General features: G+C 38.0%; 3 protein-coding genes and 1 pseudogene across 14 annotated transcripts; 2 read left to right on the top strand and 2 right to left on the bottom strand.

Moving 5' to 3' along the window:
- Nucleotides 1-4078: 4078 nt before the first annotated feature.
- LOC118713624 (SUMO-conjugating enzyme UBC9-like) lies at nt 4079-5161 on the bottom strand. Its single transcript, XM_036428378.2, has one exon. The coding sequence runs from the start codon at nt 5037-5039 to the stop codon at nt 4647-4649; it is 393 nt and encodes a 130-aa protein (XP_036284271.1). The 5' UTR covers nt 5040-5161; the 3' UTR covers nt 4079-4646.
- An 858-nt stretch (nt 5162-6019) lies between these two features.
- Nucleotides 6020-49317, bottom strand: CEP57 (centrosomal protein 57). Of its 9 annotated transcripts, none has more exons than XM_045577944.1 (11): nt 49030-49312; nt 27461-27617; nt 25629-25808; nt 25220-25341; nt 17964-18080; nt 16915-16992; nt 15915-16037; nt 15344-15421; nt 12712-12950; nt 12245-12389; nt 6020-7741 (listed from the first exon to the last, which is right to left on the bottom strand). In XM_045577944.1, the coding sequence occupies exons 1-11, from the start codon at nt 49075-49077 to the stop codon at nt 7508-7510; spliced, it is 1521 nt and encodes a 506-aa protein (XP_045433900.1). In that variant the 5' UTR covers nt 49078-49312; the 3' UTR covers nt 6020-7507. The 9 variants fall into 9 exon arrangements, with proteins under 9 accessions (XP_045433900.1, XP_045433901.1, XP_045433902.1 ...); XM_045577945.1 differs by having other exon boundaries at nt 27461-27618; nt 49034-49311; XM_045577946.1 differs by having other exon boundaries at nt 15930-16037; nt 49030-49310.
- LOC118713019 lies at nt 20057-21037 on the top strand (annotated as a pseudogene).
- A 645-nt stretch (nt 49318-49962) lies between the features above and the next one.
- FAM76B (family with sequence similarity 76 member B) lies at nt 49963-73888 on the top strand. 4 transcript variants are annotated; one of them, XR_004986333.2, is made up of 11 exons: nt 49963-50371; nt 51238-51302; nt 52340-52394; nt 53474-53629; nt 56949-57148; nt 60490-60537; nt 60729-60809; nt 61467-61602; nt 65013-65114; nt 66296-66414; nt 71336-73888. XR_004986333.2 is itself a non-coding variant. In XM_036428375.2 (10 exons), the coding sequence occupies exons 1-10, from the start codon at nt 50285-50287 to the stop codon at nt 71423-71425; spliced, it is 1017 nt and encodes a 338-aa protein (XP_036284268.1). In that variant the 5' UTR covers nt 49964-50284; the 3' UTR covers nt 71426-73888. The 4 variants fall into 4 exon arrangements, 3 of the variants coding, with proteins under 3 accessions (XP_036284270.1, XP_036284268.1, XP_036284267.1); XM_036428375.2 differs by lacking the exon at nt 66296-66414 and having other exon boundaries at nt 49964-50371; nt 61470-61602; XM_036428374.2 differs by lacking the exon at nt 66296-66414 and having other exon boundaries at nt 49966-50371.
- Nucleotides 73889-125680: the final 51792 nt, after the last annotated feature.

Here is a 125680-nt window from a genome sequence, read left to right as displayed (position 1 = left end):
AAGTGGGGTTTATTCCGGGGATGCAAGGCTGGTATAATATTCACAAAATAAGTTATATAGCACATAAACAGATTGCCGGACAAAAATCACATGAACATATCAATTGATGCATAAAAGACAGTCCACAAAATCCAACATCTTTTTTTCAGCAAAGTTGAGGAATTATACCTCAACATAATGGTCATATTATGACAAACCTACAGCCAACATCATACTCAATGGGCGAAAACTAAAACCGTATCCCCTAAGAACACGAACAAGATAAGGATACCCTCTTTCACTACTCTTGTTCAACATAGTTCTGGAAGTCCTGGCCTTTGTGATCAGACAAGAAGAAAATATCCAAATTAGAAAGGAGGAAGTAAAACTCATTATTTGCAGAAGACATGATACTATACATAGAAAATCCCTTAAAGATTCCATCAGAAAACTACTAGATTTAATAAATGAATTTGGAAACAAATAGGACACAAAATTAACACCCAAAAATCCATAGCATGTTTACACCAATAATGAACTTAGAAACAAAAACCACCCCATATACCATTGCAACAAAAAAATTAAAATACTTGGGAATAAACTTAACCAAGGAGGTAAAAGACATGTACTCTGAAAACTACAGGATGTTTAAAAAAGGAAGATATAAACAAGTGGAAAAATAAACCATGTTCATGGATTGGTAGAATCAACATAATTAAAATGTCCATACTACCCAATGCAACCTACAGATTCAATGCAATACCCATTAAATACCACTGGCATTTTTCACAGACCTAAAACAAACACTCCAAAAATTTATATGGAATCAAAAAAGATCCTGAATAGTTGCAGCAATTTGGAGAAAGAACAACAAAATTGGAGGAATCACAATATCAGATTTCAAGTTCTATTACAAAGCTACTGTGCTCAAAACAGCCTGGCACTGGCACAAGAACAGGCATACAGACCAATGGAACAGAACAGAGAACCCAGAAATCAACCCAAGACATTATGATCAATTAATATTTGACAAAGGAGGCAAGAGCATACAATCGAGAAGAGACAGTCTCTTCAATAAGTGGTATTGGGAAAATAGGACAGGTACATGCAAAAAAATTACACTACACCACCAATATATACCACACAGAAGTATAAACTCAAAATGGATAAAAGACTTAAATGTAAGATATGAAACCATAAAAGTCCTAGAAAGGCAACTAAACCTCAGACACCTCTCATAGCAGTACGTTTAGGAATATATCACCTAGGACAGTGGTCAGCAAACTCAGTCAACAGAGCCAAATATCAACAGTACGATGATTGAAATTCCTTTTGAGAGCCAAATTTTTTAAACTTCTAATGTCACTTCTTCAAAATAGACTCGCCCAGCCCGTGGTATTTAGTGGAAGATCCACATGTGGCTCGCAACTACGGTCATAGGTCAAAGACAGACAAATATCAAATGATCTCACTCAGATGTAAAATCTAATGAACTAAATAAACTAATGATCAAAAACAGACCAGAGTCATAGAAGCACGAACAGATTGTTGAACCTCAGAGGAAGGCAGGGTAGGGAGGTGGGAAGAGATCAACCAAGGAATTTGCATATATGCATAACCTGTGAGCAGACAATGGGGTAGTGAAGGCGTGGTGGTGGTGGTGGTGGGGGGGGAGGATGGCCTTTGTAATATTTTCAACAATAAAGATTTTAAAAAGATTATTGGGTGGAAGGAGAAGAGAGAAAGCAGCAAAACATTTTAAAAAATAATAGCCATGAATTTCCTAATCCTGGGGAAAAAACTGGAACACAATTATCTCAATGTATAATACTATCTCCATGAGACAATGAAATTGTCAAAGAAGTTGATAAGAGTTTTAAGTGCAGGTGGGGATGGAGGTGACAGTAACCTACGAATGAACTCCTAGGCCCATGATCGGCAAACTGTGGCTTGTGAGCCATGTGGCTTTTTGGCTCTTTGAGTGTGGCTCTTCCACAAAATACCACGGCCTGGGCAAGTCTATTTTGAAGAAGTGGCGTTAGGAGAAGTTTAAGCTTAAAAAATTTGGCTCTCAAAAGAAATTTCAATCACTGTACTGTTGATATTTGGCTCTGTTGACTAATGAGTTTGCCCACCACTGTCCTAGGCTAACAGCAGATTTCTAAGCAGAAACTCTACCGACCAGGAGACAGCAGAAGGACATACTCAAAATTTTGAAAGATAAAGTTTGCTACCCAAGAATACTTTCAAAGAAAGTTATCCTTCAGTTATGCAGCAGAAATAAAAATTTTCCTTAAAGTGAGGAATTCACCAACTGCCTTGTAAGAAATGTTGAAAGGTCTTCAAACAAATAAAAAGGTGGAAGTATACAAACTCTTAATAAGGTGACAGAATTTGAAAACTGTATTTTAGAATTACTAGTGGCACAGGTGGGGGGAGGGGTCCCTTAGCGTGGCTTGCACCCTCTCCAATCTGGGACCCCTTGGGGGATGTCCAAATGTCTTTTCTGACCACTGTGGCATGGACCTAGAAAGCATGAGGAAAGTAAAAAGATCACAACCAAATAAGAAAAAAGGAAATAAAAAGTTAACTTGAAATAAAAATGAAAATACAACATACCGAATCTTGTGGAAGGAGGCAAAAGCAATTCTCAAAGATCATAGCAATAAACACATATATTAAAAAATTAGATCTCAAATAAGAAACTATAAAAAAGAGCAACAAATTAAGCCCATAGCAGAAGGAATAAACTATAAAGATCAGCATAGAAACAAGAGAGCAGAAAAGCAACAGAAAAAGATCAATGAAAATAAGAGGTGGTTCACTGAAAAGATAAAATTAACAGACCTTTAGCTGGACTAAGTCAGAAAGCTTTAGAAAGGAAAGAAAAGACACTACAACTGGTACTACAGAAATATGTAAGGATTATAAGAGTCCTGTGAACAATTATATGCCAAAAAATCACATAACCTAGGAGAAATGGATACATTTCTAGAAACACATAACCTACCAAATTTGAATCAGGAAGAGATAAAAAATATGAACAGACCAATAATGAGTAAAAAAGTTGAATCAGTAATTAAACAACTACCAACACGGAAAACTCCAGGACCATAGGTGATGGCTTCCCGGGTAAGATAATAAAGCATTTAAACACAGATTAACGTCCATCCTCCCCAAACTCTTCCAAAATATTAAGGAAGACGCAACACTTCCAAACTTGTAACAGGAGGCATTATATTGATTTAAAAACAGGACAGCACAAAAAACTATAGACCAATATCCCTCATGAATATACATGTAAAAATTCTTTGAAAATATTAAGAAACCAAATTCAAGGACACATTAATAGGATTATACACCACGAATTCGTTCCTGGGATACAAGGATAGTTCCACATATATTATTCATATATAATGTTTCACATTACTAAATTGAAAGATAAAAATCACATCATTTCAACAGGTATAGAAAAAGCATTTGACAAAATGCATCATCCTTTCTGGATTAAACCTTTTAACAGACTGAATAAAGAAGGTAATCATATGAGACACAATCATATGAGACACATCTACAGATAAAATACTCAACTTTGATCCTCCAAAGTTAGGAACAAAACATGGATTCCCACTTTCACTACTTATTCAATATAGTTTTAGAAGTCCTAACAAGAGAAATTAGGCAAAACAAATAAAATGCATCTAAGTAGGAAAGGATGAGTAATATTGTCTTTATTTACTGATGATATGATTTTATCTAGACAAAATCCCCAAAATGAACTCTAATGGATCAAAGACTTATACATAAGCCTGGATACCATAAGAGGGTACTAGAAGAGAATGTAGAAAACAAGCTCTTAGATATGATATTTTTACATGATGCCAAAAGCAAAATCACCAAATGAAACTGCAACAAATTAAAAAGATTCTGAACAGCAAAAAAGCAACAAAAAACAATTGCAGAGTGGGAGAAAAGACAACCTGCAGAGAAATTTCTTGCAAACCATTTATCAGATAAGGTATTAACACTCAAAATATATAAAAAACTCATAAACTAACAACAAACCCAATCTAATTTTATTTATTTTATTTTATTATTATTTTTTTTATATAAACAGTTTATTTACTCTAAACAGCAACACAGACAAAACGCCATATAAACACAAAGGAAGTGATGCGAAAACAAGAGGCTGGCTGACTTTGGATCTGAGGCTTATAGCAACACAACCCGGGTTCTGCGGAGAGAAGGACAGAGGCGCAAGGGAAGGGAACAGGCTGATTTCCTGTTCTTACAGCCAGCTGGAGGGTAGTGTAGCTCTGACAGGGGGAAGCATGCCGCACCCGCGAGCAAAGGGAACTAGCTCCTCAGGGACTCATTGAAGTATAAAAGTTTATCATTTTACAGCAGTTGAAATACTGACATCAATATTAAAATAAAAGTTTTACATAACAATCAAAATACAAAAGACTGAAGGAAGAGACCCTGTATGAAAAACTGGGCATTCAGCAAGTGGAGAACTGTGTACCAGTGGCGGAAATGGAAAATGGCGCCCGCCCACCTCCCCTAGGTGACTAGTAATTGAATAGAGCAACGCTAGATCTGCAGATGTTGTAAACCAGTTCTTGCCAAACCAATCCCTTCCTTTTGATGTTGCCGCAGGTCGCTGCTTATGAGGGTGCAAACTTCTTGGCTTGTGCTCGAACCCTTTTCTCATATTCCACTCTGTTTTGGCAGTAAATTGTGTAGGCCTCTGCTTGAGCTGGATCTTGAATATTTGGTTCATTTAGAAGTTCCTGTATTCCTAATAAGATCTGCTTAATTGTGATGGCTGGCCTCCAGTCCTTGTCTTCCTCGAGGATGGACAAGCACACAGTGCCCGAAGGGTACACGTTCGGGTGAAATAATGGTGGTTCAAATTTGCATTTCGGAGGTGAGGGAGGATAGTCATCTTTGAAGAGCATGCGTAGTTTAAACAAGCCTCCTTCCCAAGGGGTAAATGGGTGGTCGTTTCTCCAAGCTTTCCTCTCCTGGGCGAGTCTGCTGAGGGCGATCCCCGACATATTCAAAGTCCTAGGGCGGCCGCGGCCCGGCGAGTGAGGCGGACGAAGCGGCGGCGACGGAGGCGGCGCGGCACTTCCTTTGTCTCGGGACTTCCCTCCCGAGCCCGCTCCGCGCGCACCCCAATCTAATTTTAAAAAGGGACAGAATGACTTTTGCAAAGAGAATATTGAGTTTTATGTATAACTTCATAAATAACTATTGAGTATTTGTCATATAGGAGCTATTTTTTCCTTTAGGATAAGGAATACACAATTTAGAGACCAGTAAGATTAAGTTGAAGCGCCTTACTCATCCTTTGACTCATCTGTGACTCATCCTATGACTCATTTGCTTACCCTATTTTTCTTATCTGCATACATCTACATTTATGTACTACATAGCAGTTCTACTTAGTTACAATGCTCCTATGTAAACTGCAGATTCATTTTATCTTGTTGACCTGAAACTGTTCTTCCTTTTGGCTAATTCCTGTTCTCTAGTGTTTAGGCATCATTTCCCCCTCCTGGAGGTTTTTCCTGATTCACGGGCACCTTCTCTGCCGTGCCCCACCTTTCCTCTGTGCTCCCGTACCATGTGCCCATGCTATCACCACTGCATTCACATTGTACTGAAATGAAGGATCATTCAGATATCTACCACCTACCTGTAAACATACCTTTCTTACTCAGCTTGGTATCCATTCTGGCACCTTACACATAGAAGATTCTTGTGTTTGAAATGTATTGCAACAAAGCTCTCATACAACAGAATTGGATGAATGACAACATAATCCTCTGCTGTAAACTCAAATCAGGAGGCTGAAGCAGTATTTTCTTGTTTTCAGTTTCACCTAAGGGTATCAAAAGATGGAGTGAATATTTTGGTTTTTTACTCCTAGCTGAAAGATGGGATAGATCTTACCAACATTAAACCACTCTTCTAATTAGGACTTGGAGCCACTATAATGCAAATGAGAGTTACACAATTTAATGACCTGGAATTCAAAAACAAAAGGCAACAAAATTTTAATAGTTGAAAAAGTAATGAGACACATGAAATATTTTCCATGTCATGGAACAGTGATTCCTTGGGTCTGCAGATTCACAGCTATGCATTCAATAAAGATACAAACCTGCTCATCAGAAAATTGTACATGCAAGCAAAAGTTTACATACAATTTCAGTAAATTCACAAATACCCCCAAATGTAAAGATCCTAAAATAATAACTCTATAGAACAATAACTTAATAAGCATAGTGCCTAGACAGCCAATACAATTCATGATGGTTATCTAGAAAAAATCCTAGAAATCTATTTCAATCCCAGAGGAGGCATAAAAATGAATTTCTTTGATATGTGGCTAATGTGTTCCTTAGTACCCTAAGAGTATCTTAACCTGTACCACAAGATAATTCAATTTTCTTGGACTTAGTTTCCATGTAAGCACGTTAAAGGCAAGTAAATTATGTATTTATAAATAACATATATTATTATTTTTTCGCATAGTATACTACTACTTGGAAATGCATTTAAAAAAATTACAACAAAAAAAGCCTTATTAACAGGCTGTTAAGGAAAATTTCAGTGTTTCCTTAAAAAAGCTGTTTTATTGACTTAAATGGCAAATTTATAAAAGGTTAACGTTTTTATATATTCAAAATGAATTACATTATTAACATAACAATTGCACGTGTACAGTTAAGACTGCAATCATACTTACACCAATAAAAGTAAATATCCAAAGAATGCTTCGAATTGAATAGCATAATTACAAACACGTACTATTTAAAAACAAGTGTTTCCAATACCTCCCCTTCTCTTCATTCCAAAACTTCAGTTACTTAACAATTTGTTTATACTTAAAAAAAAATTCTTTCATAATCTTCACAGTTCATTGACTTAAAATGAATGATTGAGTCTTTTTAAAAACTTTAACTGTATTCAATATTGATTGGTTTGAAATGTCAAAAAGCAAAATTAAAACAATCTTCTTAAATATGTATAAATATTTAAATATAGAAAACCTCCATCAAAAGTCAAAACAAAGTATATTTAATGTTTGTAGTAGTAAGAAGGGCAATTCATGCCAGAGAAATATTTAAAAATGAGACTTTTCCAGCAAACACTGCCTATGGGACAGCCTCTATTTTGATAATTTAAATCTAAATTTACTTAGACAAATAAAGAACTATTTTAAAAGATCACACCCACAAGTAAAAAATTGGTATTTTGTTTACAAAGCACAATATTTCAGTACAACAAATTCATCTCAAACAAAGTATATGTGGCTTCTTAGCCCCTGAAACTCCCAATTTCTCTTTCGATGATTTAACATTGAGTTGTGATGTGCAAGCACAAGAAGCCTGTGTGTTGAATAAAGCGTGGGCCTATTAATTCCAACACAAGAATATGAGACCTGGAAAAGAAATTGTCAACATTTGATTGATGAAGTACAGGTTACTGAATAAAATTTATAACCTGGTACCAGTTAGTAATCCCAACACAAATTATTGCTTTGTAATGAACTCTGTATGGTTTGCATGTCCTTCAGTAACTGAAGATTTTTTCTGCTTTTTTCCCCAGGTCTGGGTTTGGTACAGTCCTTCTTATTCGTGGTCCCTGTGTTTCCAGAAGAACGGCTGCTGCTGTTTCCTTCTTCATCAAGAGTCTTTTTGGTGGGTCTTAGTTCCCTTTTCTGTTTTTCTATTTTCTGTTTCTCCAGCTGTAACAAATAACCAAGTCAAGAAAAAAAGAAGAATTTAATTAAAACATTTTTTTGACAACTGGTACTTTAAACTCTCATACCAAAATGCAAGTATTATAGCCTGGCCAGCATGGCTCAGTGGTTGAGCACTGACTGACCTGTGAACCAGGATTCCCAGTCAGGGCATATGCCTGGGTTGTGGGCTCGACCCTGTGTGGGGTGTGCAGGAGGCAGCCAATCAACAATTCTCTCCTTCACTGATGTTTCTCTCTCTTTTTCTCTCTGAAATCAATAAAAATAAAAATAAAAATAATGTATTTTGGGTGTGTGTTTTTTTTTTTTAAACTTCAAAAATCTAATTTACCAGTCATTTAATACTTAGTGCTTAAAATATATAGTGACATATAAATAAGTAAACAAGAGTAAACATATCAATTGTGGTACAGTATCAGAAGTTAAGGTCATGTTGCCAAAGTGCAGAACAGGGTGAATGAGAAGTAAGAGGGCTGGGAGAAGAAATGAAACTACAAATGAAACGAAATATTTCCTTCTGGAGGAGGAAAAATACTGGAGACAAGGTAAATGAAGGATAGTATAATAGGTGAAGGAGAGAAGAAAGATTCTAGCCTGGGCAGGCCAAGAAGCATGCTTCAGATGGATGAAGAGATGTAGTGGTAATGTATTAATATATGAAAATAATTTTTATTTTATTATTACTATAATTAGAATAATTTAATTTTAATAGGGAAGCTTTATTTTTACTTTAGCTGCTGGCTAAAATGAACTGCTGCTGACATGTCAGTGTCCCACTGGAGAGAACTGGCTTCCCAGAGAGTTTTACCAAACATTCAAAGAAGAATCAACACTTATCTTCCTTAAAATATTCCAAAATATTCAAGAGGAAGGAACACTTTCAAGCTTGTTTTATGAGGCCAGCACTATCCTAATCCCAAAACCGGATGAATACATGACAACGAAAGAAAATTATAGGGCAATATCCATGAACATAGATGCTAAAGTCCTCAGCAAAATGTTAGCAAAATGGATCCAGCAATATATTAAAAAGATCATACATCATGACCAAGTGAAATTTAGTGCAGGGATGCCAAGCTGGTACAATATTAGCAAATCAATAAACAAAATGAAGGATAAAAACCATATGATCATATCAATAGACACAGAAAAAGCATTTGACAAAATCCAGCAACCACTTTTGATAAAAACTATCAGCAAAGTGGGAATAGAGGGAGCATGCCTCCACATAATAAAGGCCACATAGAACAAACCTATAGCCTATATCCTACTCAATGGGCAAAAATTAAAAGTGTTTCCCGTAAGAACAGGAACAAGACAGGGATAAGCGCTTTCACCATTCTTATTCAACAATGTCCTACCACTGTGATCAGACAAGAAAAAGAAATAAAAGACATTCAAATTGGAAAGGAGTAAGTGAAACTGTCATTATTCGAAGATGATGTGATACTGAACATAGAAAACTTGAAAGACTCCATAAAAAAACATGAGTTAATAAAGGAATTCAGCAATGTAGCAGGATACAAAATTAACATCCAGAAATGGATGGCATTTTTATACACCAATAATGAATTCTCAGAGAAACTAAAGAAAGCAGACTCATTTACCAATGCAACAACAAAAAGAAGTAAATACCTAGGAATAAACTTAACCAAGGAGGTAAAAGACCTCTTACTCAGAAAACTATCGGGCATTGTTTTAAAACCAAGAAATAGAGGAATATACAAGCAAGTACAATAGAAGCATATAGCCCGTTCAAAGATTGGAAGAATTAACGTAATTAAAATATCCATTCTACCGAAAGCTATGTATAGATTCAATGCAATCCCTATTAAAATACCATCCACATACTTCACAGATCTAGACCAAATATTCAAAAACTTTGTATGGAACCAGCAAAGACCATGAATAACCATAGCAGTTCTTGAGAAAGAACAACAAAGCTGGAAGGATCACAATACCAGATATCAAACTATATTACAAAGTCATTGTAATATTATAAAAATAGTTTGCTACTGACACAAGAACAGGTATATAGATCAATGGAACAGAATTGAGACCCCAGAAATCAACCAACACCATCAGTCAATATTTAACAAAGGTGGCAAGAACATATTGTGCTCAAGACAGCCTCCTCAATAAATGGTGTTAGAAAAATTGGAAAAGTACATGCAAAAAAATGAAACCAGATCACCAATTTATACCATACACAAGAATAAACTCAAAATGGATAAAAGACTTAAATGTAAGTCACTAAACCATACAAATCTAGAAGAAAACATAGGCAACAAAATCTGAGACATCTCATGTATCAGAATTTCCACTGAAAACATCTAGGGCAGTGGTCGGCAAACTCATTAGTCAACAGAGCCAAATATCAACAGTACAATGATGGAAATTTCTTTTGAGAACCAAATTTTTTAAGCTTAAACTTCTTCTAATGCCACTTCTTCAAAATAGACTCGCCCAGGCCGTGGTATTTTGTGGAAGAGCCACGCTCAAGGGGCCAAAGAGCTGCATGAGGCTCGCGAGCCACAATTTGCCGACCACAGTCCTAGGGCAAGAGAAATAAAGAAAAAAATAAATAGGACACCAAATTAAAAAGCTTTAGCACAGCAAAATAAACCATCCTCAAAATGAAAAGGGATGCCACTGTATGGGAGAACATATTCACCAATATACATTTGATAAGGGGTTAATTTCCAAAATATATAAAGAATTCAGCCAAAACTGGTTTGGCTCAGTGGATAGAGCATTGACCTGCAGACTGAAAGGTCCCAGGTTCGATTCCGGTCAAGGGCACATACCTTGGTTGTGGGCACATCCCAAGTAGGGGGTGTGGAAGAGGCAGCTGATCGATGATTCTCTCTCTCATCGATGTTTCTAACTCTCTATCCCTCTCTCTTCCTCTCTTTAAAAAATCAATAAAATATATATATTTTTTTAAAAAATTTATACAACTCAACAAAAGACAAATAACCCAATTTTTAAAAAATGAACGAAGAATCTTAATAGACACTTCTCTAAAGAGAACATATAGATGGCCAATAGACATATGAAAAAATGCTCAACATTACTAGTCATCAGAGAGATGCAAATTAAAATCACAATGAGGTATCACTTCACACCTGTCAAAATGGGTACCATCAATAAATCAACAAACAAGTATTGGCAAGGATGTGGAGAAAACAAAACCCGATACACTGCTGGTGGGAACGTAGATTGGTGCAGCCACTGTGGAAAACAGTATGTAGTTTCCTAAACAAGTAAAAAATGGAACTGCCACTTGACCCAGTGTCCCCACTTCTGGGAATATATTCTAAGAATCCCAAAATCCCAAAACACCAATCAGAAAGAATATATGCACCCCTATGTTCATAGCGGGTTTTTGTTTTTTTTTTACAATAGCTAAGAACTGTAAATAGCATCAGTAGATGACTTAATAAAAAAAAAGAGGTGGTACATTTACACAATGAAATGCTATTCAACTATGAAAAATAAGGAGCTCTTACCCTTTCAGACACTATGGATTGACCTGGAGATTACTATGCTAAATGAAATATGGCAGTCAGAGAAAGATAAATATCAGATGATCTCATTTACATGTGGAATCAAGTGGACAAAAAAAGTGACAAACAAAACAGGTCCAGAGGCAGGGATGCATGAAACAGACTGATACATCTCAGAGGGCATATTTCTTTTTTGAAAAACAATCTTTAGAAAAAGTGCTTAAAACATCAGGTTTTAGATTACATATGCATAGCACCTGCATTGTGCCTGTTACATAGCAACCAATTAATGTCAGCCAATCATATTCCGCTCTCAGTTTTCTACATTTCAGTCGACATGAGAGCCAGTAGCAATAGCCCTGATATTTCTACTTCCAAAACACCCCTTCAATCTGTAGTCCCTGATGACCCTGATAGAAGTGCACTTAAATGGCCTCACTGGTATCTCAGCCTCTTTGCCTCATCACTACCACACTCCCAAGAGTCAATGTAATGTCTTAAATACATGAATCATCACATTTTTCTCCAGATGAAAACCTTGGCATGTGATTTCCCACTGCACTTAGTAGATACTAAATAAATGGTTGTCTTATTAATTTAATATCATTAGTAACCATATAACGAAAGATAAGAAATTAAAATTTCTATGTGCTCTTAAAATGATTTGGATAAACTCAGAGCCATTTATATTCATCACAGAAATTAAGTTTGTTCAAATAAATATCAGAATATGAAACAATATTTCAAAAATTCTAAGAGACTAAAAGACAATGTCATTTTTCTAGCCCACTTAATACCAATTCTTAATCACTAATAAACCAAATTAACAACCAAATTACAGTAAATAGTTTCTGTAGCTCCCTATCTGATACTTAGAATGTCATAAATTCATATACTTGAAAAAAAAAAAAAAAAGGTGCTTTTTTGTACTGTTTTGTTTTTTAATCATTAGAAATGAGTACAGAAAAACCTGAGTTACCTGGGCTTGATATTTCCGAACTTTAGTTATTTGATTGGCTTTTGCCTCCATCCTTGCCACTAATGCTTCCAGCTCACACTCTAAATTTTCTTTTAGTTCAACTGTTGGTGATTCCTGGATAAGTTTTACAAGTTGTTGATGATCACTATATAAAAACAAAAGTAAGGTTTGGTTAAGTATCCTGTGTTATCATGGTTAGGTCATGCATCTCATTCACTATGGGACCACTGCTCATGCATTTAAAAATGTCTCAATTTTTTTAATAGAGCAACAAACTTCCAAATTACCAGTGATAGTAATTGTTGTATTTGTTAAAGTTCTAGTAACTTGCTCAGTGGTTGGTACAAGAATTGTGTTCAACAAATATTTGTTGAACAAACAAAATACATGAAAAGTCACCAAGAAGTTAAAACAAGATTTTACAATTAAATGTAATAATAATAAAAAAAAGCAAAACTAAAACTCACAAGCTCATTTGCCCAAATTCATCTTGTAAAGTCTGTAAGACTTCTGACAACTCTTCATTAATGGTGCTAGAGGAGGACGGCCTTACTGACTTCTTACTTTTACTACTTCGTGCACATACTTGCTTTGCCAAAGGAACACTGTTGACTACTCGATCATTGCATAAGACTTTACTGTGTTGCTTCATTAGATGCAAGACATGCTGCACATTGGCTACCACAGCATGACTGGGACTTGTAGACTGAAGAAAAATGAGGAGAAATAATTAGAAGCCACATCCTCAAAATTTGTTGTTGTTTTTTTCACTCCCTAACCTGGGTAAAAAAAACTCCCCATACCTCTCCAAAAGCCTATATCTCCTAGTCTAGTTAAAGGATGTAACAACAGAAAAAGGATGTAACAACAGAAAAATCTCCAATCTCCCTTTTATTCTCCATCCTTCTGTCAATTCAGTTGGTTTATGCACCCACCTCATAGGAAGAGCATCCTAACTGGTATCTTTGTTCCCAGCCTCTTCAGGCTCTAAATCCACAGTGCTATCAGCTATCCTAAAATTGTATTCTGAACAGGTTGTTCTACTTGAAATCCTCTGGTGTTAAGCCCAGTGGTTCCAAACTCCTCAACCTAGAAAATAAGGCTTTATAACAACTGATCTATAATTTATACTGCTGGCCTCATGTCCCATCTCCTAATTCCTCTACATTATTGGAACAAACTATGTGCACATGCCATATTTTTGTGTGTGACAACTTCTATGCCAGTTCAAATATATAATTTTTAAAGATTTCCATAAAATCTCCAGGTAATTAATTTGTTCAAACTCAGATCACTTATGGCCTTTATTTCTATCACAATATTTATCACAAAAGATTGTAATCGAGTTTGCATATCTATCTATTTCCCCTATTAAACAGTATTATGTTTCTAGGTGATAGTGATTATTACTGTAATTATTTCTTTGTCCTCGAATAAAAAAAGCACTAAGGCCGTATTTGTCACATAATCAACAAGAAAAACCTGGTAGCCTTCTCAAAACTTTTGGTTTTGTTTTGAATACTAAACAGTAACCTCAACATGCTATTTCAACTCACATATAGATGGCTGAGCTAACTTCACTCCAAAAGAATCATCCAGAGAGCTAAAAATGCAGATTACTAGGCAGCACATAAATCTCAATCAGTATGAGGTCAGGAGTTAGAAATGTTTTTGAAAATCTTTTTCCTATTATTTTTTATTGTTATTTATTAATGTAATTTTGTCTCTGTTGAATCTAGTAATAAAAATATAAGGACTTGTTATTTTGTCTTTTTAATTTTACTCTTCTAGTAATTCACTTTTGTTGCATTTCACAAAAGTATTGGTCTATGAAAATATGTAATTCGAAATAAATACTGGTCGTACACAATAGATAATCTGAGAAACACTCAGCTAGGTGACACAATTGTTTGAATAATATAAATAACTTCAAAAAGGAAGCTCAGGTTGAAAAGCTCTGTCTCTGAACTTGTTCAATCTTTGTATTAATGACATCAATGAGAATTATCAAAGACTAAAGGCTCGAACCTCATTAGGGGGTGTACAGGAGGAGCCAATCAATGATTCTCTCTCATCACTGATGTTTCCCTCTCTGCCCTCTCCTGAAATCAATAAAATATATATTTTTAAAAATAGAGACTTTCTTGACTTAGTAGGGTTGTGGTTGGCTTTATAGTCTGCTTTTTCAAATGCATGCTCGATGATTCTGGCCATCCTTTGGGAACCTCTATTTCCAACCTATATCAAAGATTCTATGGTGAAACAAAAGAAGTCTGGTAGGGATAAAAGATAAAGGATATAACATATTTCAAAAGACAGTCTGCTATCCAACAACAGGGTAATTTTAGGGTAGGGGACAGCATAGAACCAATGCAATATTTTTCCAAGCAATCTGTGCCTCCTACAAAAGGAAAGTGGAAAAGCTTAGAAATAGTTATTTTCCAAGCTTTCAATGACAATTCGATTAGGGGTGGGGTGGAGTTTTAAATTAAATAAAAGACAAATAAAAATTTACTCCCAAAGCCTCTCAAGTTCATAAATGCACAATTTAGCTGGATGTGTTTGTGTGTGAAACAAACCATTAACACAAACAGTTAATCAAAAGTGGTATAAACAGTGTTAAGTACTTAGTAGAAAATACTCAGTACTTGCTGATATTTGACTAAATTATCATCTCTACATTTAAGCACACAAGAAAAATAAATATAAGTGCTTCTAGGAGAACGAGTCTTATAAGTAATACTGAAGTGAAGATAACCACAATGTGATTTTTATTTAAGTATTATTATCTAAATAGAAATCAACAGGGTTGATACTAAAAATTCAATGCTACAAACATACTGTTTCTTATTCCTTTGACCCTTTTCTGTAACTTCCCTCCCACAAAAATTTTCTGTTTTAAAGTGTCCTCCTAGTCCCCTCCCTGCTCCTCCAATCCCATAAAACCTTCCTCCATCTCAACCTTACATCACTATGACCCACAAAAGAATAGGAAGTATTTCCACCATTTTTAGGTATACAGGAGAACGGGTAGATTTAATGCAAAGATCTAAGTTATTAAAAAAAAAAAAAAAAAATTCTAGAGTTCAAACAACTCACCTTCCCAGCTACAAATGGCATATCACCCAAACATAATCTATAATGTGGTTGAGCAGCAAAATAGTTCCTAGAACCTTTCTGAATGGAAAGAAAAGAAAAACAGTTTTACTCACATGACAGTAAAAGCTAACTATACTAGAATATGACTAACCCGAAATTCCAGTTTACCGCTAGGCTACTACTTGCCTCATCTATATTATGGTCTCAAGTTCCTAATAATACTTGTTAGCATGCATCCTAGTCTAGGAAAGAAAAAATAAAACCTGACAAAACAGCAATTACAGTATAGTGCTGTGTTTGTGTGTACTACTTTAAAACATTTCAAGAGCAAAGAGTAATTAATGCAATATTGAATATTAACAACTAATATTTATGCAGTGTTTTGTAGTTCTAAAATGTTTTCATATTATCTCACTATCAGGGTAAAATTTAGAAGTGGGTATTACTTATCCCCATCTTCCCAATAAAAAAACTGAGAATGAAATAGATTTACTCATTCAAAGTTGCAATATTACAGGGTTTGAGTGTTTTCACATAAATTATGACAATAATAATCAGTATATTGACTTACTGGTTGCTTTGATACTTTTTCTGGTGGTTTTGACTTCTTTTTTTTAATTCTTCTTGCACAGGGGGCACAAGGTATTTTCTTATCTTCAAAGATAAGTCTATTTGTTTCTAGACCTGTCTGCAACTAGAAAAAACATAAGCCTAAAGTTAGTGCTGTAGAAATAAAAACTAGAATTCAAATTTGAGATTTTCCATGTAAAAGCCTACAGAACTTACAGGATAGTCTAATTGAAAAATACTTCATACACGTATAACCATGTCTTAAACCAATCTGTCATCTCTGTCGAACATTTTAAATCAATACCTCAGTGTGAGGCATGCAGGAGGCAGACAACCAATGATTCTCTCTCAGCATTGATGTTTCTAACTCTCACTCTCCCTACCTCTCTGAAATCAATAAAAGTAAAAAAAAAATAAAAAATAAAAGCCAAGAATAGTAAGCCAAACTCATTTGCCTAATATAGTAGCTTTTGTGAATTAGTATGTTAATAGCTATTGGGGCAGCCCTCTACCTCAACTTCAGTTTTGAGGCCACCAAGGAAAAGAAAGCACCTATAAATAGAATACCAAATGATGGCTTTAATATATTTCTAATAGTGACCTGTGTGAAAAGTTTTATATGATTAGGTATTATTAATTACATTATGTGCATAGTCTCTGGTATTTTTCAGTCTACTGATTTTTTAAAATACTGACTGAGCCCTGTCCAGGTAGCTCAGTTGGTTAAAGCCTTGTCTGGATATGCCAAGGTTGTGGTTTAATTCCTGGTCAGGGCACATACAAAATCCTGACGGAAATCCCACAATTTGAAAAAGTCTAAAGAAATGCTCAGGTTTTACTTTGTAAAAATGTTTGTAATTTCCCATATTAAAGTACATCTAAGAATTTATATATTGGACCATTCCAAAATATAAATAATCTAAGAAGCCCACAGTTAACCATCTACTTATATAAAAACAGTACAAAACATGAGGGGCCTAATTGTTCACCTTTCAATTTACCTCAGCTGCTTTAGCCTGCATACGTTTTCTTTCCTTTTCTTCTTCATGAAGTTTTGCTTCCAATTCTTGCATTTTTTTCTAGTGGAAAAAAAAATTCCAAGTGGTAACAGTGAAAAAGTCTGATTGTCTAACTTGTAAAATTTTAATATAGGAACAGAGGAACAGTGTAAAATTTTAGTATAGTAAATATAAGCTTCCTAGTTCACTCTAGTAATGGGTCTGCATTTGCCAGTATCCTCGGCATTCCCTTGTGATTTATTATTAGTCATTTATGAGGTTCGACAGATATATGGGGAAAAAAATCTATGTCCAAAGAACACACTCTGTATGAATGCACTCAATTTAGATGGAAGCCGAGTCTGAAACGTTAGTGGTACTGGTATTTCCTGAGAAAATTAATTAGAACTAAAATTAGGTAACAGAACAACTTGAAACAAGTGATGCAAGCCTTAGGAATACTCAAAAACATTTAATCTTCAAACATTTAAAAAACAAATACCTACTTTTCATGTATGTAACTTTTAAAATATGAACATTCTCTCCAAATTACATTTCTTCCCCTAGGCCTGGCCAGCTTTCAGGGCTAGGCTGATCAGGGCCTGCTGATGGGGTGGGGGTGGGGGGTGGAGAGGTGTCCATCACAGAAGGTTGCCCATTAGTCCCTAGGAAAGGGGCCGCATCCACTGGGACCCAAATGCCCCAGGTGGGGTCAGGAGAGGAAGCAAAGGTCACACAGACCGGGCACGGAAGGAAAGGATGCCAGACACAGATGCCAATGCTGCCACCATCACCCTGCCACTGCGGTGGGTGGGCGGGCAGGGGGTCAATCAGGGCCTGCCAGACAGGGGGAGGGACCAAGGGAGGTTGGCCAGCCAGAAGAGGACGTCAGATGGTTGGCCGGCCACAGGAGGTTGCTGGTGGGAGCACAACTGACCACCAGGGGGAAGCTGCTGCATTGAGTGTCTGCCCCCTGGTTGTCAGTGCACATCACAGCAACTACTCAACCGATCGTTCTATTGATACAGTTAAGTAAAAATACATTTACTGACTTCAGCAAGGGCCTGCATTGCAGTTAGTTTGTTATATTCCTGCTCAAGAAGGTCCAATTTTTCAAGTTGGCTCTGAACATGTGTTTGATCGTGTTGTCGTTCTCTTTCTAGGGAAACCTGGGAAACAATATTAAACATAGCACGATGATTTCAGCAAAACAAAAGTGAACAACACTGAGTATAATCTAGAGTAAGTACACTGTATGCTTTTTTTTTTTTTGGCCTTTCATATAACTACTTACATAATATAGAGGAATTCTAGGAAAATATTAAGATGAAACCACAGGAACATCACATTAATACAAATGGACTCCTGTCTGAACTAAATACTATTATAATGTGGTTCTATTATAGCAAAACTATCAGTATACTGTGAAATAGAGATTTACTAGATATGTAGGGGACACACACACACTCTTCTAATTAGTCTGGTTATCTTAAATAGCTAATCTCTTTATTAAGGCAATAATTATGGTTTTAGTATATATTATTTAATTTCCTGTTAATTTTATGTAAAACGTTTTCCCCCCCAGTTTTAAGATCAAGGATTTGAAAAGACTGCCACCTATCAGGTTTCAGAACTGACAATCGCAAGATGAACTATTAAACTAGGAAAAAAAGTGGAAATATGCTAAATTGATGTCTATTGGTAAAAAGCCAGTGTACCAAGTACCGAAATTTGTAAAGAGTATATCTTCACATACAGCAGTAGGTATCAGAAATTTGAAAATGGCAAAGTAATACAAACAGCAATTTTTTCAAGAATTTGTGTGAACTATTAACTTCCCCCTATCCATTACAGTGGGTAGTTTACTGACTTTAAAAGAATATATTTAGATAAAAATTAGCAAAAATCACATTTTATTTCCAGTATTGGAACCATTCCTATTGAATAAGTTATTTGAAATTTACTGATGAAATAAGGCTATCATTCAAAGTCAACTATTACATATACCAGTTAACAATATATAATTGGTATACATTCTTAGAAGTGCATATTAGGCAACTTCGACAATGTACAAACATCATAGAGTGTGCTTGCACAATAGAAATGTCTTAGATTTCCAATCATGTGGCAGATTGAACTAAACACCTTCTTCCACACCTAATCTATCACATAAAAGTGATAAGACAAACCATTGTAATAAATAACATAATTAAGTTTGAAAGCATAAAAGAAAAACCAACAAATGTACAAGATAAGCTCAAAAGCAAGTGAAAGGGATAAGGAGGCAAAATATCACATGAGGCTGTACTGGAGTCTCAATGTATAAAATATACCGGGAATATGACAAAAAAAAAAAAAAAAAAAAAAAAAAAAAAAAAACCAAACAAAAAAACCTCAATGTACTACAATCTGCAGATATAAGAACCCCCAGCCAATAAATTAATATAAATCGGGACCAGAACCAGTGAAAACCATCAAGCCTCAGCAAAGGTAAATACACAATTGCCTCCTAAAGTTATAATACCACTTAGAACAGTGGATTCTCAACCTTTCTAATGCAGTTCTAACCCTTTAATACAGTACCTTATGTTGTGGTGACACCCAACCATAAAATTATTTTCGTTGCTACTTCATAACTGTAATTTTGCTAGTGTTAATGAATCGTAATGTAAATATCTGTGCTTTCTGGACCCACAGGTTGAGAACCCCTATCAGGGTCGCCTAAGACCATTGGAAAACACAGATATTTACATTACGATTCATAACAGTAGCAAAATTAGTTATGAAGTAGCAATGAAAATAATTTTATGGTTGGGGATCGCCACAACATGAGGAACTGTATTAAAGGGTCTCGGCATTAGAAAGGTTGAGAGTCACTGACTTAGAAAGTATAAATTTCCAAGAGGGGGAAAAACACCTGGAAAGAGTAAGTTCACCATACAATGTATGTTTTTATTTCCCATAAAAAAAAACAATAACCACACTATAATTGAGATTAAGTAGATACAGTATATGACAGAACTGGTAATCTGAAGACATCAGATAATTAAGAAGAAATTAAAAACAGTTTATAGTATTTAAAGAGATAAAAGGAAGAAATAAAAACCAAAGTTATGGTACATTAAAACAAGGTGGAGTAAAGAAGATGCCAATGGAAACAAAAAATACGGTAACAATTAGAGATGGGAGACAGAAGATGGTACATGGTCCTTCTACTATCGCAAGCTATAAAAAGGCACATTAGACACTCGGACTGAGGCTATCATCGTAATTGTTGACCAAAGCTACGGAAGAAGTGAGGGTGTCAAAGCCAAGAGCAGTGACCCTGATAACAGCTTCGCCTGCTTGCTGGGGTGGCAGAAGTGAAGGGTGGTGCAGTCCTATCCACCTAAGTTGGCAAGAAACCAATAAGATAAGGATAAGCTCATTTATTTCCACAAGTTTCCTCTTATTTGATCCAATCTTTGCAAAGAATGGGAGGCAGCTATCAGAAGAAAAAACTAAACCCAGCAAGTATAGCAGTATTTTTTTCAGAACACTTGACTCCAGATTGCTTTATGAGGGAATGCAGTAAGTTACTGAAAGAGAATGCTGTACCCATAATATTTCTGAACCACATGACAAGAGGAAGATCTTTTGGAGCCACAAGAACAGCTACCATGGCCTCTTTAAAACCTCCTAATTCCAGGATGCTGTTGCTATTGGATTACTAATGCCTCCTCTTCAGAACCCTGGTGATCTTTCAGTTTTCTGTGACCACAATTGTATACTGTAGAAAATAGAATACAATGTGCAAGAGAAAAAGGACTCATTAGCTGGAACACAAGTAAAAAAACTCAGAAAAAAGCTCAAGATTTCACAGAAATGAAACAGAAGAACAACAGCTTGAAATAGTAAAGAAGGCTGTACACTTCCATAAAGAGAAAGAGATGTCTCTTTAACTATCAGCATAGAAAAAATGGAATTTGTATTGGTTTTTAAAGTGCAATATCACATAACCTCTCTTAGCCTATAAAGGAGTTTCATTTGAAAGAAATAACACTTGATTTCCTCTATAAAAACAATTCAGGATTTAAAAAAATAAATTAGAAATATACTGCAAGGCAGTAATTTTTTGTAATTTGGGTTTTTTTACACTTTACAGTATTTTTAAAATATATTTTTATTGATTTCAGAGAGGAAGAGAGAGGGAAAGAGAAACATCAATGATGAGAATCATTGCCTGGCTGCCTCCTGCACACCCCCTACTGAGGATTCAGCCTGCAACCCAGGCATGTGCCCACCCGAGACCCTTCAATCCATAAGCTGACGCTCTTATCAACTGAGCCAAATGGGGTAAGTCTCAACACAATATTTTAAAAGTTACAAACTAATTTAGAACTCTAATGTTAGTTTGTTTCAAAATTGAGGGTTTTCATTTTTTTTAATTTGAGTATTTGTAGAAATAATAAAAAAATAATAGGAAAAATGAGAACAATACAGTAAGGAGGATTTAAGTTTAAAATTTTAAGTTAGCTTAGTATAGCCTTGTCGTACAATGATTCAACTATTTTTTTTAGATCTGATATCAGTTGACTGAAAGAAAAAAGCATAAACATTTTCACACTGCAGAGCATCTAGTAAAATTGAGGCATATAAATCTTAAAATTTTCCGTAATAAGGGTAAGATGTTTAAGTATCGTGGTACTCATAATGAATTAAAATTTTAGATTCATAATATGAATAGGTATTTAAAAAATATATATATATATATTCAAGACTGATGTTGCAGATGTCCTCTCACAAAGGTGTAAGGTACTTAAATAAATTAACCCTAAAGCATCTGCCAAAAGGGTAGGGAATTGCTAGAAGACACTGGGATAAGAGGCCACATTTTACAATCCTCTACCCACCTGGGTAGCATGGGTGGAGAGCTGGGGCTCAGCACTCTTGCCAGCCTACTGAGGATCCCTAGTCACCAACAGCTTTCCAATCTCTAGTCAGGTACCCAACCATGGTGGTTCTGGAACGCAGCATACCAGGACACCTCAGCCCAGGTCCACTCTAGATCCAGTTTGCCACCCCACCAGAAGGGATGTAGAAAAGAAAACTCGAGACCATCTAAGCCCATTCCGTTCCCAACTATTAATAGCCTTCCCACCAAGGCAGCCCCAAGTCATGTTGGCCATGTTCACTCCAGCTCTACCCAGCTTACCAAAGCCAGTGGCATGCACATCTAAGCAGGGGTTGTTCCTATACAAAGCCACTCTTTCAAGACTGGGAGAAGTAGCTGTTTCACCTACTTCATAGAAAACAAACAAGAGTGTCAAACAAAATGAGGAGACTGAAGAATATGTCCCAAATGAAAGGACAAAATCAAACTCTTGAGGAAAAAAAGCACTGACCACTGGATACACTGGCTCTTGGATCTCCAAGGAGGTACAAAGTAGCCACTGCCTAGGGCCACCCAACAACAGTTACAGAGATTCCTCCTCTTTGTATTGGGTTTGGAAGTTCCCAGAAGAGATTCAGCTGTGAACCAAAGCAGGCTGGTGCAGCCTTGAGCTTTCTTTTGATAGCTTTGGGGCTCCCTGACCCAGCTGCAGCATTTTTGACAGTTTTTAGGCTGAGAAAGTGCAGACCATTTATATGCAAAAACAGTTGCACACAGCTTGGGTGGAGTTGTAAACAGGGTAGGATGGGGTCTCAGAGAATCTCCAGGGTGGAGCAAACAGTAATGGCTGCTATTCAGCCCAGCACCTGGGAGGTCCCAGCACAAGAACAATGACAATGACCATTGTGAGCACCTCCATCTGGAAGAAAGCTACCACCACCTTCCTGCCCCAATGCCAAACTCTCCCTGAATGTGTCTGGGTCTCCCCCGACCCCTCAAGCCTCACCTGGCATTGGAGCTCATAGCAAGCGGGAGCTTTTATCTCCCTCCTGATTAAAAAGTGGCGCACCCAGGTGCCAACCCATTCCATGTCTCCACACCGCCTACCAGTCTCAATGCACTTTCTTCTTAACCTCTCTCGTTGAGTACTTCCACTCAGCCAGCTTTCCCGAGCTTCTGGGTGATAGTTATGTATTTTAGTTGTAATTTTGATGTTGTTGTGGGAGGAGCAAGTACAGGTGTTACCTATGCCGCCATCTTGGTTCTCCACACTAACTAGCATTTATTTAACAATTAATAGGTTCCCAATGAGATCAAGAAAAAAAATTAAAAGCTAATAAAAATGAACACATAATAACCCCAAAATCTTTGGGACACAGGAAAGGCAGTTCTTCAATGCCTACTTCAAAAACACAAGAAAAATTAACAATAAACTATTTTGCCCTAAAACATAACTAGAAAGAGAACAAGAAAAGCCCAGAGTAAGTAGGAGGAAGGAAAGAATAAAGATTAGAGCAGAAATAAATGACATAGAGACTAAAAAAATCCAAAAAAAAAAAACCTGAAAACCAAGAGTTGGTTCTTTGAAAGGATAAACAAAATTGATGAACTGTTAGCAAAACTCATCAAGAAACAAAGAGAGAGGAACCAAGTAAATAAAATTGGAAACAAAAGCAGAGAAGTAACCACTGATACCACAGAAAAACAAGGATTGTAAGGAAATACTATGAATAACTATATGCCAACAAGCTGGACAATGTGGATAAAATGGAAAATTCCTAGAAAAAAAATACAATCTACCAAAAGTGAATCAGGAAGAATCAGAAAACCTGAATAGGCCAATAACAACTGATGAAATGGAAGCAGTACTCAAAACTTCCAGTAAACAAAAGCTCGAGTCCTGATGGCTTCACAGAGGAGTTTTACCAAATATTAAAAGAACTAACACCTACTATACTCCTCAAACTATTCCAAAAAATCCAAGAGGAAGGAACACAAGTGTTATTCTAATTCCAAAACCAGATAAGGACACTACCAAAAAAAAAAAAAAAAAAGAAAATTACAAGCCAATATTCCTGATGAACATAGATGCTAAAATCCTCAATAAAATATTAGCTAATCAGATCCAGCAATGTATTAAAAAGATAATACACCATGACCAAGTGGGATTTATTCCAGGGATAAAAGGCTGGTAGAATAGAATTAGAACAAGACAGGGATATCAGCTTTCACCACTCTTATTCAACACTAGAGGCCCGGTGCACGGAATTCATACACTTGGGGTGGGGTCGTGGGGAGGGTCCTTAGCTGGTCCTTAGGGGATGTCCAACTGACAGCTTAGGCCCGTACCCGTGGCCTAAGCTGGCAGTCAAACATTCTTAGCACTGCCAGAGGCGAGAGGATCCCACTGCAACCACTGCACTTGCCAGCCATGAGCCTGGCTCAGGGCTTCTGTAAGAGCTCACTGACCAACAGGGGGCAGCTCTTACATTGAGCATCTGCCCCCTGGTGGTCAGCGTGCATCACAGCGATTGTTCATTCTGCTGTTCAGTTGATTTGCATATTAGCCTTTTATTATATAGGATTATTATATAAGATAGTACTGGAAGTCCTAGCCACCATGATCAGACAAGAAGAAATAAAAGGCAACCAGATTGAAAAGTAAAGCTCTCATTATTCACAGATGACATAATACTGTACATAGAAAACCCTACAGACTCCAATAAAAAACTACTAGATTTAATAAATGAATTTGGCAATGTAGCAGGATACAAAATCAACACCCAAAAATTGATGGCTTTTTTAGATACCAATAATAAATTCTCAGAAAGAGAAACTAAGTAATCCCACTTACCATGGCAACAATAACAAAAAATTAAAATACTTGGGAATAAACTTAACCAACAAGGCAAAAGACCTGTATTTGGAAAACAACAGGACATTGAAAAAAGAGAGAAGATCTACAGAAGTTGAAGAATATACCATGTTCATGGATTGATAGATCAACAGGTTGAGAACCACTAGCAGGGTCGCCTAAGATCATTGGAAAACACAGATACTTACATTACGATTCATAACAGTAGCAAAATTACAGTTATGAAGTAGCAATGAAAATAATTTTATGGTTGGGTGTCACCACAACATGAAGAACTGTATTAAAGGGTTTCGGCATTAGAAAGGTTGAGAATCAGTGATGTAGAGGATGGGCCAGTGTGTGTGAGTGCCACCCAAAAGGGAACCTCCCCTTCATAGCTATACTGTGGGGAAAAATATATTTTTTCTCAAAGCTTACAGTAGTTTTTCAAAATGAACTGCTGGCACTACTGCCAATGGATACTTTAAGATAAAAGTAGAAATGATTCACTGAGAAAAAAACTTTGTCTCATTTTCCCCACAAATAATTATCTTTGAGAATGAATTGGTGAGGAACCATACCTGTTTCTCCAAGACAGTTGTCCTTTCTATTTCTGCATGCTTTATCATATTACGCATGTATTCCAATTGCTTTTCTAAAAGATTACATTTACTTTCTGCAGCTAACAATTGAGATGTCAGTTCTAAAAAGAATATGTAAGAAAAGCAGAAATTAGAACACTCAGAACAGTTTTAATAAGCTGTTAAAAGGAATTTAGTCTACGGTGTACATAATAAACATCTTCAGTAGTCCTCTGAGCCTTTCCAGATGATGTAAACCATACATACCTATAAGTTCCTCAACATGCATCAGAGTATAATGCAGTTTTGTAGTGCTTGTAGACGGACCACCAGAAAATGCTAATGTGCAATTTTGGAGTAATTTTATAATACTTTGATGGTGTTTTATTTCCTTAATAATTAAACAAACCTTGATTGTGCTTTGATTCCTCATTCTTTGAATTCTCCCTTTCTTGTATCTGTTCATCCAATACTTTCTTATATTCAACTGTTTCTCTAGACAAGGTTTTCACACTTTCTTCTGCCTGAATCCTTTCAAGTTCTAAGCGTCGAATCTTATCTTGAAGATTCTTCAGAGCAGAAAATATGGCTGCCAAATACAAATATGAATAGTATAACTATATGGAGAAAATTTACTTATAAAGAATAACCTTATCTACATAAAAAATAAAATTGATGGGTGGGTCCAGTGGAGGATCATCACTCTTTGGAAACAATAAAATGTTAATTACCATAAGAATTTTTAAAAAATTCATTTAAAGATAGCTTTTGAGTTTCTGAAACATGTGAGGTATGCAAGTAAAAACCACTTTATCATGGTAAATACCGGTATATTTCAGATTTTCAAAATGGTGAAAATATTTAGCTAATCATACCAGTTCATATAACTGTCCTGAAGTACATGAACTATCATTTCTTTTTGGTTTCATTAAAAGGATCACAAGCAGGTTCCAATCAGAGTTAAAATAGTCTAGCATAAAAAGGACTAACTTTTAATGTTTTTTTTCATTACTCAGAATAAAATCTAAGCAATTTAATTGCCCAATGAAAGTTTCTAATCATAAAAGTAATATGTATTCACCGTACAAGGCACAGGAAAATACAACAAAGAAAATAACTGATAATCCTACTACCAAAAGATAATTCCTGTCAATTGCTATTTCTTTCAATTTTTTACTATATATACTTTTTACTATAAATTGAGATTAAAATTTTTGTTTTTCACTCTAGCATTAAGATACTGTGAGCTCTCATTCAAGTTGTCTTAAAATGGTATGTCCTTATTATAAACAATAAAAGTTGAAAAATCAAGTTACTGGTTCAAAAATATTCATATTTTAAAGTTTCCTGAAAAAGCAAAGTACCTTCAAAAAGGGTTGCATCAATTTATACTTTCATCAGAAGCATGTCTTTGCCAACATGGACCATTATTAATTACAATCTCTTTGCCATTTTTAAAAAAAAATTGATTTCAGAGAGAGAGGAAGAAGGGAGAAACATTAATTTGCTGTCCCACTTATTTATACATTCATTTGTTGATTCTTGTATGTGCCCTGACCAGAGATAAAACCTGCAACCTTGGTGTATAGGGATGAAGTTATAACCAACTGAGCTACCTGGCCAGGGTCACCTCTGACACTCTGTTTAAAACACATGAAATTTCTGGCTATTTTACACTAGAGGCTCAGTGCATGATATTACCAGAATACAATAAAGACTGCCAATTCTGAAAAATAACAAAAACTACATGACATTCAAACAATAGGTTAAAAAAGTAAAAAACAAATAACTAAGTTCAAAGTGGAATAAAAAGTTTCCTTTTAGTAATAATTTCTTATTAAAAACAAAATAAAAAACCTATATAAAAATAACCCAAGCACTAGAGTTCTAGCAGGACACAAGTCTAAGAATTAGATATTACTCCTTCTGTTACAATATTATATCTAGTTCTGATTTTTACATCTATGCAAAGGAACGTTTTCAAAAGTTCAGAGAAAAGTGAATTACTGCAGGATAAAATATGAAGAATGATGATGTTTGACAAGAAACAAACTAACAAAGGCATTATATTTGAGGTTAAAATAGAAAGAGGGGAAATATTCTTGCCTCCTCTAAAATGAAAGACACAATTAAGAATTTTTAACCATCAACTAAACGCATACACCACACACACACACACACACACACACACACACAAAACCACCAAAAAAACCCCACATCTGTTTTGCTAGGCTCTATTACCTCTGCTGTTGCTTTCTGGATAGGCAAGTGTAGGTTTATTCGGGGAGCGTCGTAGATCACTATTAAGGAAAGGCTTATCTGGTGGATATACTACATATGAAGATGTGGAATGGCGAAGCATACTTCCATTAGACCTTGATGGTTCAGCTAAGATATTCTGAAAGATAAAAACATTCAGAAATAACCTTTCAATTTTTAAATGCAAATGGCATTTGTACACACACATACACACACACACACACACGTTCATGACAGAGAACAGGACTGTTTATATGTTCCATTGATAGTGACAACAGAAACAACAGAGTCCACTAATCATATGTTACAGAATCCAATCATCACTTTAAAACAGGTGTGGAGGACCTTTTTTCTGCCAAGCAGCATTTGGACATTTGTGGGCCAAACAGTCTGCTATACTTGGTAAACATTTAATTAACTCACCACTAATGCCTTGGCAGGGCCAGACCAAATGATTTCATGGGCCTTATATGGTCCACGGGTCGGATGTTCCCCAGGTACACTTTAAAATAAAAAACTTTTAAAGTGTTTATTTGTGTGAGTCTAGCCATATGCCAGACACTATAAAAAAGATATAATGTTAGCCGTGACTGGGTAGCTCAGTTAGTTAGTGTGTGTACCTCATACACCAAGGTTGTGGCTTTGATCCCCAATAAGAGCACATACAAGAATTAATTAGTGAGTGCATAAATAAGTGGAACAACAAATCAATGTTTCTCTCTCTAAAAAAAAAAAAAAAAAAAAAAAAGGGAAATACTGTTCACACAACTTGAATACAAATGCTGCATAGAAATATTTTAATATTATACTCATAATTACTTTATTTTAAAAATACTTACTGTAAAATGCATAATCAGAAAGATAATGAATTTTTGCAGTATCAGAAACTGGCACAAAATGATTGCATTCATCTATCCCTAATCAACTAAATACTTCATGAATGTTTGTCAAATGTCCAGCCACCTCATTTTGAATGTCAAGGTTTAATCAATGTGGTATACATAGTCCTTTCCTCAAAAACTTTACATTTAGTTGGGGGGAAAAATGGAAACAAAGAAAACATTAAAGCTTATCAAAGTTTATTTTCACACATACACACATAAATGTGATTATCATAAATGGGATTCTGTTCCACATGATAATTTTCAGTGCAGGAGATACTAAATGTGGAGTTTTGTGTTACAGGTGACTTCCTTTTAGTACAGAGATCTAGAGTGGGGGAAGTAATGGAGAAACCAAAAGCTAAGGGGGAAGGAAGATATGATTGCTAGCTGCTAAAACTTTTCAACATTCATTTTTCTTATTCAAATAGCCATAGAAGTATAGGCTTTCGACTCTTACTATTAGAGAACTACAACTATTTGTACAGCACCAGAAAAATCTGTTTCCAGAAAAGGACAAAGAAATATAAATATTTATAATAACAGTAAAAAAATCTCTTGTATAAACTAAGGCCACCAAAATAACCACATTGTATCTAAATCTTATTAAAAAACTAAAGACTATTTTATTTTAAAAACCATGCAGTTTTTCAATTAAGAAAGCCAATGCAAAACACATTATGGCTATGAAAACTAAAGGAGAGGGGAAAGAACTTGGAAGGGGTAGGAATAAGTCTCAAAAGTAGTAAACCACAGGTAGGTCTATTGTAAAAATTATGTTCACATCAAAGAAGGACTGTGAGTTAACATTTTTCAAGCGTTTTGGCAATCTGGAATCAGATTTGGCAGGTGGCTGGTGAGTTTTCAATTATTATAATACTAGAGGCCCAGCACGAAATTGCACAAGACTAAGACCACTGTGCTGCAAGACCCATCAATGCACCATCTGGTGACCATTCGTTTGGTCATTACAAAGCACCATGCATATAGCTTAATTTTAACCCTTTGCACTCCGCTGTCCCCTCTCAGGGGACATCGGAATTCTAGCATATCACTCAGATGTCCCCTCTCAGGGGGGACATTGCAGTTTATTAGTGATTATGGGGAATTGAGTTAATTCAACGCACGTGTTCGCCGCAAAGTAGCGTTGAGTAGCTGGTAGCCAATGTCCAGAATGGTTCGGAGTGCAAAGAGTTAAATATGGTTCTTCACAGAAAACTGTAGGTTTTCATACAAACTACTAAATCCTATCATGTAGGAACAATGGTTAGGAAATAGTCCTTATCAATATATTTATGAACATAAACTACCTGAAAGTTCACTTATGATTTTTAAAACTATTTTTGTTAGAATTGCTGAACATTGCACAGATATTAACAGAAGGGCTGTGCCTAAATAATTTACCAAAGAAAACAAAACAAATAAACACCAACCTCATTAAAATCACTGCCTGCTAGATCTTATAAAATAGTTTAAGATTTGTCCCATATATATCATCGAAATACTACTTGGGTTGGGTCAGCAAACTATGCAGTGTCTTTATATAAACATACAAGTTATAAGGAGATGGGCCCCCTGCACCCCACCATTTGTGAAAAGCAATTCTAAATGTACTCCCTTTTCCAGGTCAGCCAACTCATTTTGAATCCCAAGTTTCATTTTAATCAATGAAACTCAAATCATTGCTGCCAGCAGTCTGAAGCAAAGAGTAAGAAGACAAAATAAAATGGTTTTGAAAAATTATTTGCAATACTATTTTTAAATCAAATTAAAACAAGGCATGCAAAACTAACATATACTCTTAATGTGTGTCTATTAAAAACAGTAAAGGACAAAATTTGATATATACGTAAGTAGTATTATTCAGCCTTTAGAAGGAAGGAAATCCCATCACATGCTACATAATGGATGAACTTTAAGAACATTATAATTAGTCAGTCACAAAAAGACAAATATTTTACTATTCCACTTACTAACACATGAGGTATCTAAGGTAGTCAAATTCATAGAAACAGAGAGTAGAATCTTGGTTACCAAGAGTTGAGGAGAGGTTGCAAGTAGAAGTTGTGAATGGATATAGAGCTTCAATTTTAAAAGATGGCAAAGTTCTGGAGATCTGATTCACAACAATGTAAATATATTTAACACTACTGTACACTTAGCTCAACTGGCGTGGCTCAGTAATTGAGAGTTGACCTATGAACCAGGAGGTCACAGTTCAATTCCCAATCAGGAAACATGCCAGGGTTTTAGGCTCAATCCCCTGCGGGGGGGGGGGGGGGGGGGGGGGGGGGGGGGGTGGTGGTGGTGCAGGAGGCAGCAAATCAATGATTCTCCCGGATTATTGATGTTTATATATCTCCTCTCCCTCTCCCAAATCAATAAAAATATATTTTAAGAAATAAATATTCCTACACTTAAAAATGGTTAAGATGGTAAAGTTTAGGTAAACCCTAAGACAAATAAAAAGAACTGTAAGGGGTTATACCCTTCAGGGATTAGAAAAGCAGTATTCTTTTTAAGAGTTGGAAGCTCCATAGAAACAATCCTATAAAATGAAGAGGTAATATGCAAATTAGCGCTCATACCCTCACAAGATGGCTGCCTACAACCAGGACAACAAGGGGATGACCAAATGACTGAACAAGCAGACTATGTGTAACGACCAGGCCAGTGGAGGGCTGTGAGGGGTGACCAAGTGAGGGGGTGGAGGGGCGGATTGGCGGCAACCAGGACGGCAGAGGGGGGCAATTAAGGGTGACCAAGCCAAGGGGTGCAGTTAGGAGTGACCAGGCTGGCAGGGAGGGGGGCAGTTGGGGGTAACCTGGCTGGCAACAGGGGACAGTTAGGGTGACCAGGCTGGCACGCAGAGGCAGTGAAGGGCAATCAGGCTGGTGGTGGTGGTAGTGGGGGCAGTTAGGGGCGACCAGACAGGCAGGAGAGCAGTTAGTTAGGAGCCAGTGGTCCAGGATTGTGAGAGGGATGTCAGACTGCCTGTTTAGGCCCTATCCCAGGGCTGAGCCCCCCAACCCCAGCACGGATTTCATGCCCCGAGCCTCTATCTGTATATGTAAAAACCTAATATGCAAAGTGTCCCTCAGGAGTTGGAACGACCAGGAGTTTGATCGCTTGCTATGATGTGCGCTGACCACCAAGAAGGGAAGCCCTGGTCAGCAGCTGCTAAGGACCCTACTCTGCATGTTCGTGCACTGGGCCTCTAGTCTAGTATAATCTCCCTATTTTACAAAAAAAGGAAAAAAAAGAAAAGGAGTTTTAAAAAGTCGACTTGCCTACTACCTCTCCTTATTATCTCCCGCCACCCTATTGCACCCCCACCTCCATCACAACCTCACTCCCTGCAGAAAATGAGCAATCACATTCTATGTGATTAACTGAACAATGAACTAGTTCTCAAAAGAGAACTCTCCAACCTACCTACACTGCTCTCACTTTGCCTTCCCTCTCCTGAAACAAGGAGTCAGTGTTGGGTAACTAACTTACTCAAAGTCTTGGTTCCTAAAAAACCCCTTCCCTTCTAATCTAGTTCTTCCTCCCTACCAGATTTTTCCCATTGCTGTTAAGGACAAAACTAGGAAAAAAGAGAAAGGAAAAATTAAAAACTTTCCTCAACTTTAGGACTCCCCTCCAGCTCCTGCTTAATTTCTCAGCTTTAATAAAAAGTCCCTCACAATATCTATAATTGCTGCCACCTCTTAATCACCTCTCCCTCCTACCCCTTTCAATCAGCTGTAGTCTTTATCAATTCAAAGAAGCAGCTCTCAAATTCACCAGTGACTCTTACACTGCTGGATTCAGTGACCTCCCAGAAGCATGTGATAGACCACTTTATGGTTTTTAGTGGATGGAACACCACACTCTTTGGTTTTCCTCTTAACACAGGCTCCTCCCTCAGAATGTCCTTGGCTCTTTCTGTAAATGCTGGCATTTCCCAAAGCTTAGTACTCCCACCTCTTCTCATTTTTACCTACATGGATTCCTCTGATGATCTCACCTACTCTCAGAGCTTTGAAAAGCCCTTATTTGCTAAAAATTTTCAAGTTTAAATTCAGAATACAGAGTTCTTCCTCTTAAACTCTATATTCAAATTAACCTTCCCACTCATCTCCACTGGGATGTCAATATGGGCTTCCCAACTTCACATGTCTATAACCAAATTCTTGAATCTTATCCCCAAACCTGCTCCTCACTCAGCATAGCACAAGTGGCACCACCATTTACCCAACTGCTCAGGCCAAAATACTTGGAGTCATTTCTCATATATCCCACATCTAATCTTTGTTGGAGCTCTGTCAAAATATATCAAGAAACTCCCCCAACTTCTCATCAATGCCACTACTAATGCTCTGGTTGGTATTACTGTGATCTTTCATCTAGACCCATGGTCGGCAAACTGCAGCTTGAAAGCCACATGCAGCTATTTGTGTGGCTCTTCCACAAAATACCACAGCCTGGGCGAGTCTATTTTGAAGGAGTGACCCTAGAAGAAATTTAAAAAATTTGGCTCTCAAAAGAAATTTCAATCGTTGTACTGTTGATATTTGGCTCTGTTGACTGAGTTTGCCGACCACTGGTCTAGACTAACAGAATAGTTTCTTAACCATTTTTGTCCACATGCCCTTAGCCCAGCAGTCGCCAACCTTTTGGACCTCACGGACTACCAATGATCCGTAGATCACTGATTGGCCACCACCACCTAAGTAAGCTCTCCAAGTAGTCCTTATGACTCTTTTTTAAAAAGTAAATTAATTCAAATAATACTCCTAATACAAACCCTCCAATGTCTTTCCATCACTGAAAAAAAATCCAAAATCTTATGGCTTAGAAGGCCCCACATAATCTGACCCACACTAACCCTGACCTCATTCCCCAACACTCTCTCCTTCCTACCAGCACCATTTCCCAGCCATACTAACTATATTGGATTTCTAGAATGTGAAGTACCCTCCATTTTCATTTGCTAAGTTTACTCTGCCTTGAAAGCTCTCTTCCTCACACCATGGAGTAATCTGCCTGTCAGTGCAGCTTCCCCTGACTGCCCTATCTAAAGTAGTAAGTGCCCTTCTATCAATCTCCTTACTCTAAAAAAAAAAAAAGTAAATTAAAAAAAAATACCCTGACATACATATATTATTTATTATGCCCTGTGAAATAAAAAGTATACTTGGTGTCTGTCCCTGGTTCTTGAAATTCAAAAACTTGAAATTTCTTAAGTGATAGCAGTTGCCTTTGTTATCTAATAGTGGGAACCCCTAGTTAATTTTAGGATGAGAGCTGATAGCCAGAAAAACCAACCAGGTGATTAAAGAATTAAGACATTTTAGCCACACACCCAGATCTCAGAAGGGAGAGGAACTGGACATTGAGTTCAGTCACCAATGGCCAATGATTTCACCAAGCATGCCTCCATAATGAAACCTCAAAAAAACTTTCAGTTAATTTCCGGAAGCATCCAGATTGATCATGAAATCCTCTTTAGTAGTACCATCTTGCCCGAGGTGCCCGTGCCATTTGCCTGTTTCTTAGTCCTGTCTTTTACTAAAAAGCTGTAATTATATGTATAGTGCTTCCCTGAGTTCTCAGAGTCATACTGGAGAATTATTAAATGTAACTCCTTAATTTGCAGTTGGCTGGGCAGTTTGCATTGGGAACATCTGGGACTTAGAGCTGACAACTAAAGTGGGATTACCTAATCCCTAAAGGGTCTCCACTATCTCCAGGAAGTTAGTACCAGAAGTGCACTGATTGTAGGGCACCCAGTTGGCATAGAACTGATGTAGTAAAAACAGTCATCATCAATAGAGTTTAAGTTCTAATAAAGATACTCGATAAATCTGCTGAATAAAGGTTAATACATTAGTTATACAATTCCCCTACAAAACAGGGAGAAAAAACACCCACTGAATTATCCTATTCGATAAAGCTGCTATAAACCATTGGACCCTACTCTGCATGAAAAGCTTTTGATTTCATTTATATCAAAAAACAAATAACACAAATACCATATGAAGTAGAGTTAATAGCAAACCTTGCAATTGCTATCCTTAGAAATGTCTGCTTACAAGGTTGGTTCTTGGCTAGTTATCTAGAAAGTTAAATTTTGAGAAGGTGAGAGATTGAAGATGGCTGCTGCAGGAAGGCAGGCTGCAAGATAGGGTGTGAAAGAACAAAAGGAGTGTGGACTTACGGGGAATGTCTATTTGTGAGTGAGGGAGAACTATACTCTAAGGGACTGTTGGTGACTGCTGGACGGGGCTCCCCTGACTGGGCAGCCTCCACTGCTGATGAAATCTCTCAAGGAGCAACTGGCTCTGCCACAGAGACCGTGCCATCTGGAAGGGAAGAGTGGCTGTGATCAGCCTAGCCTTACCTTCAATCGAGAAGAATCTGATACCTTCCGGGACCCTACAACCACAACACCCAAGGACCAGCAGCGAACTCACAAACACCAGGTCTCAGCAGTGGACTCAGATTAGCTATGCACCTTCTCATGGAAAGGTCAGATTTTGCCCAGAGAAAGGTGAGATCTGTGATCCAGGCTGGAGGAAGAAATGCACACAACAGGATCTAGAAGTTCAGAGAAAGTCTGGGCCTACAATATCTGTGGCCATTGGGGGGCGGGATCCACAGGGCTGATGACAAAAGAGAACTCTAGAAATCAACACATAGCTGGGCTGGGCAAAAAAAGGCAGTCTGAAGCTTTACCAGTAAATCAGCTGTGCTGTGCCAGGGGGGAAAGACGTGAACAGAGACATGAGCAGAGTCACATGCAGTGCTGGGTTGAAAAAGTCACAAGTTCTTGCACTTATTCTGGCTCTTATTTCTCCTTAAATCCCTGCTTTTGATTACAAAGCCCAGTGCATAGGATCACCCAATTAAAAACACTATCGGAGACTGCAGGGGGAAATTGTTTTTGTGGAACCTGGGGATCAGAATGGGGAGAAATGATCAGAAAACCAGGTCTGGGGCAGTCCAACCCCCCACACCAGTATTAAGTGCAGCAGGGAAAACAAATTCTAAATACGGTAGAGAGGACTTATAGACCTGGATGTCAATATAGAAACACTGCCACCAGAGGTTGAATCACAAATTGACTCTTCTGTAAATACAACCACAGGCAGGCTAAGAAACAAAGAAATGCTGCCTGCTTGAAAACAAGACTGTGGATTACAACACAGAGAGGCTATGAAATGCAGGGAACTTCAATACTGTCCTGACTACCTAACAGGAACCAGGTGTGCCAAACAGAACAGTAGAGCAGTGTTTCCCAACCTTCTCTCATGATGAGAATCACCTGGTGGAGTTGTTAAAACAGATTCCTGAATCCCAACTAAGAAGTGCTAAACTAGAATTTTTGGGAACATATAGGTAAAATTGTATACTTAACTAGTGCTCTAAGACAGATTTTATATACAGAGCACTAAGTTAGGTATGCAATTTTACCTATATGTTCTCAAAAATTCTAGTTTAGCACTTCTTAGTTGGGATTCAGGAATCTGTGTTTTAACAACTCCACCAGGTGATTCTCATCATGAGAGAAGGTTGGGAAACACTGCAGTAGAGGAAGTGAATGACCTTCAGTACTGCATATTTTTTTTTTTTACTAATGAAACTAAACTTTCTGTCTCACTTGATTTTATCTATTTAATTATTATATTTTAATTTTTAGTCAGTATTATTACTACCGGTACTACTATTTTACCTTTCTTTAAAAGTTTCATTTTATTTTCTCTTTTTATTATGTCATTTTATTTTGGAATTAGTGTTCTACGTTCTCTTCTCATGTTTCCCTTAGCATCATTTAACTATCTCAACTTTACCTTTATGCCAACACTCTCCTTCCTTACTTTTCCCTTTTTGTTGTACTGTTTCTCAAACTCAATTCCTGCTTTAGATTTTCCCTATTCCTTCTTCTTACCCCATTAAAAATTCATTCTACTTATATGTTTAACTTCCGATCCCCTGCTCTAAGTCCATACACACTTCTCTCTTCTCTTTCTTCACTAGACCATTTTTTTCCTTCTCTTCCGTTTTTCTGTTTTGTTTTTTTTCTCTTCTTTCTCTGTCCTATTGTTGTTGTTAGTTTGATTGTTAATTAGATTGTTTTGTTTGCTTATGTGATTCTCTCTCTTTTTTTCTGCTTCAGTTTTTTCTCCCCTTGCTTTTTATTAGTTGTCGTTTGTAGTTTCTATTTATATCTGGTGTTAGTTTTCATCTTTCTGGATTAGTTGTTTTATTGGAGTTTTCTCCCCATATAAGTAGTTTCCGCGCCCCTTCTTTTTTACTTTTCTCTCTTATTTTTGTCCCCCTTTTTTAATATCACCTTTGCACTCTTTTATTTTAATCCACTAATTTTCTTTTCTCTGGTGGTCAACTTTATTCAGTGTTATTAGTATCATGAGTACATTTGTGTTCAGTGCCTTGTGTGTTGTGCGGTGTTATGTTGTATTTTGTGCCTTTAAGTCAACACAGGAGAGAGAAAGCTACATAATCAGACACCCACAGAGGAGAGATCATGGGGAGACAAAGAAACAACCTGCATATGAAAAAGGAGGCATCACCAGAAAAGGAACTAAACGAACTGGAGCAAAGCAATGTGTCAGAGAAAGAATTCAGCGAAATGGTCATAAGGTCGCTGAAAAGGTTGGAAGACAAATTCAACAATATGTGTAAAAACCAAGAGGAAATCAATTAGAAATGAAAAATGACATAATTTCAATAAAGAACTCAATAAAAAGCAACAACAATGGACTAGAAGAAGCAGAGAACCGCATCAGTGATAGGACAAGGTAGGAAAAAATACCTAAGTAAGGCATCTTCTAGAAAACAACAACAACAACAACAACAACAACAAAAAACCACTTAAAAAACAGGAGGAGAGCCTAAGGGAAGTTTGGGAACAACATGAAATGAAACAACATCCACATAATAAGGCTATCAGAAGGAGAGGAAACTGAGCAAGGAACAGAAAACTTGTTTGAACAAATAATGACAAAATCTTCCCGGATATAGGGAAGGAAAAACACAAGTCCAAGAAGCTCAGAGTCCCAAACAAAATGAACCCCGAAAGACCAACACCAAAGCACATTATAATTAAATTGGCAAAGACCGCAATGTGTCTGATACATAAATCAATATTTGTTGGTTAATAAAAAAATAAATAAATAAATTGGCAAAGACCAATGACAAATAAGAATCTTAAAAGCAGCCAGAGACAGGAAGTTAGATACAAAGGATCTCCCATCAGACTAGTGACTGATTTCTCAACAGAAACACATCAGGCCAGAGGGAATGGAATGAAATATACAAAGCCATGCAAAGGAAGGGTCTGAATCCAAGAATACTGTTTCCAGCAAGATTAACAATCAAAATTGAGGGTAAAATACCATCCGCGTTGGTGGTATAGTGGTGAGCATAGCTGCCTTCCAAAATTGAGGGTAAAATCAAGAGCTTCACTGACAAAAAAGGACTAAGGAAGTTTATCACCATCAAGTCAGCAATGCAAGAAATGCTAAAAGGTCTGCTGTAAAAAGAATAAGATGTAAAGAAGGAACACAGGCATAAAAATAAAAATGCCAACAAACAAGTACCTATCAATAACAACTTTAAAATGGCCCAATCAAAAGACACAGGTTAGCCGAGTAGATAAGAAAACATGACCCATGCATGTTATCTGCTGTCTACAGGAAACCTATTTCAGAAAAAAGGACCCACACAGACTGATGGTGAAGGGATAGAGAAAGGTATCGCAGGTGAATGGAAATGGAAAAAAAAAAGCTGGGGTAGCAATCCTTATATCTGACAAACTAGATCTCAAAGTAAAGAACATAACAAGAGATAAGGAAGGCCACTTCATAATACTAAAGGGAGCTATCCAACAAGAAGATATAATTCTGGTAAACATACATGCACTAAATACAGGAGCACCCAAAAACATTAAAAAAAAAAAAAAAGATATCAAGGAAGAGATAGACAGCAATACATCCATAGTAGGGGACTTCAATACCCCACTAACACCAGTGGGCAAATCCTCTAAACAAAAAACCAGCAAAGAAACATCAACCCTAAATGACACGCTAGATTAGATGGAAGTAACTGACATCAGAACATTTCACCCCAAAGACACAAAATATATATTCTTCTCAAGTGCACATGGGTCATTTTCAAAGATAGAACATATGTTGGGACACAGGCAAAGTCACTTCAAATTCAAGAAGATAGAAATCATATCAAGCATCTTCTCAGATCACAATGGCATAAGCTAGAAACCAACTACAATAAAAACAAGTATTTGGAGGCTAAATAGCATGCTACTAAACAATGACTGGGTTACTGAAGAAATCAATGAAGAAATAAAAAGCATCATGGCAACAAACGACAATGAAAACACAACGATCCAAAATTTATGGGACACAGTGAAAGCAGTCCTGAGAGGAAAATTCATAGCTCTACAGGCCTACCTCAAAAACAATTGATAATAAATTATCTAACCCTACCACTAAAAGAGTTAGAAAGAGAGCAACAAGAAAAGCTCAGCGTAAGCAGAAGGAAAGAAATACTGTGTTTCCCCGAAAATAAGACATCCTCCGAAAATAAGACCTACTTACAGGTTTCTTTCTGAAATATAAGGCATCCCCCCGAAAATAAGGGCCCCCCAGGTTCTGTCTCAGAATGCTATTGCTAAACATGAGAGATTTGGTCCACTGATTCTGAAAGAAATAGAGTCACGAGAAATTCACCAGGAAATTCAGGAATTGGATTGTTATGATGATGTTCCAGAAGATGATGACATAATTGTCATTGAATAAACGAATAAATTCTTGATACTGTAGGATTCACAGTTTGTCTGGTTTGTGTTGACAACTACCGTACTACTGTACCGAATACAGGTAATAAATTTCCTTTATTTTCATTAAACAATAAATGTGTACCGTATTCTTCTTCATGGAAAAATAAGACATCCCCTGAAAATAAGACCTAGCGCATCTTTGGGAGCAAAAATTAATATAAGACACTGTCTTATTTTCGGGGAAACAGGATAATAAAGATCAGAGTGGAGATAAACAACAGAGACTAAAAACAAACAAAAAAACAAAAAACAAAAACAAAAAAAGTCAACAAAACCAACAGCTGATTCTTTGAAAGGATAAGGAAGATTGATGAACCTCTAGCAAGGCTCACCAAGAAGCAGAGAGAGAGAATCCAAGTAAACAAAATCAGAAATGAAAGAGGTGAAGTAACAACCAATCCCATAGAAATACAAACGGTATGAAAAAAATACTATGAATAACTCTATTCCAACAAAATAGACAACCTAGATGAAATGGACATATTCTTAGAAAAATATAAGCTCTCCATACCCAACCAAGGGGAACAAAAAAAACTTAATAGGCTGATAACTACCCAAGAAATTGAAACAGCGATAAAAATCTTCCAGCAAACAAAAGCCCTGGTCTGAACAGCTTTATAGGAGAGTTCTACCAAGCATTCAAAGAAGAATTAAAACCTATCCTCCTTAGACTATTCCAAAATATTCAAGAGGAAGGCACACTTCCAAGCTCTTTCTATGAAGCCAGTATTACCCTAATCCCAAAACCAGATAAAGACACCACACAGAAAAAAAAAGATCTACCGTGTTTCCCCGAAAATAAGACAGTATCTCATATTAATTTTTGCTCCCAAAAATGCACTAGGTCTTATTTTCAGGGGATGTCTTATTTTTCCATGAAGAAGAATACGGTACACATTTATTGTTTAATGAAAATAAAGGAAATTTATTACCTGTATACGGTACGGTAGTACGGTAGTTGTCAACACAAACCAGACAAACTGTGAATCCTACAGTATCAAGAATTTACTCATTTATTCAATGACAATCATGCATCATCTTCTGGAACATCATCGGGCAGCCTTAGCAACCAGTTTACGGTAAATTTTCATTCTGAGACAGAGCGGGGTGTGTGTGTGTGTGTGTGTGTGTGTGTGTGTGTGTGTGTGTGCTTATTTTCGGGGGGATGCCTTATATTTCACTCAGAAGGAAAACTGTAAGTAGGTCTTATTTTCGGAGAATGTTTTATTTTCGGGGAAAGACGGTACAGGCCCATATCCTTGATGAACATAGATGCTAAAATCCTCACAAAATTCTAGAAAATCAGATTCAGCAATACATTAGAAAGATCATACGCCACGACCAAGTGAAATTTATTCCGGGGATGAAAGGATGGTACAATATCCGCAAATCAGTAAATGTGACATATAACCTAAACAAATTGAGAGACAAAAATCACAATCATATCAATTGATGCAGAAAAAGCATTTGATAAAATCCAACACCTTTTCTTGATAAAACTCTCAGCAAAGTGGGAATAGAGAAATCATACCTCAACATAATAAAAGCCCTATAAGACAAACCTGCAGCCAACATCATACTCAATGGGCAAAAACTAAACCCATTTCCCCTAAGAACAGGAACAAGACAAGGATGCCTACTTTCACCACTCTTATTCAACATAGTACTAAAAGTACTTGCAATAACGATCAGACAGGAAGAAGAAATAAAAGTCATCCAAATTGGATAAGTAAAACTGTCCTTATTCACAGATGACTCCATCAAAACACTACTAGACGTAATAATAAATGAATTTGGCAACATAGCAGGATATAAAATTAACACCCAAAAATCTATGGTTTTTTATACACCAATAATGAACTCACAGAAAGAGAAATGAGAAAAACAATCCCACTTACCATTGCACCAAAAAAATTAAGATACTTAGGAATAAACAAACTCAAAATGGCTAAAGGACTTAAGACAGGAAACCATAAAAATCCTACAAGACTCCATAAGCAGCAAAATTGCAGACATTATGTTGTAGCAATATCTTTATAGACACAGATCCTAGGGCAAGAGAGACTAAGGAGAAAATAAACAAATGGGACTACATCAAAATAAAAAGCTTCTGCAAAGCAAAAGAAACCACCAACCAAACAAGAAAGGGCACTGCATACAACACAAACAAGAAAGGGCACTGCATACGAGAACATATTTGCCAATGTTATCTCCGATAAGGGTTTAATCTCCAACATTTACAGGAAACTCATATAACTTAACAAAAGGAAGATAAACAACCCAATCAAAAAATGGGCTAAGTATTAACCCTTTGCATATCACTCAGATGTCCCCTCTCAGGGGACATTGCAGTTTATTAGTGATTACGGGGAATTGAGTTAATTCAACACACGTGTCCGCTGCAAAGTAGCGTCGAGTAGCTGGTAGCCAATGTCCAGAATGGTTCGGAGTGCAAAGGGTTAAATAGACACTTTGCAAAAGAGGACACTCAGAAAGCCAAGAGACATGAAAACATGCTCAGTCACTAATTATCCAAGAGCTCTAAATCAAAACAATGAGGTACCACTGCACACCTGTCAGAATGGCTACCATTAACAAATCAACAAAGGACAAGTGCTGGAGAGGATTTGGAGAAAAAGGAACTGTCCTTCACTGTTGGTGGGAATGCAGACTGGTGCAGTCATTGTGGAAAATAGTATGGCGTTTCTTCAAAAATTTAAAAATGGAACTGCCATTTGACCCAGCAATACCACTACTAGGAATATGTCCTAAGAAAAAGAAACACCAACCAGAAAGGATATATGCACCCCTATGTTCATAGATGCACAATTTACGATAGCTAAGATTTGGAAACAGCCTAGGTGCCCATCAGCAGATGAGTAGATTAGAAAACTATGGTACATCTACACATGGAATACTACACTGCTGTAAAAAATGAATTCTTACCATTTGCAGCAGCATGGATGGAACTGGAGAGCATTATGCTAAGTGAAATAAACCAGTCAGTAAAAGAAAAATACCACATGATCTCACTAATTTATGAATAAGGAACATTATAACCTGATGAAAAGATACAGAGTCAGAGAAGCATAGAACAACTGTCAAATTATAGTGAGAAGGCTGGGGAGGGTTGGGGTAGGGAGTGGGGGGAGTAAGAGATCAATCGTAGGACTTCTATGCATGCATGTAAGCATAACCAATAAATGCAAGACCGGGGGGTGGGGGGGGGGTTGATGGCATGTGCAGGGGAGGGGGGTATAGGGGATGCCGGAGAAAAAGAAGACATATGTAATACTTCAAACAATGAAATAAAATTTTAAAAGAATTTTGGGTAAGGTTCCAACTATTGTCAGCATGAGTGCTATGGGTTCCCAAGACCAGCCCCCAGGTTCAATAACTTGCTAGAAGAATTAATAGGATCCAGCAGATAGTTATGTCCATGGTTGTGGTTATTATAGTAAAAGGACACAGTAAAATCAGCAAAGGGAAAAGATGCATGGGGTGAAGTCCATAGAAAATCAGGTGCAAGCTTTCAAAATTTATCTGCAGAATGTGCTTAATTTCTCCAGCACCTAATAATGACAACTTAGGTGAAGTGCTGTCTACCAAAAAAGCTCAGGTTACAATGAGTGCCATGTATTTATTGGGGGCTGGTCACATTCCTGACTTCCATTAAAAAAACAAAAAACAAAAAAAAACACCAAGTGTTCAGCATGAACCAAATTGTTTGTACAAACAATTCAGGCACAGTGAGGCACTCATCATTTACACTGAAATTTTATACCAGTGTAGGAAATCCTTTACAATTCAGTTCATAGGTGTCAACCAAGAGGCAAACTTGTAAACAGGCCTTTCTATAATAGAAGTAATCTAGGATGGTAGATTTCAAGTGAATTATTCTTGTTCCCAATGCCATATGCCATCCAATCATGAGCACCTGAAAACTAAGAAAGGGCAAAAGATCTTACAAGCAGAATGTTTATGCTCACTTCCTCCACATACATACTAAAAATAACCACACATAAACCACAAATTCCCATTGCAGTTAACAATTTATACCCCAATTTATCTGAGTTGATCCTCACAACAGTCCTGACAGGTAAGAAAAAACATCTCCACTTTATGAAAGACTTTCTTGGACTTATTCTCAGAACACTGAACACAGTATCCTAGATCTGTTAGCACATTGGGTTTTTTTTTAAGCACATTCGTATTCTCCTCTAATTATCACAAGATCCTTGTGAAGCATAGCAAATATCATTGTCCCTTTTGTAGGTTAAAAAAAAGAGGATAAGAAAATTTAATCCATTTGTTTAAGGTCTCATAGCTACTAAGAAGCCCAAGATCAACTCCTAATGCATGACCCCAAGCATTCAATAAATATTTTTCCATCTAAAATGATACAATTCTAGGAAAAATTTCCAGAATTAAAGACAAAATGCTTAACCTGACCACTTTCTTTGCTGGTAGCTTTAACTATTAGGGCAAATATTATACTTAGGAATACTTATCCTATATAATAAAAGCCTAATATTCTAAGTATCCAGTTGTTCGTTCAACTAATCAAAGTGTAACATGCCAAGGCTACTCAACTGCTCACTATGAGGTGCACTGACCACGAGGGGTAGACACTTGGACTGGTAGGTTAGCTTGCTGCTGGGGTCCGGTCACTCGGGACTAAGACAAGGCCGGATATGTCCTGGAGCCCTCCTGCAGTCCCTCCCAGCTGACCAACCTTCTGCGTCCCTCCTTGGTCCTGATCATACAGCAGTGGCGTTCCTTGGCCTGGCCTGTGCCCTCTCACAATCCGGGACCTCTTGGGAGATGTTGGAGAGTCAATTTCGGCCCAACAGTAAAATGACTGGTCGCTATGATGTGCACTGACCACCAGGGGGCAGATTCTTATGTGGGCTAACGGTTGGCAAGCGCAGCAGTGGTGGTGGCAGCTTCTCCTGACTTTGTAGCAGTGCTAAGGATGTCCCCCAAGGGCTCCAGGAGTGTGAGATGGTCCAGAGGGGACCTCTCCCCCCCCCCCCCCCCAGAATGCATGATTTCAGGCACCAGGCCTCTAGCGATTCGAATATTTACTTAACATCCCTGTAACACCATGTTAAGTATAAAGTATGATTTAAAATGTATATTGCTTGCCTTCTTTTTAAACAGAACGTTCAATATGGTTGAAAAAAAATCAGGTACATAAAAGTTTAAATACCATTTAGTAAATCATACTTAACTATGTAGAAAAGATAAAACAGTATGATGAAGATGGAGTTATTCCAGATAAGACTAGGTGAACATGGGAACATCTTTTAATGCAATACACCTCATTAAAATGAAAATCCATACAATCATCAACAAATGCGAAAATGCATTCAATTAAATTCAATATCTAGCTTATTATTAAAGAACTATTTTCTTGTAAGAAAAATTACACCCCCCAAAATCCACATGACAACATATTTAATGGTGCAAAATTTTAAACATTCCTTTTAAATTCAGGAACAAGACAAAGATATTTACAAGACAACTTCTAGTCAATGATGTGCTACATTTCCTAGCCTGCACATTAGGATAACAATAACAGATTGGAAAGAAATAACAGATGTTAAGATCTGACAAGCTACCAGGGGATACATGGGGAGCACGACAAGCTCCAGAGTAATCACAGACGATGGTCTGATCATAAATTCCTAGCGTAGGCTATGGTGGATAGTTCCATCTCAAGCCTATGGCCTCCTTCCTTAGCAAAGATCAATCATTACCTCTGTCCATTGTCCTTATGCATCTGGGTAACATACCAGAGTAATTCTTTTCTAGACCCTTTGAGGCATCACAGCAGGCACCAGAGTACAACCCACAGAACCCTTCATTGCTATCTGATCCCCTCACACCATCTTCATTGCTATCTGATCCCCTCACATCCATGCTGTAAATGTTAACTATCCTGTACCCACTAATGTAAAAATATGCTTCTCCATTTTGCTTTTTATCCAATTCTAGAGATTTCCCTATTTTGCTTTCTCCTACCTCCTTGATCCACCCTACCATTAATGGATTTCATGTAATCTTCCTTACATCTTTTCCTTAGAGTCTTATGTATGGGACAGGCTGCAAAACTGCCATTCTTGGGAGCATTTTCTCAATCTATTGAGATTTTGTTCCCAGGCATGTTCTCAAAATTTTGTCTCAAATAAACTCTTTAAAAAAAAACCTATTCTAGCCGAAACCGGTTTGGCTCAATCGGCTTGGGGACTGAAGGGTCCCAGGTTTGATTCCGGTCAAGGGCATGTACCTTGGTTGCAGGCAAATCCCCAGTAGGGGGTGTACAGAGGCAGCTAATCGATGACTCTCTCTCATCGATGTTTCTAACTATCTCTCTTCCCTTCCTCTCTGTACAAAATCAATAAAATATATTTAATTAAAAAAACAAAAAAAAACAAAAAAAACCTTTTCTATAGGCTGTACATTCTTTCAACAACCTTTCTGTGACTCGATGCTCATTAGAAAATGAAAATACTAATGCCAACCTCATAAAATCATTGAAGATTAAATGAGTTAGGAAAAGTATTTAAAAGATGACTGCTAGTTAGTACTAACAACTACTATGTATTATTATATTCTCAAGATGTATGGTAGATGTGTGTGAAAGAAGCAGGAAGATACAAAAAGGGGCATGCAGGTATTCATTTTATTCTCAAAAATATACTTTTTATATTTATAAAATCTATGATATATTCACAAAACATTTTTGGGTAAAAGGCCTGGCTAAAAGCCAGGGAGATCAATTAGATTAGCTTATAAATTAAGTCCAAAGGGTCCTAACTGTTGACTATGGTTACTAGGAAAATAAAAAAGGACAAGACTGCCGAAGCCAGTTTGGCTCAATGGTAGAGCGTTGGTCTGTGGACTGAAAGGTCTCAGGTTCGATTCTGGTCAAGGGCATGTACATTGGTTGCGGGTACATCCCCAGTAGGGGGTGTGCTAGAGGCAGCCGGCAGATGTTTTTCTCTCATTGACGTTTCTAGCTCTCTATCTCTCTTCCTCCCTCTGTGTTAAAAATCAAAAAATATATATTTTTTTAAAAAGGACAAGACTATGCTGCCTGTCCTATCATTTTCGTTTTCCAGCTTCTCTCCACTAGTGAGCTGATAGACAGCAATTCATTCAATAAATGTTAGTAACAAGAGCTTCTGTTGTTACTCTGGCTACCATACTTAAAAGAACAATTCAAATGCATCACTTAATTCCATGTTACCTTTGAGATTTATATGGTAGCTGCTTCCTAGAATGTGTTATTTGTTAATCAAACTGTTAAAAATCCTTGCCTGATTTTTTATTTGTAAAAAATCCTCTATTTACTATAGCTAACACCATGCTGGGTTTATCAATATTAAATAAGTATGAATTGTTAATGTTTATAACCCTGAAATCTGAGTATGAGTAGCCTTCTGATTTCATGTGGTAGTTTTAAAAGGTCGATTTGTGTTGTCACATTTTATGGCCATATGTTTGTTAAGCTAAAATGCTTTTTAAATTCTGTTGGAAATGCAGCCTTATTTCTGACATGACAGTTAAAGAATCTAAGCTGTGCCATTTCTTCTGATAAATTAAATTTAGTCATTTTTGTTTTAATAGTGATCTCCAAATTAGACATTTTGATGTCCAGGTGATTAGGAAAATTGGTCATGTTTTGATTTGTAAAGGGTGGCAGATATTTAAACCTTAGTGTATTCTTGATATTTAGAATCCACTGAAAGCTGAACTTAGTACATAAAATATATACCTTTCCTATTAAACGTTCTGCAGTTTCTGACCAGGTTACCTTAAAGACCACATAGCGGCACCACTGCCCGGCTGGATAGTCTTGGCAGTGTGCAGTTCAACATTTACAGGCATACCCCATTACTTGTGCTTCCCTTTGTTGCACTTCAGAGCTAGGTATTTTTTACAAATAGAAAATAAGACTCTTCCCCTGCAGAAAGATTACTGCTTGTTTTATTGTGATGGTTTGTAACCAAACCCAAGGTATCTCCAAGGTATGCCTGTATAACAGCATTCCTTGTTCAGTTTCCCAGTACAAGTGTGTTTTTGAGAGTAGCAGAAAGCCTCTTATCCCAATTAAGTTTAATGAACTACAATTCTTATATAATCTCATCCATCTACTTAGTGACACTTCTTCCTAATAATCTAATGGTTCTCCTTTTACCTTCCTTTTTATTGACCTAACTCCTGGTTGAATTTCAATTGCTTCAGTCATTCTTTCTTCTTAATCATCCCTGACCTCTGCAAACCTGTTACCCTCATTCAGCTGTAACCCTGACGGTTATTTCTGGTCTCATTAATACAGACCTAACAATAGTCACTAAAACTGAAACTAAGGAAAAGTGCGTCTTTATCAAAGTTACTGCTCTCTTTTAGCATTCCCTACACACTTCCCCCCATTAGCTTCTATGAGATAACTTCACCCTGATCTTCTGCAGCCAGCCAGAAGACAGAATATCAGGGTATTCTTCTTCCTTCACTATCCAGTCCTTTTATTTTTTTAAACCTACTTTTATACTTCATCTAAATACAATTCTACCCCTACACTACTACTTAATTTTAGTCATTTCTGTTTCATCCCAAATTATTTCAATTTTACGGAGTACCTACTCTCTTGGCACATACCCCAAATACCCTGTTTCCCCGAAAATAAGACAGTGTCTTATATTAGTTTTTTCTTCCAAAGTTGTACTAGGTCTTATTTTCAGGGGGTGTCTTATCTTTCCATGCGCTAGGTCTTATTTTCGGGGAAACATGGGTACCTGTGGTCCCTTTGTCTCTTCTTGTAACAAGCACTTAGAAACCCCTTCATCATCCAGCTTGCTCCATCTTCCCTTCTAGGAAACTGTCTTTAAACCTAAGCACTGCTATTCACTGTTCCCTAGGTTATTCCAGTATGGTAGCATTGGTCAACCTCTACAGTGCAATCATCTAATTACTGTGTGGTTTCCGTTCAGTACTTTGCTGCTTCCGAACAGGGTCGCTATCCTATTCATCTGCTTAATCATAGAGCCAAAAGGTATGCGAGGCACTCAGCATTTGCTAATTAAGAGAGAATGCCTCTAACTCGGGCCTCCTCACATGTACTGCTTATTTACAGTATTCCCAAAGCACCGGTTTCCAACACGCACGTGCGACATTCCAAACAAGTATTAGTGACTTAACCGGCGGGCGGCCCGCGTGGAGGCAAAAACAATAATTAAGATCAGCTCCCCCGTGTCGCTTCCGTAAAAGGGCATTGACACGTCGAAGTCAGTCATTCGGTGGGGGGTAGGAAGCGGGAGCTCTGGTTTAGGATAAACCCAGAGCGGGGCATTGCAGTTAAAGGAAGCGGCTTAAACAAGGGCTGGCCATGCACTCCGGATTGCGGTCTGTTCCATAGCAGCCAATTAGGCCGGCCGGCCAGGGCGCCTACCTGGTTTGGGCAAGATTCCTAGAGGGGCCGTTACACCCACGTGACCAATTGAGCAATGTTTTCGCCATACAGCTGCGGACACAGTCACCCTGGCGGGTCCAGGCTGTACTCCGGGGCTGCAGGTTAGGGACCTGTTCTAATGGGAGGGTGCAGCCTCGCAGAAGAGCAGGGGGGCACGGGGGGGGGGGGGGGGGGAGGGGTCTAGGGGGGCAGCACGGGCCTTCAGGCGCCCTTCGCCGTCCCCCAGGATGCGGTGACGCGCGGGGCCGAGAGCGCTCTGAAGGATGAGAAGAGCAGAGGCATCGGGACCGACCTGGGGCCCAGGCGCAGGTCACCCGCTTCTTACCGGGGAGAACTGAGACCCAGAAGTCGTCGAGACCGATGCTGCCGCCATCTTCCTGTGTGCCCAGCGGACCCCACAGCCCCGGAGCGGGCTGGTTCTGCTGCCGTCCTCCCAAGTCCGGGAGACGCCGGCCGAGGGCGACCCTCAGCCGAGCCCCAGGTGGAAGGGGCTGCTGGCGCCGGGTCTGGAAACCCCTGCCGCACACCCCCACAGGGACGCCCACGCCGAGCGCGCACACGGAGAGGGCCGCACGCACTAACGGGCGTCTGCAACAGCCAATCAAAAAGGCGGGCGTCTTCCGGGAGCAGGAGCGAATCCGCCTCTTCCCCCGTGACGTCACAAGGTAGCGCGTTGCCGAGAACGCCGCGGCGCTAACGCGGCGGCTGCTAGACAGCTCGGAGGGCGAGCCAGCCGTCTGCCGGCGGAGAGGTGGGCGAGGGCTCGTTTTGTCTCCTGAGGCACTTGAATCGAATCACCGTTTTGGGTTAAGGCGAATGCGGAGTTCAAACCCTGCACCGGTTCTCTTGGACTAAAGGCCTAGGAGGGCGTTTGCTTGGCTCCGGGACGCCAGTCCAGGTGAAGTACTCACCTTTCGGCCAATAGCAGACAGGGTGAGGCGGGGCTTGACGATCTGGTCCAATACCAGCCGAAGGAAGGGGCGTGGAGGCAGAGCGTAAACCTTCGCGAACCCTCGCCCAATTGGACCCGGGAGCTCCCCCCCCCCCCCAACCTCAGACTGGCTGCCGGAAATCGCCGCGACCCGGGCCTGGGGGCGGGGCGGGTTTAAAGCGGCTTTTCCCGCGCCCAGGGCGTCAGGCGGTGATTGGCCGGCGACTTCCTCCCTTTGTGGGAGCTCCCTGCGTCGTCGGGGTTAGGGGTTGGGAGGAGCGGCCGAGTGACGCAGAAGCTCCCCCGGCTAATCAGGGGCGGGGAAGGGGGGCCAAGGAGGAAGCGGATCCTCTGCCGCGCAGCTACACTGCCGCCAGCCACCCGCTCCGTCTCCCTCCGCCGCTTTTCGGGGCCTGAGCGGGAGCGACTGGGACGGCGTCACTGGGCGGGCTGGGGCGGAAGTGGAGGCGGAGGGAGACGGCGGCGTCCACAGGGGCTCGGGCTCCCCGGTTGAGGCCCTTGGTGGGCTTAAGGTAGGGGAAGGGGGCGGAGGAGGAGCCCGCGGCCCGGGCGGCGGCGGCGCCCGACTTCCCCGTAGGGCCCCGCCTCGGAGCGGCGGCGGCGGCGGCGGCGGAGACCGAGGAGCAGGATGGCGGCCTCGGCCCTGTACGCCTGCACCAAGTGCACCCAGCGCTACCCCTTCGAGGAGCTCTCCCAGGGCCAGCAGCTCTGCAAGGTCCGTGGGCGCCGGGCGGCGGGCGGGCGGGGTTCCCCTCAGGCTAGCTTGGGTGCCCACTGAACTGCATGCAGCCCCACGCTCTCTGCCGGCGCCTTGGGGCTTTGGAGCCCTCGCCTCCTCGCCCGGGGACCCGTTTGGTGGGTGACCTGGGCACCAGCTGAGAAAGGCCCCGGAGAGGAAGGCAGTCCTGCCCTTCTCCAGGCGGCCCAGGAGGGGTCCGGGCCCCAACAACATTCAGGGGTCTTAGGGGTGGGGCTGACCGAGACAGCCACCTGTCTGTGCCGCAGAGACCTGGGGTGGAGATGTTTTCGTCTCGTTATTGTTTTTTTGTTTGTTTTTGTTTTTTGCTTTCCCCCCCCCCGCCCCCTCCGTTGCCTGGTTTGTCCTCTCCTTCTACCGGGAGGCCGGGGACGGTTTTTGCACTTTCTTGCTAGGAACCTGAAGCAGCAAAGCTGATGGCATCTTCCTTCCCTGCCCAGGAAAGCGAAGCGACTAGCTTGGGAACAGAATGCTCTATGATTTGGAGCTCCTCCCATCCCATTAAAGCCGGGATGCTGTCTGTGAGCAACGGTGTAAAATAATAAGTAGTTTCACATTTAAGCGACGCTTGAAGTGGCCCTGACAGCTTTCTTAATTTATCAGTAGCATACCCCCCTCCCCACATCTAATAAAGACAAAAACACCTATGACTTCCCTAAGGGGTTACACCACTTGTGTAATGAACCGCCCAATTGTCTGAGTTGGGGGATAAATCTTATTGATGTTTTAGACATTGACTAGGTTAGATAATAATTTTAAACCAGAAAAGTAAAACTTGAGACTTGGAGGTAGATACTGATTGATTCACTGTCTTATTATTACAGGAATGTCGGATTGCGCATCCTATTGTAAAATGTACTTACTGCAGATCAGAATTTCAACAAGAGAGGTTTGTATAATGCTTTTTGATAAAGCTATTGTCTGTAAGGAATACTTGGGGGTTGTAACTCCACATTTATATTAAAGTGTTTTTAAAAAATGGTTTAGCTTAAATGATAATTTGTGGAAGAGAGAATGTTGACAAAAAATTAATGGTTATTGTTTAGACGTTTGAACGCAAGGAAATAAATTATTGTATGGAAAATGTATAGCCTTGCTAACAAAATATTTAAACAAAATATTCAAATATAAGCACATACTGGTAAGTTTAAAAAATGGCATAATATTAGTGCTGACATGGACCTGAGGGAAGGTCTATATAGTGTTACCAGCTATCTTCCAAAAGTACTTTTTAATAGGATGGTTCTTGTTAGAAAACTAGAGTACACGTAAGAGAGTAAGTAACCTAGGAGAAGAACAGTAATTTTTTCTTAAATTGGTGTGAAGGCCCAGTGGAAGGCTAGGTAGGCATTGACTTACAATGCTCTGCATAAATAGTGGCATGTGTGAAGGTTTTGCAACAAGATACCAAAAATGCACAAAGAAAATGTATATATAACATTTATTTTAGGTCATTGATTCTCAACCTTTTTCATCTCATGGCACATGTGAACTAATTATTAAAATTCTAATTAGAATCTATGGCACACCCAAAAAGATAATTTTTGCCTATCTGACAAAAAAAAGTTTTATTTTGATTCATTTACACTGGACGATTTTTCTTGTGTTGGCTGTTACTTTTTTATTTGTCAATCTAAGGGAAGAGAGGTCAGTGCCTCTGGCTAAGTATTGATAGTCAGGTATCGAATGTTTTAAAAATCCTTGCAGCACACCAGTCACTGCCTTCAGGTAATGGAAGAGGAGTAAATCTGAATAATAAATAACCCTAAAAAGATTCTTATGTTTGTATATTTTTAAAATTGTGAGTTTTTATTAGTGAGTTTTAGGTACTAAAGCAAGTTGTACTCTTTATCAGTTTTAATTCAACATCATATCTGTTATCTCAGAAAACTACATAAATTTGATCATCTACAATTTTCTTTTCAGCAAAACTAATACAATTTGTAAGAAGTGTGCTCAAAATGTGAAGCAGTTTGGCACGGTAAGTATGTTATATATTTTCATTTCATGTTACTGTCACTGGTCAATTAATGTTTTACACAAAGATGGACCTTTTAAATATATATGTAGTTCTTAAATATTTCAACATTTCACAATATTTCAGGATAAATTTTCTATAGACAGTCTGTGGGGAAGATGACAGTATCTAAAAACAGTCATATGTGCATGTTTCATATATTGAAATACAGGGTGAAAGTTATTAAAGATTCAAATATAACTTATTCATTAAAGATTAAAAAAATAAACTGGTTATGGAGAACAAACTTACTGATAAAGTTTGCATAACCATGGTTTTTTCCCTTCAGAACCTTCAACAATGTTTATGTTGCAGCATAATTTAGGCATTTATTAACAAAAGTCATGACATTCTAATACCTGCATATTATAGTCATCATTGATCTATTACAGCCATGATTAGTCAAAGTGTAGGCCTTAATGTTCTACAGAATCCTTGTTTTTTGAATATCAAAAGAAAATCAAGGTATGTGTATGCCAATTTTTTAAAGTTGAAAATTCACCTATAGTGTACATTCCTTGTATCATCTGTACCTGTATAAATGTTTTCTGAATAAATAGTATAGTGATTAACCTAACCAAGATATTAAATTAGTAGAAATTTATTCCCTAAATACTGGATACATGAAAATTTTCTGTCTGTACTTCTATTTTCATTCTTTAAGACCTTTTACCCCTGTAGTTTGTGTATTATATAACATACATTGCAAATCATAAATATTTCTCATGGTCTTTTTTAACTATTCAATAGAGTAACAAAAAGTTCTAGAACTAGAAATAAGTTTCATTAAATTAATAGAAACATCATAAACATTATGAAATGTCATTGAATATGACATTTTATCATATGGTTTTCATATACATTATTTCACTTAAAGTCACATCATCGATGTTAACTGAGGACTTGCTGTATTAACCAAAAAAAAATTTTTTTTTACCTATTGTTTTTCTTAATTCCAGAAATTATACATTGGTTATATTTTGTGCAGCAAATTTTTAACATTTTTAAATGTCTCAGTTAAGAAAAATATATCTGTTTTTCAGCCTAAGCCTTGCCAGTACTGTAACATAATTGCAGCATTTATTGGTACGAAATGTCAGCGTTGCACAAATTCAGAAAAGAAATATGGACCACCTCAGACTTGTGAACAGTGCAAACAACAGTGTGCTTTTGATCGGAAGGAAGAAGGAAGAAGAAAGGTATGTTTTATTTATGTTATGACATATTATAGAAATTAAATAAAATACCAAACAAATGGAAGTCATTATAACTAATATACTAGCGTAGTGGTTGATAAACTGCAGCTTGAGAGCTGCGGTTTGCCATACTGTTGACTAATGAGTTTGCCGACCACTGCTAAGGCATTACTCTTACTCAGAAGTTTTGGCTTCAGGTTAAAGACATTAGTACATTATTAAAATGTTTTTTTAAGTGTTTTTCCCTAGCAGTGGTTGGCAAACTCATTAGTCAACAGAATGGCAATGTGGCTCGCAAGCTGTGGTTTGCCGACCTCTACATTAGTGAAAGTTGTTGTATTCGTTGGCTCCCTGAAAGCAGATAGTTACATGAAAGTAGGAACAATGCATCCTCTCCTTTTTGCATCATATGTAGATCGATGTTGATTAGTTGAAATTACTGTACTTTAAAAAGTAGTCTGTGATGGCTGTTCTGTACTACTTGGTTATCTAACAGTTGTTTTTGGAGAATTACTGTTTTTACATCCTTACAGCTACTTATCCTTTTTTTTGTGTTACTGGTATGAAAAACTACCTGATGGCACATTAACATGTGTAATTCAATGTTAGTCTTGTGCCTTTGATTTGAGGTCATATTTTAAATCATTCTTTTTCTCTACCTATAGTGACTTAGAAAGTGTGTGTATTAACGTGGCAGTCTTCTGCTGATCAGCATTCACAAAGGCCTGTTGTCCACCAGTTTCGGTTGACTTGAAAAGTGACTGCCTGAGGAGCTCCCCTTGCTGCTCCCACAGCACTATATGTACCCTAGTTATAGAAATGTTCCTCCAGCACTTCTTGGGTGAATAAGTAAAAGCTAGAAACTTAATTTATTTTTATAGTTTTACTCTTAGTAATTTTGGAAAGAAGTCTCTTTTCCTCCCCTTTGACACGTACAAGTGATTCTCTTTTTCATAGTATTATATCCTATGAAAAATAATAGAGGTAATATGCAAATTGACCCTCATACCCTCACAGGATGGCTGCCTACAACCAGGCTGGCAGAAGTGTTATGAGGGGCAACCAAATGACTGAACAGCAGGCTGCGTTGGGCGACCAGGCTGGCAGGGGTTGGGGGAGGTGGAGGTGGAGAAGAGGGCCATGAGGGGAACCAGGCTCGCAAGGGGGGCCAGTTGGGGGTGACCAGGCCAGCACATGGTGGGGGGCAAGTTGGAAATGATCAGGCTGGCAGGGGGAGAACAACAAGAAGCTACCAGGTTGGTGGTGTGTGTGTGTGCGCGCGCAATTAGGGTTAACTAGGTGGGGGGCGTTGCAGTTGGGGGCAACCAGGCCAGCAGGGGGGGCAGTTGGGGGCAACTAGGCCAGCAAGTTGGGGGGGAATTAGGAGTGACCAGGCAGGAAAGGAGGGGGCAGTTTGGGGTGACCTGGCCAGCAGTGGGGGACAGTCAAGGGCAACCAGACCAGCAAGCAGAGGCAGCAATCAGGCCGGCTGGGAGGGGGGGGGGGGGCAGTTAAGGATGACCAGGCTGGCAGGCAGGTGAGCAATTAGGAGCCAGAGGTGCAGGATTGTGAGAGGGATGTCCGACTGTCAGACATCTCCCAAGGGGTTCCTGATTGGAGAAGGTGCAGAGGCTGGGCTGAGGGAATTCCCTCTCTCTGTCCATGTGCATGAATTTCGTGCACTAGACCTCTAGTATAGACATAAAAGCCTAAGTATCTGGCTGGTAGGGAGCAGAAGATCAACGCACAGGCATGAAAACATAGGAGAGACTGATGAATGGGGGGGTTTGGGAGAGGGCAGGAGGAGATTAACCAAAGATCTTATATGCATATTAAAGATCCAGTGCATGGATTCGTGTAACAGTGGGGTTCCTCGGACTGGCCTGCAGTGATTGGGCTGAAACCTAATATCTGACATCTCCGAAGGGGTCATGATTGCGAGAGGATGCAGGCCAGGTACCCCACTGGTGCACAAAGCTATGCACCAGGCCTCGTATGCTATAAAGTTGCTGCAAAATTTTAATTAGTAAATATTGAACTGTTGCTTCTAAGGATAAGTATAGGAATAGGTTTCTGCCTCTAGTCACAATGTGGCAATCAGCACATAATCTTGTTTTGTTTTGTTTATATTTCTGTTTAAAGACATCTTTATTTTGTTGATTGATTAAATTGAGCTCATAACAAACAGCATTAAAACTATGCCTGAATGAAGCTTATCTAACACATGTATTTTCTGCATAAGATACTTTACAGCCTTGTGCTTAGGAACTCATCACGTCACTACACCTGGGAACCATTTTAATCAGTGAAGTTACTAATAAAAAGCCCAAAATGCAACAAAACAGCACTGCTAGACCAGTGTTTCCCAACCTTCTCTCATGATGAGAATCACCTGGTGGAGTTGTTAAAACACAGATTCCCGGATCCCAACTAAGAAGTGCTAAACTAGAATTTTTGGGATCATATAGGTAAAATTGCATACCTAACTTAGTGCTCTGTATATAAAATCTGTCTTAGAGCACTAGTTAGGTATACAATTTTACCTATATGTTCCCAAAAATTCTAGTTTAGCACTTCTTAGTTGGGATCCGGGAATCTGTGTTTTAACAACTCCACCAGGTGATTCTCATCATGAGAGAAGGTTGGGAAACACTGTGCTAGACCATGGGAAGGACACTTGTTTACAGTATGAGAAGGCAACAGATCCTCACCTTGCTCAGCCTGAGCTGGGAAAGTTTGCCATCCAGCTACACAAATGGTTGTTCCGTGCATGTGCGTGTGCATGTGCATAGATTGTCATGAAAGTGCTGCAAGTAGACTTTAGGGTTATGTCTAAATTTCAGCAAGTAGGTGATGAATTTAAAAATGTGAAATCTGCAAATAATGAGAATCACTGTGTATGTTATTCAGCTCTCCTTTTTTCTATAAAATAGTTTTTGCTGTAGGGGAAAATACTTTGTAATTACACAGTGATTTAAATGTTAGTGTTTTGGTAATATTTCTTTGAAATATATTATCAATTTTCAAAGTAATAAGAAAACAAATTTTTCTCTCCAAAGTAAACAATATCTCAAAACTAACAGAAATCTAGATATCATCTTTTATGACCAACTTTATGACTCCAAACAAGCATTTTTCCAAGTTACAGAAAAGTCTAATTTTTCTTCTTTTTTTTTAACACTGTGTGTGTGTGTAAAAGTAAGAGAAGAAGAGAGAGATGGAGGTAAATACAGCTAGAAGTTTAGCACTTTATATTACTTGGTTTCACCTATGGCCAGTTAATACATGCACTTAATCTAATACAAATCTTTTCTTTAAAAAGGTTGATGGAAAATTATTATGCTGGCTCTGTACTTTATCATACAAAAGAGTTTTACAGAAGACAAAAGAACAAAGGAAGAGCCTGGGATCTGCCCATTCAAATTCATCATCTTCATCTCTTACGGAGAAAGACCAGCATCATTCAAAACATCATCATCACCACCATCACCATCACCATCGTCACAGCAGTAGCCATCACAAGTAAGTACTTTGAAGTCATGTTTTCTAAAATCCTCCCAGGCATTTAATGCCAAATACTAGCTATGTGCTGGTTTCCATTGTACATGGTAAACTGCTTGAGTGTCTACAGTTGTTTCCCCACTTTATTCAATGTATTTAATTTATACACATAGACTGTTTCTAGCTATTTACCATTATAATAAAGATAGGACATTTAGGGAATTTTATGGAGTCAAAATACAAGTGATGATTGCAGGTGATGATTTTTACAAAAAAGCAATTTTCTTTATTTTTTTAATTCTCACCCAAGAACTTTTTGAGAGAGAGGAAGAGAGAAGGGAGGAAGGTGGAAGGGAAAAAAGACAATCATCCATGTGAGAGAGAAATAGTGATCGGATGCCTCTTGTACATGCCCTGATTGGGGATGGAACCTGAAATCTTTTTGGTGTATGTGACCACATTCCAACTGAGCCACCTGGCCAGGGCAATTTTTCTTTCTTTTTTTTCTTTAAATAATTGTTAGGGCTTTACTTGTAAAAAAAATTATATTTACCTTTGTTCTCATTAATTTGTTTTATTTAAAAACAAATCAGTGACTAGGAAATGTAAATTCAATATTATTGAGAACTGTTTGTAACACTACCATTTGTGACCATAATAGAAACATTTGTAATTTTGAAAGTTCTCAAAGTGTAAGAAGTAATTTTTTTAACTGGTGGTGCTTTGCTGTATTTTTAAAAAATACATAGCAACTCTATTCAAATATAAAGAATTCCTTGAATTTAAAGTGGTTGGGCAGTTATATAGTAGTAATATCTTAACACTTAATATGTTTGATATAAAAATGTTTAAGTGTGGTTTTACTTATCAGGGAAAAATCAAGAATATTGAAACATGAACACATTATTTAAATGGAGAATACAGGAACATCGTATACAGATTTTCAGAAGAGTTCACTGTTTTTCCCCAAAATTTCTGAGTCTTTAAAGTTCTAGATAGGCAAAACTTAGATTTTATTTACAGGAAACATGAATTAGTTAGGAACACAATTAGTGATATATTGAAAAATATAACATGGTTCTATTAAAATATAACATGGTTCAATTAAAATTTGATTTTAAATCAAGGCAAGTACATATTAGATTATGGGGTATTATTGAGACAATGATGTTGTTTTACTTCAGGAGCAATTTTTCCACTTTCCTTACTGTGTTGTGCTTTCTGAACGTAACAGTGCTAGACCGAATGGTGACTTTTAATTTATTTTGAAGAAATCTTGTGGTCTCTATATCAGAATATCCCAATGAGCAAAGGAACATAAATCTTTCCTGTTTCTGTTTCTTGCTTTAATAAAAAATATGACAAATGATAACCAGCAGATCTATTCCTAAGACTCAGCCGAAGTGTCTCCTTTGTCCTTTACAGATAAATTGATCTTAGTGTGATGTGAAAGGACACACTCAGAGTATGTTTATAAGATAAAATTCTATGATTGGAACTTAATCTTTTAAAAATCACAGGTTTCAAAAATAAAGGGAAAGAGGATGGGATTGACTTTTTCCCCTTATGATTACTTAAATGCAAATACTGGTTTGTATTTGATGGATATAGACCTTTGACATGTAACTAACCAGTTTGTGGAGTCCTATCTTAAGTCAGTAGATTAGAAAAATTATGAGGAGCATACATATTGTGAAATACAGTGATGGAAGAGGGGAAGGGAAGAAATTCTGGCCAATCTGGATCCAAAAATGGTATACCTCAGAAAGTGAGGATGAGAATTCTATTTCTGTTTAATCATTGTTAATACTAGAGGCCTGGTGCATGAAAATTCATGCACTCAGGTGGGGAGCCTCTCAGCCCAGCCCGCACTCTCACAATCCGGGACCCCTCAGGTAGGGTCCAGTTCCATTGCAACATGGCTCTGGTTCCTCAGACGTGCAAGTTGAGCCTGTGGGCAGGGGGAGGGACCAAGAGGCCAGTCTGATGCACAGCATGGCTCCTTTCCCACAGCTCCCTCCTGCCGCTGCACTGTGGGCAGGTGGCCGGGACCCAGGACTGACTCCCGCTGCTCCGGCTAGGACCCTAGCCTGGTATTTGGTCATCAGTCCAGACGTTTAGGTCTTGAAGGACCTTGGCTCTTTATATATTAGAGTGATTGTTCTTACTTAGAAATCTGGATAGTGCCATTAATTCACATGTATTTTTATGGTTTGCTACTGCTAATAATGAACATTTAAAAAATAAAATGGCAACTCGATTTCTTAAGGTTGCCATACGTTGCCACATATAAGGAAAAACTCAAATATATAAATTAGAAAATTAATTCCTCAACTTGATATTTACTTCAAAGTGATTTTTAAGAACATGGTTTGCTTTTTACTTTTGCTTAAAAAAAAACTTCTGGACTAAAAATAGAAAAATTTATACACAAACATACATTTATATATATATATGTTTATACATACATAACTCATTAATCGTCAGATGTATTATATCTATTTTGTAGATGAATAAACTAAGGAATTTTAAGTACTTTGCAAAAGGCCACACAACCCAAGTCTTCTACATCTCTTATTGTATATAGACGTAGTGGATGCTCTATACATGTTGAGTCAGTAAACTAAGGATTAATGAAGAATTGGGTAATGTGCAAGTATGGGGGGAAGTTTGTAGGATTCATAGTGCATTATGAAGTGATTATATTGATATTATGAAAGAGAAGTGATATAATGCTAATTATAAGTAAAAGTTAAATCAGTTGTTACTATGAAATTTCCCAATATTTCAGGATGACTTCTTCAGAGTACTGATTAAAGAAATATCTAGAGACTTTGGAGAGAGTTCTTAGGAAAAGTAGGAAGGAAACAAAGAAATTAAGGTATTTCCTGGTTCAACTTTCCACACTATTTTGAGCAACTTGAGTTACTCCAGTGGAAGAAGCTTCATGTAGGATTATTAGGAAACCCTGACTCTAAAGGTAGAAATCTATCTGAACTAGTAAGGGCAGTCTAAGTATGATGATCCTCAGAAGTTTATAATTATAAATCCCTTTTGTGGTGTTTCATGGTCATATCCTCCCACACTTAGTATTATAGTAAATTGAAATTGAATTAAAATAAAATTCAGTCCCTATCTTTGTACCTTTTTTGAAGAACTTAAGATGACTAGCAGTCATCTGATTAGAATGCATCTTATTAGAATGCAATTATATATATATATATTTGCTTAATTGAATATGCCTTTGTCTGAACAAGAGATTAAAATAAACATATGTCATGTAAATTCATTGGGAAAAATGTTATTAAGTGTAGATGTATTAAATAAATGTTGTTATTAGATGCCATTTATATATTTTTCAGAATCAGCAATCTGAGTCCAGAACAAGAGCAGGGACTGTGGAAACAGAGGTAAATATGTTAACATATTTTATGAAGTATTTTAAAAAGTATTTTTAAATGTGATATCCCATTCACCTTGTTACTTAGGCTTTTAAAAAAATCAATGATGTTTGGTAATATTTTAGGGGAAGAAGAATAACTTGTCTTTTGGTGCCTCAGCCCTTTTTCTTCTAATTATTCTTATTAATGTTTGGTTTCAGCCATAAATCCTCTGCAGCAATTCAGAATGAAACTCCAAAGAAAAAGCCCAAATTGGAATCTAAGCCATCTAATGGAGATAGGTAAAAATGAATTCCTTTTAGCGAAAATCCAACTTAATTGAACAGTTATAGTTGATTGCCAGTTACTACTAGGTGAAAGATCAGAAACATGTATCTTCTACATTGACTTCTTTGAGTCATCCAGAAGAATAGGCATAATCAGTTAAAATTTTTTAACTTAATTTTGGCAATAAGAAAGTGGCACTGAACTATGTTGTTCTATTTGGGAAATAAATTTGGGTTTTGAAAACAGGAAAACAAATATAATTAGAGAACATTCTTTTTATCTTAATAATTCTTCAATGAAACACAAATCTAATTGTGATATTTTAAATTGGCCTGCTTGGAACATGTTTTTAGATGTAAAGTATTATGAGCGTGACTTTGTTTTAGTTCATTAGCCAAAAGTTTGCTGATGTTACTGTACAAATTGGCTGCCTATTGCTTTACACTAGAAGTATTGACCCCCTAAAAGCTAATACTGAATTATATTTCTGCAGGTGTATGTAATGTGTGCCATTAGTAAGGTAATTTGCCAGTTGCATCCATTTCTGTCAGGTACATATTTTTTTGCATTAGCCTTAAGGATGTTTGTGGAATTGTCTAATTTATGCAATTTGAACACTTACTTATTTTCCTTCTACTTCATTTAATTCTGTTTTGTTTTTTTCTTTTTAGTAGCTCTATAAATCAGTCAGCAGATAGTGGGGGAACAGACAATTTTGTCCTTATAAGTCAACTGAAAGAAGAAGTGATGTCACTTAAGCGTCTCTTACAGCAGAGAGACCAGACCATTTTAGAAAAAGATAAAAAGGTAAGAACATGGTTCACTGAAGCCTGGTAAGATATTTATTTTGACTCTTGCTTGATAAATGTGAATTTTATTAGACTTTCTTTAATAATCTGGTAGTGTTTGTTATACATGATTCTTGTAGGACACATAACAAAAGCCCAAATTGAAACCTAAGCCATTAGTGAAGATAGGTAAAATAGTCTTTCAGATTTTTTGTTCTAAGAGTCAGTAGAAAGCTAATTAGAATTATAATAATTTCTGAACATTAGTTTTCAGTAAGCTTGTAATTTAAAATAGGTCTAATGAAATTAATTTGATATAAATGGTATATTATGTGAATGCTTATGATTTAAGAAAGCAATTGAATATAGTTGTTGATAATCCAATCGTATTTATTTCAGTCGAGATAAAATAACTGGTGAAAGTAAATTTGTGGGAATTTCCTGTGTTTTAGTTAATGATTATAAGATAAAATTACATGTCTAAAATCATTTTGCAGGAAGTAAGTAATCATGGGACTATATCAGTTAGATACAAAAAAAATATCAAAATACGTTGCCCAGTAAGTGAAAAGTTCTGACACTGTCTAGGTGAACTTGAGCAGACTGTTTTCACCTTTTTGGGTCTCAGTTTTCTCATTTTAAAAATGAGAGTGTTAATGCCATCTCCTGGGATGGTTGTTACTATTAAATGAAGATGTAAAGTACTTACTACAGCTCCTGACACGTGTAAGTGCTCATATTACTATTACTGTTCTAAGACTCAATAGAGCCTCTGTCATCTTTGAGGGTAGAACCTACATTTGTACTTGTTTTATTGTCCTTAGACTAGTTTATTCTATTTCATTTATTTTATGCAGTAGGAAAATATTATAAATGTTAATTTCAAAGTTATAATTTGATTATAAATAGGTACATGAATTACCTATTTCTAAGTTATCTATAGTAGTGCTTCAGTCTGAGCTAACTTTAACCTCTGGTATTCAACAACTTTTATGTTACATTTTCCCACACCTTGATAGTTTAGCAGATCTAAATTTTTTTCAATACATTTGTACCTTATTTTAAGCAAATTCAGTATAGGAAGTTTAGGATTGACATAAGAAAAATAGTATTGTTGTGTGTGTCTTATTTTTTAGGGTCATTTTTTTATTAATTGCAGGTTTTTTATATTAGTGAGCTTTTATGGAAATTTTTTTTTCATGTTCAAAATCTTAGAGACATTTCTATTGCACTAAGATGGGTATATCTGTATTAACCTAGATAAAGGTTTAATAAAATGGTAAGTTTACTAGGATAATGATTCCAAAACCAAGTAGTAATGAATTGTGAAATTTTGTCTCTTTTTTAGCTACTTTTCCTTTTCTTAGCATAATTATTCTATATTAATGCATACATTCAGTTTTCTGCATTTGTTAGTTAATGTTCCTTTTTTCTTTTTTTTCTTTTTTTTAATATTTTATTGATTTTGTACAGAGAGGAAGGGAGAGAGATAGAGAGTTAGAAACATCGATGAGAGAGAGTCATCGATCAGCTGCCTCTTGCACACCCCCTACTGGGGATATGCCCGCAACCAAGGTATATGCCCTTGACCGGAATCGAACCCGGGACCTTTCAGTCCCCAAGCTGACGCTCTATCCATTGAGCCAAACCAGCCTCGGCTTAATGTTCCTTTTTTCTTAAAAATCACTAATGGGTATGGGAATTAGCAGTGATGTAAGGAAAGTAATTAATTGTAAAACTAAAGTAGTTACATATTTGCAGTTGACAACCAAGTTATTTTCTTGAATTTATTTCACTTTAGTGCTTTCTAGAGCCAGCCACATATAGATCATTAGGATACAAAGATGAATAAATAAGAAACGGTTCTTATCTTGCAGAAATTCATAAAAGAGGCAACTCATAGAATGATGAGAATAATAATTTTAGCTGATCTGATTAGAATTGGTATTTCGGAACAGGAATTCCTTTATACTGTAAAAAAAGGAGAATTCAGTTATTCTTTAATTGACAAAAGCATTGGCTTTTATTCAGAAAATAAAAATGTAAGTCATCGTCTTTTGGCTATTGTACATCTTTCAGTTTACTAGCTATTAGATAATTACCAACAAAACAAAACAAAAAACCACCCTGCAAACCTTTAAAGCTTACATAGTAAAAATCATGTAAAACTAACCAGGAGCTTTCTTATGCATGGTTCTAATAGTAGAATTACATAATTCCAATTTATTTTTTAGTTTAAAGTTATGAGATTTTCTATTTTTGTGTCATTGATATATATGAGAAATTGACATTGCCTTCTTTGCGTTTTTCTTGCATTTGTCTAGTTTAGCCCCAATTTTTTTTTAATATATTTTATTGATTTTTTACAGAGAGGAAGAGAAAGGGATAGAGAGTTAGAAACATCGATGAGAGAGAATCATCGATCAGCTGCCTCTAGCACACCCCCTACTGGAGATGTGCCTGCAGCCAAGGTACATACCCTTGACCGGAATCGAACCTGGGACCTTTCAGTCCGCAGGCCTATGCTCTATCCACTGAGCCAAACCGGTTTTGGCTAGTTTAGCCCAAATTTTAAAGGGACCTCTTTTCCTTTCTTATTGATTTGTATTTCCTGTGCTTTGTTTTCCATTATTTACCTCAAATTTTAGTTAGGAATTGAGTACATAATTCCGTCATGTTTTCAAATGAAAGCAATATAGCTCTTGGTTCAAAATATCATTTCTTTTTATATTTGCCCTGTGTGAAACTTTTTTCTGTGTGCAACTGTTTTCTTAATCATTGAAAAATTATTTTAACCTGAAACTCGTTTTATTGTTTATTTTGTGTACATATAACATAAAGTACATTTTAACTGAAGCATTTTCAAGGTATTAGTCTTTAAGCTTTCCTGTTGGCATATCAGTTGCCAAACTGTCCAGTGAAGCCCTTTATTTATTTAATACAGTTTTTTGTTTGTTTGGTTGGTTGTTTTTAGAGGGAGAGAGGAAGAAAGAGGAATAGAGGAACAGAAATATTGATGAGAGAGAAACAACATTGACTAGCTGCCTCCTGCAAATCCCTTACTGGGATGGGGGAACTAGCCTACAACCCAGGCATGCTCCCTAACCAGGAATCAAACCAGTGACTTCTTGGTTCCTGGATCCACCTTCAACCCCTGAGCCGCATTAGTTGGGCTGAAGCCCTTAATAGAAACAAAAAGACAACTTCTCAAAAGTTTTAGTGATGGTTTAATGTTATCTTTACATTAAAATTATACTAACGTAGACAGAATTTGTCATTTCACAAAACAAATTATAGGTATGTTATAAAACTCAGGAAATCACTGTTAACATCTTCCGTTTTTATAATGAATTGTGAGTTTATTGTAAAGAATATTTAAAATGATCTCACACACATATACATTTATATGGTGTTTTTTGTTTTTATTAGTTAACTGAACTAAAGGCAGATTTTCAGTATCAAGAGTCAAACTTGAGAACAAAAATGAACAGTATGGAAAAAGCTCACAAAGAAACTGTGGAACAACTTCAGGTAAGTAGCATTATTTATGTAAACTATTAGACAAGGAGAGCTAAACTTTGTTAGTAGTATTCATTACCTTTGACAGGTATTGGTATCCCTACTTTTTGCATATTTGGTGCATTTTCAGCTTTGATTTAAGACTTCCCAATAGTTGTTAATCCTACTCCAATTAAGTTATTGCTTAATCCTACTCACATTAAAAGAATTCGCTCAATAGGGGAGGGGATTCAATATTAATTTTGAAAACTTTTGCCTAAACGTCAAATGAAATCGTTAGAGGAGGATTCATTACAGTGATTATTGTAAAGCAAAATATTAAATATTGGATATGTGAAAACAAGGTCTTTAGTACATTGTGCAATTATTCTTTCTATTTCCTCCCACATAATGGGAAGGGAGATAGGTGTAGAAAACTAATTTTCAGGGTCTCAAGTAGAAGAATTTTACATTGTTTGCAGTGATCAATCTCAAAATACTGACAAGTATACTGTATATACTCAGTAGGATTTTTATATAGCAAACAACTGAATGATGAAGCCAAGGGCCACCACAGTTACAAAGAAGGTAATATCTGATGTCTGGCACACTATGATGGAGAGTATCCAAGCTTTTTCTCATCTAGGTTTCATAAATTTAGAAATTAGACCACATTAAATTAATTACATATCCTATTGGTTTATGGTCTTTCATTGTAGAATTAATCTTTGGATAGCAGGGTTTTCAGAAGTTTTAAAAGCATAGCACATGCCAGCACACAGCTTTAGACCCTTGATGGGAGAGTGCAGCTTGGGGAATAAGGATTGCCCTATTTTTTGTTTTTTAAACAATACAACACCAAAGAATATTTTTTATTTCTATCTTTTGGCTTTGTATTCATAAATAGCTTAAATTGTGTAAGATCAGAATTAGATTTAGGAAAACATGTTAAAATTTGAAGTACAAATTGTCTACTCTTATCTCTGTCTACTTTTAATTCTTATTCTTTGTACTATTACAAAGAATTTTGAAGACAGATCTTGCATGAAACCTGGTACATATTAGGCATTCAGGTAATTTTTTGAATGTGTGGTGATTTATGGACCTGCCCCTTTTCCCTCTGTCCTGAGAGTTTGCCCATATATTAGGTTTCTTATACATTATTGTTTATCATCACCAGTAAATATTAGTTTTATGACACTTATTTTTCTCAGTTATTAATGTTGAATGATTATCTGGGAACAAAATCTTCTGTATGATGATCTCTGATCTGATTTAGTGTAGTTATAAACCAAAACTCTGGAGTTAATCCAGAATGAAGTAAAGAAAAGCTGTGAGCAGTACTTAAGTATGATAAAACTTAGTATTTATGTTCAAGATAAGTCAAGCAATTTATTGTTTGATTTTTTAGTGTATTTACAGCATTTAGTATATTTATTATCTTTGTCCTTTTAGCCTGATTGGCATCTTAAGCCTACTTTCTTGTTCGATAGCTAAGTTTTCATATAAGAGAATAGTGACTAATATTTATATAGAAATATGACATTTTCAATGTGAGTTTACATAGTCTATCTTTCTTTGCTCTTTAAAATAACTTTGTTATATGGTATGAAACAGTGTTCACTTAATTAGTCTGAAGTGACATAGAAACCTATATCTTTTGACTTGGATTTGACTGTACTTTCTTTTGACTTTGACTTTGATTTCTCCTGTTCTAAAGTTTTCTTACCATCTCATGTTACTTAGATTTTCAGTTTCATCCTTGTTATCAGACCACTTTCCCATATCTGGAGACATTCTATTACAGCTAAATACCCTCTTTTAATCTCATTCCCTTTAGCAAGCATGTACTAGTAGGTGAGTAAATATAGTTAACTGTTTGTCTTATCTTTTTGTGATAAGAAACTGAACCCCTGAGCAGGAAATTTACCTTGCTCTAATAGCTCTCAAAACATTTTTAATTTTCAAGTGGGAAAAAAAGCATTGAGCGTAACAAGAAAAAATTGCACCAAATACCAAAAAAAAAAAAACAACCACACCCACAAATACGCTAAATCAGTGGTTGGCAAACTTATTAGTAAACAGTGCCAAATATCAATAGCACACAATTGAAATTTCTTTTGAGAGCCAAATTTTTGAAACATTAACTTCTTCTAATGCCACTTCTTCAAAATAGACTCGCCCAGGCCATGGTAGTTTGTGGAAGAGCCACACTCAAGGGACCAAGGAGCCGCATGTGACTCGAGAGCCGCAGTTTGTTGACCACGCCCTAAATTATCTGAAATATCAAGAATAACAAATTAAAACAGCTGCCTCTTGTTTAGGAGATGAGTTGATAAAAAAGGATAGGGTACTAACATTTGAGTGCCTACTATGTAGGAGCTACTGTGTTTGGATAAATGTTTTATATATTTCCTAGAGGCCGAGTGCACAAATTAGTACACCAGTAATGTCCCTCAGCCTGGCCTGTGAGATTGGGCCAAAACTGGCTCTCCAACATCCCCTGAAGGGTCCTGGATTGCAAGAGGGAGCAGACCAGACTGAGGGACCCTACCAGTGCACGATTGGGTCTGGAGAGGGACTGCGGGAGAGCTCCAGGGTATGTTCGATCCATCTTACTCAGTCCTGATCATCCAGACCCCAGCAGCAAGCTAACTTACAGGTTGGAGCATCTACCTTGTGGTGGTCAGTGCATGTCCTAGCAACTGGTCAGCCAGTAGGTTTTCTGCCCCCTGGTGGTCAGTGCACATCATAGCGAGCAGTTAAGTGCCCTTAGCATATCATTAGCATATTACACTTTGGTTGAACGGTTGACTGGACACTTAGCATATTAGGCTTTTATTATATAGGATTTAGTTCTTTCAACTCGTTATGGAGGTGAAGTTTCTATTTACATGTGAAAAAATAGACTCAGGATTACATAGCAGATAAGTAGAAGAGCCAGAATTCAAAGCAGGATATGTGTGCTTCCTAATCCAGATAACCTTTCCTTTAGTCCAGCATTTCTAAACATTTGTAACTAACTTGTTTAAGAGTTTTAAAACAATGTAATGCATTTTTGAGGGTGTGTAATAAAGAAGTAATATTACTATATAAGTCTTAAATGTTTATATTTAAATGTTGCATTATAAAATATATTTTTGTACCTATATTAGAATAGACAGTTCGGGGCTTTTCTCCATTTAATAACTGATGTACTGTTTATTTTTCTTAAAGGCATTTTTTAACATAATTTATTGGCAACTGAATTTATTAATGACATGATTAGGAGACTGAATAATATATATTGAAAATTAGCTGCTATAGAATTAAAAGGAAACATTGCTATCATACAAAATATTCTAAGTATGAAATACCAGAATATGAAAATTATAAACTTATTTTTTTGTTTGGGAAGAAAAAATTGAAGATTAACTTTTTAATAATTTGCTGTGCTTTTATATAAATATACCGTATTTTTCGGACCATAAGACGCTCCGGACCATAAGACGCACCAGTTTTTAGAGAAGGGAAATGAAGAAAAAAAGATTCTGAAACAAATAGTGTCCTAAAATATTTTATGTGCATTAAAACCCACATCACAGTCATAAACACATGTAAATCAACCCTGTAAAGTAAACAGCAGCATTTAGAACCATTTTAGAGCCGGGCAAGCACACAGAGACCACACAGAGCCGGGCAAGTAAAAAAACTTTTTTTTTAAAGTATATGTGTAGGCTATATTTGGACCATAAGACGCAGGGACTTTTTCCCCCCACTTCTGGGGGGAAAAAAGTGCGTCTTATGGTCCGAAAAATACGGTAATTGTCAGATCTGATGGAGATCTCTTTGAAGCAAATTTGCAGACATATCCTTTTTCATGTTCTTCATAAATTTATATTTTAAAATTTGTTTCTTAAGATACTTCTTTTTTAGCCAGCAAATCTATTTTAGTTATAAATTAAATCTGTAGCTAACAAATAATACTGTCATTTGCAACAGCATGGATCACTCTTGAAAATATCATGCTAAGGAAATAAGTTAGACAAAAGAAGTCAAGACCCATATGATTTTACTCATATAAGATATAAAACTGGAATCAACAAATGAATAGACAAGACAACTCATGGACACAAATAACAATATGGTTACCAGAGGGAAAGGGGATGGGGGAGAAGTGTTAAAGGGGTAAAAGAGGTCAAATATATGGTGTTGGAAGATTTGACTTTGGGTGGTGAACACACAATGCAGTTTTCCGATGATGTATAATAGAATTGTAATTATACACCTGGAACCAATATAATTTTAATTACCAACTAGAGGCCCAATGCACAAAATTTATGCCAGGGACTCAGACCCCGCCGCCCTGCTGCCTCTTCCTCGGCCCTCACAGCCCCAACTTTGTCCAGTCTAATTAGCATATTATCCTTTTATTATAGACTAGAGGCCCATTACATGATATTCGTGCAAGAATAGGCCTTCCCTCCCCTGGCTTCACTCCCAGCCACCCGGGAGCCAACAGGTCCCCCGTCCCCAGCCACCTGGGAGCCGCATGACCCCGGGCCACCTGGAGCTGGCAAGTCCTTGCTTCTATCCGGAGTACCAGTCCAGTAGCTAGCTCCCTCCATCACCCCCATTCCCCCCATAGCAGGCTTCACACCACTCCGTGCTTGCATATGCAAATTAACCTCCATCTTTGTTGGGTTAATTTGCATACTCACTCTGATTGGCTGTGGGCGTAGCGAAATGATGGTTAATTTGCATGTTCCTCTTTTATTAGCTAAGATGTCACCTCAAAAATTTGATTTAAAAAAAGGAAGAAACAAGTAAAACCCACTACATTTGACTGGGACTGGTCAGCTGAGTAATAAGCAGTTGATTGTGATCACTAAATGTTAGGCATTCTTAATGATTTGTCCTCTGAATTTCTCAAATTAGTTTTAAGGAAAAATAAAAATCCTTTTAAATTCTCTTTTTTAATATAGTCTATCAATTTTTTACAGAGAGGAAGGGAGAGGGATAGAGAGTTATAAACATCAATGAGAGAGAAATATCGATCGGCTACGCAACAAAGGTACTTGCCCTTCAGTGCTCAGATTCCAAACTATTGTTGGCACTCTCCCCATTTTGGCTCAAAAGCTCCAAAAGTATCTGATCATTAATGTACTTGTATATGTGGAGAATCCTATTTACATTTCTATTTTGGCTCAAAAGCTCCAAAAGTATCTGATCATTAACGTATTTGTCTACGGTATATGGAAAATCCTTATTATTTACATTTCCATAGTCAGGAGATTACATAGGGAGATGGTCAAAATATGTCACCGCACATTGGCTCAAGGATAGTGTCTTTCCTTGATGAACATTTGAATGAAATGAAAATTCAGTTCAGATAGATGACAATGTGAAATTCTGAATCTTTGAAAAAAACTTCAGCCTTTCATGAAACTTAAAATGATAACTCCTCCAATTATATCAAAGCCAGCACAAAATGTTTGGCAATTTACAGGACAAAAATAAGATTAGGAAGGGTGGTTCTGATGGGTATTTTTTTAAGAATTGAATATCATTAAGCTGAGAGTCTTTATGGCAAAGTAGCAAAGTCCACATTTTGCAAAAAGGACTTCTTAAGCTTGTTCTGTTAATTGGCGAACATCAAATAAAAGGCTTTGTAGGGAAATAGTCCTTCCACAGATCGTCACTTGAGTCATTTGATCTTATTCATCATAAAACAAAACTTTTCCCTTCATGTTTTTAGAATTAAGAGCCAAACTTTTTTTCCTATTTAAAATGTTTACTCTCACCCTGGCCAGTGAGGCTCAGTGGTTAAGCGTCAACCTATGAATTAGGAGGTCAAGGTTCAATGTCCAGTCAGAGCACATGCCCAGGTTGCTGGCTTGATCCCCGTAGGGAGCATGTAGGAGGCAGCTGATAAATCATTCTCATCATTGATCTTTTTCTCTCTCCTTTCCTCTGTAAAGTCAATAAAAATAATAATAAAATGTTGACTCTTTTAAGTTGCCTGTTTTCTGTAAATGATTATATCCTTAATCAACAATTATATTAATATTGGCATTTACAAACCAATCTATAATTTTCCATCTACATAGCCATAGATAAAGAGATGAATCTAAGTATACTTATTTAATTGTTAGTGTTTCGATGAAATCATGTTCTATACATGAAAAAAGCAGATTAAGTAGTAGTCTTCAGCATGTCTTAATATTTCAAATATTGTTAATCTTAAATCTCTTAAATGTTTTTGTCTCCCACAGGCCAAAAACAGAGAACTACTCAAACAGGTTGCTGCATTGTCAAAGGGTAAAAAGTTTGACAAAAGTGGAAGTATACTAACATCTCCTTGAGAAAGTTTTGATTTAATGTTTCTGCTGAAAATGTAAATTTGAAAAAATTTCAGTAAAACGCTTAAATTGTGTAGTGAAAAAATATTTTTGCACATCAAATGAATTGGCATATTTCCTATTCACTTTTGTAACTGATAACCATTTTTAAGTTGTAAAACATCTAAATAAAACTTCAACTGGTTTGAAGTAACTTTTTATTATTTGATATCCAGGAACTTTTTTGCCAGCAATAGTATTAAACAGTTGTAAAGGAGTGCATGAGTAGTGCTTTTTATAAAATGTAACATGCAATAATAGAGTAGGTATGTTTTTAAGAAATCATAGCAGCAGGGTTTTTTTTGTGTTGTTTTTTTTTGTTTTACACCATGCTAATTTCAAATAAACAGTTTTCAATTTAGAAATACAAAAGCTTTTAAACAAGGAAAATTATGGACACTGGTTTTTTTGGTGATTGTGTTTTCACTTTGCATCAACATTAATTTAGGAGAGAAGAATCATGGTGCTTTTATTAAATAAACTTCAGAGAATATGTAAATATGTTTTTAAATTTACATAACATTAGTATACTAGTATTTTCATTATTGGTATAGGAATTAATGTTTATTGTACAGTACCCAAGGTTAAAAGTGTTTTGTTTTGTATAAACTGTGGATTTTTACTTACAAGTGCCTTTTTGCCACTTAATGTTTTTATTTATAGGAATGTTGATCTTTTGTACATAGTTGTTTTAAAATCATGTTTAATAAATGTTTGTATATAAATGCATATGTACAGAAGCCTATTTCAAAAGGAAATTCAACTTGCTAGTAAAATGTTTGAGGTTGCATTAAGAACTGATAATGCATATAAACTTCAGTTGATTTTGTGGTTTGTTTCTGTGTAATATGGGAAGTTGTTGGTCATTGAATTCATTGAATTAGTCAAAATACTTCCCTAAAGATTTAATTTTAAATCACTTCTGATAGAGTAATTTTATTTTTATGTGATATGGCTTCATGTTCATATTTTATAAGTTACATGTTTTGTTTTATTTTTTTTATAAAAAATTTATAATTTTTCTGCAGTGGTCCATATACCTGCTTTCCTCATAACATGTGGTTATCTAAGTTAATATTTATGTACACCATACTTAATTTGTAAGTTTAAAGCAAATCTGGAAAAATTAAATAACTTTTAAATCAATCTGTGACTATCTTTGAATAAATTGGAATCTTGTATAAGATTCAGGTACTATTTATAAGAAAATTATATAAGAGTCTTTAAAATTGTCTATAAAATGTTAAGGTAGGGTGGGATAGGTTATGGGAAGTTATTGACTAATTATCTTCTGATCCATGGGTTTTCAGCCTGTAATGGAATTGATGGCCTGCTTAATATATGCCAGTTCAGACTTGTAGTTAAATTTTAAAGCATCAGGTATTGCTAGATACATTGGATAGAGTGGAAGAGTTCTTTCTCTGAGGGATTTGTGAGCAGGGTAAATTTGTTTGAAGGCAACCGATTATTTGTCAATTTTGGAAAGTTTTGTTTTTAAGCAAGCAATGATGATGAATCTCATAAAAGGTCATCTTTTCTCAGAACAAAGATAATTGTAATTGTTTGTAATATGACTCATGTTTCAGTAAATTATTCCTATGGTTATTCATTAGAAAGTAATATAAAACAATTCCTTTCCAAATTTGAAAACATAATCTAGGGTAATTTTCAAGTGATAGCAAGACTGAATCTGTAAGACTTGGAAGAATAAAAGCAGTTTATTTTTATGAGATCCTCATGTAATGTTCTTCATAAATTTCAGTACTTTGAACAATGCAAAATACTGCCTTCTTATCACAGATTTTAATGTTTTATATTCTGGTTATATTCATTTGACAATCCACCGTGATTATTATGGTTCTAAAATAAGATGTGTAGTAGTTTTACACCTTTTTTGGAGCTGCTGCAAAGGAAAGGTGACCCTTCCCCACTTTTGTAGGTAATATTGAAAATTGAAAAATCTAAATAATGAAACTTTGCTAAAATCTTTTAGGGGGTTCACGGTATTTAGCACTGATTAAATGCCCTCTCGGTATCCCATGACTTTATTTTATACTTAAAATTATTTCAATTGTATTAGCAATTGAGTCCCAGTCCCAGATCCATAGTGTATTGACATAATGAGCTAATTCTTTAAATGTGGACCTGTAAGGAGATACTATAGTGTGCTGTATTGTGCTTTTTAGCCTGTTTTCAGCTATTAGCATTTACCAGTGTGGATCATTTTGGCTCAAGCTATTTATGTATTAATAGCCTGTAATTACAGTCCTTTTTAGATTGTATTGGTCTAAATATGCATTCTGAGGTGAACCTGTTAAGCTGTTCACATGTATAGACTTGAAATACTGTACTTGTACACATCCAACTGTTGACATTTTGTACCTTTTTCTAAATCTAATATTTCACAATAAAACTTCTCAAAAGCTTTGTATTCGTTTCCCATTGATGCTGTAACAAATTACCACAAACCTAGTGGCTTAAAACAGCGAAGATTCTCTTATGGTTTTGGAGGCCAGAAATCCAAAATCAGTTTCACTGGCTAAAGTCAAGGTATTGACAGCACTGTTTTCTTCATGAAACTCTAGTGGATAATACTGTTCCTTGGCTTTTCCAGCTTCTTGGGCTGCATTTCTTGCATTCTGTGGCTCTTTGCCCCTTCCTCCATCTTAACAGCTAAAAGTTTAGTATCTTTAAGTCTCTGCTCCTATTATCATATAGTCTCCTCTCTTTGGTTGTAGTGGCTCCCTCTTATGAAGACACTAGAGACCCGGTACATGAATTCGTGCATGGGTGGGGTCCCTCGGCCTGGCAGGCGATTGGGGCCAGCTGGCTGGGGGGAGGGACCATAGGAGGTTGGCCAGCTGCAGAGGTTGGCTGTGCGAATGCACTGACCACCAGGGGGCAGCTCCTGCATTGAGCATCTGCACCCTGGTGGTCAGTGCGAAGCATAGTGACTGGTCATTTGGTCGACTCACCTGGATGTCCCTCCATTTTCAATCCTTTATCACATCTGCAGACTCCCTTTTGTCATATAAGGTAATATTCACAGATTCTAGGGATTGTGACATAAACATCTTGGGGGACCATTATTGAACCTACCATAAGCTTTATCTACTTATATCCAGAATGAGGTCCTAAAACAACAGATTTGATATAATTGGCTCAGGCCAAACAAGTTTTATTTTCTTAACTGTTCATTCAGATTGCTTTTATGAAATGTTTTCCGGGGGGGGGGGGGGGGGGGGCAGTATATAAATATTTAATGAGCTATTTCAAAGCAACAAATCAAGCTACATATAGTAAAGTTTTTGAAAACTTTGGAGTATGATTATACTAGGTTTGATAGGATAAAAGTTGAAGACAAGATAATAGTCGTTAGGGAGACAATATACAATACATAAAAAGATATCTAGGACTTAACTTTGATATTACAAGGTGTCCTTTTATCAAGGGCATTCTAAATTGTGAGAGGTGTCATTGCTTTCTCAAAACTTGAGTCATTTAAATACTTTTTGAATTATAAAACAATCTTTTAAAAAATAAATGAAATATACCTAAATATATATCCAGTTGGTACCATAACAGAGAACTATTCTTACTGCTATAAAGTTCAATGATGTGTATCTTTCTAATGGGATATGTCCTAAACTAAAAAGAGAACTGCAGAAATCGACTTACACTGTCTACAGTGACTATGTTGGTGGCAGTGTTAGTGTTATTCTGAGATTGTATGGGATAAAAATACTGTAGGATAAGGCAAGTGAATAATGTGGTATTCTAATTCTATCATTCTATTTGTTGCTTAAGATTGGGACTCTTAGCAAAAGAAAACAGAGATACGTGTTTAGTAAAATAAAAATATTGGTCAGCTGCTAATATAAGAGACATTCTTAACATTACATGCTTTCTGGTTTTACCGAAATGAATTATACCTAAATCTGATCAAGCATATACCAAGGAAACAGGACAGAAGAATGCCACTGTAGGGATGCAATTGGCATGATTATTTCTTCAATAAGTTGCAAGGGGGGGGGAAAGTGATGGAGGGGAACTTACAGAATGAGAGGTACTTAGGAAATATAAACCAGTCATAATGATCTGGACCTTGAATTAAAGAAACATAAAAATTGAAAAAAATTATCAGTTATGACAACCAGAAATTTGAATACTGACTGGTTAATGATATTAAAGAATTACTGTTAATTTTTCAGATGTGATATGGTATTTCAGCTATGTTTAATTGGGGAGAAATATTTATTAACATCTTTGACTCTCAATTTCCTTATTTGTATCATTAATTCTTAGAGTTTTAAGTGTTAAATAAAATAAAGCACTAATATAGAAAGTATTTTATATACTCTGGCACAGTAAATTTACAATATGTTTAGACGATTCATTTATTTAATCAATTAAAAATATTTAAAGATAACATGTAGGCTAACCACCTTTTCAGCTTTCAAGCATGTCTCTTTGATGGTTATGATGGCAATAGAAAATTAGGGATGATTAATGGCTTTATAGTTATTAGCCATGGATCTAATTTTCTTTTATCAAATAACAATGTTATCAAGAGTCCCAAACACATAAAATAAAAGCAGAGACACTTAGAATTCAAGGCAGCAATGGTATCCCTTTCATGGTATGTTTCAACACAAAATTTAAACATCTCAGTTTTTTTAATTATGTCTGAGTTATTGCTAATTTTGAATTAATTGAGAGCCTTGATTTAACTGATTTCAAAAGGATGGATTTACTATTAAATCTCAGTATCAACTGAACAAGTATTCTGCTATTTATTGTGCTGGTTGCTACAAAGATGCAGAGATCTTTATTTTCAGGAGTTCACAACCTAGGGGAGACAGCCAGGTAAATATGTTACTGCAGAAAATAAGATAAATTGCATATATTCACAAATGATAACCTTAAGAAGGAAGTTACTAAGATGTGACCCTTTCATATAAAAACTGCAAAGGCTCCTGACTTCCAGAACATCACACTGGTCTGTCTCCAACTGTACTTATTGCCTCTCAGTTCCTTTTGCTGGTTCCTTCACACATTTCTTACATTGAATAGTTGTAATTTCATATATGTGTGTGTGTGTGTGTGTGTGTGTGTGTGTGTATTCACTTCATAGATAAACTTACATATATTATTTATAAGATAATGACTCCCAAACAGCCTGGACCTCACCTCTCCTAATTTTCAGACTGTATTTCCTATCTATTTGGGTATCTAAAAAGCCTCTGAAGTCAGCTCCTCTTTTTGTGTCCACATCCCAGTTAATGACACCTCAGTTCTCGTTCTTCAGTCTAAAGTTCTTGATGTCATCCTTGACACTGCTCTCTCCCTTACCCTATCCCCTTCTTTTCTTCCTTTCTTCCTCCCTCTCCCCTTTTTCATTCTCTCTCCCTCCCTTATCTCTCCTCTGTCTCCATATCTTTTCTTTCAAAATTTCTGTCAGTTCTAATTTTAAAATATATTCAGAATTTGACCACTTTTCACCATCTCTATTCCTATCTGGTATTTTTGTTGCCTGCAGGCTATTCTCAACTGAGAAACATAGAGAATGATTCTACTAAAGGATGTCATATTGTGTCATCCTTCCATTCCAGTGGTTCTGGGGAAACTGGCAATCAATGTTGAGACATTTTTGGTCATCAGGACTGGTAGAGTGTGTGTGGTATGGGGTGGGGATGGGGAGTAGGGAGAAGATGCTAACATCAAATGGGTAGGGGCCAGGGATGCTGCTAGATATCCTACAATGCACAGAATGGCCCTGCCCAAACTAAGAATTATCTGGCCTGCAATGTCAATAATGACAGGGTTGAGACCCTGCTGCACTCAAAACCCTAAAATGACTTGCCATCTCAACCCTTACAGTAGCCTAAAAATCCTTGATTTTACTGTGTGTCTCTACTACACTAAAGCTTATAAGACCAATCATTAAAGTAGTTAGTGCCCTACTTTTTTTAATTCTATGATTTAAATATTAAAGAGGAACTGAAATATTTTCAAGATTTTTCTGTTTTTGTTTAAATTCCTACTTATGTTCACTAGGGGGAGCACTTCACTACTAAATAATACCCTACAATCTTAATTTGTTGTGCAGCCAGCCATGGGAGGCACTGTAAGAAGAGCAAGCATCTCATAGCTACACTTTTGCAACGGGGAGTTTTATTAAATATGGACTAGGTATTGTTATAAATGGAAAACCTATTTGCAAAAGCAATTGGTTTTTCATAATTACAGAATACAACTTTTCAATTCAGTCAGCCAATTAGCTCACACACAAAGAATTTAAAATGTTTGCCTTTGGCAGTATCAATTTTGAATTCAGGAGTTTTATTTTAAAAACTAGAGGCCCGATGCATGAAATCTGGGCAAGAGTAGGCCTTCCCCTGACTGCCAGCATGGGCTTCCCTCCAATTGCTGGCACCCAGGACCTGGGCTTCCCTCACAGAGGGAGGCCCCGCCCACCTGCTGCAGCCTGCCTGTCAGTGGCCTGGGCCTCCCTCTGTGGAGTGATCATGGGGTGATGGCCAGGCTCCCAACCAATTACATCGTACTCACCTTGGCTGGCCTGGCACCAGTGGGTGTCATAGCATGATCCTGGATGGTCACCTTGATTGTCATTCTGCTTTTTGGCCGTTAAGTCTATTTGCATATTATGCTTTTATTATATAGGATAATTGCTTTTAATATCTGTCTTGATGTTCTGTACACATTTCTTTCTCTCCAAAGCCTGTGAAGGAGTTCTTCTACCCACTACACTCAGAGGCAACATGATGAGTCAAGAAATCAGAGTCCTAAATCAGAAACACTCCATGGGGTTATATAATACACAGCCCATTGTTGATGGCCTGACAGTTGGAGCACCTGCTGGCTAGAATGGTGTGCTCTGAGCCAAGCTATTGCATGTACTGGACAGCTCCTGAATGATCACTTCTCTATGGATTTTGCTCATCTTTGTGCACATCCTGTGGTATGGACTTTTCTTTGAGAGGGTTGTTAGATCTCCCTCATTTATTAGTAACTGGAAAGATCTTCCAGGATACCAGAAACTCATATAAATGGGGCCATTCAGCTTCTATTGAAAGCCCTTCTTTTTCATATTCTTGTTAATTTAAGCTAGAAAAATCATTTCTGCTTTGCCCATATAACAACCAACCAAACTGCTAGCTACATCTAGTCATGATGAGAACTGTAAATTTTCTTTGTTGAATAAAATCACTAACTTCTGTTAAGGCCAACATTAATTGAGGCATTGGGCCAAATGTATCACATGCATTATTATCCTACATAATAAAAGCCTAATACGCAAATTGAACAGTGGAATGACTTGTGAAACAACCGGTTGTTATGGTACATATTGACCACCAGGGGGCAGATTCTCAATACAGGAGCTTCCCCCAGCCCGCAGGCCCCAGGCCAGCCAATATGGGTGCCAGTGGGGGCCCCCCAATCGCCCCGCCAGTTTCCCCACAGAGGGAGGCAACCAGCAGTGGCAGGGGGTGAGGCTGGTGAGCAGGCGGCGCCAGGCTGGCCAAGGTGGGTGCTGATCACCCTGCCAGTCAACCAAAGATCAGCCCTGATTGCCAGCCAGGCCTAGGGACCCTACCCATGTATGAATTTTGTGTACCAGGCCGCTAGTTCTGAATAAAAAACTAAGCATGTTTCAAGTTATTTCAGGTCTGGATTAGGAGATTCACTGAAAATTAATAAATGGAAATTGAAATAATGATTCAGTAGAATAAGTGTGAGGGGTTAATCTGAGAAGCCTGGAGTGTAATTAGAAGGAAAGTGGAACCTTAGGAAAATGGAGTTCAGATAGGAATCAACAAACACCAAAGGCCTGCATAATGCATCCATTTGTTTACATTAGAAAGACAAGTTTACTTAGTCTGGGTTATGGAATAGTTATCCTACAGCAGGGTGTCTTATTAGTCAAATTAGCAGTTAAAATTAATGGTGTGTGTGTATATATATATATATATATATATATATATATATATATATATAATGTATGATGTAATATATCACATATATATTTACATTTGCATTCTTACTACTCTACATTGTTTTCAAATTATCTTTTTTCTAATAAAAATTTTATTAATACAAGCTGAAGGTTTAAAATGGTTGCAAGAATTCAGCTACTTCTTTTAGAAATTATTCCCAATTGCCTCTCAAAAGGAATAAAAAGCATTTTATATAATGTTTTCTTTATATCAGCTTCTGGTTTCCTTCAGCATAGCAGCACTGACCAATGTCAGGCTTCTGATGTCACTGGCTGCCTGCTGCTATGGTGACAAGACAGGTTCCAATTCCTGATCATCCATGTCGGTGAGGTAGCCCAGTTACCAGACTATAAATATCTCTGTGACTGCACAGAGTAGAGAGAGAAAGGGCAATGTCAGTATTTAGTCTCTTTTGTGGATAAAGAAGCATGAGGACATTGTGATAGAAATTATTCTTAAAACATAAAGCACTACACATTTTCTCTTTTTTTCTCTCTTTATTTTATTGTTTAAAGTATTACACATAGTAGTATATATATCTTTTCCCCCATTGATTTTCCCCCTGTCGCATGCCCTCATCCCACCCCTCCTATACATTTTCTTTGTCCTCTAAATAACTGTGCTCTCAATCTATCTGTCTCAAAACACTGGAGTAAGGGAACCTTTTGGGAAGCATGTGAAAAAGAGTGCAAAAGAAATATTTCAGGTAGGAATAGGGCTATGAATTCAGCTTGTGCACACGGATTATTTGTACTAGGATATGAAATGAAAGTTATGAGTGAAACAACCAGCTACAATAGATGGTAGACATGGAAGTGAGATGGGCCACTCCCAGGAATTTGTGAAAAGAAGGTAACTGAAAACCCAGGACACAATTCTTAACCCCTCACCAACACTGAGGGGCTAAACAGGTTGAAAGTGGTACTTAGGGTGTTTGGGAGAGCTAAACTGTAAGCTTTTCTCTGCACCCAAAGGCTAAAAGGAGAGAATTTTCAATGAACTCACTTAAAGAGCTTGATATGTTCCCTACACTGGAGTGTAATTTCTCCCTGGAAAATAGAAAATCTGGCAGATAACAGCTGGCTTGGCTGGCCTCTCTGACGGTACCAACAAAGGAAAGGATCTGCATCGAGACTGATTTTCATTTTCAGGGATTATTGGGTTTAAGATGTGTGAGTAGTGTTTCAAATTGTGGGAAACGTGATTCAGCCAGTGTGGAGTTGTTCCAAATTTTGCCCAAGAGGACTGTTTTGGGTTAGTAGGAAATGAGCAGTAAGGAGATTCCAGCAAGGAGTCTTCCTTGAACAGTCAAAAGAAGGCCCAGAGTTTTAAGAATGTGCAGTGAGCTATAGAAAAGTATCTTCTTGCCCATGTTGTGGAAAGTATGATAAAGAGTTCCGAAGGGTGTGGAGGGAGATCTCAAAAGAACTTACGAAAGCACCAACTATGCCACTCATACTGTCATAAGAAACCAGCTTTAAACATTTTTTTTCACCACTTCTCTCTCTTTTATCCTGTTTTCCCCTCTCCTGTGCCCACTTTAGTTTTTCTTTCCTTTCTTTTTACCCCTTGTTAAAAATTGATAATCTTTTCTGCTTTATTGATGGATTATTATTGTAGTCTCTGTTGGCTTACTCACATATCAAATTTCCTCTCCCCTGCTCCAAGTTAACACACCCTTCTCCTTTCTCTTTCTTCACTAGTCATTTTTTTTAATGCTTGTTTTTCCTCTCCTTTCTTGTTCTCTTCTTCTCTTAATTGTTTAGTTAGTTCCACTCAATAAACTCAAGCCTACCTACTCTCTCCTCTATTCTTCTTTTTTTTTTAAAAAATGGATGAATAAATGAATAAATTTAAATATATATTTTTATCTTTTTAAAAAATGTTTTATTAGTAGCATTTTTAATTTTACTTTGTTATTTTCTTTTTCTTCTTATCCACTCATTCTCTTCCTACCTCCTCTATACTGGACCATGCTTCTGCCCCTATTCATTCAATTCCTTAACCTTACTTTCTATATATAAGCTCTGCTCTACAGATTCTGTCTTCCTCCTTTTCTGGGTGTTTGTTGTTTGCATTTTTTGGTTTATCTGTTTGTTTTGTGGTGTTTTCCCCCCACATTTTTTTCTTCTTTTTCTTTTGTCTCTTACCTCCTTCCCCCACACCCACCACCCTGATTATCATCTTTGCTCTCTTTTGTCTCTCCTAATTATCTTTTCTCTGGTAGTTACTTTTGGTGTCCTGAGTACATTAGGGTTATTGGTGACAAGACTCCTTGCTGGAATCTCCTTACTGCTCATTTCCTACTAAACCATTAGGGTTTTGTTCCCTTTGTGTCATGTCTTGTCGAGTTGTATTTTGTGCTTTTTGGTCAAAGTGATAGAGAGTGAGCCACATAACCAGACACCTTGAAAGGAGACACTGCATCTACGAATGGGACAATAGCACTCAAGACCAAACTATACCAAAAGAACTCAAATATCTCAAATAGGGGGCTTCCCTAGGATACCCAGCCCAGAAGACCAGAAAGATTGCACCACTGGGACTCACAAAACATCTACTATATAAGACCATCTCAAAAAATCTGGATGGCATAGCAGTTTGATCTAATACATAGAAACAATCACAAAGGAATAGCAAAAATGGGGAGACAAGAAACAACCCCATATGAAAGAAAAGGAGGAATCACCAGAAAAGAAAAGAAATGAAGGCAAGCAATTTGTCAGAGAAAGAATTCAGAGCAATGGTCATAAGGACACTGAAAAAGATGGAAGGCAAATTCAACAACGTGCAAGAATCAAGAGGAAATAAAGAAGAATCAAGAAATGAAGAATCAAGAGGAAATGAAGAATGACATAACTACAATAAAGAACACAATGGAAAGTTTTAATAGGTTACAAGAAGCTGAGGAGCTCATCAGCGAGTTAGAAGACAAGGTAGAAAAACACCCAAGCTGAACAGCAACTGGAATAAAAACTTAAAAAGCAGGAGGAGAGCCTAAGGGAGCTTTGGGACAACATGAAAGAAAACATCACATATTAGGAATGCCGGAAGGAGAGGACACTGAGCAAGGAATAGAAAACATGTTTAAAGAAATAATGACAGAAAACTTCCCTGATTTGGGGGGAAAAAAGGTCACATAAGTCTAAGAAGCACACAGAGTCCCAAACAAGATGAACCCCAAAAGACCAACCCAAGACACATCATAATTAAACTGGCAAACATCAACAACATCAGAGAACCCAAAAATCAACCCAAGCTATTATGCTCAATTAATATTTGACAAAGGAGGCAAGTGCATACAATGGAGTCAAGACAGTCTCTTCAATAAATGGTATTGGGAAAATTGGACAAATACATGTAAAAAAAAAAATTGAAACTAGATATCAACTTACATCATACACAAAAAGTCAAAATGGATAAAGGACTTAAACATAAGATGGGAAACAATAAAAATCTTGGAAGAATCCATAGGCAGCAAAATATTGGACATATGTAATAGCAATATAGTTATTGATACAGCTTTTAGGTCAATGAAAACTAAGGAGAAAATAAACAAATGAGACTGAATCAAAATAAAAAGTTTCTGTACAGCAAAAGAAACCATCAACAAAACAACAAGAAAGCCACTGCATCGGAGAACATATTTACCAATGATATATTCGATAAGAGCCTACTCTCTAAAATTTATGGGAACTCATACATCTTAACAAAAGAAAGATAAATAATCCAATAAAAATAAATGGGCAAAGGACTTAAATACTTTTTAAAAGAGCACATACAGAAGGCTGAGAGACATATGAAAACATGCTCAAAGTCACTAATCATCTGAGTGATGCAAATCAAAACAACAATGAGGGACCATCTCACACCTGTCCGAATGGCTATCATCAACAAATCAACAAATGACAAGTGATGGCAAGGATGCAAAGAAAAAGGAACCCAGACTGGTGCAGCCAATGTAGGAAACAGTATGGAGTTTCCTCAAAAAATTAAAAATGGAACTCCATTTGACTAGGTAATCCCACTTCTAGAAATATATCCCAAGAAACTAGAAACACCAATCAGAAAGGATATATGCACCCCTATGTTCATAGCATCACAATTTACAATAGCTAAGATTTGGAAACAGCCTAAGTGCCCATCAGCAGATGAGTGGATTAGATAACTGTGGTGCATCTACACGATGGAATACTATGCTGCTATAAAAAAGAAGGAATTCTTACCATTTGCAATAGCATGGATAGGACTGGAGAGAATTCTGCTTAACAAAATAAGCCAATTGGAGAAAGATAAATATCACATGATCTCACTTATCTGTGGAATATAATGAATAGCATAAAGTGATGGGGGGGAAAAAAAATTGAGCCAGAAGCATCAAACAGGTTGTCTAACCTAAGGGGGAATGGGGTGGGTAAGGGATCAACCAAAGGACTTGTATGCATGTACAATATATGAGCATAACCAATAGACAAGGACAATAGGGAGGTGAGGGCATGTGCTGAGGGGTGGGAATGGCTGGGGGGAGATGTCAATGGGGGGAAAAGAAGACATATAATTCTCTAAACAATAAAGAATTTAAATTAAAAAACACACACAATCGAGGCTTAAAAAAAGCACATAATTAAATATATAGAAGTTTAAACACACACACACAAGCGCACTCATGCAAAAAAGGAAAAAAGGTGATATCCAAACCAAACATTTCAGTAAACGTAGAGGACAGTCATTGCTAAGATTGGATAAAAGGAAAAATAGCGACAAGAAATACATCCAAAATGCAAAGCAGAAACAATGAGAGAATATATTCATTTATTTATAATACAGGTTAAGGAGTCCTGACATGTAAGGCAATAATAATTTTAAAAAGAATTCTAAAAGAAAAAAATGTAAAAGGAACAAAATAGAGACATACATTAAATTATAGTAGAAATCATCCCAGAGCTATGAAAAGCTTGAGTCTACATATTAAAAGGAATTAATAAATTTCTTGTAGTATTGATCTTAAAAAAATATCTTGGTAAAATGTCTATATTCCAAGGCTAAAGAGAAAAATCTATTAAGCTTCCAGACCAAAAAAAAAAAAAAAAAAAAAAAAAAATATTTCCTGCAAAGGAAAAGGAATTCGACTTCTCATCTGTAACAAGGAAACTTTAGTGAAAACATCATCTCACAAACCATTTACAGAAAAAGGCAGCTACCAAGGAATCCTACTCTAGCCAAGTATCATTCTCCTGTCAAGAAGAATGTGGATGTGTTAGTAATCAAAGTCTGTATCACCCATGTTCTACATATGAGAAAACTATTCTAGAAAAGACACTAAACAAAGGAACTAGAAAAGGCAATCCCATATGGAGATGTGGCAGAGAGGAAATAATGGTGAGCAATGAAGCTTTCAAGATATTTTTATCTTTAAATATAAACAGGTAATATTAGCCTGGGGTCTTTCACTATCTGGAAGTGATAAAAATGAACCCTTGAAAAAGAAGGCACTACAAAGATTTCAATTATCTCTGTTAAATCTAAGAGTTGGAGATAAGAAACGGGACTAAACAATTCCATTCTCAAAGTTGCTAGTAAGTAAGGCGGGCAGCAAATGACAGACAGCAAGAGAAAGGGGAATCTATAAATATACATATATATATATATATATATATATATATATATATATATATATATATATATATATATATAAGGCTAATATGCAAAGTGTCCCCTCAGGAGTTTGACTAGGAGACTAGGAGTTTGATCACTCTTTATGACGTGTGCTGACGGAACGAAGGAAAGCCCTGGCTGGCAGCCGGAAGGCCCTAATTGGCCCTGATCACTGGACAGGCCTGGGAACCCTACCTGTGCATGTATTTTGTGCATTGGGCCTCTAGTGAGCATATAAAGGTTTGAGGAGAAAGTGAAAAAATAGAATCCCTGAGGTGGGAGAAACCAATTGGTGTCTTTTCTTCAATATAATCAGAAAATATGAGTGTGTTGGTGAACACAGGAAAGGGTTGTGGCCATTAATGAAATGAAAGGGAGGTACACTAGGGGGAAGATGCTCAATGCAGGTGCTTCCCCCTGCTGGTCAGTGTGCTCCCACAATGGGAGCACAGCTCAACTGACCGATGAATGCCAGATGCTGGGCTCATGGCTGGCGAGTGCTGTGCTGGGGCAAGCCTCTCCCAATTGGGACTGTTTGGGAGCGAGCCTGCAGCAGTTTTAGTGAGCCAAGATGAGCGGGAGTGGTGTGTCACTGGCCTGGCTCAGGCTCCTCCCCAGCCGCCTGCTGCGGCTCGATCCCCACAGGCCACACAGAGGGACCCCACTGGTGCACGAATCCATGCACCAGGCCTCTAGTATTATACAATAATCCAGCTGCACATCTTGCTCCTTCAAGAGACTGTGAGCTTCTGGAAAACAGCCACCATATCCATTCATCCCTAGAGAATGGCTAGCATAGGGCATGACACATATTAACTGTGAAATAACTGTTCCTGAATTAATAAGTAAATGACTCCAAATGTGCCAATTAATAAATTACTAAAAGCAGTAAAAATAAATAAAAAATAAATAAAAAACCTAAACTGTACATATTTGTCAAGTATGGCTGTATCATTCCTTGTACGTCAATTAAGTAGCAATTGCTCTTCTAGAGACCAAAAGGAGTATAGATATTTTGTCCAAATGTTATGAAAAGTTCTCCAGTTTTATTAATTATTCACCTGGAGACTTACTTAAAGAGCTGATCTAATTAAAATGTTCACTCTGAATGACTGGCCAAGAAGCCTCTGTTCCTACCTGGGCTGATTAGATGTGCTCTTTTGAGTTAAACAATAAAGACAGAACTGTTGTCCTCAGAAAGTGCCTGCTGACAAGAACAGATGTTACACTGGTCAAAAGCAATAAACACTGAGCTACTCTCCCACCACCACTGAAGTGTGGCCCACATACACTGTCTCGGAATGGGAAGCTGGGCTTTGAACAGATGGATAATTAGGCAGAAAATTTTGTTCAGAGATAATTTGAAAAAGTAAAGGGCGTAGTGTACTGCATGGGGAATCCAGACCAAGACTGCGAATGAAGAAGGGTGGGAGGTGCGGAGTGTTGCTAGCTGAAAAGGGTATGACCTTTGGTTGCAGGCACATCCTCAGTGGGGGGTGTGTAGGAGGCAGCTGATCGGTGTTTCTCTCTCATCGATGTTTCTATTTCTCTCCCTTCCTCTCTGTAAAAAAATCAATAAAATATATTTTATTTTAAAAATGAAACATGCTACTGAAACATAACATGGATAAGCTCTCAAGAACATACTATATAATAAAAGCCTAGTATGCTAAGTATCCAATCGTCCAGGAGCCCATTCAACCAATCAAAGTGTAATATGCTAATGATATGCTAAGGATGCTCAACCACTTGCTATGACATGCACTGACCACCAGGGGCCAGTTGCTTCGACTGGTAGGTTAGCTTGCTGCTGGGATCCATCTGATCGGGATTGAGCAAGATGGGAGAGACATGCCCTGGAACCCTCCCACAGTCCCTCCCTGGCTGGCCAACCTCCCGTGTCCCTCCGTAGCTCTGATCATGCACTGGTGGGGTTCCTCAGCCTGGCCTGCATCCTCTTGCAATCCAGGACCCCTTGGGGGATGTCAGAGAACCAGTTTTGGCCCAGTCCCTGCAGGCTCAGGCCGAGGGATGCCACTTGTGCACGAATTTGTGCACTTGACATCTAGTGCTGAATAAAAGACACAAAAGTGAATTTATATGAAGATTTAGCAAAGGAAAATCTCATCATAGTGGCAGATAAGTGGTTGCTTGGGGATTAGGATGGGAATAATTTACTACCAAGAGGTACAAGGGAACTTTATGGAGTGATGGAAATGAATTAATGATGATGGTACTTATACAGCTATATGTAAATATTTGTCAAATTTCATTAAACTGAATACTTGAAAATGGAAGCATTTTATAGCATACTAAAGGCCAGGTGCACAAGATTCGTACACTGGGGTGAGGGTCCATCAGCCTGGCCTGTGCCCTCTCATACTCCAGGAGTCCTTGGGGGATGCCCAACTGGTGGCTTAGGCCCACTCCCTGGTCCTCCTTAGCTCTGCTGCAGAGGCGAGAGAGGCGCCTGCCACTGCCACTGAGCCCGGCTCCAGTGTTGAGCATCTGCCATCTGGTGGCCAGTGAGTGTCATAGCAATTGGTTGGTCTGCCATTCGGTCAACTTGCATATTAGCCTTTTATTATTTAAGATTTTTTTTTTTTTAACCTCAGTTGAGATGATTTTTAAAATGACATTTGGTGTCTTTATTTTATTTATTTATTTTTTTAATTGGAAAAAGGAAGGTTACTATAAAGCATGATTCCCTGAGATGATTACTGGTCAGCCAGCAGCAATCATCCTATTAATTATATGAATTCATGTTACACTAATTCAATATTCAAGCGAGAATATGAATATAGTTTCTTTGATTGAGATGTGGGAGGTTTGCATGGCTAGAATTATGGACTCTGGGTGGTGTGAGGTATGAGATATTCCAAGAATACATGAAAGAGAAGGCCATGGCACAAGTTTGTCTTGTGCTTGATGGTATTCTTGACCAGATACCACTTCTACAAGGTCCCAGAGAGACCTGAGTAGAGGGCAAGGCCACACAAATATATACTACTCCTTGCCAGGCCTTTTCTCTCTCATGCTGCATCAGCCTTGTGAGAAGTTAATTCTAAGAGATCAGAAAAGGGAACAGAACTTTAAGAGAGGGCAATTTACTGAGTGCAATCAACTCATTACTGCTTTACTCCTAGTCCTTCACATAGTAACAGCCCAGGTTTAGAGTCACACCTACACTGCCCAAGATAGACAAATATATAGATATTTACACAGATAGATAGAGATATAGATATAGACATATGTATAGGTAGATAGCTATATATGTAAATATATGAAATTTATTTACTCTTCATGACAACCTTCATTATTATCCCTATCTGGTAGTTTAGAAACTAAGACACAAAGAAGCTAAGCACCTTGCCCAGGGTCACACAGCTACTAAAAGGCAGATCCAAGATTGAAATTCATAAAGTATGATGCAGAGTCTATGCTTTTAATTGTTACATTATTCTATCATTTTGCTTAAATTATCAGAACTTCAGAATGACTCCTCACAGGGAGAATCAAGCAGAGAGAGCCTTGAGATTCATCTTCAGATTGACAGGTATAAAAATCACTCCCCTCTATTGAAAGTGACTAGTAAGGGTCATTTATTTGATCTTTCACTTAACAACATATATTGACTGATTCCTATGTGCCTTGACTCCTTTGTGCCTGATATTATGCCCATCAATGGAGATTCAGAAATAAATAAGACATAATCCTTACTTTCAAAGATCTGGACATTCCACCAAGATGACTTGTCAATGACATGCACTGTAGTGCAAATGAGAGTATGGAACACCTGCCACGCTAGTGTAAATGGGGGTATGAGGCAGCACCACTTGCATCCATGTTACCAGGAGACTGTCTGCATTTGACTAACTGAAGGTCACACCTGGGCATCCCTGGGGGTTCTTTTAACTTTACCATTAAGCAATATGAAGCCATAAACTGATTAGGGTTGGAACACTTATAGAGGATTAATGTTCTAACAAATTGGGTCATTTTGCTCAGCTTGGCTATTGAGGATAACATATGGTAAATTTACTGAGCTCATTTGTGACCAGATTTCTCTGCAGAGTAATTGAAAGTGAATGGAAGTGGCTATTTATGTATTTGCAGCCATTAGATGTTGCTCTCATCTCTGATTTTGGTGGATGATGAGTTAAAATATATACTGAGATCATTGTCTGTGGGTAGCAGTTTGCATGTTCAATTAGCTAAGGCCTGTGCAGACTGCTGGTCATGAAAAAGCAGATGGTGAAGGGAAGCCGTACTCTTAAGAGTTCAGAAATGACTAACTGGCCAAATGGATGTATATTTCTGAATTGCATCTACTTTTTTGAAGGTTTGATGGCCACTAGGATTGTGTGTGGCTCTGGCTGTATTCACAATCCTATGGCACTGTTGCCTAAAGTTTTTGCATGGATGTTAAGAATAATTTGAAAACCCATATACAGAAAAGAATTTATGGTGAAATACATTTAAAAAGTCCTGTATTGAACAAAGTACAATGAATTTCTTTAATGCAGGGTATTTCAGAGCAGTGAGTAAACATATGAGCACTGCACATCTCTAAGAGAGGGAGGTAATACAATTATCAGATGCATTTAAGGAAACCAGCACTTATTGCGCATCTATGTACTATTTATTACAGATACATTACTTTTATAGATTTACATAGTTTTACACATATTGCTTCGTTTAATCCATATAATTATTCTATGATTTATCTTTATTTTCTGGAATGATGGCCTTGAGGCCTGGAGTGCTTAAAAACTTCGCTAAAGTCATGATGAGCAAATGCCTTTGCTGGGATTTGAACTAGCAGTTCAGCTATAGAACCCATATTCTCAACCACAATGCTCCCTTTCTTTTCCTTAACTGCTCACAGGGAGAATCAAGCAGAGAGAGCCTTTAGCTCCTTCCCTCTCCCTCTCCCTTTCCCTCTCCCTCTCCCTTTCCCCCCTCCTCTCCCCCCCCCCCCCCCCCTTTCCCCCCCCCCCCCCCCCTCCCCCTTTCCCCCTCCCCCTCCCCTTTCCCCCTCCCCCTCCCCTTTCCCCCCTCCCCCTCCCCCTCCCCCTTCCCCTCTCCTTTCCCCCTCCCCCTTTCCCCTTCTCCTCCCCCTTCCCCCTCCCCTCCCCCTTTTTCCCTTCCCCTCCCCCTCCCTCTCCCCCTCCCCCTCCCCCCCTCCCCTCTCCCCCTCCCCTTCCCCCTCCTCCCCTCCCCCTCCCCTTCCCCTTCCCTTCCCCTTCCCCTTCCCCTTTCCCTTCCCTTCCTTCCTTCCCTTCCTTCCTTCCTTTCCTTTCCTTTCCTTTCCTTTTTTTTTCTTTTCCCAAAGAGCATCTTGCTCAAGCAGAATCTCACAGATCACACTTTGGGAAGGTTATTTCTAGGATAACTATATCAGATATTGCTGGATGGGCCCCAGCTCTGGTTCAACACATTAGTAATATAGTGGAGACAAGAAAAAAGAGACAAATTATACATTTTTTCAGTTCACCCTAGCCTAAACCTACTCCCTAGAGCAGTGATTTTCAACCAGTGTGCACACTGGTAAGATACAAGAACTTTTAAAACATGCAATACCTGACTATTTAGTCAGAGACATTGATCTCTTTTCCCTTAGATTGTCAAATAAAAAACTGCCAGCCGCCAACACAGCAATAATATTGAATGAATTACAATGATACCTTATACCTTTTTTTTTTTTTTGCCAGATAGGCAAAAAATATATTTTTTGTTGTGTCACAGAATTTTAGTAATTAGTTTATCTGTGCCATGAGATAAAAATAGCTGCCTTCGAGTATCAAATACATTAATGACTCAGGGACTTTTGAATGAGAGCTACTCCCCATTTTCCTGAGCATTGAAAGTGCTTTGTGCTTATCTAGGTCATTCTTCACATTTCCATTCAAGTCTCAAAAGGACCATGACAACGTTATTTTATTAATCTCATTCATCTTTGAGTGCATATCATGAGACAATCGGCAGTGAGAGCCGATTCAGTAGATGCAGGAGTCTAACAGAGAAGGAAAACTGGCTTTGTTGGTAAGGCTGAGTAGAAATTGTGGTTTAGAAATGACATTCCCAATGAACCACTTAAGACTTTACTTCTGAATTGGGCAGACCTACCCACCCAGGCCCTGGAAGAGCAGCATAGCTCCTTCCCTCTCCAGCTCACCCATGGCAGCCTCAGAGGGCGGGTTGGAGGCGAATGGGACTGAGCTGTGTGGTTTCTTCTCCCATGTTTCACAATGGAGAGGAGTGAGAGGGTTTGGAGAGAGTAGTCTCTCCCAGCTTTTCTTCCCTGAGGAGTGTAGACATCCCTGCTCTTCTCTGGCTGGAAACAAATGGTGTTCTCCCAGCCTGGATGTTACTGATGGAAAATAAAACAGCGGAACACATATTATCTCTCAAGGATCTCCGGGTCCAGTGGAAGAGGGGCAGACAAACAAATGAAATAAAATCAAGGCATGTATGAGCAGGGGATAAAGCATTCAGTTATAGGAGAGATAGAATCCAAGTTTCAACCACTTACACACAAAATTCACATTGTTTCTTTCCTCTATGTCAGAATTATATTTTTCTGTAATAATGTTATTCATTCATTCTTACATCAAATATATATTGAGTACTAACATGTATTGAGCCCTGGAGATACAATGCTGAATAAGAATAAGCCAGAAGCACCGCCTTTCTTTAAAAATATTCACCTTACTTAAAGTAACTGTGTGAATCAATGTATCAGCAGGCATTGGTTTACCAGTTATGTGGAAAGTCCTCACTGTATTGCCATGCAGAGTGTAGGCTTTGGCTGAGGGAAATATGTAATGTAGGGTATAGTCCACCATTGGAAAAAAGAAGAAAGTGCAGCAATAAATGGGCTAAGAGCCTCATAAATGGACTGTGGAAGGGCTCCCTCCCAGTCTTCACTTGCTTTACTATTTTGCCCAGAGTCCGTGTCTTTTATTAAGATAGACTTATACCCACGGAAGTTCGAATGAGGTCCAGGGAATCAGATGAAAGCCTCGGAATTGAATTGGTAAAACACTGAATTGGTCGGACTATTCTGACGTCAAAGGATGTGAACTGGTAATTATTCTATTAGTGGAGGGAACATGGAAAGATTGAGGGCTTGGAGATGAGAAGCTAAATTGGCTCTAATGAAATATAATGAATAGAAAAACAAGGGTACTTTAATATATGTCGTTCCACAAAATCAGATCTGGAAATCGAAAGAGTAAAAACAATGGTGTAAAATTCCATTACTTGCATGAATGGGAAGGGAACAGGCTATTACCGGCCGAAAGAAACCTTGTTCCCGAGGAAGGAATGTGTCTTTACAGAAAGCTCAGTCTTTTGAATGCTGACTGTTGAAAGGATAGGGGAGAATTTCCTACTCTTTTTCCCTTCCTCAAGGTCATGTACACAACTCACTTTTCAATCCATAACAGTTTCACTTAACATGTTATCTAATTTATCTCTTTATTATATTGCTTATTTATTGTCTGTCTCCCCCACTAGAATATAAACTCATAAGGTTAGGGATCTTTGTTTACTTCTAATGTAGTCCGTCCCCGCCCCCCCTTCTCCCGCACCCCCACCACCAATCCTGGCCTAGCAGAGCACATAACAATTATAGGTCTTTAAGTACTCATTGTATGATGAATAATGTATAAAATTTCTCAAAGAGACTAAAATGGAAGGAAGAGGAGAGAGAGAGAGAGAGAGAGAGAGAGAGAGAGAGTGAGAGAGAGAGAGAGAGAGAGGGAAATTTATGAAGTAAAGGATCCTTTAAAAGGAGAGTGAGTGGGTTGCAATATTTGTTCTTGGAGTCTGAATTAGAGAGGGATAAGCAATGGAGCTGAAACCAGTTTTGGTGATTTGGTAGACAAAATGCTTTCCAGAATTATTTAAGTAAGAATACTGCTGCAAGAAACTTGAGTTTACAAAACTTTTGTAATTTTTCCCCACCCCCTCTGTCAATTATTTTGAGATAAAAATGTTCAGGTGTTTTCATTTCTTCTTCTGTTTTTTTTGTTTTTTTTTTAATCCACTATTTTATAGAAAATCACTGTTTAGCTTGTTTACTAGCTTACCAGACACCAGTGAGCCCTACACATCTGGAATACTTAGGGCTGTAAAGATTCAGTAACATTGCTGGTACCATAAATGAGTTTGACAGATCTTCATTCAACTGCTGCAACTGAGAAGGCACTGAAAATTGTCTGTGTTTTTCCTTCTCTAATCCTGCAGTTGTTTTCTCTTCTGAAGACTGAGTTAATTATATAGTGGCTATTTTAGGTTGCTTCTGATGACATAATGTTTGTGTTCCATGTTTTTTCATTGGATAAAAGAAAGGCTCATTCTCAGGTCCTTGAGATAAAAGAACAACAGCCAACATTTGTGCAGTAACGGTCACCAACCTTATTTCATTAATCATCACATGATGACCCTGTGGCGTGGTACCACGACTGGAGCTACTTTATTTCAAATGACTGGAGTCTCAGAGTTGCCAAGTTGTTTGTCCAAAAATACACAGGTAGGAAAGTACTCCAGGTGGAACTCAGAGCCGGATCTTGGAACTCAAAATCCTTGGCACTCTCCACTACTTGTAAGTTAACCGCAGTCATAACAGCAATGGCCTAATTGTGAGTCTTGCCAAAACATTCTGCCTAGTAAATTGCAGACTTAAGAAGTATATAATAAACCCTTGATTTTTAGGGGCACAATCTTTTTTCCCTCAGACTATTTTTTAATTGTTGAAATAACTTTACAGTGTCAAAAAGAAGAAAAAGAAAATTTATCTTCCAAGTTTATTTACTAGTTTCACTGCTCTAAAAATATACAAATTTTTGAGATAAATCAAGCTAAGATCTGAACAAGTACTGTTAGTCTTCATTTTTTTTCCATGCTGCAATTGGAGTGAACAAAATTTACATGGAATTATCTAATCCTTTTTGCCTCACTACTACCAATCTCAATGCCATAAGAGAATAAGATGGAATCCAAAAAAGAATCCCCCTGCCCCATTTCAAACTCTGTTTGAGTGTTAATCTACTTGAATAATGTTTTAGCACTTGGTAGTCCTTCCTCCCTTCTTTCCTTCCTTCTTTACCTTTTTGAAACCAGGGGAGCATAAGGCATTTATATCTGTTTATGTTAATGCATGCATTTTAAAATGCTTCTATAGAAGTTATTGAATGTTTTCCAAATTCTGCTATGTGTATTTATGCTATAGCTTTGTCACAGTTCTATTGTAATTGCTGCCCTCAGATCTGTTCCTTGCCCATCCCTGGCTTGAGCTGGTTCCTGTATGGTATTTCCCAAGTTCATGTGTCAGGTGGATTTTGGCTCAGTGTGGCCAATGGGAAGCCCTCCAGGAGACTGGAGAGAGAAATGAAGATGCCAGGGTATTTATTTCTCTTTGCTGATCTCTTCCTTGTGGATACCTCTGGCTGGGCTATATATTTTCCATGGCACCTGTCCTGTCTGACAGGTGTGCCATGAAACAAGCTCCTGCTGAGTGACCCTGGCACCTGGGCTTTGGTAACTTTGCTTCTTCCATTTATCTTCAGCTTAGGATAGCAGTGGTTTCCTGAAATGGCTAATTTCTGGATTCCCTCTCACCATGGCTTCCTAGCTCCTTCATCACCTGTGCAACCAACTTCCTGCATTGTGTAACCTCTGTTGTAAATACTGTAAGTGAATTGTGTTTTCCTGGCTATTCCCTGACCAGAGCAGGTACTGAGATCACTTTAAGATTTCAGAGACAAGCATCTTTGTTAACTTAAATAGTTATAACAATTGACGTAATTGATGAGGGGAGTTTCTTGCATTCAGAATGAGTTATTATTTGATTCTGTTTATATAATATTAAGTCTAAGAACAGGTAAAATTAATCTATGGTGACAGAAATAAAAGCACTGGTTGCCTATGCAGATGGGTAAAAGTTGACTAAAATAAAACAAAAAACAAAAACACGAGGCAATTTTCTAAGGAGATAGTAATATTCTAGATCTTGATTTGGGTACTAGTTACATGGGTGGATATAATTGTCAAAAATTCTATGAACTGGACACTAAAATTTATAATTTTATTGTGTATAAATTAGATTTCAAATAAAAAAGAAAACATGCCTGGAGTGTTTGTTGAAAAGCAGAAAATCAGCTTATTTGGTGTGAAGTGAATGAGATAAATGTAGAAGAAGAAGAGGACAAAGATATAACAGGGGATGAAAGTTATCATGTAGGGCCTACTAGGCCATTGCAAGACCTGTCTTTTCTTCTGGATGAGAGAGGGACCCTTTGCAGGATTTTGAGCTCAGGCAAGAATTGATCTGTTTTAATAGGATCACTCTAGTTGCTATGTTAAAGAAGATAGTAGGAAGCAAAGCAGATCCATTAGAAGACCATTGCAATAATCTGGCCTAGACCTAACAATGGCTTGGATGAGGAAGGCAGCAGTGGAAGGATTTGGATTCCAGATGTGTCTTCAAGGTAGGAGTAATGGAATTTGTTGAAATATTGGCTGTGGGATTAGAGAGAAAGAAAGAAAAATGATCCTAAATTTTGGGTTGAGCAACTAGAGAGATGGAGTTGCTGCTAGTTAAGATTAGGAAGAGTTGAGGTGGAGCAGGCATGTGGACATGTAAAGTTTGAGATGCTTATTGAATATCTAAGTAGAGAAAGTAAATAAGCAATTGGATAATGAGATTTTTTTAATGTATAAAAAAGTATTAAAAGCCACCAGACAGGGTGAGATCAACTAGGGATGAAGTGTGAATAGAAAAAATGATATCAGGGTGTCAGCAACAGTGAAGGGATTGCTAGCCTGCCCATGGTTGATAGAAAATACGCCATTGCCTTCAGCAAAGGATGGAAACCTTATCATGGATAGGTACAGAAGAGCAGTCTCTTCTCCCCTTCCCTCCCTGTGCCTCAATGTCAGAGGCAGGGAGTAGTGGTGGGGTGAGGGTGGAGGATGGGGAGAGGTCAAGGGGAGAGAACTCAACAACCCCATGTTCTTCTCTCTCCTCTCAAGCTGCTAAAGTCATGAGGTTAGCCAGTTCTCAGGCAATGAGAACAAGAACTTTGGATCAAATTTGAGACTGAAGCTAAATGAACAGCACTCAGTTCTAAAGATCCAAAATGTGACTGTTTTAGCAACTGAAAGTGGTTACAAATTTATGGAGCCACAATGAGATACCTTAAGGGAGTCTGCTACCCAGCCTGGAAAATGGTATAGGATGTTCAAATAAAGCATAACTAGTTTCATTTACTGGGTGGGTGCGTGCGTGCGTATAAAAAACCTTTTAATGTTTATATCCTGTAAGCTGAGACTGCTCACAAAGCTGGGAATGTCAGTATTAGATACTATGAGACACAACTCCTAGTATCTCTTCTACTGGATATAAGAGACACAGTTCTGGGCATTAACTTGCTTACCTAAAATAAGTAGGTTGGAAAGTATGATAATCTACAAGGTCATTTCCAAATTTCAAATTCTATCATTTGATTTGAAGCCCGTGAGAAAAGTCAACCTAAGCCAATATTTTACATTTTTTTCCCTTTGAAATTTTATTTGTGATAACAGCATGTGACTATTTAAATTTTAATGAAAGAGCTTTTTAAAATCCAGTTTTATAATATTTTCAAGATTCTGCTTTTAGGACAAGCATTACCAATAACAAGGAGCAATTTCTATCTTTAGAGCAAGCATATCAATGAAATTTCAGTTTATGCAAATTCCTGCTTTTCTGGGTTTAATGGAATTTAAGAATACAAACTAATGTCCTATGTGTAGGCAAATTCACCGACAGATTTGTTTGACACAAAGAGTTCCCAACATTGAGGAACAAATCCTTCCAACTTGTGTTTTAGCCTCTTTAAACCCTCCAACAGCTATCTTCTAACAAACTTAATGATGAATGTGTTCCAGAAATTATTCCTGTAATTCTTCCACATTAGTGTAGAAATCAGCTACAGGTGCGGAATGCAGAACAGTGATTTTACCATACAAAATTTATTCTAATTTTCCTCTTGGGAAAAACCTTACATTTGGAACACATTGATTTTGAACAAATATAAGGCCTATTTTGCAACTAAAAAATACAAATATTGAACCTTAAACAACAACTAACAGTCATAGCATCTGTGCAACTATGTATGTTATAGAGGAGAAAACCCATCTGAAATTGACTCTTGGAATTCATTGCTATTTTGAGCAAGCATTTTATCTAAAATTTAAAGGATCAATAAAATTATCAAAAATAATATTTTGGCAAAGCTAGATATATCATGCCAGTGAGAAATAAGCACTTAGTAAGATCTTTTCTGATTTGCTCAACACAGTCCTATACCATGGCAGGTTCTGACTTATCAGTTGACTAAGGTTTTCACAGAGATGGAAGGATCAAACATAGAAAATGTGCATCTCATTCGTTTCTTCATTTTGCAGAAACAGAGGTGCAGTTGTCAACTTTAAGCAGTAATAAAATAATAGGCTAAGAGACTAATTTCAGTAAAATTTAAAAATGGTTCAAAGTGTAAATTTAATAGTTTTTATTCAGAATATTGAGGAGCTGTGATGGTTTGCCTGACTGTGTTGTATATGTTTAAAATTTTATTTCTGTATATATACTTAAAAATTCTAGAAATACTATTTTTTAAGAAGCAGAAATGTGGCCATCACATATATATAAATATAAATAAATAAATAAATTTATTTATATATATATAAATTTATTTATATATATATATATATAAATTTATATGTGTGTATAATTAATATTAATACAAAAAGAGAAATATAAAACATGATATAGACACATATATGGGCAAATACTATGTACCAGTTCTTTAAATGGTTCCTCAGAGTAAGTTGTGAGATTAGTAATAGCTGTACCTGAAGATGAGGAAATGAATACTTCTAAGAAACCTGTTTAAGGTCATTCAGATAGTTAATGGAGATAAAGATCAGTTCTTTGTCTATTTAATTTAAAAACCTAAATCTTTTCACTCTACTGTGGTATCCCCTTTCTGCAAATCTCCTAAAGAGGTAATACAAATCTACCAAGAAAATGAATAATAGATGATTATTTCCTTTACAAATAAATTGACTCTAGAATTTTTTCAATGATCAATGCTTCAAATATCATTTGTCTTTATATGCAATTCATTACTACGTACAGACTTTTAAGGAATGTAAATAATGCATAATGTAAGACATGTCTTTTACAATGAATGTAATGGATATGTCTGGGCTTCAAAAAATCTTTGCTTCCCTGGCTGGGTAGCTTAGTTGGTTAGAGTCATCCCGATATGCCAAAGTTGCAGGTTCAATCCCTGGTCAGGGCACATAAAAGATTCAACCAATGAATGCATAAATAAGTTAAAGAACAAATGCCTCTCATTTTTCTATCCCTATCTTAATATATTTTTAAAAAGTTCTTTGTTGCTACATTCCATATGTATTACTTCCTGACATCTTGACTAATATCATGAGGAGCATGGAAATGACACTGACAGGCTCCCATTTTTGTGAGGAATTGGGATTGCCATAAACAGCAAAGGTTTATTGAGTTTCTAAAGCGCATCAGAGTGTTCAGGCAAGGGCCAACAACTTCTCTGTCATCCAACACCATGAAATAGTATGGTTCAAAGGCAATCCTCAGAGAACTCTATAAATATGGAGATAGAGAGATATATCCACATATGTCTAAAGATGTATATACCATGTTTTCCAAGCCACACACTAAAAGGTAAAAAGAAGCAGGTCAAATTTGCAGTACAAATATATTATTTCTTTGGCTCTGCCTCATTTCCTTCAGACTCCACTAAAACCTTCACTGATAAAGGCTGAGTTATATTTACAGTGTTTCACCTCTATATGCACATCCAAACACCTTCATTTTACTTCTTCCCAGCCCCAGCTTTGCTGCCTAAGGCCTGCTGCCAAAGTCTCCAATGCCACAGAGCAGATGCAGCTGCCCAGGGCACTGCCTAGGCTCCTCCCTATCTCCCACCCCTGCTCTGCTCAGTACTGCTGTCAGCTATTTCATTGTGCCAAGACCACTGATGAGGGCAGCATTGGTGCAAAAATCTCATGTTGTGTTCTCCACTGGCCTGTGGAGAATCTCTCTCCTTCTTCTGTATCACATCCCCATGTATGCATAACTCATATTCTCAGGCTTCTCCAGTTCTGGGTAGACATGAAATTACATTAGCCTAATGCCAAGAATTTGCTGCCTCCTTTGCACTCACTTACAGAACTGTAGGGCTTTACCAATCCCCACCCGCCTCTCCACTTAAGTGTGGGAAGCCTTAGACAGCATCTCTGAGCTTGCAGAAATGGGTCTGTTCAGATTTTCTATCCAGAGTCATCCATAGAAATGTTCCTTCTATACTCCAGACTCTCCCCCTTTCCCTCAGACAACATAGAAAGCCTCCACATTAAAAGTGCTTTAAAAAAGGGTCTTTGTGAGCCTCAGACACACGATCTTGAATTCCGAAGCAGCACGGTGTCCTTGTACTAAATTTCCATTTTTTACGTAAGCAGGGCTGTCACTTCCAACTAAAAAAATCATTAGGTGTGAAGGAAGGGATGGTCTGTCCATCTCTGTACATAGTTACTTTTTCTGTTCTGAATCATTCCAGTCCTTCAGGATTCCTGAGGTTATCCCCAAACACTCCTTCACTAGTTATATCTTACAGAGTGAGACTCTCGGATTTATTAATGTTGAGAGCTCAACTTGTGCTTCTTATGTGATTTGTTGTCAGTGTCTATTAACTGAACAGATTTTAGGGATAATTTTATTTTCTTCTGATCTTGCAAAATTTAATATTCTTGAAAATTAATTTGTTTGTGTTCAGAAACAGTTAAGTTGAAAAATGTCCTTTTGATAAACAACTTTCACTGTAGTTATATTGTAAATAATATGGACTTTATAGTCAAGAAGCTGCAATTTGATTCTAGGATCATCATTTATTTGCTGTAGGACTTTAATTTAGGCCCTTAATATTTCTGAAATGATTTTACCACCTATAAAACAGACCAGTGAAATAATGTTATGAAAAGACACTGAAGAATAAGAAGCCTATAAAATGTCTGGTAAAAATAAACAAAAGGACATTGAGAGTTTATCTGTTTCTCTATAGAAGACAAATTTTTCTTATTTGGACTTTTATAATCCTTTTGGAAGTACTATATGAAAAATGTTTCAAATTACATTCAAGCTAAAATTGGTGTAGAAATAATTGATGATGTATTTGAATAAAGATTTTTGGTAGGATGAAATACATATTTGTGAATTTGTAAGAATGAGATAAGATATATATTTTCATCAGAATCTTCTTTATAGCCTTTTTAGCATTTGATACACGTGATACCTTATTCTCTCTATATAGTACCACCAACCTAGCTAAATAGTTGTTAACTCATTCAGGTTCTAGGATGGGGAGAGGAGGGCCGGGATAATCTTTACTCCTGTGTTTGCCTTAGGGCTAGTGAAGATGTTAAGATTCCCACTTCTTCAACAGGTGCTAGAAATCACCACCTGAATTGGATTAAAATGAAAATTAACCAGGAAATGGATTTGGACTTAAATATCATTATGAATTTGATGACTATTCATTTCAAAGACATCCTCTTATTTGACGTTCCATGTATTACTTTCTCCTTTCATTCCTATCTTAACAACATTATTTCTAGCATTCTTTTATGCACAGTTATTTGTATGTTTGTCGAACTTCTGGGTTCAATATAGGAGGCTTGGTAGTATCAATACAATACAAAATCATATGTCCAAAATAATTGTGACTAAATTTTCCAATATATTAAAAAAATCTTTAAAAAGTACACTATATACATTTAATACAATTTAACATGGATTCATTTCTTATCAAGTCAATAATGTAAATGAAATATGCCATTAAATATATTATACTGTAGCTTCTAACTTTTACTTTTATTCAATAAAATTACATGCATTCTGTCTGAATTGTCAAAATCTTGCATTTGTGATATAAAATTAATGAGATAGCATCTCCTAAGTTTTTTTTTAATCCTTGCCCAAGCATATGTTTATTGATTTTAGAGAGAGAGGGGGAGACAGAAAGAAAGAGAGATGGATTGTTGCCTTCTGTTCCTGACTGGGGATCAAAACCCCAATCTTTTGGTGTACAGGATGACGCTCCAACCAACTGAGCCACACAGCCAGGGTGCATCTATTAGATTTTAAGTTCAAATGTACTTTCTAGCTTTTTCTTTCTGTATATATATATAGCTTATTTCCTGCTTCTAGAAATAAATTGGATGAAGCTTCCTTTCGCTCCCTGCAAGATAAATTGAGTTTCCTTGTGTGAAGGCAAAGCAACCAGAAAAATTAAATTTTCTGTCTTGGGTAGCTCTATTGAGTTATAGCATCATTGCACAGCATGCTTTTATAGATAAATAAATCAGGTGTGGAGAGACAAGAGTTCTTAGGGAGAGAGAGAGGAATATTTGGGGAGAGAGGGAAAACTAGCATGGGGTGTCATTACTTCTAAGCCCTCTCAGGCGATGAAGCAACAAGAAAATGTATTTTTATCTGTATTTATGCACATATTTATATATACCTCCATAGTAATTATTTGTATCTATTTAGCTAAACATTAGTTTATTCTGAAGCCTTCAGCTGTAACTCAACATCACATAGACCATTCTAGGTTCCTCCCATTGCTAATCTGCAACCTCCCATTCCCATAGTGAGAAATCTGGTTTCTACCATCTGCCATTCACTCACTTCATTGTTCAAATCCAATATCAATATATAATGGTTTCAGAATTGTTAACCCATACTTTGTGGGAAACAACTTTATCAACTCGAGTGCATGTAGAGTCCCTTTTGCCTTCAGACTTACAGACTCCACTGATTTCCAAAGTTATTTAGGACAGTACCCTAACCCCCCACTCCACTGGTGAGGTTGTTCGACATGTTTATAATCTATAATAATAAAAGCATAATATGCTAATTAGATCAGACATCCTTCCGGACGACCTTCTGGACAAAGCCAGGACTGGGAGGGAAGCCCAGGTCTCCGGTGCTGGAGGGAAGCTGGTGCTGACAGCAGAGGGAAGGAAGGCCTACTCTTGCATGAATTTTGTGCATTGGGCCTCTGATATATTTGAATTTCCTTGTCGAATTCTCTCCTGGACTACACTGACCTCTGAAATAATTTTTAAAACATCTGCATACATTAAGGTTATACATTGTTTTGTAATAGTCTGTAGGCTTTGACAATTGCCTAGCGTCTTGTATCTACCATTATAGTATCATCAAGAATAGTTTTACCACCTTAAAATTCTCTGCACTTTATCTGTTCAACCCTATCCACCCCACCTGAACATCTGGCTATCACTGATCTGTTTACCATCTCCACAGGTCTGCCTTTTCTAGAAAGTCATACAATTTGAATTTAATGATATATAGCTTTTTTCAGACTGGTTGTTTTAACTTATGGTTTTAACATTTATTCATATCTTTTAGTGGCTTCTCATTCCTTTTTATTGCTGAACTAGAGGCCTGGTGCATGAAATTCGTGCATGGGGGGGTGTTCCTCAGCCCAGCCTGCACCCTCTACAATCTGGGACCTCTTAAGGGATGTCCTATTGCCCATTTAGGCCCAATCCAGGTAGGGCCTAAACAGGCAGTCAGACATCCTTCTCGCAATCCAAGACTGCTGGCTCCCAACTGCTCACCTCCCTGCCTTCCTGATTGCCCCTAACTGCCCTCCTTGCAGGCCTGGTGCCCCCCCCCCCCCCCCCCGCCGCCCCCACCAACTTCTTTCCCCTGCAGGCCTAGGTTCCCCCTTCCCCCCCAACTGCCCTTCCCTGCAGGCCCAGTTGCACCCAATTTCCCTCCTCTGCCAGCCTGGTCACACCAAATTGTCCTCCCTGCAACTTCCCTCCCTTGTAGGCCTGGTCCCTCCCAACTGTTCTGATCCCTCCCAACTGCCCTCCCCTGCTGGCCATCTTGTGTCCACATGGGGGCAGCCATCAGCCATCTTGTGTCCTGGAGTGATGGTCAATTTGCATATTATCCTTTTATTAGATAGATAGAGGCCTGGTGCATGGGGGGGGGGGGGGGTGGTGGTGGTGGTTTGCCTTGAAGGGTGTCCTGGATCAGGGAAGCTGGTTTGCCTTGAAGGGTGTCCTGGATCAGGTAGGGGTTCTTCTGGGGCATGGGGCGGCCTAGGTGAGGGGTCTGTGGTGGTTTGCAGGCTGGCCACATCCCCCGGCAATCCAAGCAGAGGCCCTGGGATCTGGTATTTATTTATCTTCTATAATTGAATCTTTGTAGCCTTCACTGGACGCCAGGGCAGGCCAGGAACTTGGGAAACTCAAGCCTCCTGCTCGCTCTGTGGCCACAGCCATTTTTGTTGGGATTTATGTATCTTCTATAATTGAAACTTTGTAGCCTTTAGCAGAGGCCTGGGCCGGCAGGTGGAAAGTTTGGCTTCCTCCATCGCTAGGGCAACTCAAGCCTCCTGCTCTCTCCAGCTTCATGGATGCAGCCATTTTTGTTGGGATTTATTTATCCTCTATAATTGAAACTTTGTAGCCTTGAGGGGAGGGAGGCCTGGGCCAGCCAGGATGTGTGGGAAGCTTGGCTTCCTCCATTGCTGGGAAAACCCAAGCCTCCTGCTTATTCCGTGGCTGCAGCCATCTTGGTTGGGTTAATTTGCATACTTGTGGATTGGCTGGTGGGTGTAACTTGTGGGTGTAGCAGTGGAACAGTCAATTTGCATATTACTCTTTTATTAGATAGGATAATATTCTATTGTGTGATTGTAGTAAGGGTATCTTGGTTGCTTCCAATTTTTGGCAATTACAAATAAAGCTACTATAAAAATTCAAGTGAAGGTTTCTGTGTGGATATGTGTGCTCAAATTAGTTGGGAAAATATCTATGATCACAATTGTTGGTAAGACTGCATTGGTTTTATAAAAAAAACTGCCAAACTGTCTTCCAAAATTACTATTACTTTGTATACTCACCAGTAAAGAATGAGAGTCCCTGTTGCTCCGCATACTTATCCATGCTTAGTATTGTTTTGAATTTTAGGATTCAAATTGTTATGTAGTAACATCTCTTTGTTGTTAAATAGATGCCTTTTTTTTTTTTTTTACAGAAAAGGGCACCATTTGCTCACATTTCCTGTAAATGTACAATGTACAGAACATCTTCTGCACCAAAACCTCGTTTTACAAATCAGTAAACTGAAGACCAACCACTCTGCAATGTCACTATAGAGTTTGGCCAAACAAGAAAACATGAGGCCATCCATCAATGTAGCCATTCTTCATTACTTAAAAACAAACAAACAAACAAAACCATTATTCTTTTATAATAAAGCTAGTTTTGTTGGGTAGAATGAAAAGAACTTACAATGGCAAGAGATGTTTTTTAAGAAAGTCATTAGACTTCAAAAAAACAGAGAGAGGAACTGTGTGCATGAGCAGAACTGGGGCCTGGCATTATGGGAGCTCAGGTGATGGGGCCTTGTTTACGGGGCCGAGGTGAAAGTCATTTTATGTCCAGTCCTATTAGCTTTGTACTAAGGACAACTATACTTCCTGATCCTGAGATTACATCTTTTAAAAAATCTACAAGTTTTAGAGCAGATCTATGAGATACTGGAGGGAGAAACACACACACTTATCTACTATATTTGCTATTTGTAAAACCTGAGGATAAAATATGAACATCGGCTGCATACTTAGAGTTTTTGTCTGGATAAAAGAAAAATTCTAGTGATGTTTTACTAGACTTTTTTTTTATTGCAAAATTTAGTAAAGTTTTATCCCAGTCCAGAAATTTTTATGTAAAAATATCTGGATGAATTCTTTATCTTGGATTTTATTGAGAAAATAAGAGAATTAATGAAGGTTAGCAAATCTGTATTATAAAATGAAAATTATTACCCTTGGTATGAGAAAAATAATAAGATAATAACAAACTAAAAATCCTGTTCTTGTGATTCCTCTACTCCAAGGAACTAGTGAAACTCTTTGCCAGATGTGTTCAAAGAAAACCCTTCTATTTTTGTTTTTGCTTTTTAAAGTAGGGCCTAACTTGTTATTCTCTCTGCCTCCTACTATCTATATCCCAGACTCTCTGTGCAAATAGATTCCTTTCTTCATGAGTTACACATTTAATTGCATAGACTTTTCTGTATTTCTACAATATTTGCAATTGCCCAAAGTTCAGATGCAGTGTTTAGAATCAAAAGATGTTTCTTATCTCTAGCCATCTTTTTCATGTACTTGTTCAGCTATACTCATAGATCTGGGTACAGCTCTCTGTATCTCTCTGCACCATTCATGCTCTGAGCTTTGCTACTGTGATGGCCAGGGTATGGATTTGTGTTTTGTGAGGGCAAGAGAGATGCTGCCCAAGTAAATATGAGCTGAAAACATTCCCAAACAACACAGGATTTGTGGATTTTTTAGAATGATTGAATAGACTTTAACAGCTTCCTGATGTGGCAGTTGGAATGGGTGCTCCCAATGTAATTTCTCCCTGCCCAGAACTGCCTTGGGTGACTCTGGGTACTAGCCTCCTCTTTAGGGAAATAGTATGCTAACTCATTTTTTGGGTCTGTCTTTTATGTGTATAGTCTGATCTGAATACAGTAGATATATCCCAGAAGCTTCACTATAAGATTTTCTGGTTTTATTCTACTTCCTTTCAACAAAGGGGAATGGTATGGTAGTATTCTCAAGCAGTCTCCAGAGACCTCACTCTGCTTCAAGGTCCTTGGGTCCTTTCTCTTTAGCTCCCCTTTCTATGTCATTCCCCTAAAAATCCTCATACCTAGGCAACTGAGAGTCGTACGGATATTGCCATACACCAGCATGGCATGAGAACTGGAAGCAGGATCAGTACACAGGACCAAGAAAAGTTCCTGGATGAGAAAAAGTGCTTACTTATAAGGCATTGTTTAGGAGGCTCTTAAACCTTACCTTTTTACCCAAGCATATCCTTCCTTAATTCTGCCAAAGTGCTTGCAATTTCCTCAAATTATCTAATTCCTTGGGTTTAGACACTAAAATCTATCTATATAAAACCCTAATATGCAAATCGACTGAGTGGCAGAATGACTGGTCGCTATAACATACACTGACCACCAGGGGGCAGGTGCTCAACACAGGAGCTGCCCCCTGCCCACAGGCCCCGACTGGTGGCTGCTGTGGGGGGTGGGGCTGGCAAGCGGGCAGTGCCAGGCCAGCTAAGATGGGTGCTAGCAGGAAGGGGGGTGAGGAGGAACCCTCTGATCACCCCACCAGTTGCCCCTCAGATCGGCCCTGATCGCTGGCCAGGCCTAGGGAGCCTACCGTGCATGAATTTCGTGCACTGAGCCTTTAGTATTTTATAAAGTACAGGTGCTGTTTAGGTACTGGAGCCACTGAAAGCTAAACTCAGATGACTTTATCAGTTAAGGTGCAGCAATTTCACAGGGGAATAGGATATTCCTGAGGGACTAAGATGTGAGATGGCGAGTGTTGATATGGGAAGAGCAGTGGTTCTTATGGAGACCTTTGAGAGTATTTCAAAACTACAGGCCTTCTCCCAGAAAAGGGTGGGCGTAGCTTTTGTAGCCATGATAAAAAAGTCAAAGTAGATACAAGTCATGATAAAAAGTCAAACTAGATAAAAAATTTTGTAGAGGCTTGAAAAGCCTTTAAATGGCCTATGAGTATAGTATAAATGGTTCTGAGGTATTTTGTAATCCTTAAACATATAGAAATTTGAATAAGGTTCACCTAGGCCAGTGTTTCCCAAACTTTTGACATATGTGTACCCCTTCTATAATTTTCGTAACGCTGAGTACCCCTCGTACTCATGAGAACGTAGAATTAGGCGCAGCTAAGCACGGTGCAGTGCATATCCCCACCAAACTCTGGTGCAACTCGTACCCCCACCAAACTCTTCCCGTACCCCTGGGGGTACGCGTACCACACTTTGGGAAATACTGACCTAGGCCAAAGATAGGATAGAAAAATATATTCTGATATCTGACCCTTCTCAACATTACCTCTGAAGTACTTATTAAGCCTTTGGAAGAGAATGGGGGGTAGGCGTAACTCAAGCCTTCCTGTACCAGGCGTCTTCAAACTACGGCCCGCGGGCCACATGCGGAGTCTGATCCGGCCCGCCAGGTTTTTTGGGCAGTGAGCGCAGCCGAGGTGTTACAGTAGGAATTAGTAGTTCATATAGTCCGGCCCTCCAGCTCTCTGAGGGACCGTGATCTGGCCCCCACTTTAAAAAGTTTGAGGACGCCTGCTAGGCTGTATCCCATTCTGGCTTTTCCTATTTAGCCACTCTGACCTCAATACAGTAGTTTCCCCTCATCTGTGGGGAGTCCGTTCCAAGCCCCCCAATAATACCACAGACGACACTGTATCCTGCACCTACTGTGTGTTTTTTAAATACACATACATACCTCTGATAAAATATAACTTATAAATTAGGCACAGTAAGAGATTCACAACAGTAGCTAATAAAACGGAACAATCCCAACCATATACGTGAACGGGGTCCCTAGTTTCAGGGCGCACCTTGCTGACACCTCTGAGCACGCCCAGGGCCTTCTCCTCCATTGCAGCGTGTTTTCTGCTCTCCTTCCACCCACACATGCAACAATGCCTTTCCCACCGTCCCCGAGCCTTTAGCGCTCCACGGTGGCCTTAACTTTTGCAGCTGGAGGGGCAACAGCGAAACTAGAACGAATTTCTTATTTTTTTTTTTCCTTACAATGTCCTGCCTAGAAGGCCCGTTCTTACCTTAGATTGTAGCAACCTCAGCATATATATATATATATATATATATATATATATATATATATATATATATATTTTATTTTATTTTATTTTATTTATTTTTTTTTTTTCTGTCCTTAAGTCTACAACTTTCACCTTTTCTCTTCGGACAAGCACTTTATGTGCCTATCCACGTTGCCAGGCGTCACTGCTCAGGTGCTTTGGGGCCACCAAGAAAAAATAAGGGCGATCTGAACACTAGCGCTTGGATTTCCAGAGAGCGGGTCTGACAACCACCATGGCGGCCACCGGGCGCCGGAAGGGGCGGGGCGTGCAGAGCCGGACACTCCCGGGTAAAGGGGGCGGGGCACGTGACAGGGGCGTGGCATGTGACGGGGCAGGATGGCGGGAAAGTTCACCCCGCTAGCCGGAGCTGCACGTGGTGTGAAACCTGGGAATTGTTTCTTTCCGGGATTTTTTATTTGGTCATCTAGGAGCGTGGCTCAGCATGGGTAAGTAAAAACCATCAAAAGCAAAACTGCGGAAGAGGAGGACTTGTTTGTGTGGGTGAAGATAGGAATATTAGTTCAGGCCTGAGTCCTGAAGTCAGAATGCACATCAGTGGGTAGAGAATTGGGCGCCAGTGTCCACACAAAAGCTCCTGATGTGGAGCATTTGTGGTTTCGGGTGGTTGAGAGGATGGGAAGCAAAGCGGCTGGGAAGCGGGCAGAACCTGAAGGCAATGAGAGCATCTTAGAGGAGAGGGGGAGATGGGGAGACAGGGGGAGAGGGGGAAAGGGAAAGAGAGGTGGGGGGAGAGAGATGGAGGGGATTGTGTTAAAGCTCCTCTAATGACCTTAGACTTTTCCTTGGACTAGGCCCAGCTAGAGACTGTTCTTGTTAAATTCCCTTTGCTCCCTCTTCCTTTTGCTCCCCCCCACCCTCCTTTCTTCGCCGTGTGCTCCCCAGCATTCTCTCCTAGCTTCTTAGCACTAGCAAACAAAGCCCAATGCAAGTTCCCAGTTGGATAAAGGAAAAGCATAAAGCATCCTTATCCCTGCTTCCCTGATTCCTCTGGGTTTTATTGTTATTAATGTCCTTATACAGTGTTTCTGTGAGACAGCTGTGTTTTCAGCTGGAGAAAAGCTTGTGACCTTAAGGACGGTATGTGTGTGTGTGTGTCTAAGTAAATGGCACCATTAGGAAAGGCAGTGGAGAATTTTGAAAGTCAGGGTTTCTTTAAATAGCATGAGCTGTAGCCAGTTTCCACCTTTTCAACAAAATCTTGCCTGGCTGAATAGAAGGTAGATGGCCATTCTCCCTGGTCTGATACTTTCCCATTTCTTTTTTGGCACAGGGTCATAAACAATAAATGTCCTTATTATCTGGCGAGACCAGTCATGTATTCACTCTTTAAGCAAGTCCACAAATCTGCTAGTAAGGAAGTTAGTTAGGAGCTCTGGCCATTGCAAAAGGTATAATCTATTGGCATGTAAAGGCACGTCTCTACCCCTGGCCCTAGTTCCTCATTCCATAAAAAGTAAAAGGGAGGCCATATGATGTAGTTTATTGTCAAGATTAAGTGAGATGATGTATGTAAAAATGGCAACCATAACTTAATAGATGCAAATAGCTTGGTGCATGTTAGTTTCACTTTTCTTCTCTAAATGAACCTTCACACTCCACGTGTTTCTATCCCTGTCAGAACTCACTGCCCATTACACAGAACTTGATTGGTGGCAAGGAACAATAGGACACATGTATTCATGCTAAAGCTGTTAGGGAGCTCCTGAGGTCACACATGGAAAGGTGGGCATGGAATACTACACAGCTAGCTTTGATATCCATTGCAAGAGGTTTCTGTACTTGTAAGTTCTATTTCTCAGTTAAAACTATACTGTTTTATAGAGATAGTAGAGGCCCAATGCACGAAAATTCATGCAAGAGTAGGCCTTCCTTCCCTCAGGCCACCCACAGACACCTGGGACCCGGGCCGTCCTCCCTTGGGCTGCCCACAGATGCTCGGGACCCAGGATGGCTTCCCTCTGGCCCCAGCTTCCTCGGGAAGGATGTCCAAAATGACCTTCGGAAGAACATTTTGTCTAATTAGCATATTACCCTTTTATTATTATAGATATCTCCACCTGATTAAGATTGAAAATTTGTAAGATACTTAGCAATCTCATGTAATCTGCAGAATAAATGGTAGTGAAATAGCTGGGTTTTTAAATTTCTTTTTTGATTATAGTTATGGTGACATGCAAACTCCATAAAGATGAGGATCTTGGTCTCTTTTGTTCTTTTCACTGTAGAATCCCAATCAGAGCAGTGCCTACCACATATTATGAACTCAAAAATATTTTTTGAATGAATGAATGACCTTGTTCAAGCAGCCTAATGAAAGAGCCAGTCTAGGCTTTGCCTTTCTAGAATATCTGAGACTATCCAAAGATGCTCTCAGGAGTGGTAAGACAAAGAAAGTTGAGAGCTTACTATGTGCCTGGCATTGTGTTGGGCCTTTGGGATTTTATAGTTAACAAGGCAGTCGTGCTTCCTGCCATGAAGTGAGCGTATAGTCTAGCAGAGAAGAGACCTATTGCATTAAAAAGTGAATACTAGAGGGATGGTTTTTATGAAAAAGAGGTACGCAGTGTTGTTCTAGGAGCACTGCAGGGGCCCACAGCATGTGAACAAAAGCAACAGTGCTAAAGCCTGCAATAGGGCTTGAAAATAAAGAAAGTATTTAAAATGAAAAGTACTGCTAGCAAAGGCCTTGTGAACGAAGAGTTGGCTCTTTCCTGGTGCTCTGTCTCTTTCTAGGGATACAGAGGGGGGAAGCATAGTGGTCACAGTAGTTCTGATGTGTACTGACCTTGCGATACAGCTAAGGGACCAAGTTCGGATAGAACAGCAAACCACTTGTTCTGCTTCTGAGGAAACATCTGTTTTTCTTTCGGGATGCCAATCCTCACACAGGTCTTGTAGCATGAACATATTTTTTCAGTGTTCTGCAATGTTTGCTTCCCACAGACACAGGCTGAGTCACTACATGCAAACACACACGTTGGCCCAAACTTCATTTCAGGTTTTACCATTAAAAAAAAACAAACAAACCAAAAAACAAAAACACACACACACAAAACAATCCTCTGCAAAACCTCATTGGAACACCTGAAAGCTTCATAGTTCATGCATATTTTCCAAGGGCTCTGCATAGCTATTTTAAGTGCAATATACTTATTACTTTTCAGCTTATTTGAATTCAAAGGAAAACATAGAAGAGACTTGTTATAGGTGTTTTGGGGTTTTCATTGTTATTGTTTTTCCTACGAATTCTAGGATGGACAAAAGCCCGAGATGCCATTTAGTTTCACTTCTTACTAGGCAGTCAGGTAGGCCCACTCTTAAACCTCTAAATCAATATCCTCTCATTTTTAAGTCACCTCGGAGAGATGAAAATCTGTAGGTTCTTTTGGTAAATTATTCCAGGGCTGATAGAACTTGCTTTGAAAAACATCCCTTTTACATTTAGTTAAAGCATCTCCCACTACCTCTGGGGAGAAGAACTGTTTCAGATGTCACATAGCCTATGATATAGTTAAGAGCAAAGGTGTTGGAATTAGGCAGATCTGAGTTCAAATGTGACCCAGGCTTCAGGTGAATTGTGTGATTTGAAGCAATCACATGACCATTTCATATCCTAGGATTCCCATTTGTAAACTGAGGAAAATAACACTCATATTAAGAGAATAATGTCTGTGACCCTGCCTGAGATTGACTCAGTTTCTCTCACATGATGGATATTTGATAAATAGTGATTTCTATTATTGCTCTGTGTAGAATATCAAATAATAATATCTTTGCATCAGGAACCATGGCTTGTTTGGGTTTATACATTCACAGCCCTTAGATACCACTGTGGATATGATAGGTACTCAAGAATTTGTGTATAAATGATTAATAAGATAGTAAGTGTAGGAAACAACTGGCTCTTTGGTTACTTAGGTCCATGACAGGGCAAATCATTTGTGCTTCCTGAATCTTAGTTTCTTCATTCAGAAAAATGGCTGTTTTATAAATGACCTTTGTAATAAACTATTAATGATAAGTATTTATTTATTCTACTCCATCAGAACTCCAGAGAAGAAAGCTTTTTAGGCAAAATTTGTGGGCCTAAGAATGATTTTTTAATTAATAATCTTATTTTCTAAAACTCCCAGGTATTTTATTTAGCCACCATTTAAAACATCTTCCAGAGGAGGTAGAAACGTTATCATATTTTCTTGGTAACATTTGAGATGAAAAGGGATAAATGTTTAGTCCTTATTCCCTTTAGTATTATTTCATAAACAGCCCAGGATCAGTATTTAATGCTGTTTACCAAAGTGAAAGTAGAGGTGGGAGAAGGAGGGGAAGGAGCCAACTGGAGAACAAGTCCATTTCATTTGTTGTTCCAGTGAGAAATGGCTTCAGCTTTCAACCTGGAGTGTTTGCAAAGCTCACCTTGCCTCTGCCCAATATGCTCAACCTCAGCTAAATGGCACTGTAGCTTATGACAGTGTTGGAGCTGCAGAAATGCAACTGGTAAAGCTGAACACAATTCTACTTAGAGAGCCTGTAATAAACTCACACATACATTCATTTAACTCTGTTAGACTTTTCTCAGAACTGTAGGTGGATCAAGGCATAGAGGTATGTGGGGGAGAAAGGGAAACTTCCTTGTGGAAGGCCTTTAATACTCTTTAGAGTTTCCTTTCACCTGACTCCTTTCAGGGGTGCTGAAGGTTACAACATGAATATGAATTATATCACAAAAATTTAAAAAAAGAATTATTTTCTCAGTTTCATCAATGGCTACTTTGGATTTCCAAAAGGCACAGTAAACTGCAGTTAGGTGAATAGATAATTAGGTGGAGAAAAAAATGTGTCAACCTTAGCATCATTTTTTAATCTGTTCTATCAACTGTAAATTTTATGGATCAGATTCATATACCAGTCTTAACTTGATACATATTGGTAGTACATATATATTGGTGATACCTAAGTAGAGTAAATGAGACTATATTCCTAAGTGTGTATAAAGACTTACAGAAGCCTACTTGTATGGTGATATTCTATAATGTACCGGTAACTAGAGTTCCGATGCACGAAATTTGTGCAAGGGGCTCAGCCCCCAGGGTGGCGGCGGCCGCTTGCCTCTGCCTCAGCCCCCGCTGCCACAGCTTTATCTGGAAGGTCATCCGGTCTTATTGGCATATTATGCCTTTATTATTATAGATTATGCCATATGTTTTTGTTTGTTTATTTTAAGTTCTTAGGCTTATGGGTAGATTAACTTATAATGTGGGAAGATTATTTGTTCAATTTCAAGTTAATTGATAACACCAAATGAGAATGAAATTCTGTTGATAGTTTCACAGCTTTGCTCTATTAATACTGGATTCATATGTTTATATTTAGTGGTTTTACTTTGCGCTAACAACAGCAACAAAAATAAATCCAACCAAAAGGAAATTTCCATGTTGAATCAAATAATTGTAAGCAAGTTAGTTTTTCTTAACTTTCTAAATCCTATGCTGATGATTTCATCGGATATAGCATAAAGAGTCTTTCCTTTGAGAACTTCCTTTCCCACAATCTGATTAAAAATATACAATCCAGGAAATCCTTTTAATTCAAACCAGGGAAAATTGGTATAAATGAAAATAAGCTAAAATAAAAATAATGAGCAGAGCCTGACATACTTAGTTGGTAAAGCATCATAGTTATGAATGCTACAGCAAAATTCAGATTCTAATATTTATTTAATATCATTATCATGCATTACTTAATGTTTACCATAAACTTGTAAGGTAGCTATTACTATCCCCCCTCTTTGTAAAAACAGGAAATGGAGGGAGAAAGAAATAAAATAATAGCTTTAAATTAGTACTTAGTGTATGTGGAAACCTATATTCACTTCTCATTCCACCTGACTGTAAGCTAGTGGTTTTTATCATTTTGCTGGTGACTCAACCTTTTCTCATTTAAAGGACATGATAATTTCTGTCTATCAAGAGCAGTGTTCCTCTCTGGGAAGGGAAGCTGGGAGTTCTCCCTGGGGACCCATCAGAATCTATGTGTGGGTAGTCATGTACTTTGGAAAAGATTCCAGAGATAATTCTACTTTCCTTCCACCCATACCAATTGACATTCTTTGCATTATCTCACTTTCTGTACCATTTTTATTTGATTTTAGTCTATTGACTTTAGAACTTCTTCCAGCTTTCCTGTGTAATATCTCTGTATTAACGGTGTTTTTGTTTGTTTATTTGTTTGTTTGTTTTTGCACAAATTTACCAGGCAATCAATTAGTTTCATGGAATGTTTCTGGGTTAGCATATTTCTTCCTCTCAGAACTAAATCTTGAGATATATGGAGCAAGAAACTCTTACCATCCTATATAATAAAAGGATGATATGCAAATTGACCAAACAGCAGAACAACCAGTGTGTGTATGTGGGGGGCAGAGTCTGCAAGCAGGAGGCACCAGGCCAGCCACAGCACGTGCCAGTGGGCAGAGGGAGGGAATGGATGTGTTGACCAGTGGTGGTGGAGGGGTGGTGGTGGGGCTGGCGCCAATCACCTCCCACAGAGGGAAGAAACACTGTGGGTTAGGCCCACTCCCTGCATCAATAGGACATCCCCTGAGGACTCTGGGACTGTGAGAGGGTGCAGGCCTGGTTGAGGGGATTCCCCCCATCCCCAAGTGCATGAATTTTCATGCACTGGGCTTCTAGTATAATTATATTAAAGTTTAATTAGGAAAAAAGAACTATCAATTCAGAAGTTACTATATGAAACTAGAAATCTCCCCTCTGTCCCATCTTTGTAGTATTTCTAATCTAGTAAGAATCTTTGACCTTGCCTATGATAGCTTAATGAAATAGGAATCATTCCAGTTGAACTCACTCTGATTCCTACAGCTCAAATGCTCCTTAATATGCTCCCAGGAGCAGGATTTCATTCCTTTCACTATCTCCTACCCATAGGTCACAGTCATCTCTGATCTCCACTGAGGCTCTCTACCTGAATGACCTTGGCATTGCTCACCATTCTCTCCCCTCCTCTGTGGAACTCTGGTATCTCAGGCAAGTTACAGCCATACTTAATATCCTGTTGTGTTTTTTTAACTGATTGCTTTGGTCTTCCTTCATAGGTATACATTGCCTTTCTCATTAGCAAAATGAATTGGCGAGTTTTGTGGAATTGTATTCAGGATAGGGACAGCACACATTAAGGGTTAAGACCATGGAGCTCACTGGGTTTAGGTGCTCTGAGCCCTCTGGAAATAACATCAAGTAAGCTGAATCATGTAGCTTTATGTCCAACCTTTGTGGTTCCTACTGCCTACTAACAGGCACATTTCTGCTTCCTCACTGTGTTGATGGTTTCGGCATCAAAACCATGTTCTTTCAAAATCTTTGGCCAATTTAGATTTCACAGACAGCACTGCTTTTTCAGGTTTTACCCAAGGGAAAAGAGCTGCTTCTTTCCACATAAACACTGCTGTCTGCCAGAAGCCAAACCCAGACAGGATTTTTCACAGCTGGCCTTGATTGTTGTAAAACTATTCTCGGAGCAGCTGGAGCCAATGACTGCTTCTCACCTCAGAATTCAAGGGGAAGAAGAGGGCTACATCTTTTATGTGTTCATTTCCATTTTGCCATTGCTTACAGCCTGCTCTGTCTGGGGTCAACATTAGTGGACGATGGAGTAAGTGGACCCACAAATGATGTAATTTCAGGAACAGAAGTAATTTTCAACCTTTAGAAATCTTACCCTGAGAGATGAATTCTATTGGATCTATAGGGACTCTCTTCAAGAGTCCCACGCAAAAGGAAAAATACCATTGGAAGGTACTGTATTTTAAGCTTAATACATTTCTTTTTCTTGCACTTAAAACACCTTAAAGCAATGTCAGTGCACACCTGAGGGATAGTCATTGACAACTAACTGAAAGCAAAATAACAGGGAAAACAGTGACTCTCAGATACAGTTTGCCAGGGAATGGTGCTAAAAGAAACCGAGGCCAGATTCTGACAAGTTCACACCTTTTTGCTTCTCTATATGTGTGTAATAACCATCCCATTGAAAGTGGTTTTGGCACACGTAGGACATATTTATAGCTTGTGTTAAAAATTAACAATAGTAAACATTAGTCTCTAACGTTGGACAGGCTAACGCATAATGTTAAAATGTGAATACTTTATGTTCCTGCAACCAGTGAAAATCTGATTACAGATTTTCAACTCTGATATTGTGATTTATAATAAGAAAAATATATTTGGCCTTCAACTCCATTTCTGGCACAGAGCTCCCAAAACCTTTGGAATTTTCAAAGTGTTGAAAATGATCAAGGTGTCTTTTGTTATATTAATGAAGTGATTTTTGGAAAGCACCTAAGGATGGGGGCTGGTTGCCAATGTACCCAACCATGTAATTAGAGGGTTGGAACTTTCAGTCACACCCTTTACCTCCAGGGAGGGGAGAGGGGCTGGAGGCTGAATCAATCACCAATCTCAGTGATTTAATTAATCATTACTTTTAATGAAGCCTCTATAAAATTCCCAAGGGCAGGGTTTGGAGAGCTTCTACATTGGGAAATGAGAATGCTCTGTGCAGAGCCCCAACCTCCATGAGGACAGAGCTCCTTTGTTTGGGACCTGGCCTTATTTATCTCCTCGTCTGGCTATTGATTTATATCCTTTGTAATAAATGGGTAATCCAGTGAATCAACTTGTTTTCTGAGTTCTGTGAGCCCTTCTAACAAATTAATCAAATCTAAGGAGGTGGTCCTGGGAACCTCTGATTTATAGCCAGTGGGTCCAAAGCATTTGCCACTGGAGTTGGAAGTGGGGGTACCAGAGGGGGTGGCAGAAGGGGGAGCAGTTTTGTAGATCTTAATTCTTAACCTGTGAAATCTGATGCTATTCTTCTTGTGTCTGAGAAATGCTTGTTAGTGGTGGAGGAACTCTTCCCCCCCCCCCCCCCCCCCCCCCGCCCCGCCGCATGTACACACGTTAATCTTTAAGTAGACAACTGATATTTTTGCTTTTGTTAGCTAGTTACTGATTGGGATAATTGTGGTCCATCTCCCTCCCTTGTGAGATCGGAGGGATTTCCTGGACAAGATGGAAGGCAGATTAGAGAGTATGTGGAGGCAGACTGTGACTGCTCAGCTGGGTCTAAGAGCACATGGGTCAGACTACTAGTGTCCCCCTAGATCTGTGGTCGGCAAACTGCGGCTCTTTGGCTTTTCTACAAAATACCACAGCCTGGGCGAGTCTTCTAAGTAGCATTAGAAGAAGTTTAAGTTTTAAAAATTTGACTCTCAAAAGAAATTTTAATCGTTGTACTGTTGATATTTGGCTCTGTTGACTAATGAGTTTGCCGACCAAGGTCATCAGGGGCCAGAGGTGAAAATTAGGAGAATTCAGAGAAGGTGAGAGCAGGAAGAACAGGTTGTCATAAATGAATTGTTTGGACAAATGTTGGACATTGAAGACTGACGCCTAAAGCTCGATCTTTATATATCCCTGTCACCGGTGGTGGATCAGTTCATAGCGTGTGGGATGGCATAGATCTATTTTTGTATTTTCTACTTCACTTCAGTGTGTGTGTGTGTGTGTGTGTGTGTGTGTGTGTGTGTTTCTGTGGGCCAGGCTCCCTGCTAGACGTTGGGAATATAACCACCACCACCAATAAAACTTATCATCAGGCACTGCAGTATGTGCTTCACACACATTACTCATTTAATTCTCACAAAAGTCCCATTAGGTGAATGTTATCTTCATTTTACATAGGAGGAAACAAGTTCAATGATGCCAAGAAACATGTCCCAGGTTACATGGGCTATAAATTATAGAGTTGGTAATTAAACTCAGTTTTCTTTCTTTCTGTAAAATTTATGATCTTAGCCATTTTGCTTTATATCTGGCCACATCCATTAATCTCTTGCTAAATATTAATGAAAATAAGGAATTGAAGAATTTCTATTGCATAGCAGAGTGACTAAAATTAAGCTCATTGACTTATTGAGAATCAAGGAAACTCTAGAGACAAAGAAAAAAATTATTCACTCTTCACCTTTGCCAGTATTTTTATCGACTTTTATCCATCCTCATCCCGTCCTCCTATCCACAGTGTTGTGAGGATAAGGGACTCCAGGGTACATGTTTGACAGCTGAATTCAGAACTCTCTCAAAAGACAAGTTCCTGTGAGAAATTATGTAGGACACAATGAAAGAAGTTTTGGATAAGAAATGATGAGATCAAGAAAAAGTGGCTGTCAGGTCCAAAGCTCTATTCTTGATGTAATATGTTATGCTACTGCTGCTCTCCAGGAGCTTCTAAAACTTCAGGGGATGTTACCCAAAAGCACAGGACTACTTAGAGAGCCATGCAAGAATAAAAGAGATATCACTAGGCAATTTAATTGATAAATAATTGGCACTAACCATGGGTGGTATGAAGAATTATAAAGACTATAAAGAACTTTCATGAAGATAGAAAAATATTTTTAACTAGTCCTTAAAAGATGCACTGGTTTTGGCTAAGTGGTAAGGCTAAGGAATGGGAATGGGAATGGAAAAAACCATGAGAAACAACATAGGAGATGGTAAGGAATCCAGTTTGGTGCAGACTTGGTACAAAAGACTGGTGGCAGATAAGGCCAAGAAAGTGGGCAGGAATCATTGTGTCCAGACCAGGTGTCTGGGTGGTAAAAAATAACCTAAAATCCTCCTCCCAAAGCTCTAATGCGCTCTTCTTTAAAAGTTTCAAAGCTGGCCCTTCTTTCCTCTTTCTTTAGACCACAGTCCAAGACACACTTGTCCAACCGATGCTTATAAATATTAGAGTTGGCCCTGGGCTTTCAAAGTCTTTGGCATTTGGGATACTTGGAGCTGAAAAGGGGACTGTATGAGGATAGCAGTGGGGCAGATACAGTAGGTGGCGCTCTCCAACCAACGCAGGAAGAGCCAGCAAAACTGACTGGGCACTGTCAGCCTAGGGCTCTATCCTTCTTAAAAGTGAAGTGCTTCCCCACTCAATAAAGGAATCACCCTCCTCCATTGAAAGGATCCCACTCCATGCTAATAACTTAATATCTCAGTTCTTTTAGCACTGCTGTGATTTCAAAGTTTTTAACTGTGTATTTACATTTTTACTTGTGCAACAACTTGACCCACTTTCAGATTTGTAAAATATGTTCACTGTGTTCAAGACCCCTTGCTAGTTAATCTGAAGAGATGGCTTTATCTGTATTTGAGTAGAAGCTAACAGTGTTAGTCATCCCTTTCCCCAAATTGCATGTAACGTTATGCTAACTTGAACAAAGGCAGCGAAGAATTTCAGATACATATCAGGAGGACAAAGGATATGATTTGTGGGTAGGGAGATCATTTAGCTCTGTCAAATCTTACCCTCTATGAGGAGAGTTATATAGCATAGCAAAATCTCTTAGGACTCTTCTTCTGCAGCCCTGCATCCTGCTGCTATGTAGTATAGAATATCTAAGTAAGAATAATCCTGCTGAAGCAGCCTTCTAGAGGACTGTTGGTAATATCTTCTGCTTATTCTAAATACCAGAATCTTAGTTCTGATTGTCCACTGGGCCCATATTCATCATGATATTTGCTGGGGAATTTTACATTGGATACTAGAATAAACTAAAAAAGCATTGAGGATAATTCGACTCCCACCAAGGAATGTACTGGGTTTAAGTTACTAAGTAGTTGAGCAAGTACACTTACATATGTGAAACTATATGCAATATCTACTCAAGAAACCACACAATTTCCTATCTTAACTCATTAGAGAACTGATAGAAAATTTAGCCAGGAATGCCTGAGGGAAATGCCTATGCCTGATCCATATACAGGTGTTTACTGCCCCTTCCTTTTTCATTTAATTCTAGGATGTGATTTTATTATCTTCCCTATGACATGCTATTCTATGTCCCTTATAGGTCTGTGTTGGAATAGTTGCTTTTTGAATTGGAACTCTTAAACTATTTGAGAATTTTTAGGCTGCCTGCAGTTGCTCAGGTTTCATACTTTGTAATGAGTTTCTATCAGCTGTATTTCTTTAGCTCTAATTACTCTCCTTGCTAAGTACTAGTGACTGGATCTGTGTTATGCTAGAACTTCTTGAGATTACTTTTTATTTTTTCTTAATTTTCTTTCTTTCTTTCTTTCTTTCTTTCTTTCTTTCTTTCTTTCTTTCTTTCTTTCTTTCTTTCTTTCTTTCTTTCTTTCTTTTCTTCTTCTTTTTTTTAATCAGCTTACAGCACTGGTCACCTGGGATGACTTAAGGCAGTGTGAATAGTTGTATAAATACCTCTAACTTTTAATTGAGAAAAGAATAACTTGCAAGTCAAGAATTACCTAAAAGTCTATCATTATGAAAGTGTTGTTAACTTTAGGCTACTTTATCTCTTTGTTGTGTGTGGAGGTCTTGAACATCTTTTGTTCAAACAGTAAAGCAAACCTAGAAATGGGTTGAAATCAGGCCAAGATAGCAAACAGTGCAGCCCACGGCACACTCTGCATGTCTGTAGCTCTTCTCCTAATGAGCAATAGATACAAAGAAAATAGACAGTGTTGTATGAAGCAACAAACTGTGAAGGCTAGGACAAGTCAGAGGAAGGAGAACAGCTTTTGGGACTCTCCAACTCCCACAAAAATGCAAGTCTTGAGACTATTGTACCTTATTGGCTGGTTGCTAGGTACCTTGGTAGTAGAACCCAGTGAGTTTTCATATTTATCCACATCCCCACTCAGTAACCAAGCTGCAGTTTTCTCTCTCTGAAGACTGTGGTTGAAACCTAACTGGTCAGCACTGTGTTGGGTTGTTCAATTCTGGACTGAATTGGGGATCACAGAGACCCAGAATGATTGACGACAGGTGATAGACTTTGAGTTTTTGTTGAACTATAAAGTGCACTTATCATTTCAGCACCATTGTTTAAAACAAGGCTATGATTCAGACTGGTGTGAAAATGTGTGTGTGTGTGTGTGTGTGTGTGTGTGTGTGTGTGTGTGTTCATTCACATGGATTCTTTCCCAGCTCTTAAAGCCTTGCCATGACTCATTGCTTTCTTTCCTACAACAAATAATCATCATTATGGATTGAATTAACTGGAAATGACAGAGAGCAATGTTTATTTTCATTATTACTATTAATCAGTGGTACCAGAAGGATGTTGGTTTGGTAGGCCTGGTCTCTTTAATCTTCAAGTTCCCTGAAGGTCAGAGGTTTTTAAAAATGAGGATATTGAGTCTGGATCCTGAGGTTGTTTTTCTGTTTAGGACCAAGATAGATGGGGGAGAATACTTTTAAAAGCCTTCTTATAAAAATGTTTCTATGGTTACTGCCTCAATGAACGAGTGTCTTGAACATTTGGGTTTTTTAATAGAGAAGTTTTTATTGTTGTTTTTTATGGGAGTGAAGGAAGTTAAAATGCTTTGAGAACTGAGGCTGCTTTATGCAGCACTTAACACAGAAGTATGAGAGTACTCAGGGTGCATTTGGTGATTAAGTGATTGAAAAGTCAGCTCTAATCTGCTGCACGGCTCCTTTCTCTATTAATAAAAACTAATGTAATCCTGGCACACAAACTGTAACCTGGAAATAGGTTTTAGAAATCCACTCTACTGAATACATGGGCCATTAGAGCCATTATTATCAAGGTTAAGAAGGTACATTAGACTAGATGGAGGTGGGAGCTGAAGGGGAAGAGAATGTGCATTTAACTATTTCAAGATATTGAGTGAGAAAAAAAAATTAGCCTCTAAATTTCTCTCTGCCTAATATTTCTACCAACAGCCTGAAATATCAAAATGTCTGGATATTGTCAAGAACTATGAAAAGTTGAGATTTTAGCTTACTTGTAATCCAATACATTAGCCTGCTATATGTTTCATAGATACTGGCAGGAGACACAAGACTCCTGGGTCAGAGACAAAGGGCTTTATTACTTTGAAAAATAGCAGTAGACAGAATATCAGAATTTTCTTATGGCACTTTCCTAAGCCTCATTTCCCACCGGGTGCTACAAAGAGGTCCAGGTGACATCTGTATAGGCAGTGGGTTGCATGGCCGGAGAGAAACCCTGAGCTTGGGGTACCCAGATCCATTACAATGGATGATAATAATGTCTGCTCTTTCCTCAGGAGGGGAATACTGTATTTCCTAATGTTTATTTCTATACAAATATCCTTGAAAAGATAGTTCAAAAGAAAGTTTATTGTGCCTCTGCTCAGGAGTTGTGCCAAAACATGAGCGTCCCATGGAGAAAATGTCTCGAAAGAACTTGGTATCTATGCCCAATGTATATTCTTTGTCTCTTTTCACTGCTATCTCTAGGCCATCATCTTTACTTGGACATAGTGGTTCTCATGGCTTCCAGTTTCTGCTCTTAAATTGCACTTGGAAATACCCTGGATATTTTTATTTTCCTTGAATCTGTTCAGGGATCTTTGCATTCAGGAAAGATGACAAATCAATTAGGTCTCTGGCAGGAGGAAGTAACCTTTTCTAGAACCAATGGTGACATTTTATTGACTTAGGAATGAGGAGAGGAGAGTGAATAAAAAAGAAGAAAATACAAATACAGTGTGGACAAGAATTGGAAAATCCTATAGAATAAAAGCCTAATATGCAAATCAACTGAATGCTGAAACAACTGGCAGAACAACTGGTCACTATGATGTGCACTGACTACCAGGGGGCAGATACTCAATGCAGGAGCTGCCCCTAGCTGACAGGCCCCCGGCCAGCCAAGGTGGGTGTGTGGGGGGGAGAGGGCCAGTGAGTGGGTGGCACTAGGCTGGCTAAGGTAAGTATGAGCTGGTGGGGGAGCTCTATCACCCCACCGGTTGCCCCACAGATTGGCCCTGATCACTGGCCAAGCCTACAGGCCCTACCCATGCACAAATTTCATGCACCAAGATTCTAGTCTACACTAATTAAAGTCTAAGATGCAAATTGACCATACATTCACAACACCCACCCGCCAATCAGGAGTGAGTATGCAAATTAACACACCAAAGATAGTGGGTTAATTTGCATATGCAGGACTTCCACACTGCCCCAGCCGCTCCGGGCCTCTGGGCAGGTAGAAAGGTGGCTCTGGCCGGAGTGAAGGCTGTGCCAGCAGTCAGGGGAAGGAAGGCCCATTCTTGCATGAATCTTTGTGCATCTGGCCTCTAGTAAAATACAATATAAGAGAGAAGAGGAGGAGGACCAAAGACTTGCCCTCTCCTCCCAATAAAAGGGCTATATATAGTGGGAAAGGAGAAATAAAGAGAACAAAGTTATTTGACAGAAATTGTCAACCACTCTTTATGACAAGCAGTGAGTAGAAAACAAAAAAGAAAAGGAGAGGGGGGAGGAACCTATTGCATAGTTTAAATCTAACTGCATTAGTTACAATTTTTTTTTTCTTATTTTAATCTGCCATTTCCAATAGAGTCAGGGACAGTATTTAGCATCTATTTATGAAAAGTAAAGTAGTGAGTCATAGAATACTGGTAAGGCTAAGGCCCCAGAGGAAGCTGTGTGGGTAGCAAAGAAATCAAGCTTTCATATATTAAACTAGCTACAAAAGATAAAGATACTTAAAAAAATGGCTGTTTAGTAGAGTGAACAATTTTAAAGGAAACTTGAAGAAAACATGTTATGTAAGCAAAGGGTGAATGATGGCTATACCTCACAGGCTATACCTCACAGGGAAACTTAAATTAATACAGAGTTTTTTAAAGGTGGGAATGGGGACTCCACCCACACCAGCAGATGTTGACTGTGAATGGTGCTTGTCTCCATAAGGCATCATTTTGACTGAGTGTCTTCAACTTTTCAATATCCATCCAAGGTTTTGCTAAATCTCTTTAACAGAGAGGAAACATTAGCACAAAAATGAAACAATATTCCCATCAGTGGACCAAAACCATGAACCAAGTCACCTGACTTTGAGCCCAGATTTTGACCCGCAATGTTAAACTTTAATGGAAACTCACAAAGTGAAAAAGCAAGAGGAAGAAACAGCATGTTTCTTTGCTGCAAGTTGACCCTCCTCTCTGAGCTAGTGAAGACAATAGGGCAGGTAGCTGTTTTCATACTAACAGAACCACTGCAGGAATGGCAGCAGAGGCAAGTAGAGAGGCATGAATGAAGGGGATGTGCTGTTCAAATGGGAAGGGGTGTGCAGCCCAGCCTTGGATCTTTCCTATGGACGGGCCTCATTTTGTAAATGGTAGAGAAGGAGATCATGCTAAAGAAGCTGCCCTCAGCTTCAATATTTTTGAGTTCTTATAGTCAAGAGTTGTTTTTTTTTTTTTAATTGGCTGAATTTTCTAATGAAGTGCTGTGGTTTTTCTCATCACCATTAAAGTGTTCAACCTGTTGTATTGTACATGTGTTGAGTTTGAGACCCAGCTTCAAACTCAGAACTGTAGAGCTATATGGTCTTGTGCAAGTCCTAGTATCCAGGGACAGGAAGAGATAATGGGTATACAGTGTTAAGTCCTTAAAATATGAGAATAATAAGTATTATTAGCTAAGCAGCATTCCAAATCCATCTTCCTTATGTAATGAGATAGTGATGTGCATGAGCTCTGTCCAAAAAAGAAATTCAAACGAGTTTTCTTTTACCACTATCAGTGTCCCATTACTGGTCTTACCTAGCCCAGTGACCTTCCTCTTCCCTGGTTTCCTCATGTAGAGTATACTAGTAAATACCAATTTTAATCTTCTATAGATACTGTTCAATGATGATTATTCTAGTTTGTGTGTTCTTTGTGTACTGGTCCTATAAATATTTGGCCATCACAGAATGAAAATGTCTCAAGGGTATGTGTCATTGTGAACTCTGTCTACAAAAGTGAAAAACACAAGTGAGTATTGAATAGTGCATTGTGTTAACTTGAAGGCAAGGTCGGTGATGACAATGATGGCAACCTTCTTCACAGTTTACTAAATGTAAAGGAATTGATAAAATTTATCCTCAAAGCTCTCAGATAAAGAGCCTCAGATGTATTAAAAATCGTGGAAAGAAAACAAAAATAGGAAAGAAAGAAAGAAAGAAAGAAAGAAAGAAAGAAAGGAAGAAAGAAAAAGAGGAAGGAAGGAAAAAAAGGAAGAGAGAGGAAGGAAGGAAAAAAAGAAAGAAAAGGTAGACTGCCCTAGTTTTTTGTTTTTTGGGTGTTTTTTTTTTGTTCTTTTAAATGTATGGAGAGTGTTCCCACTTATATATTCCATCATTATGTGAAATTCAGCATCTCTTAAACCAAACTCCCTGTTTTCTCTCTCAAAGCAGCTTCCTGATTAGCATCCCTATTTCAAAGGTATTCTCATAGCTTCCTAAGCTCAAAACCCCTGAGCCATTTATTACCGCTGCCTCTTCCATACATTCGTACCCAATCAGCAATCAAGTCCTGTTGTTCTGCCTTCAAAATAATTTCCATATCTTTCCCTTTCTGTTACCATGGATACCATCGAATCTCCCTTTTTGCTTCATGTCTGGACAACTGCAATAACTTCCTGAGTCTCTTGGCTCTAGTCTACCCTGCATACAGCTGCTGTGGAAAATTTTAATTTTTTTGTCATGTTCCCGGTTGTCCAAAAACCTTCAGTGGCTCCTCACTGTTCTTCCATAAAGTCCAAATTCTTTAAACTAATCTGTATGAGCTTCCATAATCTGACTA

This window comes from Pipistrellus kuhlii, unplaced genomic scaffold, assembly GCF_014108245.1.
Source record: "Pipistrellus kuhlii isolate mPipKuh1 unplaced genomic scaffold, mPipKuh1.p scaffold_m20_p_9, whole genome shotgun sequence".
NCBI lineage: Eukaryota > Metazoa > Chordata > Mammalia > Chiroptera > Vespertilionidae > Pipistrellus > Pipistrellus kuhlii.
Note: the sequence above shows the minus strand (reverse complement) of the source record. Positions and strands in the feature narration are given on the sequence as shown.

Bases quoted from the DNA above. Each gene is read 5' to 3' on its own strand.
- LOC118713624 (XM_036428378.2), bottom strand. From the start codon at position 5,039: ATGTCGGGGATCGCCCTCAGCAGACTCGCCCAGGAGAGGAAAGCTTGG.
- CEP57 (XM_045577944.1), bottom strand. From the start codon at position 49,077: ATGGCGGCAGCATCGGTCTCGACGACTTCTGGGTCTCAGTTCTCCCCG. The intron at 18,081-25,219 runs GTATGGTTCCTC...ATTGTTTCCCAG, and splicing joins CAACTGTCTTGGAGAAACAG to GTTTCCCTAGAAAGAGAACG. The intron at 12,390-12,711 runs GTGAGTTTTAGT...GTTTTTATATAG, and splicing joins GAATTTGGGCAAATGAGCTT to TGATCATCAACAACTTGTAA.
- FAM76B (XM_036428374.2), top strand. From the start codon at position 50,285: ATGGCGGCCTCGGCCCTGTACGCCTGCACCAAGTGCACCCAGCGCTAC. The intron at 60,810-61,466 runs GTAAAAATGAAT...TTTTCTTTTTAG, and splicing joins AAGCCATCTAATGGAGATAG to TAGCTCTATAAATCAGTCAG. The intron at 61,603-65,012 runs GTAAGAACATGG...TGTTTTTATTAG, and splicing joins TTTTAGAAAAAGATAAAAAG to TTAACTGAACTAAAGGCAGA.